Source organism: Papaver somniferum, chromosome 1, assembly GCF_003573695.1.
Source record: "Papaver somniferum cultivar HN1 chromosome 1, ASM357369v1, whole genome shotgun sequence".
In the NCBI taxonomy this organism is placed as follows: Eukaryota; Viridiplantae; Streptophyta; class Magnoliopsida; order Ranunculales; family Papaveraceae; genus Papaver; species Papaver somniferum.
Window position 1 is genome coordinate 43347445 of NC_039358.1, and position 144179 is coordinate 43491623.

Consider the following 144179-nt stretch of genomic DNA (forward strand, 5'->3'; position numbering starts at 1 on the left):
GGAGACAGGTTTATCTATTACCGTAGACTTTTCTATGTGATACAAATTTGTTTGTTAAAGTCTTCGACTTTGGTCGTAGCAACTCTTAGTTGTGGGTGAGATCAGCTAAGGGGATCAAGTGCGTAGTATCCTGCTGGGATCAGAGATGTAAGGAGCACAACTGTACCTTGGATTAGTGTGAGATTGATTGGGGTTCAACCACAGTCCATACCGAAGTTAGTTTGTAGTAGGCTAGTGTCTGTAGCGGCTTAATACAGTGTGTGTGCAATTTGGACTAGGTCCCGGGGTTTTTCTGCATTTGCGGTTTCCTCGTTAACAAAACTTCTGGTGTCTATGTTATTTCTTTTCCGCATTATATTTTGTTATATAATTGAAATATCATAGGTTGTGCGTTTGAATCGATCAATTGGGAAATCCAACCTTTGGTTGTTGATTGAAATTGATTGATCCTTGAACATTGTTCTTTGGTACCGTTCAAGTGTTTTCTCTTGTATTCAATCAGACTGGAAGATTTCTATTTGCTTGAGTAAGTATTGAATCGAGAAAGAGAGATATAACTCTTTGATATACTTTAATTAAGGTTGATTTTGACTGTCTAGTTGATTCTCTTAAAAGTATATTGGAGTTAGTCCATACAGATTGCTAAGCGAAATATTGGGCGTGGTTGTTGTACCCATGCTTTTTCACAAACCCTTCAAAATAAGCATCTAAATCCCGCTAAAACCACATTAATCTAGCCATGCAAAATCAATTTTTCATTCGAGGAAGAAAAAAAGAGTGAGGAGAAATATAATAATACAGGGTTTTGTTGCTTTCTGTTCGATTCGTTTGAAATATAATACATGGACGCCAAACGAGTAGGTGTCTGGCACGCCAAACCAGTTGGTGTTTTCAACGTGTTGACCCGGTTAAACGACTAATGGTTTGGCATATGCGTAAATTTCAAGGAAACACCAACTCTTTAGTCGTCTGACGCTTTTCAGTTTGGTGTTTTTCTTCTCAATCTTGAATTCCCACTGCGCTTGAGCGTTGAATTTTGGTGACATACATGCCGGGGTGTTAAAGTTGAATCATGAACACCCATTTGACTAAGCCTAAGGCCAAGCACTATAGTGACCGATGTCACTTCGCTACAGCTTAATTGTAGTGAAATCAGCTATTACGATCTTCCGTGTCGTTTAAATATAACGATATCCCTTAGTTACAGTTTAAAGTTGATCAGATCTGATCTACCTTGTAGCTAAGAAAAACCACATTGAAATTGAATTTTTGTTAAAAAAACTATTGTACGAACACTCAGTTTCGGCTGATTTCCAACGGATACTGAGTATCCGTTTATGGCTTTTACACTTTTACCCTAAAACTTCTCTTTTTCACTATTTTTATTTACTAAAACTCTTTTTCCACCTTTTATTTCTCTTTTATTTTTTCCTTTTAATTATCTTTTAACGTGTAAATAAATACTCTAACGAAAAGACATTTGGAAAAAGAAAAAAAACAGATGCTCGGTTTCCATTTGACACTATTTAGCTAAGGGATGGGGATGCGCCATAGAGAGGTTGGCCTGAGACCCACTTCCCTTGGCTTCAAATAAGTTACAGCTGGCTAAGACCGAAATTCTTCACCCATTTCCCTTTTGTGTGCTAAATTGCAAATCATTTGCATGTCCGTCGATATATCTTTCCATGGCTAATCTCTTTGACTCTTTTCACTTAAACCCTCTCTTTACCTAACCCATATCAGTCTACTCTCATTCATTACTGACTGTTGTGTTGTTACTTGGTCTTAGTCTAGTATCAAAATGTTGTTGTTCAAAATGGTCTACTTATTCCATCTTTATATCAACTGTAGTTCTTTTGATATCACCTGTAAAACTGTCCTTAAAAGAGATGTTAATAAGCTGTTCGATGAAATGTCCATACGGCGCTCAACTCCTTCGGATTCTTATATAACAAAATCGATGTTGATAGAAACACACCCACAATGACGATCAATAATTTTTTTACAGTCAGAATTTACAAGAAGCCATCACCGGGAAAGATAGCAGCTGAGAATTTCTTTGTTAACTGCTAGTCGTGTGTATGATGTGCTTGTCTTTGATAGAATGATGATTAGAGTAAGATTTGGTCGCTGAAAGAAATTGTGACTGTTAAATGAAAATAAGCACCATCAGCAACTGATAAAAAGATTGATTTTGCTCTAAGCGAATTGCTAACTTAACAGTGGGTGCTTCTCCAGGAGTTCTCCTCCATTGCTAGCAAGTTTTTATGGCTACAAAGATTCAAAAACAGTTTTTGAAGTTCTAAATACCAAACGCCTTTTCAAAATAAAAACAGGAAAAAATGGTACATTTTGAAAATAGATAAAATTCCAACCAAACGGATTCTAAGTGTATATTTTGTGTTTCTTTCAAATGCTCAGTTTTTATGGTCGAGCAGATGATAAAGTGAGCGTGCTTTGTTATTCTCCACAAAAAGTAAAGCCAGAAACCTTAGAAATGTTGCTTGAAAGCTCTACTTAAGTTACTGTTCCAAAGAAAACAAGATGATAGCAAAGTAATCTAACACCATGCACTTGAAACTTTGAGAACTCCAAACTAAAATCCAAGCAAATCCAAACCACATGAAAAATATCCTTCACATAAAAAAAGAAAAAAGAAAAGAACAACCATGAACAGCAGATAGACTATTTGATTGATTGATTGATTTCTCTTAACCTACAGTACTCATCAACATCATCATCATATCCTTGCTCTGCTCTTTTGTTATTATTTATGCAATTTCAGATGATAATTTCCTTATCATCAATATCCTCAACATTACTTAATTTCTTTAAGCTTCAGCAGTCTCAGCTGATTCAACAGCTGCAAGGATAAGCTCTGGTACAATACCTCCCATGTCAGTGTAGTTTCCATCAATCACATTAGGTTGTCCCAACGCCTTCAATGCTAAATGTGCTGCCTTTTGCCCTGAGATCATCATGGCTCCGAATGTTGGTCCCTGTATTTATATTCCAGCAAAATATCAGATATAGACTCAAATATACCTCATTAAATTATAATGAAATCAACCCAAAAAAAAAATGTTAAGCAAATAAAATGAGTACAAAGAAATGTTGTTACCATTCTTGGGGCACCATCAATCTCGGCAACTTCCATACCAGTAACAATCATACCAGGAACAATTTCTCTAGTGAGTCTAACAATGGCATCTTCAGCGGTGTTCATGTCAAGAGCTTTCATTCCGGGAACTGAGTCGATTAAACCAATACTCTTCAACCTTTTAACACCAGTAGCACCAAAAGGACCATCGTGACCACATGAACTAACAACAATCTTGGCTTCCATGACATTAGGGTCCATGCAAGATTGTGTATCATGGTTCATTGAGACTAACGCCCAGTTGGTCACAACTCCTGCAACTTTATCGTTTTTGACGATCAAATCCTCCGCTGCAACAGCATTGAACAGCTTGACGTTTGGTCTGGCCAACAACTTTGACATGATGGTGGAAGTGAACAAGGCAGCGTGCTTGATGACAACGTAGGTGTCTTGTTCATCGTATTCGATTTCGAGTTCATCGAGGAATTTGTGAGCTGGTTTACGAACAACCATAGCAGAGAAAAGTTGTCCACCTAACCAAGCACCACCACCTGGAGACACTGATTGTTCAATAAGTGCAACATTAACGTTAGGGTTCTTACTGATTTCATAAGCACATGACAAACCAGCTGAACCAGCACCAACAACAACAACATCGGTATCGGCATAAGTAATCATATCCATCATGTAACGACGGGTCATTTCACGAGAAACGATTGACTCTCTGATTGGTGCAAACTTGAAATCTGTAAGATCATAAGGTGGGTTTGCTGATGACATAGAGATTGATGATGAAGTGTTGTTTTGGGAAGTTGATCGGATGGGTTGGACTCTTGATGGGATTTGGATCCCATGGAATGAAGATTGAGTTTCTAGGAAAGATGTTTTAGAAAGGGGTGAAGAAAGGGTCATTGCCATGGTTGCCATTAGAAAGAAAAAAGTAGAAGATTTCTTAGGTTCTGTGTTTTAGATGGTGTTTAAGATGAGTTGTGTGTTTCAGTATGAGTGGTGGTGTTTAAGATGAGGAAAGCGAAGAGTTTATATGGAAGAAAATTGTTAGGAGAAAATATCTTATCTACACTTGACACGAGTAAACCTGGAATATGAACGGTATATGCGCCCCCTGATCATGAAGCGCACTCATGGATTCTGTATATGAATGAAACGTAAAGTCCATTGTTTTTTTCTTGTTATTTCAGTATCTTTTTCTGTCACTCACTTTTCAGCAAAATAAAAGGACGAAAGAAGAAGAAGAAGACACCATACTAGTAGCTCCAATGTGATGTGCTATGACACTGCCACTAGAGGTCCACCACAGTATAGGAAATCATGTATAGAAATATCAAGAAAGATCTGTATTCCAATCTTTGAAAAAATTCCGTGAATGTAGGACTAGTGTATCATAAATTTTGTTAGCCGAGAACTTTAAATGCAGCTTGTAAATTTGTAAACGGGCAATGTACTTTTTCTGTTTAGCTAACGAGAAAACTAAGTTGACAAATGCATATTCAAATAACAATGTCTACTACCAAATAATTAGTACTAATAAGATACCTAGACTAGCAGGCCCGTACCTAATGTTAGGCAGGATAGGCAGCCGCCTAGGGCCCCCAAAGCCTAGGGCCCCCCAAAAAAAAGTTCCCGTGTATATATGTTGCCGTGTACCGCCGATCAGGGTAAGAAAAAAAAAGGACTGCAGTTTTGGATATAAGCCCAATAAAGAAAAACAATTATCATTATCTTTGGACTTTGGCCTACATTTATTATCCAAGATTCATTAAGTAAAATAGTAAAAAATACGCAAAGATCCCATTTAGGAATCACTTTACCCAAACCGTTCGTCTCTTCCTCTCTCGTCATTCTCATTTCTCAGTCTCTGCCCTCTGGTAAGTTTTATTCGTCAATGATCAGTCATCATTTAGTACTATTATCTACTTATTTTTCTTCTAATTTTATGTTTAAGATCTGGAACGAACAATATTGTCGATGTGGGTATTGATTTCTTAAGATTATTAATAGATATTAGTAATTTTATTCAATTGCTAGTTAGGGTTTCATGATGATTAAAGGAGGAGAAGGGATTAAACAATATAATTGGTGTTGTTTTGTTAAATCTTTTGATTTTGGTTGTTTAATTTCGATTTTAATTATTCTTTGAATTACGGTGTTATGGTTTAATAGTGCGGTGCAAATTATGATGTGAATGATGATATTGGGTTTACAAATTACTGTCAAAGATCACCCTTTTTTAAACCAGGATTTTTGAATTTCGCTGATATGCTATCCAATTGAATTTTGATTTTTCCTTTTTTTCTTGTGTAGGCTGTGAAGTAACAGAATACAAGAGTGGATTAACTACCAAGTGCTATGACCCGTAGGAAAACAAAATTCCAGAGTGGTGCTTTCAAAGCTAAGAAAAGAAAAAGAATAGAGCAGCTTGAAAGTTCTTTAAGAGGATCGATGAACAAATATTTGGCTCGAACAAGTGATAGTGTTGGACTTCCGGAAAGAATAAGTGAAAGTGATGGTCCTGCAGCAGCAGAAACAATGAATGACATTAACAGTGATGAAGAATATGCAAATTTGGTCAATGAAATTGAGAAAGAAGATGGTTTGCTCAACGGTGGTAGTAGTAGTGGCGGTCTTGGTGGATATAATCAGAATGTGCAAGGTGAAGAATTGTTACAACCAACTATAAATGAGAGTGAACACGGGAACGACGAAGTGCAGAATGAAGAATACGGACCGGTAAACATTTATGATCCAGGAAATTGGAACTTCATTGACCAACATTTCAGAGATTTTTTGGTAGAAAAGGGTCCCATCAAAGTAAGTAAAAATGTCCAATATCCTTACAATGAACATCGTAGACGATTCTCTAATCGTCATTATAAACGAAAAATGAGTAATGGGGAAAGGGTTGATAGGAGATGGCTAGTATATTCAACTGTTAGGGATCGCGTGTTCTGTTTTAGTTGCAAATTGTTTAAGGGAGATGGGGTTGATTGTCAGTTGGATACCATTGGCTCTGATGATTGATGGACATGACTTGTATGCTGAACTGAAAGTTCTAAAAAGTTATTTGTCGGAAGAGACTGAAAGGGCAATTGAAGTGTTGAATTTTTTGAAAGATATGGAAGGTTGCTACCCGAATGCAGAAATCGCATACAGGATTCTATTGACAATTCCAGTTACAGTTGCCTCTGCAGAAAGAAGTTTTTCAAAGTTGAAGCTGATCAAGTCTTATCTGCGATCGACAATGTCACAAGAAAGATTGAATGACTTAGCAATGTTATCTATCGAGGTTGATATGGTGAAGAACATTGATTGCGATGCCATAATTGATGAGTTTGTATCGAGGAAGCGAAGAAGGTCATTTTTTAGTAGACTAGCTACTTTTATGTAGTTTTTTTATGTTTAAATTTGACAGTGTTATGATTTTGTTCGGCGAAAAAAAATATATTTAGGCCCTCGTTTTCGGTTTTTGCCCAAGGCCCCTGAATTGTTTGGTACGGCCCTGTAGACTAGGTTATTAGTGTGTGTACTTTGATTTGGATACTGCAAGTAGCTTTCAAAAGCAGAGGACATGGGTTTTCTTTTTTCTTTTCTAAAACACAATTAATGGTGGTGGTCGTATATATCAACGAAAAAGTTCAAACATAGAGAATATATTCCGTTGAGCTAGCTCTGGACAATAGCTTGTTTCTCAAATGTGGTACCACCATAGGTCCACAGTGCGCCAGTGGTACCATAGTGATCTGAGTAAATTTTTATAGATATTTTGGTGATTGATTATGAAAAGGCGGAGCTGAATAAATGACGAACCTAAGAGAGAAAAAGAGAGAGAAGTTTATAAAAGAGAGCAACCATGAACAGACGGAGCTGAATGAATGAAGAACCTGAGAGAGAGAGAGAGAGAGAGAGAGAGAGAGAGAGAGAGAGAGAGAGAGAGATTAATGTGAAGTACCTTCCCATCTCTTCTTCAAGTTAAAAAAAACAATTTTTTTTCAGTTGTACTTATTTAGCCAGAAGAAGAAATGGGGTGTGTGATCTCAATGACTGTTTGAGTTGGAGTAACGGCTAGGAAGAACGTTTGATTTCAGGGCAAAGTTAGCGTTTGGGGTTTGCATATGAAGGTCGGACAGTTCTGCTGCAAACAAGTTTAAGCACTAGAAGCCTACAAGCTCAAAGAGTTGGAATCATGCCCTGGCTAGTAAATCCAAGTTAAGTGGGCCAAGAAGTACGGGGCAATTGCCACCTGCTGTAATGAGCGTGACTACGAGAGTATGCATGAATAGAGTAACACGGCTACATCGCAGGCTCAAAGGGGAACTGACCACTCGAACCCTAGAAGTGAAGGTCAAAGTCAAAGAGTTGGAAACATGCTTTTATTTGCAACCAATTTGACGTGGCAGTCACAGATTGGTAAACACCAATTCAGTTGGACCCACTGATTCCACATTAGTTTGCCACTCATTTTAGATCAGTGGTTTTCACTTTGCAAATATACTCTTGTGTTCACGTAACTGATTAGAGAATCTACCATGCATGCATTTGATTAGAACAATCTTGCGTTCGGGTATTAATATATTGGTGCATTGGATGGATATTGCCAAATATATTGCATACGAGGAATTGGAGGGGGAGATGACAAAACTCTTCAGCAAGTTGAAGTTTTACATATCAGAATAAGCTTCTTCTTTTCTTTTTTCGAAAACATTTTCTCTCTCGGTTATCCACACAATCGGATTAACTTCACTTACACACGAACACATATCTCTATTTTAAAACATTCAAACAACTAACGATCATCCGTGGACAATCTGGCTTTTATGGAACTCTTAAGCGATCAAAGTACGTGTAGATGATTGATTATCCGTGATAATTAATTAACTTCTTATCATTTGTTTTTGTTGTTCTCTTTTTTGAATGCCTAAGGAATTTAGCTGAATACGGATTTTTTTTATGTCGTTGGCAATGGCTTCGGCATCCATTGAAACCCCTGCTAGTCCTCTTCTAGACAATCCCGCACAGTATAAACCATTTGCTCCTTTCCAATGATCTGGGAATGAGTTCTTTGGCATTCCACTCTTTCCGAGTAGGGAGTCATGATCATCCTACGTACACAAAACCATTACTATTAACTAGCATCATCCTTAAAATTGCTTACAATAAATTCTACCAAAATGTTAAAATCTTTTAGATTTTCCTAGTTTAATTACGTACCGTAAGCCAATTGTTGACTGTACTTCTATATCCGGTTGCAAATACTATGGCGTCGAAATGATGCCTCTTCGTGTATTATCAAACACAATGTTGTTCTTTCCGATCCTTGATATGCCGGGCATTACCTGTATCATATATTGATTTCCATCACGACTCATGAGTTATATATATATATATATATATATATATAAATATTAAAAATGGAGCAATATTGTCTCAAATATGACTTGTATATATTATGCATCACATACCGTAATCACTCCGGTTTTTAATCCTTTCGACAGTTCCAACATCGATCACCGGAGATCTTCCCGCCTTTGCTTTTATCTCAAAAGCTCCAGCGGCAGGCCTATGAATCCCGTACTTACTCAAATCTCCATAACTTAAATACGACAGCGTATTTATCAGTGGATCAACACATCTAACAGGAAGGTATTTTAGAAGAACCATTCCCAGATAGACCATTTCTTTGGTAAGCACATGAAACTGCAAAAATAATCAACCGCATAAGGAAACCACGAAATGGAAACCGATAAGATATAGAGTATCATGAAGTGAGAAAAGATACTTACACGGCTCCTAACAACAATAGAAGTAGATGCACCATAATTAGAGAGATCATATGCGATCTCCATACCAGAATTCCCACAGCCAACAACCAAAACTTTCTTCCCGTTATATTCCGTCCCAGACTTATATTGAATTACCTTCCCTTCGAAACTCTCTAATCCTTGAACTCGAGGAATATACCCTTTACTATTTTCACCGGTCGCGATCACGAGGAATTTCGCAAAGTATAACTCAACCACTCCGGTCATAGTGTTCGTAACTTCAATACTCCATTTTTGATGGAGCGTGTCATACTTGGCTGACACAACCGACCGATGATACTTAGGTTTGATCTTGAAAGTGGATACGTAATCATCGATATAACGGATAAATTCTTGCCTAGGTACGAATGTTGGTGCGTTAGGTGGATATGGCATACGAGGGAGGTGACAAAACTGTTTTGCAAGGTGGAGTTTTAATCTATCGTAAGATCTATCTTTCCAGAGAGAAGCATAAACATTTTCTCTCTCGAGGATTATGTTGGGTATATTTAGAAGGTTGAGACAAGCAGAAGTTGCCAACCCTGATGGACCAGCTCCTACAATCACCACTACTTCCTCCATTTCAATATAACAGTGTTTTTGTTACAATTCACTACCGATAAAAAACAGTGAATTTTTTGTAAGTGTAAAATTCAAGTGTGTGTCGCTTGTAGTGTTCTTGTGTGTATATATAGGTACCATATCCAGGTATAATCAATGTCCTTTGGCTCCGCAAAAAGATGTATCCTATCACGAAAATGACGGTCCGAAATGATATGGAGCCAAAGAATCTATCCTATATTTTTATTTAGATAAGAGTTGTTGTTTCATAATACACAGGGAAAGATTCTACGAACATGCACAATCATTCATTTACATAATGGTGAATTCTTGGTAAGATTTCATAAGGTAGTTGGTAAGATTTCATAGTTGGTAAGATTTATGGCTAAGAGATGATATTATTGCATTGAAGTGGATTAATGTGGATTATGCATATAATTTTGTGCTTGTTACCTAATCCATTTAGATTTATGGGGTTAGATCGACCTTATCTATCTCTAAATTCAGTAAAGATACTACCGTGAACCAAATAAATGTGCATGATTCTTTTGCGAAATGAATGACGCCTCACCTTAGTTTACGCAATTTTTCTCCAGGAAGCGTATTCCTGGTTACGCATGCAAGACTAATACACATGTCGCAGCATTTATATTGATGCCATAGCATCTGCACGTAAAACCATTACAGAACAAGGTGAATCCTAAATGTTGTTGCAGTGAAGAATGCTTTTGCAAAAAAAAAGTTGGGCATGGAGCCATTTATTATGATCCAATATTACAGGTATTCTGGAGCACAAGGAAAAAATAAAAGGGATATTTAGACTTTGGGTCTCAATTTTGTGACCAGCTTTGAGTTTGGGTCTTGAGAAAATTTTAATTAGAGTTTGGGTCCTGGACTATAGTTGACCGTCTTAACAGTTACATAAGCAGGTTAAATGTAGAAACGACCAACTGAAATTTGGATTTTAGTTTATTTATCAACTTTGCCATTTTCTTCATCTTTATCTTCTTCAACTTACCATGACCCCATTACTATCTCATTAATTTAGAAATTGACACACCGTAATGGAAATTCCTGATGATTTCTTCTTTATCTTATTCGAATCAAAATCCCCAAAAACACCAAGTTGTTGAAGTATCTCCTCATATATATCAGAAGTATGAACAAAATTCGGTTGGTTTGACGCCCATTCGTACAAACTAATTACAGAATCCGAGTCCTTTTGTCTCTGAAGTACACCGAGAAAATCTTCTGAAGTAAATTTTGGTAGAAGCTCATGGGTAAAAAAGAGAAGATAATGTAGAAAATGGGTTCAAACTGGACACTACGGCAGAAGAAGTTGTCGCCCTGAGCTCATCGTGATGGTGCAGAGATGAAATTGGAAGTGATAGAGGTTGTTTCTGAGACAAACAAGAAGTTGGGTTTTGTGGAAGAACCCATGGATAACATTTAAGAGTGGCGATTAAAGCATCCATTGAAACAATTAAACAAACAGGTTTTGTTCACCATATACTCAACCACAAACAGAAGAAAATATGGATTTGTTTTCAGAAAATTAAGGAAAACCCATAATCTATCAGAAAGAATCAACCATAACTGTACAGTCAATTCATGGATACATGAATAAATGGAAATAATTCTTGTTTGTCTGTAGAAAATTTTGCAGAGAAAATCAAGTGGATAAATCCCTTGATTGATCAGTAGGAAGGTTCAAAGTATTTGCTTCGAGCAAATACAACAAGAAGATCACGCTGCACGCATAAAGACCGGCGTGTATGAAGATAAAAATTTATCAAAATTAAATTTATTTTGTTTAAATAAAATTTATTAAAATTAAATTTATTTTTCTTAACGATCAAGACGGTCAACTATAGTCCAGGACCCAAACTCTAATTAAAATTTTCTCAAGACCCAAACACAAACCTGGTCACATGGGACCCAAAGTCTAAATATCCCAAAATAAAAATGAATATATACTACGGTTTCCTGGTCGAGTTAAGCAAAAAAATCTTGCGACTTCTTCTCGTAGTAATACCCATTCGCAGCCCCAACATCAGCTGAAAATATCATAACACCATTAACATCAAAACCATTAGTTTCTAATAGTTTCAATGCGTCAAAAAATGCATCCCCTTGAATACCTCTTCCATCAGTTTCATAACTAGGCAACAATTTTTCTTTTCCAAATTGCTGTGCTCTCAATGCAAACGTTCTTAAATATCCATCAGCTGTTCTAACTTTGTCAGTGTAAAACTGGTAGTTAACATAATCGATAACGTTGCCATAACGATGATAAAGGTCGAGATAAGGATTAACAGTTGTATAAAAGGGTGCAATAGTAGCCACGGTAATAACACTTTGGTTTTTCAAAAGTGTAATAAGTTCACCGACGCAATACGCGAAGGTCGAATTCTGTTTGGGGAAGTTTTCGTAATCAATGTCAATACCGTCGAGATGGTATTCCGTTATGATTGATTTGAGAGAAGAGAATGCATTTGAGATCCATTTGTTCGGCTTCCTGGGGTTGTACCACCTAAGAACTTTTTCACCGATGCTCCAGCCAGAGAGACTAGCCAAGGCTTTGACATTGGGGTGAGCTGTTATTATGGCTTTGACGGATTCTGGTGTTAGTGTTGGTTCCCAGTATGGCGAAAATATGCCATTTTGATGTTTGCCGGATGGGATTGCGTCAATGGCAAAACTGAGGATGAAATGAAAGTCGATATCGTTCTGGATTGGGACAGATTCGAACTTCACTGGAACACCTGTGGCTCCAATGTATTCCATCATTACTTTCCCATCTGAAAAGTAGACTTCTATCAGTTTAGATGTAATATTTATCATGGAAAAAAAAAAGAAAAAAGAAAAAAAATGGAATTCTCCACCCCCTGCATTCAAACATGGTAAAAAGAATTAAAGTTTTTGATAAGCGAAGTGATAAAAACTAATTACATACCACAAAAAATTGATGTAGAAATGAGGGTGAAACCCACAACATGAAGAAGAAAAAAAAGCTTGGAATTGATGTGCATTTTCATCATTCTTCTACTTCTTCTTCTCTACTTGTGAATTGGAAATTATGGAGAAGTCTAATATTTCTTTTATGGATTCACCAGTACTCTTCTCGCTCTATTTTGAATTATTTAAGCCGGCTAATGAATAAAGTTCTGTTTGTTAATTTGTCTCAATGGTGGATTAAACATATATAGACCGACTAAAACAATGTTTATTCGAGTTGATTATACACAACTTTTGTATGTTTTTGTTGCATGGAGGGACGGCTTTTGCCACCCTTTTGTCTCCATGTTACTTGGTCTTTCGGCCAATTCTAATGCCCATTTCATATTGTAACTTTGTAATAGGACTCGCTGCTTATCTCTGAACGCTTCCCTTAAATATAGTTCATGTATTTATTAACCATAAATCATTAAAAATAAATGCCTTAGCAAACCAAACGGACTTTATAATCATTCCACGTTGTCCACGAAATTACGCATAGTTATTATATATAGCTCAAAATAATATAATAATTATTAAATCTCTAAATCAACATCAAAAAATAAGATGTTAATTTTCTAATCTTTATGATTAATTTTTGAAGAATAATCAATATCCTCACTTAGGTTTAGTGTAATCATGATTAAAAACAACATATCCTAGAAGAAAAAAAATTCATACATTATGTTTGTGGATATTTAGGGAAACGGTCATAGAGAAAGAACCAAAACCTTAGTTAAATCCATTTCAATTGATGTTGTTGTGGAATTTTTTTATTGGAACAATTAGAATATGCACCCGACCTATAATCATGATTTAGAAGAGAGAGAATCATCTTAGAGAGATAAGGTTCGAGGCGATTAAGGATTAGAAATTATTTAGTTTTGGGGGGAAAAGTAAAACTATGGTTCATAATTGATCAATTATGAGAATACTAAAAGAACAATTACAATTTCTTTGAAGTATGATTAATAAAAAGTTAGGGTTTACTTTGATTTTGAGTAAGAAGGAGAATTGAAGTTTGATTGTTAGTAAAAAAATTACTTGTTTGGTTTTTCAGTTTTACTTAAACTTTTTGGGTTATGGTTAATAAATGAGTGGGCTATATTTAAAAAAAGTCATCGTTGAAATGATTAACAGGATTGTGACGCCTATGTCGCTAGCCAGGTGGTTAATATGAATGGCGAGCATGTACGACTAAGTGGTTAATAGGAATGTTGAGCTTGTATGGCCAGGTGGTTGATAGGTTTGTCGTCCCAAGGTGGCTAATAGATAATACTTAAAATAGGATTATCAAGCCTAGGCAGCATATAGCGTCATACAATCCAATCAGGGGCGGAGCCAGAAACTTGGCTAAGGGGAAGCAAAGTCCTACTAGGAGTCTAAGAAAGTAAAAACAGGACTGGATGCCCAAATTTTTAAAAATTTTAGGTTTGGTGGTTGAAAAAGCGGGGTCTAACAACCACACCCAATATTTCATTTGGCAATCTGAATAAACAAACTCCAATATACTTTCAAGAGAATCAACAAGACAATCAGACTCAATCTATAAAAAAGTATTCAAAGAGTTTTATATCTTTATCTCTCAATTTAATCTGCAATCAACAAATAGGAATTTGCGAGCCCGATTGAATATAAGAGAAGTAACTTGAACGGTACCAAAGACCAATGTTCAAGGATCAATCAATTTCAATCAACAACCAAAGGTTGGATTTACCAATTGATCGATTCAATGCACAACCTGTGATATTTCAATTATATAACAAAATATAATGCGGAAAAGAAATAACACAGACACCGGAATTTTGTTAACGAGGAAAACCGCAAATGCATAAAAACCCCAGGACCTAGTCCAGCTTTGAACACTATATTATATTAAGCCGCTACAGACACTAGCCCACTACCAATGAACTTCGGACTGGACTGTAGTTGAATCCTAATCAATCTCACACTGATTCAAGGTACAGTTGCGCTCCTTACGTCTCTGATCCCAGCAGGATAATACGCACTTGATTCCTTTAGCTGATCTCACCCACAACCAAGAGTTGCTACGACCCAAAGTCGAAGACTTGATAAATAAATTTGTCTCACGCAGAAAAGTCTATTGGAATAGATAAATATGTCTCCCACAGAAATACCTATGAGTTTTGTTCCGTCTTTTGACAAATCAAGGTGAACATGAACCAATTGATAAGCCGGACTTATATTCCCGAAGAACAGCTTAGTATTATCAATCACCTCACAATAATATTAATCATATGGTAGTGAAACAAGATATTGTAGAATTAGAAACGATGAGACGAAGATGTTTGTGACTACTTTTAATCCTACCTATCGGAGATATAATCTCGAGAAAATCTTAGAGAATATAGTACTCAATATGATAGAAGAAGTAAGATCAAAACATGCAACTACAGAGAAAATAGTTGGGTTTGGATTCACAATACCAATGAAGTCTTTAAGTCGTTAACCTACAGGGTTTCATAAAAAATCTAAGGTTAAAGGAGAATCGACTCTATCTTATACAACTAGTATCACACAGGAGGTGTGGGGATTAGGTTTCCCAGTTGCTAGAGTTCTCCTTTATATAGTTTTCAAATCAGTGTTTGCAATGTAAGTTACCTTGGTAACAAAGCATTCAATATTCACCGTTAGATGAAAACCTAATTAGATTCAAGCTAATGTCTTTCAACCCGTTAGGTCGAACTTATATTGTTATACACAAATGAAATGTACCTTCATTTAGGTTTAAGTAACCGTACCTAAACGTGTACATCATGTTGGCTCAACCATAGTTAACCGGGGTTAGCTATATAAAAACTCTCATATCAACCTTATTCATCTTAATCATAACTTGTTCAAATGACTCAAATGAAACTAGTTAAAGAGTTGTTCAATTGATATATTCTCATAGAAGTATACAAGAACACAATTGAAGCAAAATCGGTTTGATTCACTCGAATCAATTTATGAACATTATAGTCACGATTTTCAAAGAATGCATTCCTTAATATATAAATGTATTAGTTCATGAGCCAACCGATCTTAGAACTTTAACCACTCAAGTATGCAAACGGGTACACATACCTAAGTAGTCGGTCTGAGTTTGGGTTCACCAGTATGCGAACGGGTACGCGTAGTTGGTACACTTCCAAAACCCAGCAGAAATTCTCGGACCTATACCTTACGCAAGTATGCGTACCGGTATGTGTACTTGGTACACGGAATTTCACAACTACAAGTACGCATACGGATATGCATACTTTAGTTCCGGTCATGGATCACATACATGCAAGAATACACACTATGTTTATAATCCAATGATGGTTAAATATTCTAAACTCTTATTTCAATTATTGAAACTTTCTTAGAGGATGACAATAGACGTTTTCACACAATATTAACATCAAAGCAATTTTCAAGTTATTGAAATAATCATAACGAAACACTCCAAGTCTACACCAAATGATTGTATCACACAAACCATGTAAGATGTTACTCGGTGATTTTCACATGATCATCTTTTGACTTTTGTCAAGAATATAAGATGAACTTGGTTGAAGCGAAAGCTTACAAACACATATTTCGAGAAATATGTAAGCGAGTTAATCTCAGCTCGAAATCTCAAATGTGTATAATCGACAACTATATAGTAATACGACTTTTATCTCAATATAGGAGATAAAGTAGAAATAGACTTTTCAAGTGATAGATGAGTTATAGTCTCCACATACCTTTTGTTGATGTAGTTCCACAAGCTCTCCTTAGTAGTTCTTCGTCTTTAATTGATGAACGTCGTGAAGTCTAATGCTCAACTATGCAATCTAACCTAGTCCAATACATCACTATAAGTAGACTAGAAATCAAGACTTATAGTTTTGATCACTAACATTGACATACAAGCTTGAGATAGCAACGCTTGCGAGTTCGACCGAGCAGTGCTCTAACAGTGGTCAGCTTCGCTGGGAATGCAATTCCACACCTGTTAGAGCATTGCTAGGTCAAACTCACAAGTGTTGCTATATCAAGCTTGTTGTCAAATTTAGTTGATCAAAACTATATCTCGATTTCTAGTATACATTTAGTCAAGTCTTGGATTAGGATAAAAGTGTGTAGTTGAGTACCAGACATCAATGTGTTCTATCGTTTGAAGGCGAAGATCAACCGAAATTTTTGGAGAACTTCTTCAACAAAAGGTAAGTGAAGACTGAACCACAGATTACTCAAGTTTTCACCTTTATATCTATTATACAATATAACGTGACTAAATTATACATTACATGCATAATAGAAATTTTGAGTCAAGTCTGTCTTGTTAGTCGTTCTCGAAATATGCTGACTAAGCTTAAGTACAATTGATCATACTTGATGGATTTGGTTAAGAACAATTTATTGTTTATTACCTAAATTATGATTCAAAATTTAATCATTTGAAAATAGCTTGGAAAAGTGACATGTGTCATTGATTTTATTCGGGAATGTTTCTAATTGGTTTATTAGAGAAATATGAAACTATCGTAAATCTGGATACAAGAAAGTATGCATACTAGTTCACATACTGGGGAAACTGTTATAAGTCTAGAGCCGCAGTACATGTACCCAGTACACGTACCGTAGTACCTATAGTTCGACAACGTCTTTTGGTACGCATACCCAGTATCCATACCATAAAAAGTTTGTTGACTCGTGAACTAGGAAGGTACGCATACCTAGTATGCAAACCGGAAAAGATCTGTTGGTTTCTAAAGCTACCTTAGCTTAAATCCAAAGAAACCTTGACCTTGAAAGTCTATATAAGGAGGACCTCAAACAACTGGGATTTTTGAATCCTTGACACTATTCTTGTGTGTACTAGTTGCAAACTAGAGTCGCCCTCTCCTTTAAACCTATTTAGATTTAGCGACTAAAAAGACTTCATCTGGGGATTCGTGAAGCCATGTCCAGTTATCTTTATCTTGATAGTTTGTGTATCCTGATCTTGCTTTGACTGTTAAGCCTTTAGCTCCAACAGGAAAGATAGATATAAATCACAAAGTTTCTTCGTCTCAAACTTTGTGATTCCACAAGTATCTACTTGTGAGGTGAATAATAATCTAGGATACTCTTTGGGAGTCATAACACCGGATTTTGAGGTTTGGTAGACTTTGTCTATTGCAATCGATTTCCTTTCTCACCTTGATATTTGATCAGAACGGAAATCACATATAGGCTTATATGTGTGAGGCAGATTGGTTTAAAGTCTTAAATTGAGTTGAAGAAAATCTTAGGCTGAAAAGGACGTCAGTTAAGGGAATCAATTGCGCGGAGTCTTGAGAGATTCAAGAGGCGTAAGGATCACAAATGTAACTTAATCTCTATGACGGAAGATTCGGTCTTAACTACATTCCAGTCCGAAGTTTTGATAGTAGTCTAGTGTCTATAGAGGCTTAATACAGTGTGGTGTTTAAATATGGACAAGGTCCCGGGGTTTTTCTGCATTTGTGTTTCCTTCTTAACAACATTTCTAGTGTCTGTGTTATTTCTTTTTTCGCATTATATTGTTTATCTTTATAATGGAATTATCACATGTTATACGTAAGTCAATCCAATTAGATAAGTCCATCACAACTGTTGGATACGACTTGTTTGATCTTGGATATTGATATTTGGAATCGTCCAAGTACTCTCAAGGAATAGTCAGGCTCACAGACTTGTCTCTGTTTACATTCTGATTGTGAGAGAAATAGATATAATCTCTTCTTATAATTCCTGATTGAGATTCATTAAGTTGTAACTCTCAGAATTATAATTGAGTTTAGTTCATACAAGTTTCCAAAGTAAAAGTTGGTGGATGTATTTTGGTACCCCCACGTTTTCACTTGGAATCAGAGCAGGCAAATGATAAACGCATTTATCTGTCTATTTTCATCTCTTTTGTGTATTTTGTTAGTACTCGTTTTCGTCCTTATTATGGTGTTTTGTGTGTTTTTAGGTATTTTTTGGAAATAAACATTTTTGGAAAAATCAGCTCGAAAAGTTGCCCGAGGCACCCTTGAAGGACAATTGTTATTTGGACTCTCACTATCAGTTAAGGGGCACCTCAGTGGACACCTTCTATTCGCACCCCAGTTCAGGATAAGGGGACACCCTTTCTTCTTCGTTTGAAAACTATTTTTTGGCGGGAAATGAAATTCTCAACTGGAAGAAGTTTGATCACAAAAATGAAGGGGTTACGGGTCGATTCAATGGCTGAAATTTGATAGAGAGATGTGATATAGGTTAAGGAACAGATTTTGCGCAGTGGGTTCGATCGGAATTGGCTGGAAAACGCGTGATGATTCACACACCCAAAACAGAGCACGTGTACTGTAACACGAGCAAAATTGAAGTTCTTGTGTGCATGGAGGAGTTCTACTAGCGTTGAAAGAGTGCTGAGACGTGGAGAAGGCTAACTATAGCGTGCATGATCAAATCTAACGCGTGCATGGGCTTAAAAATGGAAATTATCGTTATTATGGGAAGCAAGGAATATTCGGATTAAATGGAGAATATACGCAATAAATGAGGGGATTTTTGGTCCTGAAACACTATAAATACAAGGCAAAACAGTTTGGGAAAGGTTAGCACGGGATTGGGAGAGAGTTAGAGCCGAGAGAATCGAAGGAAAGGGTCGACAACAAGAAGAGTTCTGCTGCTGCTCAGCTAAGAACACGAAGAACAAGGACCACCCAGGAAAGTCGTAGAGAAGTGTCGCTGAACTGCGAAAATTCCCTATTCCTTTCCCGTGATTTCACAACAGCGTCAACTGCACTTCTCATGTGCCGTTCTTTTCAGACGTTTCTTGTGTGTTGCAAAGGACGATCATAAATTGATTTTCTTGTTATTTCATCATTTGTAATCAACTTGTGAGCATCAATAAAGTCTTTTGAGTATTTTTCCAACATGATGAGAGGCTAAATTTTTGGTGATTGAGGCAATGGAGGATCTATTCACTCATGTTTGATTGGTAATATTTTTATTTATAATTTCGTTAATTATTTATTTTATTTATTTCACTTGGATAAAAATATAAAAAAAGGATAAAATGGTTTTCTTAATTATTTGTGAATCAGTTTGATGTTTTATGCTTAAAATATATTCTTTGATAAATCATGCTTAAGGATTACAACTTAATATTTGGACACCTTTTAAATTAAAAAGTGATTTAATAAGAAAAAGAGCTTAATAATAATTTCTGAAATATTATTTATAACCAATCAACTTGAAGTAATAGTGAATCCTGAGCCTTAATCTTTCTAAAATCTTGACATTACTATTAATTTCCTTCATTTATTTATTTGTTTAAATCTTAAAAAAAAGAGTTACCTTCACAAGTTCGAAAAGAACCCAGTTTTCACCACTATCTACAACAACTTTTAAAAAAACATCAAATTTTTGGCGCCGCCGACTCAGACCTGTGCTTAGGTAGATTTTTTTTTTTTAGGTTTATTATTTTTTTTTCCTTTTTACGTTTCTTTTTGTCTTTGATTCGCAGGTTTGAAGTGGAGTACTAAGGACCTTGGAAGGAAAAGCTTAAAGCGAAAGGAGCAAAAGAGGAATTTTTTTTATATATAGAAAAGAGAGAAAAAAAAAAAAGAGAGATTTTATATATTTTTTTAGGTTATTTTTTCTTTTTCTTTTGCACTTTACTTTATTTGGACTTTGGACTGGACTCTTGGACTTTATTATTATTTTTTTTAAAACCCTACGGAAGGGTAGTTAAATACAACTGTGTGCAGGGAAGGACGGTGATTACAATATCACCTCGGCCCCTCGGGTTCGCACACGGAATAGGAGTCGTGGCCCGAGTCGACGGCAACAGTTCATCCCCCGTCTGGTACGGGAGGTAAGTCCAATCGAAACACTCGCGAATCTCCTGTAAGCGAGTTAATGTATTCCTTAAGGTGATCATTGCTTGAGGACGAATTTGGACTGTCTTTATTTTCCTAGTAAAGGGCAAGGCCTGGCCTAAACAAGATAAGGGTTCGGATTTCATCACCGCTCCCTTCTTGCCCGCTTTAGGAGAACAAAACCTAACGCGAACCCAAACTTAAAAGTCTGATTAGAAAGAGACCTATATGGTATCGAGCTTGTTAGGAAAAAATTTCGAAGGATATTGGTTATTCTTTTAGCATACTTCGAAGTTCATGACGGTTTATGTGAGTTGAATGCGTGACTGCGCCGCCTTGTACTGCGGTGAGGCCTAGGGTATCAAAGCTCCACTAAGCTTCCCTCGCCTCGATTCAACTTACTTTGACTCGGATTGATTCCAGAGGGGTTTGCTTAAATTGTAACGAATTCCCTTTCGAAGGATTAGAAGCTGGTCTAGAAACAATCTAAGTGGAGCCAGCATGCTTGTTGTTTGCTAGAAATCTCTAGGTTTGATGTGGTAAAGTCGAGTCAGCCTGCTGTGTGATTGCTAGAACCTTCCTGTTAGGATTTTTATTTCTTTTTGATTTTTTTTAGTGTATGCCCGATTTTGTTAATAGGGCTTGGAAAAGAGATACTCTAGGTCGATTGATTAGCGAAAAACCTAGTAGTTATTCTGATTTAAGCAGGGAGCTCGAAGATTGTTCTTTTGAGAGCCCTGTTTTTGGAAACTTCAGTTTTGAGAATCTGTCTCTTCGTGAAAATCTCATAACCCCTAGTACTTCTGTTGTGCCAGCGATGACAACTCTGAAAGATTACATGTTCCCAACTAGGACCAACCGAGCTTCGTGCATTAAATTGCCAGCCACTACGGCTAATTTCGAGATAAAACCTAGTATTCTCCAAATGATCCCTATATTCTTAGGAAAAGATGATGAGAACCCTTATTTCCATATTAGGGACTTTGAGGAAATTTGTGGGACAATTAGAATAAGAGACCTTACTGATGAAGTCTTGAAACTTTAGATGTTTCCCTTTTCCTTGAGAGATATAGCCAAGGCCTGGCTGAACAACCTACCATCTGAATCCATAGAAACATGGCAGGAACTTATCGCTGCCTTCTATATGAAGTTCTACCCTAAGCATAAAACTGCAGCTGTTAGGCTGAACATTAGTACTAGTATGCAACAATAGGGAGAGTCTCTTTATAGATTTTTAGAGAGATTCAATGATCTTCTATCCCAGTGTCCTCACCATGGATTTGATAAGATGAAACTTGTAGAGATTATTTATAATGGTTTGGACTATTCGACCAAAGCTATGGTCGAATCTATGTGCGCTGGTGAGTTCACTGGTAAAAATGCTTATGATGCTTTTACCTTCTTAGGAGCTACCGCTGAAAAATCCCAACAGTGGGAGTCTTGTGTTGAACCCCCTAAAAGACTCTTGGTCAATAGAAGTAGCACCAATGTGGTAGATACAAGTTTTGGTTCAGATGCTAAGTTTGCTGCTTTATCTAGAAGGTTAGAAGATTTGGAATTGAATCAGCTTAAAAATAGGTCCCTTGTTGAACCTAATAGATCCGCCCAAGTCTCTACTTGTGGAATAGAGCCCGATAACTCATTCTGGGAAGGTCAGGTTAGTGAAGAGCAAGCTCATGCTGTCTATAACAATGCTAGGTTTGAAAACCGTCAGAAGTTTGACCCCTACTCAGAGACCTACAACCCTGGTTGGAGAAACCATCCTAATTTCTCTTGGTCTAAGGGCCAGAATCAAGGCCAGTCTAGTAATTCTCAGCCTCCCCCAGGTTTTGGTTATACTAAGAACTCTTCAGGTCAGACCCAGAACCCATCTGAGAATAGAATAACTAGCTTAGAGGAAACCCTTAGTATATTAAGGAAGAGCCAGGAGATGCTATCACAAAGCCAGGAAATGTTAGTAAAAAGCCAGGGTAATTTTCAAGAGGAAACCAAGCAGAATTTTAAGAATAGTGCCCAGTCTTTTGCTAAATTAGAACTTCAAGTCGGCCAAATAGCTAAGTATATTAATGAGAGAGAGGAAGGAAGGTTCCCTAGTCATACTGATCCTAACCCTAGAGGAGAGAAATCGAACAGTCATGTTAACTCTGTTACGACCTTTAGGAGTGGAAGGAAAGTTGATAATAAGGTCGACATACCTGAAAGTGAACATGCTGTAGTTCACCCTTATGAGCCAGAAAATGAGGAGACTGATAGAGTCTCCAAAGAGACCAATGAGGGTCCTGATGAGCCCGGCTTTGTTCCCAGAGCCCCGTTCCCCCAGCTGCTAGTTCCGACTAAGAGGGAGTCCAACTTTAATGATATATTGGAGGTTTTTAAGCAGGTTAATATCAACCTTCCATTATTAGACGCAATTAGGCAGATTCCCTCTTATGCCAAGTTCCTTAAGGACTTGTGTACGCGAAAGCGTAAGCTCAATGTCCAGAAGAAAGCCTTCATAGCTAGTCACGTGAGTTCTATTATTCAGAATACCACTACTCCTAAGTATAAATACCCAGGGTACCCTACCATTGCTTGTACAATAGGTAAGTACCGTGTTGAGAAAGCATTGCTTGACTTAGGAGCCAGTGTGAATTTACTTCCATATCATGTGTACCTTAAGCTAGGACTTGGTGAGATGAAACCTACCCAGATGACACTTCAGTTAGATGATAGGTCCGTTAAAATTCCTCGTGGTGTGATCGAGGATGTTCTCATAGAGGTTGACAAGTTTATTTATCCAGTGGATTTTGTTATCCTAGATACCCAACCTGTCCCTGACCCAGAGAACCAAATACCAGTGATTTTAGGTCGCCCGTTTTTACCTACATCCAATGCGATCATTAACTGTCGAAATGGTATTATGAATTTGTCTTTTAGTATTATGACTATTGAGCTGAACATTTTTAATATTAGTAAGCTACCCTCTGAACTAGATGACTCGAATATAGAAGAGGTGAACATGATAGGAACATTAGTCGAGGAGTCATTACCAAACACTTTGTTAGAAGATCCATTAGAGAAATGCCTAGCTCACTTTGGGATTAATTTTGATGATGATAAGGTGATTAATGAGGTGAATGCTTTGTTAGATTCAACCCCTTTGTTAGATACTAGTAATGGATGGAAACCTAAGTTCGAACCACTACCAGTTTCTAAGTCTACCCTAGTTCCTTCTTTAGAAGAGCCTCCTAAGTTGGACCTAAAACCATTGCCAGATACCCTGAAGTATGTGTTTTTAGGCCCGTCTGAGACTTTACCTGTGATTGTTTCTTCCGACTTGGATAGAGATCAGGAAAGTAGGCTAGTAACCGTCCTTCAAAACAAGGAAGCTTTAGGGTGGACCATAGCAGACATTAAGGGTATAAGTCCTACTGTTTGTATGCATCAGATCTATTTAGAGGAAGACACCAAACCTTCTAGGGAGATGCAACGTCGACTAAACCCCAATATGAAAGAAGTAGTTCGAACTGAGGTTCTTAAGCTATTAGATGCAGGCATTATCTACCCTATTTCAGACAGTAAGTGGGTCAGCCCCGTTCAGGTTGTTCCCAAGAAATCTGGTATTACTGTAGTCCAGAATGATAACAATGAGTTAATCCCGACCCGAGTGACCACGGGTTGGCGTGTTTGTATTGACTATAGGAAATTGAACAAGGTCACTAGGAAGGACCACTTTCCCCTTCCCTTCATCGACCAGATGCTAGAGAGATTAGCTGGACATAGTCACTACTGCTTTTTAGATGGCTACTCTGGATATAATCAGATCGTTATTTCCCCAGAAGACAGGAGAAAACCTTTTACCTGTCCATTTGGTACCTTTGCGTATAGACGCATGCCTTTCGGGCTATGTAATGCCCCTGCGACTTTTCAGCGTTGCATGATGAGCATATTTTCTGACATGGTAGAACGGTTCTTAGAGGTCTTTATGGATGATTTTTCATGTTTGGTTCGTCTTTCGATGAGTGCTTGCATCATTTGTCATTAGTTTTGACTAGGTGTAAGGAAAAATTTAGTGCTTAATTGGGAGAAATGTCACTTTATGGTTCGTTCAGGAATTGTTCTAGGGCATATTGTATCTTCAAAGGGTATAGAGGTAGATAGAGCCAAAGTTGACCTTATTAAAACTTTACCGGTCCCAAAAACCGTAAGAGATATTAGGCCATTCTTAGGGCATGCTGGTTTTTATCATCGTTTCATTAAGGATTTTAGCTTGATGTCTAGACCTCTTTGCAATTTGCTTGCAAAAGATGTCAAGTTTGTCTTTGATGATGCTTGTTTAGAGGCTTTTAAGAAGCTTAAGTCATTACTCACTACCGCCCCCATAGTCCAGGCACCCAACTGGAACCTACCCTTTGAGATCATGTGTGATGCTTCAGATTACGCTATTGGTGTTGTGCTAGGTCAGCGAGAAAATAAGTTATTTCATGTGATTTACTATGCTAGCAAAACTCTGAATGATGCCCAGTTGAACTATACCACTACCGAGAAGGAGCTATTAGCCATTGTGTTTGCCTTAGATAAGTTTAGACCCTATCTCGTAGGTTCTAAGATCATCATATATACTGATCATGCTGCTTTAAAATATCTTTTGTCTAAGAAGGATACTAAACCTAGATTGATTAGGTGGATTCTGTTGTTGCAAGAGTTTTCTCCAGACATTAGAGACAAAAAGGGTGCCGAAAGTGTTGTAGCAGATCACTTGTCTAGGCTAGTTGTTAGTTCCCCAGATGATTCCCTTCCTATAAGGGATAACTTTCCTGATGAACAATTGTTCTTTGTTACCCAATCGCCTTGGTACGCAAATATAGTGAACTATCTTGTTACTGGTCGAATGCCACAACATTGGGGTAAACAAGATCGTTCTAGGTTTTTATCCGAGGTTAAGCACTTCTTTTGGGATGATCCTTATTTGTTTAAGTATTGAACAGACCAGATTATTAGGAGATGTATACCTGAGAGTGACCAGTCCAGTATTATTTCCTTTTGTCATGATCATGCTTGTGGGGGTCACTTTAGTGCTAAGAAGACTGCTACTAAGATATTGCAGTGTGGATTCTATTGGCGTTCGTTGTTTAAAGACTCCCATAGTTACTGTGTTACTTGTGAACGTTGCCAGAAATTAGGAACCATTTCCCGTAGGAACATGATGCCCTTGAACCCGATTCTGATTGTTGAGGTCTTTGATGTGTGGGGTATTGACTTTATGGGTCCGTTTCCTAATTCTTTTGGTAACCTATACATCCTTGTCGCCGTAGACTATGTCTCCAAGTGGATTGAGGCGGTTGCGTGTAAAACCAATGACCATAGGGTTGTGATTGAGTTCTTGAAAAATAATATACTTACACGTTTTGGTACACCGCGAGCTATAATTAGTGATGGAGGGTCGCACTTTTGTAATGGGACTTTTAGGCTTCTGATGAAGAAATATGGTATTACACATAAGGTAGCTACCCTGTATCATCCACAAACTAGTGGCCAGGTAGAGGTTTCCAATAGGGAGATAAAACGTATATTAGAGAAAACAGTTAATCCTAATCGGAAAGACTGGTCGTCTAGGCTTACTGATGCCTTATGGGCTTACCGTACTGCGTTTAAGACCCCCATCGGAATGTCGCCTTATCGGCTTGTTTATGGCAAGGCATATCACTTACCTGTTAGTTAGAACATAGAGCTTATTGGGCTGTTAAGAAGCTAAATTTTTCACTTGACGAGGCAGGAGCCCATAGGAAACTCCAGCTCAATGAGTTGGACGAGATTCGTATAGATTCTTACGATAGTGCGAAGGAGTATAAGAACAAAATGAAACTTGTGCATGATAGAAACATTTTACGGAAGTCATTTTATTCAGGTAAAAAAGTTCTTCTGTATGATACCCGCTTGCATCTTTTCCCTGGGAAGTTACGTTCTCGGTGGACGGGTCCTTTTATTGTTCGCACTGTTTTTCCTCATGGAGCTGTTGAAATCGAGACACCGGATGGTAGTATTTCTTCGAAGGTTAACGGTCAGAGATTAAAACCCTTTTTAGAGCCCTTTCCTACAGGTGATGTTGAGGAGGTCCCTCTGGAGGACCCTGTTTACCCTTGATTGACCATCGAGGCGGATTGTATGTTGTATATTAGTTTTTGATTTTCTTCACCCAGGTACTATCTTTCCAGCTTCTCCTCGTGTTATGTTACTTTTGGTACTGCTCTTTCATTAGAAATATTGAGGACAATGTTAGATTTAAGTTTGGGGGTGGGGAAGAAACTTTTTGTTAGTTTTAAGTTGCAATAAATAAACTCCAGAGCCTAGAAATTTACGCCTATTAAGGATAGCACTAACCAATCTAAGTGGATGGAAAGATTTTTGTTTTAGGAGTTGAGGAACCAATCTGGCTAGATGGAAACATCTATAGAGTCTATTCATAAAAGCACAGAGCTCAGGTGTTAGAAATAACATGATAGTTTCGCCATATCTCGTCGAGTCCTTTTCACTTTCTATTTTCAGTTTTCTTTTATTTCAAGTGAGTTGGTGGGGCACACGATTCAAGTTGTTACCACTGTTAGGGTGAATTAGAGTGACTGAGTTACCAAAAAAAAAAAAAGACCGGACCAGTTAGACCAATCGGAATAAGCATTAACACATGGATAGCAATATGTGTGTTCTCCCTGTTTCCGTCGCCTAAGCAAGCGTGGAATGCAGGACCCGTGGGAACTATCGTGTAATCGGTTGACAAGAAGCATGCGCTTGGATCAAAAAGATCTATTCATGTCGTTAAGTTAAAAAAAATGGTTATTGTTATGTGTAGTCAACTGCTGGTTCCCTTGTATTTTCCAGTTTGTTGATCTAGATTTAAGTTATTGACCACTGATTCCCTTGTATATGCCAGTGTGTTAATATTATTCAGACAGGTATCTCCGTCATTTAGGTTAGGTTCACCTTGGCAGAGGCATTCAGACAGATATGGGAAACACCGTTCACTTTTCAACCATCTACATTTTTCTTTTTCCATCTTCTTAATCTTTTCATGTGATTAGTCTGACTCCGAGTATGATGTCCATCGTGAAACTATCTTAGTAGAGCTCTGTCACTTATATGAATTTTAGTATGCTTGAGTGAAAACTCGTGTACAGTAATTGGAATTTCGCATCAGGGTACTTCCTCCTATAATTAATAAGTATGCCAACCAAGGAGGTTCTTTAGTGCTTTCCAAAATTTTGTGCAGACAGCTAAGGTCTGGAGTAAAGGTTTTGTGGGTACACCTCTGGTAAACCCTCCGGAGACAACACTCCGCCACTAGGGCCACCTAGGGGTTCAAATGATTTTCCTTTCTAGAATAAATTTGCTCAAGGACTAGCAAATAATAAGTTTGGGGGTCTTTGATAGACGCATTTATGTGTCTATTTTCATCTCTTTTGTGTATTTTGTTAGTACTCGTTTTCGTCCTTATTATGGTGGTTTGTGTGTTTTTAGGTATTTTTTGGAAATAAACATTTTTGGAAAAATCAGCTCGAAAAGTTTCCTGGGGCACCCTTGAAGGACAATTGTTATTCGGACTCTCACTATCGGTTAAGGGGCACCTCAGTGGACACCTGTTATTCGCACCCCAGTTCAGGATAGGGGGACACCCTTTCTTCTTCGTTTGAAAACTATTTTTTGGCGGGAAATGAAATTCTCAAATGGCAGAAGTTTGATCACAAAAATGAAGGGGTTACGGGTCTATTCAATGGCTGAAATTTGATAGAGAGATGTGATATAGGTTAAGGAACACATTTTGGGCAGTGGGTTCGATCGGAATTGGATGGAAAACGCGTGATGACTCACACACCCAAAACAGAGCACGTGTACTGTAACACGAGCAAAATTGAAGTTCTTGTGTGCATGGAGGAGTTCTACTAGCATTGAAAGAGTGCTGAGACGTGGAGAAGGCTAACTAGAGCGTGCAGGATCAAATCTAACGCGTGCATGGGCTTAAAAATGGAAATTATCGTTATTATGGGCAGCAAGGAATATTCAGATTAAATGGAGAATATACGCAATAAATGAGGGGATTTTTGGTCCTGAAACACTATAAATACAAGGAAAAACAGTTTGGGAAAGGTTAGCACGGGATTGGGAGAGAGTTAGAGCCGAGAGAATCGAAGGAAAGGGTCGACAACAAGAAGAGTTCTGATGCTGCTCAGCTAAGAACAAGAAGAACAAGGACCACCCAGGAAAGTCATAGAGAAGTGTCGCTGAACTGCGATAATTCCCTATTCCTTTCCCGTGATTTCACAACAGCGTCAACTGCACTTCTCATGTGCCGTTCTTTTCAGACGTTTCTTGTGTGTTGCAAAAGACGGTCATAAATTGATTTTCTTGTTATTTCATCATTTGTAATCAACTTGTGAGCATCAATAAAGTCTTTTGAGTATTTTTCCAACATGATGAAAGGCTAAATTCTTGGTGATTGAGGCAATGGAGGATCTATTCACTCATGTTTGATTGGTAATATTTTTATTTATAATTTCGTTAATTATTTATTTTATTTATTTCACTTGGATAAAAATATAAAAAAAGGATAAAATGGTTTTCTTAATTATTTGTGAATCAGTTTGATGTTTTATGCTTAGAATATATTCTTTGATAAATCATGCTTAAGGATTACAACTTAATATTTGGACACCTTTTAAATTAAAAAGTGATTTAATAAGAAAAAGAGCTTAATAATAATTTCTGAAATATTATTTATAACCAATCAACTTGAAGTAATAGTGAATCCTGAGCCTTAATCTTTCTAAAATCTTGACATTACTATTAATTTCCTTCATTTATTTATTTGTTTAAATCTTAAAAAAAAAAGAGTTACCTTCACAAGTTCGAAAAGAACCCAGTTTTCACCACTATCTACAACAACTTTTAAAAAAACATCAGCAAACACGCGAAATACCTAACAAGTATGTGTTTGAAACACTCTAGGAATCTGTATTCACGTACCAACATGTCTCCAACTGATTTTGATTACGTCAAATGTTTGGGACTTACCTCAAAGGATAACACCTTGGTTGATTCTTCCGAATATATAGGAGATAAGCTTATGTTGTCAGGTTCTGATGATACATTCCCAAACACATAATTGGTTCTATGCCAAAATCTGAGTTGGAGCTTATCATAAGTTTAAAAAAGGCTTCCGAGATTATTGATTTTCAAGCTTCTCGAATCAGGAATCTTGAAAAAGAAAAGGCTCAGTATACTGATGAACTTAAACAGTCTCTATATAGAGAATGTGATCTCTTTGACATGATCAATTCTTTCATTGAAGATATCAAAAGACTCATTCAAGAAACTAACATGTACCGAGAAAATGTTAATAGTCTTGAGGATATTGTCAAGGAATGAGTGATACGAGAGAAACATCTAATCGAGACTCACTCATCAGAGATGAATGAACTTCGCGTCAAAAAAGAAAAAATTGAATATGATCTCCTCGTAACTCGAGAACAGTTTAAATTCTTTAAAAAAAATTACTCTGCTCTTATAAGTGAAGAATTCTCAAAACCCGATATCGTCCTTGGACTTTCAAAGGTATGTTCTAACATTGAGAATTCATGTCTTAGATAAGGAAGCTGGTAAGAAACGTTTGCGTAAAAGACCATTAACGAAGAGTACTTCGAGTAGAGATCATGAACCGATAATGTTTTCTAATAATCCACGTGTTTGTTCACACTGCGGTAAAGAAGGTCATATTGCATTGAAGTGCTTTAGTAGGAAGAAACAGATTACAAACCTTAAAAAATTGCTTACCTTTGCAATTGAAGAAGTGAAAAATCTATCAGCAACTTCAATAGATCTTAACTCCACAGAAAATTTGAAGACTTATGAAAAGAAATCGTCTCGGAATTTACATAAGTCCAGATACCCTCACTCTATAGTGTGTAACAACACTCCTAGTATCGGACTTCCTACTGATAAAGAGGGCATGTCCACCTCTAAGATTTGGGTTCCTAGTAACTCCCATTTCTTGAAACGGATTTCAAGAGGTCCTTGACTTTCTTCCTTAAGAAACTCTTCATCTGAGGAGCGCTCAAATGTCATTGATCAGTTCAGAAAACAGGAAAGCTCATCAAATTTCCTTTTAACAAACGAAATAAGATCAGAATCTTCTATGAGGAAACGAACCACAAGAAAGGAGAGAAAAATAGAAATCATCACATGAAAAACCTCAATGTATCACCTTGTGATACAACTAGTGATATTGTGTCTCACTCTATTACCTAACGGTATATCTCACGCCCTTGAAACTAACTTGAGAGTTACAAGGACTGCACTCATCGATAATTGGTATGAATGATGAGGTTTCTCAAGTCTTAAGTAGTTTACATCTATTTCTACAAAAGTAACATATAATATTTTAGTTAAGTTTGGATCCTTAATGATTTATTAATCTTTTGTCATTACCCTTTGGAAAAATAAGTGTTAATGGTTCCGGTGCTCTAAAGATCTGTCTCTCTTGGAAATCATTTTTATTGAGCTAAGAATTCATTATTGACACTTAAATAGTTTGAACGCTATTTAAGTTGAAAACTTTTTATAATATCCTTTAATACTTGAACTCGGCTCACGAACTATAGTTTGCGTACCAGTTCACGTATCTAACTAGGGTTAAGAGTATTCCATCTATAAATAAGGACAAAGGATTCTTATTCATTCGAAAAACCCTTGTGTTGATCGAATAGTTAGTTGAATCTCTCATCCTTCTCACTCTTGAAAGATGGAAAGCTCTAAAAGATCTCATGAAACTATTGATCTAGCTTGATGAAGATGAAAAAAGTTTGTTTCAACGGTCTCTTTTTAAAAATATGGCTGTAAGAAAAGAACAAAACTCCTGGATTGTAGAGTCCATCAAGGATCTAACTTATTCTCAGAATGACTCATTGCAAATCTATAATTGCAATTAAATCATCTCATTGATGGTCAAACCAAAATCCTTGAAAAGCAAAAGGTCATGATACAGAACCAGAAGAAGATGATATCTGAGTGCACTAAAGATAGACAACTTGCTCGTATTTTCAATCGTAAGGTTGGTGTCCTAACCCACGAGCATGAACTATCAACAATTCAGCGAATTAAGGACATCGGTGACACGTTTTACGATGAAGTTATGGAAATATACGAAGAAATATATGAAGTCTAAAGTTATAATGGAAATTTTCAACTAAATACTAGGAAACTTCTTGTGAGAATTCATTCTTGTGTTCAAGAAGGATACCTAGGGTTTGGTATAGCAAATATTGTGAGTACACAAGCTATTTCTAACGATTTTCATATTGCATGTTTTTAGATTTATTTATTTAAATTCTAAAGTTTTTGGAAGATGAACTTGCAGTATTTAATCATTATTGGTTTAATGTAAGTCTTATTAGATATATGTGTCCTTTACTTTTTGTGAATTGAACTGATATCTCATATATTCTCAAAAGTTAAATCTATTAAGTTTTATGAACTAAAAATAGAACAAGCTTTGTGAGAATTTTTCGCAGTATTGATATACTTGTGGTCACACTCTTGTGTAATTACTGCATTATCAACTCCGTAAGATTTTCTTATGTTGAGTCATATAGATTGAATTATCTCCTTGTTCATAAGTGGCGTTGATATTAATTTATGTCGATGTTTAAGATACAAATCCATGTGATTTGTTAATGTCCGACAAAATCACTCTTTTTCATTAAAGTAAGGTCACTCATGTTTTTCTCTTGATATCAAATAGGGGAGAGTTCTTAATTGAACTTGTACTTAATTGCTATATCTTTGTGGGGAGAGTGGACGTGGAATATAAAAGGGAAGCTTGTATCTTAAATATCCTAGATGAGACGCTAAGTATTTTATACTTTGTGTATCATCTAAATTAAAGATGATATGTATTCATTATAAGTCTTGAAGCAATTTTTGTTTGAATTCATTATGATCCCATAGTTTTCGTACCTTTGCCAATTTTTATTGACAAAAAGGGGGAGAATTAATTAGTAGTTTCGCACTACATGCATATGGTTTATGGATCATTATGTATCTATAGGTTTCACCTATTATGCAAAAGATGTAAGTATTGACTAAGGGGGGAACATATCACTGTATTACTTCGAAGTTGTGATATAATTGAACTTTGGAGAAGATAATAATACTATGTTTCTGTATAATGACGATTGATAATATCTGATTTCAAAGTTGTTATCGCTACAGATCTTCAACAACAACGATGCTGAGTTGAACACGTTCAGAATCATTGCAACTTGAAGTAATGAAGAATTCAAGGAGTTGGAGAACCAAGGAAATCAAGCATGATGGAATCTGAAGTTTGAAGATTTATTTTTTAATCCATATGTATTGATAGTTTTGTCACTAAAATTAACAAAGAGGGAGATTGTTAGAGCATTACTCGGTCAAACTCACAAGTGTTGATATCTCAAGCTCGTTGTCAAATTTAGTTAATCAAAATTATATCTTGATTTCTAGTCTACATTTAGTCAAGTCTCAGATTAGGATAGAAGTGTGTAGTTGAGTACAAGACATCACTGTGTTATACCGTTTGAAGGAGAAGATCAACCGAAGCTTTTGGAGAACTTCTTCAACAAAAGGTAAGTGAAGACTGAACCACCTATCACCCACGTTTTCACCTTTGTATCTATTAGACAATATCAAATGACTATTTACATGCATAATAGAAATTCCTAGTCAAGTTTATCTTGTTAATCATTCTCGGAATCTGCTGACTAAGCTTAAGAACATTTTTTCATACTTGATGAATTTGGTTAAGAAAAATTAATTTTATATGAACTAAATTATGAATCAAGAATTAATCATTTGAAAATATCCTGGAATAGTGATATGTGTCATTCATATTATCCGGGAATGCTTCGAAATGATTATTAGAGAGATATGGAACTACTATAAATCTGGATACAATATAGTATGCATACCAGTTCACATACTGGGAAAATTGTTATAAGTCCGGATCCGCGGTATATGTACTCAGTACACGTACCGGCGTAGCTATAGTTCGAAAATGACTTTTTGGTATGCAAACTCAGTATCCATCCCATAAAAAATTTGTTGACTCGTGAACTAGGAAGGTGTGCATACCTAGTATGCAAATCGGAAAAGATCTGTTGGTTTCTAAACCGGAAGGCAGTACCCAGTATGCCAACCGGAAAAGTTATGTGGATTCATGAACCTATTTTAATCTTAATGGTATACAAACCCGGTACACGTACCATGACAAAAGTAGTCACGAATAGGAATACAATACATGTACTTACCATGTCAAACATTTTCAGATGCATCAGAATTATTTCTATGAGATAATCAGCATTTGAAAAACTCTTTAAAAACATTATCTAGACATGTTTGATCACAAGTCAAGTTCCAAGTCAAGTTTTTCATCTATTATGTTAATTTCAAGTCAAGTTTTTCATCTAACGGTGATTATTGATGGCTTGATTCCAAAGCTACCTTAGCTTAAATCCAAAGCAACATTGACCTTGAAAGTATATATAAGGCGAACCTCAAGCAACCAGGATTTTTGAATCCCTGAAACTATTCTTGTGTGTCCTAGTTGCAAACTAGAGTCGTGCTCTCCTTTAAACCTTTTTAGGTTAAGCGACTAAAAAGACTTCCCCTAGGGATTTGTGAATCCAGGTCCAACTATCTTTATCTTGATAGTTCATGTATCCTGATCTTGCTTCGATTGTTGAGACTTTAGCTCCTACGGGAAAGATAGATAGAAATCACAAAGTTTCTTCGTCTCAGATATTGTGATGCCACAAGTATTTACTTGTGAGGTGAATAATAATCTAGGCTTCTCTTCGAGACTCATAAGACCAGGATTTTGAGGTTTGCTAGACTTTGTCTATTGCAATCGATTTCCTATCTCAACTTGATCTTTAATCAAAACGAAAATCACATATATGCTTATCTGTGGGATGCAGATTGGTTTAAAGTCTTCAATTGAATTGAAGAAACTCTTAGGCTGTAAAGGACGTCAACTAAGGGAATCGATTGTGCGGAGTCTTGCGAGATTCAAGAGGCGTAAGGAGTGTGATTGTAACTGAATCACTGTGACGGTAGATTCGGTCTCAACTACATTCCAGTCCGAAGTTTTGATAGTAGGCTAGTATCTGTAGCGGTTTAATACAGTTTAGTGTTCAAATCTGGACAAGGTCCCGGGGATTTTACAAAATTTTGGGTGTCTTTGTTATTTCTTTTTCCGCATTATATTGTTTATCTTTATAATTGAAATATCACAAGTTGTACGTAAATCAATCCAAGTAGATAAGTCTATCGCAATTGTTGGATACGACTTGGTTGATCTTGGATATTAATCTTTGGAATCGTCCAAGTACTCTCACAGAATTATCATGTTCACGGACTTGTCTCTGTTTACATTCTGATTGTAAGAGAAAGAGATATAAGCTCTTCTTATAATTCCTGATTGAGATTCATTAAATTATAACTCTCGGAACTGTAATTGAGTTTAGTTCATACAGGTTCCCAAAGAAAAAGTTGGTGGTGTATTTTGGTACTCCCACGTTTTCAACACCCATACTTTCAATTAGTTCAGCCCCTGATTCCTGCTCGAACTGGGTCACATGCATACATATTAAGGGGAAAAGAAAAATAAAGGTCAGTCCAAATTAAGAAGAAACAAAGCATGGGTACAAGAAAACAAAAATGAGCCTGGAAGCCCGAACTCTTAAAAAACTTGGGCTTAGTAAAGTTTAACACTTAGCTCCTGAATCTTGTTCTTACTCGGTCGCAGATATGTTTCTAGAAATAAAAAAATACGTTCAGTCCAAAATTAGGTCCAAAATGGACTGGTTAGTCCTAACCAATTCAATTGGATATGAAATACACATAAATTTTGTTTAAAATTAATAAAATTAAGATTGACAATGTTAAATTAATAAACTGTACAAATATTATATAATTAATAAAATAATAATTTATTAATTTACTTGGATATTTTACTTCTTAAGAATAATTAAAAAAATCACTGAATTATCAGAAACAAAATGATGTTGAGTATCATTTGAACTACCTTGAAGAGAATACAATTTTAGATTTGCTTTATTCACCGGTCGGTAATTTATTAATACTTTTTTATACGGGTAGATTTTGTAGATTTTTCTTCTTTTAATGAAAAATCTCTTCTAGTTGAAGCATTAAAAAGTATTAAATTATCACGGTAAATGAACATGTAAAAGTTGAGAGACTTGTAGTAATAAGATTCAGTTATTGAAATCCATAATGTGGATGTATTTCCTCGTAGATTCTTGTAAATATCGCTGTCAGAAGAGACTTTCCTCCTTGAATTCTCCGCAAAGACCGATTTCTGCTACAATACATTGATAACATTTTACTAAAATTAGATTTAATTAAATGTTTTGTCATCTACTTGAAGCAGAAAAAAGTATTAAATTAGCACGGTAAATGAACATGTAAAAGTTGAGAGACCTGTAGTAATAAGATTCGCAGTTATTGCGTTTTAATAATTTTAGGGTCATTAAAATTCGGAGCGTGGATGTATTTCGTCGTAGATTCTTGTAAACATCGCTGTCAGAAGAGATTTTCCTCCTTGAATTCTCCGCAAAGACCGATTTCTGCTATAATACATTGATAACATTTTACTAAAATTTGATATAATTAAATGTTTTGTCGTCTACTTTCCAGTATTTAACAACCCTAGTTGATTTCATTTTTCATTCGGAAACCTCAGTAGGAAAACCTAAATTTAGGATAAACTATTTGTCTCACAAAATTTAGCAGTTTTTCTTTTCTGATCTACAAGACATCGATAGATTTAAAGAGAAAGGCTGCCATGAGCATCAAAAAGAAAAGAGCTAAAGTGGAGGTAAGAATTTGTGCTAAACGGTTAGCAATTTTTAAAACTTTAGATAGCATCAATTTCAATTTTCTTTTTTTACATAGCATCATATTTTATCACAAAACTAATGGCTATGGTCGATTTGTTTATGCAGCCACCACTGCTATGAAGTGCTATCCCTATCGGCACCCACAGGGAAGCATATGGGCCCGATGAGAAGACATGTATCCAAATTTGGGCCCAATAATCACCAAAAAGATAAGAATTTTCTACTTTCCCTGAATCTTTTATTTTTGCATGTAGCCAGTTGTTTGCCGTGCTTTGATATCCGGTTGCAAAAACAAGGGCATCAAACTGCTTAGTGTCACCATTGTTGAACTGGATGCTGTCCTTCTCAATCTTCATGATTTCAGGAAAAAACTATATAGGCACAACACATATTTATACATTAGATGGAATTTATTACCTTGATTTTTCCTTGTTTGATCTTCCCGACTGTACCAACATCGATCACGGGAGATCGTCCTAGTTTTACCTTTAGTTCAAAAGGCCCTCCGGTAAGCCTATGTATCCCATACTTGTCTAAATTGCCATAAGCTAGTCTTGCGAGGCTAGAGTTGTGGCACCCACAAACCATAAGGGCAAGTAGTTGAGAAGAGTCATCCCTAACCAGAACATTTCTTTGTTTACGATGTGGAAAGTGCTTCAGCCTACATTTCTCTCATGTCTAACGTTTGGTCGTCTACTAGGACTTAGTGGTCCACTATACCCAATTCTAGTAATTAATGACTGGTCGACGTTTAGCCAAAACGTCCAAGCAAATCAAAGTGTTGTGTAAATCTCGGCTTTAGATATCGTCTGAGTCCTTTTAAGGATTGATGTTCCAACATGGATGCTTGCTCGAAAGTATCACTTATCATCTGTTAGGATATGATTAGGTTCATGTGCATGCTTCCCCTGGAATTAATGTATAGAGATCTTTTACACTTCTTTTCAGTGATCCTGAAAATTTTAGGTGTGCTATTATTGACAAATCTATGTATCTGTGACGATAAACATGCTATACACTATGCTACAAGGAAGCATATATATACATATTGCATATGAAATCTATTGCATTCTCTCATGGTTAGCTAATCAAGTTCGTTTGCTGCATATTCTCTCTAGATAAGTTCATGTTTTCTCCAGGTTCACATTGCATCACATGCGCAGTAAAGGAGTAAGTATCTTTTCATATAGCTAGAGGATCAATGCGCCGTTGTTTTTTATTTTGAGGGTCTTGAATCGATTTAAGTGTCACACAACTATCGACCAATGCGACCCCTAAGCTGCATTTCATCAGTGTAACATTCTGGTAAGAGTTTGTCTATACGCTTATATATCATCAGTCTCACCAAATATTTCGTGTCCCTTCTATTCTCTATTTCTGCATTGTCATTTACTTAGCAAATTAACTATTGTTAACACATACCGCACCTTGTTTCCGGGTATATTAGCAGTGAATGTACGTGTTTCCTTATAAGAGGCCGGTGAGAAGTCATTAAACACTTGGATTTCTGAAGTTAGGTAAGATAGATAAGAGTATCATCCAATGTATTGATGCAACGTTTTGCATGTAGCAAAAACGATAATGCACATTCATATTTCATCTTTTATGGTAAGCATCATCAAAATCCTTATCGCCATCATTAAGACAGATTAAGGCATTCCTAATCGAACGACTAATGTTCAATCTAAATACATATCTACCTAACTTACTTTCCACATCATTCTCATTTTCGGTGATACTGAAGTATTGAAGTTTATATCTTTCCTTATGTTCATTTGGTGTTATATGCATGAAGCGTAATAAATATAATTTGCTAAAAATAGCGCAACTTAATTATCATGATCAATTAAAAGAAGTGTAGGATTTCTCTCATTAATGTCATTTGGGTGTTTTTGCTCCCGTCTTCATCTATAAAAACACCCATGCTTCTAATAAGTTCTCTACTACACAAAGTATCGATCTTATCGTTGTATCGTGTCCTTCATTTGCTCTTAAGTTCTTATTCTGCATTTTGCTCTAAGTTCATATCATACTAGGCTTTTCAATGGAGGAAGTAGTAGTGATTGTAGGTGCTGGTCCATCAGGTTTAGCAACATTCGCTTGTCTAAAACAACTTAATATCCCAAGCATTATTTTAGAACGTGAGGATTGTCACGCTTCTCTATGGAAGAAAAGAGCTTACGATAGATTGAAGCTTCATTTAGCTAAAAAAAATTTGCAGCCTACCTCATATGCCTTACCCACCAAATACTCCTACTTTTGTCCCTAGAGCCAAGTTTGTCGAATTCATCGATAGTTACGTCGAAAAATTCGATATAAACCCCAAGTGTAACCGATCTGTAGAGTCTGCTGTTTACGACGATCACGAGGCCAAATGGAAAATAGAAGTTAAGAATCTTGTTACTGGTGAACCCGAACACTATGTTGCGAAATTCTTAGTGGTCGCAACGGGTGAAAATAGCAAAGGGTTTATTCCAGAAATCCCTGGAATAGAGAGTTTCGCAGGAGATGTCTTGCACTCCAGTGAGTTCAAATCTGGCAAGGAATATGATGGGAAGAAAGTTCTAGTTGTTGGTTGTGGAAATTCTGGTATGGAGATTGCTTATGACCTCTCCAACCATGGCGCTTCAACATCTATCGTCATTAGAAGCCCTGTAAGTATTTATTATCATTTTCTCTTGAATTACTTATTTATTTGTTTGCATGAGTAGCTTATTATTTTACTATAGTACATTTTTTGATTTCATATACTCTAACTAGAACAGTCTTATCTTCATTAAAATACAAAAAATTTCAGTAGAATTGTGCACTGTTTCTGGTTTGCTGTGGTATATAGTGTTTTAATTTATGAGAACAATATACTTTATCACCCAATTCTTAGGAGATTGTTTTTTTTTTAAAATCAATCAATCATCTTATGAAATGAATCTAAAAGACTATTTAGCATCATATTTGTTAGATCCAGGATCCAACACCATTAGGTTTACGGCTTAATAACATTAATTATATGTTGAATCTAGCATTCAACTCTTCTAAGAAAATGTTGGTGATTATTTTCCAAAAGATTATGAGTATTTAATTGTCTTATTCAGTTTGTTGAAATAACAAATTTAATTAATGCAAAGTCTAATATTCAAAAATCATGATTAACTTTTCCTTAATGACCAGCTAAAATTAGCTAATTTCATTTAATACTCTTGGTTTTTAATTAACTGCCTTGTATCTGCATGCCAAAAAGTTGGTAAAGTCTGACCACAGCCAAATATTTTTCACCTGCTACTACAGTGAATGTCACGTGTAAGAAGGACGAATTTGACTTAATTATGACTTTCACTTCCGGACCCACTTAGAGAATTCTTGTTGAGATGTTATCACTACCGTTGAATCCTTACAAAACAGATATTGATCCGAACCCTAAAAGGATTTTATAATTTTTCTCCTGCTGTAATTTTATCATTCTGCTGTAATTGTTTTGAAATAGAAATTAACATCGATCGAATGTTATAATATCCCTGTTTAGTTATCATATTTCTGATTGTTTTGATAAACACATGAATATCATCGGATCCATACTAACCTTGTTCATTTTTTGTGCAGTTCCACATAGTAACCAAAGAGATGATATGGCTAGGCATGAACCTTCTCATCTACTTGCCCTTTGGTTAGTAGATTCCATAACTCTAGCCCTTGCAAGGCTAGCTTATGGAAAGTTAGACAAATATGGGATTCATAGGCCTATAGGAGGACCATTTGAACTAAAAGCCAAACTAGGACGATCTCCTGTGATTGATGTAGGTACTGTCGGGAGGATCAAGCAAGGAAAAATCAAGGTATTAAATTGTATCAAATGCAAGTTGTTATATGTAAATATACATATCGATTCCATCTAACTCACAAATATGCGTCTGTATAGGTTTTTCCTGAAGTCATGAAGATTGAGAAGAACAGCATCGAGTTCAACAATGGTGACACTCAGCAGTTTGATGCCCTTGTCTTTGCTACCGGCTATCAAAGCACGGCGAACAACTGGCTAAAGGTATACATGCATATTGGTTGCACATATGAGAATCGTTAGTTATAGCTATACGTATTTGGCAAGTGCGCGTGTATATATTGTGTATTCAAAATGCGCTAATCCTTGAATGATTATGGTGCAGGACTTCGACTACATACTTGGCAAAGATGGGATGCCTAAAAACAAGTTCCCGAGTCACTGGAAAGGAACAAATGCTGTATACTGTACTGGTTTATCTCGAAGAGGTTTAGCTGGAGTTTCCGCTGATGCACAAAAAGTTGCGGATGATATCGCCATGATCTTTAAATCAGAGAAGAGGCAGAACTAGTTAAATCGATGAATTATCTTTACTTCTTTGTTATTATCTATGGAACAAACATATATTTCCTTATGGTTTTTCATTTTTTGTGTGTTTGAAATTTTTGAATAATTTTTGTTGTATTTGTATGTACGAGGATATCTGCATAAACTTTGGTCCTACGTACCTTTATCTTGTATTGCGGTTTTGTTATGTTAGCAACAACGATGTGTGTTCATTTGTTTAAGTATCACTTGATTGTTTTCACTAATTAATTAAAATCGTTTGATGGTAATTTGTTACATTTGAGAATTATCTGTAAATCTTTATGTGTACAAACTCACATATTTCTAGGGGGCTAACCATGGCAGGCTCACAGCGGTCTAAAAGCGAACACTAGACTAGAATTGTGAATCCGTGTTAGAGTATAATAACAAAAAGTATTAACAGAACCCTCCTTTCAGAATTTTAATTAAACTCCTATTCTATTCATGGTAAAACTGGAAGTCAGAATCCGTTTAGAATACAACAAATCATCCCAAAACAAAGCTCTATATATACCTCATCTCTTTTCTCTTCTCTCAAATTAATTAAGATTTCTTCGTCATGGGTTTTAAAACCAACTTCTTGCTCTCCTTGATGTTTATGGTTGCGGTTCCGTTAATGGTGGATGGTTTTGTGTGGAATGTTGGTGATGATGCTGGTTGGTCTCCACAGACTCATCTTAATTATACTCGGTGGGCTAGACCATCCTTTCTAGTTGGTGACAGTCTCCGTTTCGTCTATGATCCCAACGTTACTGATGTTCTAGAAGTGAGTTATTGTGATTTCAAATCATGTAATCCAACATCTCCACTCGCCACCTACAACACCGGGAACGATACAATTCCGCTAACAAAGGAAGCCCACCAGTATTTCATCTCTAGTAATCCTGTTGACTGCAACAACGGCATGAAGCTTGATATTCCGGTGTCAAATTCATCTTATGTTAGGTTTTGGCGGTCCGGCCCTACCTATGGCGCCAATGGTTATGTCAACGTACCCAAATTTGAAGATGCACCTACTGAAGCCGCAAACACGGCTGAAGACATGTCATGTGATTCCACTTCTTCAACTGAAAACGGTGTTGAGGTTGAAGCTAATTCAAATTCATCAACAGTGGCAGCAACTTCGATTCCAACTATGCCATCTAATCCCACTTTTTCAGCTGGAAACAATGTTGAGATTAAAGTTGATTTAAATTCATCGGCAGGAGGGGCAGCAACTTCGACTCCAGCGACGCCAACTACTTCTATGGAGGCAGGAGGGAAATCCAAGACTCAAACAGATGAAGATTATCTATTGTTTTTGCTTTTGCTTTTGCTTTTTGTTTTTGTTTTTGTTTTTCTTACGGTCTACCTAATAAGCTTATGATTTTTATTTATTTTTTCTTTTTTTTGAAGCCAGATTAACACAGGCTGGAGTTTTATTTTATTTTTATAAAAAGAGACAAGTTTAGTGTAGTTAATATCATATTATCTCATTCGATCAAAATATGAGTTAATCTCAGTTAGTTATCTTTGCGACCGTATTTAGGGAGGAAATCTACGGACACTCTTAGATGGACAAGGTTAGACATGATTTGCGTCATTTTCTCCGCAAAACTCAAACCACAATAAATTTAAGTCTAATATTTTGATGATATGTTCCTCTTACAAGACTCTATATACCTACAAAAAAATGAGCACAATTCGAGATATATAAAATCACCATCTACCTCTTTGAATATCAGCCGATCAAAGTTAACGGTTGAAATTAAGATCGGTAGATGGTGAGGTTTGCTATCCCAAATTGTGCTCATTTTTTGTACGAATATAGAGTCTTATAGGAAAAACATATCATCCAAATATTAGACTTAAATTCATTGTAATTTGGGTTTTGTGAAAAAAATGGCGCAAATCATGTCTGACCTTGTCCATCTAAGAGTGTCCATGGATCCTTCCTTATTTTTATATTCCAAGTTAATTTGTATTTCGATATAAGAGATGATTTTGGTGGATAAATCGGAAGATACCCACTATTGTTGTAGAATCACGCCAACTACAACAAAAAGCATCCCAAATTGGATTCATAAGTTTTAACAAATGATTCGATTGAAATTAATTACAAAGAATAACGTTTACCATATTGGTACAATTGTATTGCTATAAGTTGTGAAGCACCAACACGCTAATATCGATGTCGTGTCCGCCTCAGACACGCGTGGAACACAAGATGCACGTGAGAAATTGACACGACGCTTGTGTAGAAATCTATTCTTCGTTTTGCTAGTTGGGGTAGCTAGTATGTTAGGAAAATTAGTATAATAGTCTATCGGTTGATTATCCTAACTGCATAAAATTGAGTTTTTTTTCTACCTTTATTTATGTGATTAATGTATGATTTGATGTTCAATAACACTATGATCTTTGTATATAAACATAATTTAGTTCTTACCAAAAAAGTAAATAAATATATATTTAATTTATGGGCTGTGAGTTATAACCCCAAAGGTGTCACTATTCATCCACAAAACATCCATCAAAACAAGAGTAACACAAAAAACCCAAATAACAAAAGTAAAACAAAAACCCCAAAAGTGTCACTATCCACCACCAATCAGTAACACCATTACTAATCAACGGTAACATGAGAAACATTATCACGGTCACCATCCTACCATCTCCAACCACCAACACCATCATCGTCGCCGCCACTACCATCACCAACCACCACCACCATATCCACCACCAATATATACCATATACCAGCACCACCAGCTCCACCAACCACCACCACCCGTCATCATCAGCTTCATAACCATCATTACCACCACTAACTACCACCACTAGCAACCAACACCACATCCACCAACAAAAACTAGTACTATCATCACCACGAAAAGCACCACCACTAACCAGAAACAGTACCACCAAAAATTTAGTTTTATCATAAACTTATTGTTTCATCATTAAAATCTTTTGGTCTCATGATAAAAAGAAAAATGTTGAAACCAAATTTGTTTTCATCATAGAATTTGATGAAATCAATTTTGATTTCATCATAGAATTTGATGAAATCAATTTTGATTTCATCATAGAATTTAATGAAAACAATTTTGTTTGGGGTTTCTGTATCAATTTTTTTAAAAATTGGGGTTGTATCAATTTTATTTAATATGGAGTTTTAATGGATCATAACATTTGAATGGAGTTTTTGTAATCCAAAATTGGTCACCTTTTTTTTTTAAGTAAATAAGGGCCTTCAAAAAGGCTAATGGTCTTCCTCAACAAAAGGCCTAAAGCAGACAGGAGGGACGGACCAGTACATAGACGACTTGTCGTTTTTTGCCCATATAGCTAGTTCATGGGCAACATAATTACAAGTTCTTGGTTGACAAAATACAATCAATAAGAGAATAAGCTTAAAATTGAATGTCTTTAAAGATTGCATCAGTTCTGGGAGGGAGTCCCATCAAACCTTCTAGCAGCGAGTTGGGAGACCATGTCTTGAGCATCACTTTCCACAATGATATGGGTCAGTTTTAATTCCACAACTTTCTTCAAAACAGCCCAGATAGCTCTAGCTTCAGCCTCTTCGTCAGAATCCTCATCAAAAACAATAAAAGCATAGAAAGAAGCCTTGCTGGAGAAGTCTCTCATCACATAGCCTGCACAATTATCCTTAATTATGTCATCACAAGCTCCATCAGTGTTACATTTGATCCATCCACAAGTAGGGGGCATCCAGTGGTTACTAAAGGAAATGGTATGACAAGGTGGATATTGAACTCTAGTTTTCAAAGTGAGGAGCATAGCCTTAGCTCTATAGATGACTGCAACATGATTTTCTTGAAGGTTTCTAAACACTAAATTGTTTCTACTAGTCCATAAAGACCACAGGACAGCAACAAACATGCAGTGGCTATCAATAGGAATTCTAGTAATATGGTCAACCAACCATAAGTTTAACCAATAAATCATAGGACTCAAAGAAAAGGCAGAAGTATTAGCACAGAAGGAAGTTAGACTCCAAACATGACTAGAAAAAGGAAACATAACAAGAGCATGCATAATAGATTCACAAGGATCAGAACATCAAGTACAAGTTACACAGTGCATAGGCATTCTAGTTTTAAGAAGTTTATTACTACAGGAGGGTCCAGACCCTCTTAGTCCCAGGTAGGTAGATTTAGAAGAAAATATATCATTTTTCGAAAGCTCCTAAGCCCTCCTATCATGAGTGCATAACTGACTTAAGAGAGTGATGATGTTTTGTACATAAGCATCATCAAAGTGAGTATTTAGTTTGTTTAAATTCCAAGATCTAGTAGCATCATCAATAAAATATGAGACTTTAACACAAGGGTCATGAGGGACTAAAGGGTTAGGGGTGGCAGATCCTAAAGTAAGAATCCATTTATCACACCAGGGATCAATGAATTTACCATCCCTAACAATCCAGAAAATAAAGGGTTTAACCATCTCTTTTATGGTATGTAATCATCTCCAAGTCCAGGAGCAATCACTAGGGCAAACAACATTAAGAAAATCAGTCCTAGGAAAATAACGAGCTTTTAGCACAGTACCCAAGAGGCAGTCAGGGTTCTCAATGATTTTCTAAGCATTTATATCTAGCATAGCCAAATTGTTAAGTTATGATTTCCTAAATCCAAGGCCACCTTCAGACTTAGGGGAGCACAAGGCATCCCATCCTAGAAGATGTAGTTTTCTATCTTTAGGGTCAAGTATCTCTCCCCACCAAAATTGACAAAGGTGGAATCCATCTTTTTGCAAAGGTATTTAGGGATAAGAAAATCACCCATTTGGTATAGAGGAATAACCTGACCAACATGTTTAACCAAAGTAGTTCTAGCAGCTTGAGAAAGAAGTCTATGGAGCCAAGAAGTAATCCTAGCATCTACATCTTGGAGGATACCCATATGGGTCTGCATCTTAGAGGCTTGAAAATCTAAAGCTGCCAAGGTATGTTTCCCCTAAATCTTTGTTATGGATATCTAGGATATTAGATAAATGGTTCATAAGAGGGGTAGGTAACTTTTTACTGAACAAGATACCAGACTTATCAAAGTTGATTTTCCTGTCCAGAAGCTAAGCAATACTTTTGAAGATAGTCTTTTATAGTTCTAAAATCTTTTTCAGTAGCTTTAGAAAACAAGAGGGAATCATCAGCAAATAAGAGGTGTGTCATGCAAGGGGCATTCCTACAAACTCTTATTCCTTCAACTAATCCTTTGCTGGTTAGATTATCAATGTAGGAAGATAAGGCTTCAAAACAGATGATATAAAGGTAGGGAGAGATAGGATCTCCCTATCTCAGTTTTCTCTCAGGTTTGATAAGTCCAGTAGGACTATCATTCAATCAAACAGAATAAGAGACATTATACACACATTGATGAATAAAATTAACCCAGTGATCAGTCAAACCCATTTTTAGTAAGACTTTACTAAGAAAGGACCATTTTAATTTATCATAAGCTTTGGACATATCAAGTTTAATGGCAGCAATGCCCTCTTTCCTATAATGATGATTGACATCATAGACATCCTTATTGGCTAGCAGGAGATTGTCAGATATGCTTCTTTTTGGGACAATGACACTTTGATTCTGTGATATAATATTATCCATGAGAGGTTTGAGTCTATTGGCCAAGGTTTTGTATAGTATTTTATAGATGAAGTTACATAGGTCAATTGGTCTGTATTGGGAGACTAATTCAGCTAGAGGGACCGTAGGGATCAAAACAATGTTGGTGTTATTGAAAATTTTTGCGAGGTGACCAGTTCTAAAACAAGTTTGGGTCATATCTATGACAGCTTCTCCAACAATATCCAAGTTTTTCTGATAAAAGAATCCCGTGAAGCCATCAGGACTAGGAGCTTCCCCCCACCCCCATTTGGAAAACATAATTTTTTATTTCCTCAGAAGTGAGAGAGAGGTTTGACAAGGAGTTCTTCTTATGAGAGAATTTGACAGGAATATTCTTTAATATTTCATCTTGAAATTGCTGAGGTTGGGAAGAGTGAAAAATTTTAAAGTAATCCATAAAAGAAGTTCCGCTATTTCTATCAGTTAAAACAACACCAAGAGTTTTTTTATCCAGCTAATGGCATTCCCTTTTCTCCTAAAGAGAGTGACTCTCTGTAAATAGTGAGAGTTTTGATCTCCTTCCAAGAGCCAGATCTCCCTAGATTTATCTTTCCAGTAGAGTTCCTCAAGGTTGTAGAAGTATTCTAGTCTAGCCCTTAGCCTAGAGGTAGAAGGAGGGCCAGTAGGGTTGGAAGTTTGGAGATCTGCCAGTTCTTCTCTAGTAGCTTTGATTTTGGTTTGGATGTTATCAAAGAAGATCTTATTCTGGTCCCTAAGGTCTTTTTTAGTATTCAGAAGTTTAGCCTTAAGTTTATAGGCAGGAGAGCCAGCCACATTTACAGACCAAGCATTAGCTATTATATCTCTACAAGTAGGGTCTTCCATACATATTGCCATGAAATGAAAAGGTTTAGGCATAAAATTAACTTCAAAATTAAAGATGATATGCATAGGGCAATAGTCAGAAGAGTCCTTAGGAAGATTATTAACACAGAATTTAGGACATAACAACTCAGTATATTGATTAATGAAACACCTATCTAGTCTTTCAAGAATGAGATCAGGACCATGTTTCATATTATACCAAGTAAATCTAGGACCAGAGAAACCAGGATCATGCAAGTCAAAAACACTACAGAAATTCCTAAGATTAAAGAAATTAGTGTCATCAACCTCTAAGCCACCATTTTTATCCTCAGGGCCTAAGAAAGCATTGAGATCACCTACAAAGAAAGTTGGTTCATCTAATGGTATAGGTGACAGGAGGCATTGATTTTCCCAGAATGCTTGTCTTAAGGAACTATTGGGTTCACCATATATGAAAAAAATGTGACAAGTTTCAGAGTGTATGATATCCTTAGTAGTAATATAGATGCCCCTATTACTAATGGAAACAATAGTAAGGTCTATTTCCTTTTTCCAATCCAAAACAAGACGACCACTTCTTCCAACACAAGGCACATTAGCAGTACAAGGGAAGCCCATATTCCTCAATTTTCTCGCAGCAAAATCGTTTTGCATTTTGGTTTCGAACAAGAAAACAATGTCAGGGTTGAAATTCCTAAGAAGGATACTAAGTTCCTTATTGGATGATTTTTTTCCAAGACCACGCACATTCTAGCATATTATGTTCACATTATTAACAGGAAAAGAAGAAGGAGCAACAAGAGAGGAAGAGGATAAAATAGGGGTGGGAGAAGAGGAGGCATGGTTAGCAGAGTCCTGTCTACCATTAGATTGAGAATTGGTATTTCCACCAGCAGTGTTAGTTCCTTGAGTAGCATCCAGGTTCAGATCAGCAGCCTCATGAGAGGAATTATTGCGGACACCATTACCAGTTGGAGCATCATCAATAGGTATAGTAAAATTTCAAAATCCTCGGGAGAGGTATGGGCATTGAAGGTACATTGAGGCAAGTTGAATATAGAGATGTCACCCAATTTGGTGATATGAGGGCAAAGAGTAGAATAACCTGGTTCCAAGTTATCAACTTTGAGAGAGTTGGTAATAGAATCAACCAGAAGAGAAGAGGACGATCTAGTCCTCTTCCGGAGGTCAGCACGAGGATTGATCTTTCTTTTAAGAGTAAAGAGAGCATCATGCTCAGCTGCCAAAGATAGAGTTTGTTCTTTTGATATAACAGATTTCTGAGTAGGAGTTGCAGCCATCTTGAATCTCCTAGTCGAGTTATTGGTGTGGATCGGTCCTGAATTGCTGGACTCAGGAATAGGGCTCAGAGCAGAATAACCTTCAGCTTGATTAGTAACTTTTTTTTAAAACAATTGGTAGACCATTGACCAACAGAATGAGTTGTTTGATTTGGTTTGTTTCTCCTTCATGAATCTTGAGAGTAATTGATCTATTACCAAATGGGCCCATGTTGATCATGCTTTTGAGAGGGTCCTGGTTGGTAGCATTCAAATTATGGGCAATATCCGGAGCTTTTACTTTATCCACATAACCATTAGGTTCCAACCTTTAACTTTGAGTATCTGGAGCTACCTCAACTTGAGTCATTAAGGAATCGACAGTTGGGTTATTTTGGGAAGGTATAGGAAGATCATGTGCTTGAGTGTTTGGCATCATGAACCTAGAAACTGGTGGGTACACATATTTTGAAGTATAAGAGCTGCTTCCCTAATAAGCTTTTGTTTTGCTAGACAATTGGGACAGATAGCATCTTTATTATTTATAACACGACAAGAATGACAAAAGTTCCTTGGGAATTTGAAGTACCTGCATTAGATGACAAAAGGTTCTTCTCTACCTCTAGTAAGGAGGGGAATACCAGTTGGGAGAGATCCATTGATAGGGATTCTCACATAGATCTTAACATTCTTCTTGAGAGGATGATTACCATATGGATCTTTAACATCAAGCAGTTCTCCAAGATTAATTGTCAGACCTTCAAATCCAATACATTCTTTAGGAACATTGCATAGGATGAGCCGCATCAGTTCGTCTTCAAAAGAAACTTGAAAGTTTGCAGGCCAGCCGGTAGGTGGAATAACTCGTAACACTATAAGAAAGCCACAAGTAAACCAAGGGCGTTGTTGATTAACCCTTTTGAAATCACTTTCAACCAACCGGATAAAAAAATTGTTTCTCAATCCATTGAAGTTGGTGACAGTAGGATATTGAGCTAGAGGCCATTGAGAGCAGATGTAATAATATCTGATAGAAGAGGTGGGCACCAAAGTCTCACTACATACATAACCCACCATACACCATTTCCAATTAGTATCATTCTCAGCAAAGAACAATTGTTTTATCAATAAACACTTGTTCAGAGAGGGAAGCAGGAAGATTTTTGAGTTGAGTAAGTTTCTCGGCCATTTGAGAAGAGAGGTTTTGAATAGAGGTAGCAGAATGAGTAGCAGTTGAAGAGTTTTAATCCTCCATATAGACAATAAAACAGATGTTGATCTTAAGAGACAAGTGGGTATCTGCAGAGTTAGGATTGGATGTTGATACAATATATATTTGTGTTTGGAGATAATAATGCCAGGATATAATTGGGATCAGAGGAGAATTAAGACAGGTCATGGAGATATCCAGAGATAAAATAATATGAGCCTGTATAGAAGACTGAACCTTAAAAATGGAAAGTCTGAGAGGATGATTATAGTTTGTTGGTAAGGTGAGAATGAAATTGTGAAAGATTCAGGTTGGGTATGTGTTGATAAGGTTCAGCAGCAGTGGTGTTGGGAAATGTATCAGTGTTATCTGCATGGTCCGTGATAGTTATGCAGTGTTGATATTTTGTCGACATAATCAATCCTAACTGGTACGATAATAAGACATCTTTCATAATGGTAGAGACCCCAAAGTTATAACATTTATTTAACACATGTGGGGGAGATTTAGCTTTAGGATACACTCTTAAATTATTGTTTACTCTTGGTTTATGCAACAGAATTTGAATGCTTCCAAACGTAATAATTGTATATGGGGTGCAATGAAGAGTGGTATGAAATAACAAAGGGCGAGATATAGAAATGTTGGTAAACTCGGGTTTTGGTTTTGTGGGGTATGGGTAATTTTGGTGTATAGGGTTCTGAGCATTGATTAGGAAATAGTTGATGAGATTGTAATTCATGTAACTACTCGACATGCCCCAAGAGGTAATGGTGCCTCCTAACATGTGATGCAATATCTGAACCGGTGTAAAATCAAAATCCAAGATTAATACCCAAGAAAAAAAAATATTAGGTTTGGTGGCTTACCAATTTCACTTATGATGGTGGAACCAAAGAAGCTATAAGTGGTAAGAGGATTAGGTTTGGTGTGTTGGGGCGTTAAGGTCGAAGAGGTGTAATTAAGCCAGGACTGAAAGGTTAGATAAAATTGATTGTGGAAGATAATTTTCAAAGCGTCATGATGGTTCTGAGTACCGTATATAGGGTATTGAACCGGCGTGCATGGTCTAGAGACATGACTCTTAACCAAACGTCATAAATGGCTATGAATTGTATTAATTAAGGGTCTATAAAATGAGGTTATCAGAGGATCAGAAAGTTTATACCCAGAAAATGCAAAGATTAAGTGGAAGGAGAAAGTTTTAGAGAATGGCTGATACCGGTAATCAAAACCTGCCTGATAATTCACAAAATCCTCTTCCCGTCGTTCCACCATTATCGGAAGAATATGAGCAGGCCAAAGCTATTTCCTTTTCATTGCAAGATCATGAGTTGGAAAGGTTAAAGAATGATTTGCTAGAGGAGATAGAAAGGCGTGTACTGGGAAGGATTCGTCAGAGGCATGAAAGGGAAGAAATTGGTGCACAAGAATTCGTTCATCAGAGACATGAAAAAGAAGATATTGATGCTTTGTTTGAGGTCTGGAAAGTAAAACACTTTGACAGGGTTTACAGGAAAGAGGAAGAGAGATCAGCAAAAGCAGAGAAGCAAAAAGGTTATGGAAGTGCCACTGAAAGTGATTCAGAGGAGACTGAGAATGGGTTTGAGTACCCAGTTGAAGAGATGAACACCAGTGATGAGGATTCTGATGCTGCATATGAAAGGAAGAGGATGGAGGCTTATCATGAGAGGCAACTTCGCAGAAGATTTAAAGATGAGCGAGCCAATCCAAAGATCTTTGCCAGAACGATGCGTGAAGGAGAACCAAGTGATGATGATGAAGAACTGTTAGAGGATGAAAGTGATGAGAGTGGAGAAAGTGATAGTGAGGGGAGTTCGTCATCAGGCGACAGTTAGGTATTTCCTGCATCATTAGGCAGCGAATATAGTGACCAGTATGCAGAGGAGGATAATTGGAGCTATGATGAGGAGGACTTTTAGAAGTTCTTTCAGGGGTACTGAAAGCAGCCAAGGCTTTGAATTTTGGACAAAGTTTGAAGATGATTAACAAGTTTTTGATGAATTGGCTTTCTCGGTACTTGCTCTTCTCCTTTTCGTTTTGGTGCGGATGATGACAATGATGGACTTCTTCTGCTTCTTCTTTCTTGGAGGTCGGTTTTGTTTTTAGTTCTAATAGTATTTTGTTGTTGGTAAGCAATGATGTTAACTGTAGTGATATTAGGATGGTTATGTGTGATAGTTGTGGAAGTAGTTTGTGTAGATTGAGGGATGAGAACCTCAAGGATTTCAGTGGTTTGTAAAAAATGTTGGTGAATGCTTATGTTATTTTGAATTTCTTCAGTAGTGGTTGCAGAAATGATAGGACTTTGAGATGTATCAGTGAGTGGATGTTGAGGGTCAAGAGTAATGATTTTATTTTTGTTCATTTCAGTAGTGTTGTAGATGGTCTTATGATTGCAAATATTGATTACAGTCTTGATGAAGTAACTTAGATAACTAATGATGGAGAATAATAGGAGCTTGAATTGGGTAGAGAAATATTTGCTTAAGGAAACGGATAGTTGTATTAGGAATTTTCCTAAACCAATTACAGAGAGGAAGACGCTTACGTCATACTTACGGAGCAAAGCCATACGACTGATACCAAAGTAATGTCTTGGTAGTGCTGATCAAATTTGGTCACCTTGTTTTATTACTAGTTCTGTATAATTTAATTAAGGGGTGGGATCCATTGACATGGTTATATTGACATAATTCGTTGACATGGTTATAGTTTTTTTTACTGAATCCAAACGGTAAGGAATTTGAAGCTAATTTTTTGGTGACATGTTCTTCTTATAAGTCTCTACATTCCAACCAAAAATGAGAGCATTCTGAGATGTATAAAACCGCCATCTACGATTTTGAATATTAACTGTTGAAGATTAACGGTTGAAATTAAAATTTGTGGATGATGAAGTTTCATATTTCGGAATCCTCTCATTTTTGATAGGAATGTAGAGTTTTATATGAGAAACATGTCACCAAAAAATTAACTTCAAATTCATTGTCGATTGGACTCGGTAGAAAAAATGGCGCTAAAATGTGAAGATTATGTCAATATAATCATGTCAAAGAATCCCATCCCCTTTAATTAATATGTATACAAACGTGTCCATGTCCTCTTGATTTTGAATTTTGCCGGTCCTATCCGCAGTGCGTCCGTTAATGCTTGCCAGACCATAAGATATTCCAGCTGCTTTAAGAACCGGAATTGAACCATTATTATTTTTCTGGTTTTAAAGATTCTAGAAAGTGGGAGTGTGAACCCAGATCAGTAAATTTTGTTCTGATTTCTTTGTTTCTGTTCTTCTTCAAAATTGAAATAGAATGATCATCGTAGATTAGATCTGATTAAAAATTCTGAAGGAAAATCAAAATCTCATGAGATGGTAAAGGGAAGAATTGGTTCTTCTTCTAGAAACTCAGCAAGATATAAAAGTATCTTGAAACCATCAACATCTCTTAATTCATCAATCACTTGTGTAGTTCTTGGTTTCTTCGTCATTACCATATTCTTCTTCATCTGTACTTCAAGGTATAATGATGAACCCTCCAAATCTTTCTTACCAGATGAGGAGGAGTCCCTACAACAACAGGTACTTTTCCTCTTCGTTTCTTGTTTTTGTTGGAGAATGTGATTAATTGTGGAATTTGAGTGAAAATGTTTGGAATTTGAGAAGTGGGTTTTGTTTTTAAGCATGTTTTGATCAAAGGGTTTTGTTTTTTCTCATTTTGTTTGGATTTGTTTGTCTTCAATTTGGAGCTTAAGAGATTGATTCTTTAATGAATTTGGTTAACTAGTATTCCGTAGGGCAGTAGTATAGGGTATTATGGCCTGTGGGCAGATGTGTGTTTAGACTAGGGGCTGTGAATATGTGACAGGACATGAGGGTTGAATTTTGGGAAAATTTCATTGTAATAGCCATGGGAGTTGTCTCCTAATTGTGAGTCACAGACTTGAGAGTTCGAGTAGTGCGAGACTGCTTAACACTTATTCATGTTACATTTGTCAATGCTGTGTTCGAACTAGTGTGTCGATGTAAGCCTGTTAATCTACGCATTAAAGTCTGGCAATGCATTTATTCTTAGTAAGCACATAAGATCATCACCATGTTGTTTGCACTACTATATTGAATTGCCTATGTGATGTTCCTAAGCCTAACCAAGAAGTTCCAGTATTGTAGAACTGCCTCTAGAACTCAGATTGGCCTGACATGCCTGTGGACCTCCGTAACTTCTTTCGCAAACCACCTGTAACTTTAGTGATTGGGTATTGTGTGGTCAGAATTGACTAGAAATTGGAGCATACACCCAAATAACTAAGCTATTTGATTTTGCAGGTGCGAATTGATCAACTGTGGGAAGCTCCTCATAGTTATGGTTTTCACCCATGTATCAAACCTACTCCTCGATATAAAGGTTCGTCTATGATCTTATCTTCTTTATTGTGTTACCAGGTGAAACTCCTGGCTTCTTAAAATTCAACTTTAAAAAATTAGTTTGTTGGAAACTTGGAAGTTCTGCAATCGTATTATAAATTTCATGTATCTGTAGGATTGTTGTGTTTCCATCTTGCATAACCCTGAGATGTTCCTAAATTGTCAGCAACTGAAGAATGGGACCGCTACATAACTGTCAAAAGCAATGGAGGGCTCAATCAAATGCGCACTGGTGTAAGTTCATGACATCTACTTTTTCTCCTTCTGTCTAATTTTCCTCTGTAACTCTTGTCATTCTCGAACTATATGTTAGTAAGAATTCAGATAAGCAGAACAGATGGAAATGTTTACTATGTATCTTATCTATTTGGTATAATGTTTTATTTTGTATCGTTATAATTTTTTTATTCCACAAAAAGCTATGTAATACTTCTCCTACTTATAGATTGCTGATATGGTCGCTGTAGCACGAATAATGAATGCAACAATGGTGATTCCTCAATTGGACAGAAAGTCTTTTTGGCAAGATTCAAGGTTTCCTATAAAACACTATATCCTGCGTACACATATTCCCATTATCAGTCTTCCTATCTAAGACTTATACCTTCCATTATAATCTTTATCACGCAGTACATTCTCAGATATATTTGATGAGCGTCATTTCATTGCAATCCTGCAACAAGATGTAAAGATAGTCAGAGAGCTTCCCAAGGAATTGGAATTGGTTCCTAGAGCTCGGAAACACTTCACTTCATGGGGGAGTATGGGCTATTATGAAGAGATGACAGGATTATGGAAGGATTATCAGGTATGTTTTTCTACATTTGGGCATTCAGCGTGATTCCAGGCATATCATCACACCTTTAGAACCTTAGAAAGTTTTAGATTTTGGATGATTATTTCCATGATAGAGGAGATCGCCACTGTCTCATATGGCCCAAATTATTATAATTAGGTCATAATATGTTGATGTTTCTTTGAAAATAAGGTAGGATTGTGAAATGATATTTATGGCAGGTGCTTCATGTTGCAAAATCTGATTCCCGACTAGCAAACAATGACCTCCCTCTTGACATCCAGAGGTTGCGATGCCGTGCTTTGTACAATGCTCTCCGCTTCTCTCCTTCAATTGAGAATCTGGCAAAGGTCTGATCTTTGTTATATATGCAACTCCTATATTACTCGCTAAGCTGAATTAGGAAAACTTGGGAAAGTTAATGCATTTAAGAGGTCTCTCCTATGGGGTATCCTGCTTAATTAGGTTCTGAGCATACATGACGGTTAAACCACAGAAGCTGGTGGAGCGGCTGAGATCAAAAGGTGGGAAATATATTGCTCTTCATCTTCGATACGAGAAAGATATGCTGGCTTTCACTGGTTGTACATATGGACTGACTGACATCGAAGCCAAAGAACTGAGAATTTTAAGGTAAAATCTTCTACCACTTCCAATAAGGAATTATATATAAAGTTGCAATTTAGATTTCTAGATGCACAACTCATTTTTCCTCTTTATTGTTAACAGAGAAAATACAAGCCACTGGAAGGTAAAGAAGATTAACTCAACAGAGCAAAGAATCGGAGGGCTATGTCCCCTAACTCCAAAGGAGGTTGGCATTTTCCTTCAAGCTCTTGGTTACCCTCCATCTACGACAATTTACATTGCTGCTGGAGAAATTTATGGTGGTGATGCTTACCTTTCAGAATTCAAATCCCGCTTTCCGAATCTTGTTTTCAAGGTGTTGTTTCTTTAATTATTTTCGTTTCTCTCGTTTTTTGTCTTTCTTTTTCTTTATAATGCACTTCATGGGTGAATCAGTTACCTCTTAAACACTTTTTAGACTCAAGCACTTGACTGATTAACCATGCAGGAAACAGTGGCAACTTCGAAAGAATTGGAAGCATTTGCAGATCATGCATCTCAAACAGCAGCTCTGGATTATATTATGTGCATAGAGAGTGACGTTTTTGTTCCATCATATCCAGGCAACATGGCAAGAGTTGTTGAGGGACACCGTAGATTCTTGGGTCACCGAAAAACAGTTTCCCCGGATAGGTATGCTTTACCATTTATTGATCAGCAACGAGAAAAACGTTGATATCTGAAAGTCGTAGACTCCAGAAATAATTGACTGGTTGTAAATATTTTTCCTTAGGTGGTATTGGGGTAAATATCAACTTCAAATGTGGAACCTTTACTTTACCATATTTATTTAAGTAACTTTGTGTATAATGTTAAAAATTGCTGTGCGTTTTTTAGATTTTTCTCCCACAATTTTGCAAATTCAAACCCTAAAACTGGCCATAATGAATGGTGAAGGGGTGATAGATTAAAGAATCTGTTAGCGTACAGTGTTACATAATCTGGATGCAGTTATTTCACAGCAATTTCCTTTGTTCAAAAAAGTGAATGGACATATATCTCCAATTTCCTTTTCAGGAAAGGACTTGTTGAAGTTTTTGAAAAGATGGAAACGGGAGAGGTGGAAGAAGGAGTTTCATTATCATCTGTCATAACTGGGATGCACAAAAACAGGTTTTTTTGGTGTCTTCTAATCTTTATAGTCCAATAAATCAGAATAAGGATTGGTACCATTAAAAATAATTGAGTAATAAGACCTAACTTAAGTTGAAATTTACAGGCAAGGAGGTCCAAGGAAGAGAAGAGGTTTGATGCCAGGGATCAAAGGTCGAGCTAGGTTTAGAACTGAAGAATCTTTCTACGAGAATCCACTTCCAGAGTGCATTTGCGGAACCAAAAAGCATGTTCACCCTGCTTAAAGGTACATTGCTTCTCAGAGATTTTCAACGCACGAAGCGTCTAGGCTGATACACACTTATTGAATGTTGACTCTTGAATCTTACCAAGGAGGCAGAAAGAATGATTTAACTATACTTTTAGTGAGCTTTCCTTGTGTTACCAACAATCTTCCCCTTATCAAAAAGCAATGAAAATACACTGTTCATACTTAAGCTGACGAATCAGGAAAACATCCGAGCTTCGTCATTTTTTATATTTTTTCTGTAACAAAACCCTTGTATACTTCTGTCGTACTCGTACAGTTAGTTCCTTGTTCCACCTGTTTACCCTAATTAGCTGACTGGATGGCTTGTCAAAATACTTTTTAAGACTTTCTTGTTTATATCGTCACAGGGATTAATTGTCATATTAGAGATTCAACATCATCCACAGTGCATGATTATGAGGGTGGACTTCTTTTGCAGTTGTAAGTTGGAATTCCAAATTAAGCATCTGCTGAAATTCTGGCTTATATTGCCTTCTATTGAAAAGAAATTTGTATTCTTTTGTTCTTTTTGATGGAGTGCTTGTACTGATCTGACATTGTTCGTGTATTTTGATCACAAATATCAATATAAAATCTTTTTAGCCTTCATAATTTTTTTTTACTATTGCCTGAAGAATTTCTTGATTGTATCAACTGCTCATGCTAATGTGTTGTCTAGAAAATAACAAGTGAACTATCATTCTCTGATAAGAAAATATGCTTAGAGCCTGCAATAATTGTGTTCCCCTGAATAGTCTCGGAGAAGTCTAAAATATTCACTCGTTGTGTTGTTATAGGATCCTTCGTCTGAAACTGACCTAGGCCACCACCAACTTCCAATAATACAAACTCATTTTATTTGCTAATCAATTAAAACTCTCTCTGTGGTTGGTGATTGTATTTGTCCACTTCTTTCTTGCCTCAACACCCACGCATCCTTCTCTCTGTGTGTCTTTGGGATAATCGAAAACTCTCTGAATATTATTATTTTCTCGTCATTTTTTACTATGGAAAGAGAACCACTATTAGCGTCACTTGTTTTTCAAGATGAGGAAATCCAGTCCGCTGATGATGAATTCAGATTACTTGAGAGAAGAAATTCTGGTCTTACTAGATCAAGAACTGCTCCTGCTCTGCCTATCATGAGAGACTTATTGAAACATAATGATGATCAAACCTTTGAAGGAAAAACTAAACAGGATTCAAATTCTATGGTTAGACAAGCATTAGTTTTACTGATTATATATCTAATTTTTGGTGTTACAATATATTCATTCAACAGAGAGAATTTCTCTGTTATTGAAACTCATCCTGTTGTTGATGCTTTTTATTTCTGTGTTGTTACTATGAGTACTATTGGGTATGGGGATATTACACCACTCACACACGCCACAAAAATTTTCGCTTGTGTTTATGTGTTAATAGGTTTTGGGTTTATAGACATCTTGTTAAGTGGCTTAGTAAATTATGCATTAGATTTGCAAGAAGCTTTGTTTGTGGCAACTAGTCATGTGAATCTGGGTACAAGGCTGGCGACTAATACCAGTGATGGTCTTCGTTTTTCGGTCATCAGAAATTACATTTTTGACGTAGAAAAAGGAAGAATGAGGATAAGAATGAAGGTTGGATTAGCAATTGGTGTTGTCATATTGTGTATTGGGATGGGTGCTGCGGTTTTACATTTTGTTGAGAAGTTAGATGTGGTTGATTCAATTTATCTATCAGTTATGTCTGTTACCACAGTGGGATATGGTGATAAAGCTTTTAACACATTACAAGGGCGATGTTTTGCTTTGTTATGGCTTTTGTTGTCAACTTTGGCGGTTGCTAGAGCATTTTTGTATCTAGCAGAGTTAAGGATTGATAAAAGGCATAGAATTATGGCCAAGAAGATTTTGCATAAAGAAATCACAGTTAGAGACTTGCTTGCAGCTGATATCAATTGCAACGGCTTCCTCAGGTTTGGAATTTTGCTCTCATTTTTTGTTTTCTTATACTGTAGCTATTCCAGTTAGTAGATTTAACCTATAATTTGTCTGAGTAAAGCATGTTTTCGAGTTATTTGTTCAAAGGCACTGTTTTGAAGTACGAATTCACTTACTTTTATGTTTTTCAGTAAATCCGACTATGTGATTCACAAGCTCAAAGAGATGGGAAAGATTAACGACAGAGATATATTGCAGATCTGCAACCAGTTTGACAAGATTGACACCAATAATTCTGGAAAGATAACACTTCCCGAATTACTAAGAGCATATACAATGGTTAGTGATAATGTTATTTAAATGATCTTATTTTTTATCACGGTTATCCATTCATGAAGGAACTGAGAATAGAGAATTAGTATACCAGGATATGTTTCAAACGATAGAATATGATAATTCATGTGTGGGTAGAAAACAAATGCCCAATAGAAAAAGAATAGGCACATTACAGGTTCAGCATTCCACTCTGACGATAACGATAATTGTGGAATTAATAAATGAATAATTAAATGGGAATCACCAATTTAGAGAAAAGAAAAGCATATGACAGTCCCTTCCAATGTAGTACCTAGGCGGGATCTCAAGAATTAAAGCAACTACCATTGATAGTTTCCTAGTAAAAATATAGTATTAAATTGCTTGATTAAGCATCCCTGTCTATTTTGCACTCGAGAGGCATTGTGGGGAACCTGGCTTTATCTTGGCAGTAGTTGTAGATTGTAAATTTCCTACGTACCCACTTGAGCCTCCTGTACTGGGCTGCATCAAGGTCTTGGTATTCCTTCTGATCCCACCACCTCTTTCCTTGTGTTTCACAGAATCTGGCGTTCACTGATGTCTGACAAGCATCAATGTGGAATCCCTTGTACTTAGCTACAAAGGGTGCCTTGGACCAATCAGTCTTCTCAAGCCCTCCCCTAGTTGCCCAGTCATCTGCGTTCCACAAACTTGAGTACAACTTCATGGGTTTTTCGAATGGGAATTTCAGTCCAAGCTTTTGACTGTTCTTGAATATCCTGATTGGGATATCATCGACAAAAAATCTGCAGTTTGCCATTTCCTTAGTTTTCTGAAAAATAATTGATACTTGGTGGGGATTTTGAAATCTATTGACGAGTTGTAAGACAGACACTTACGTGATGTGGTAGGAGTTCCAGAGGATAGAATAGGTGTGGTAAGCCGCTGTTGGATCGAACCAGAGGTAGATTCGCTGCTCTCTTTTACCTTCACCGCCTGTGAAGACATTTGTCTGTAAAATGTATGGCTCCCCTGTCCTGTTTCCCAAGAACTCAAAGTCTACCTCATCATGCTCATTCCCGTTTGAAGATAACTGCATTCATTTGTAAAGTATGCTGAATCAGATTGCATATTCAAATAATCTGATAGAACTAGCAGTCTGTGCCCTGCCGAATCCCTAGGGCCAGAGGAGGTTTCTAGAGAGGCTACTAACACCCAGAGGGGTTGTGGATTACAGGATTAGCAAGATTAATGGTGTATTAGTAGTAATTATACTGATGGTATGACTTACATAGAAAGCAGTTACAGTTCCAGCCGAGTCTCCTGCAACCATCTTTATGTGCATGTGGAAGTGTCCATACAGATAAGATCCCTTTGAGTGAAATCCAGTACCTACAGTTGATAACCCAAAGTACACAAAAAAAAAACATCAAAACCAGGCAGATAAACATAGAACATGTGAATCTGTAAAATACAGAAGACGGAATAGAATGTGGGGATAAAACTTTGGTACATACCAGTGTAGTTGTCGAGGTGGAGCTCAATCTCATTACCGCCATTGAAATACTTGATGTGATCAAATGACCATGTAGGGTCATAGTTTCTCCCGAATGGCACACTCACTGCCGTCTTTGGTGCAATACCCATTGCCATCCCAATCACAGAGAAAAAACAGACCACGAACAAACACTTCATATTAGATGAAGGATCTGCCATTTTCATCATCTGTTAACCAATCTGATGATGGTATATGTGTGAATGTTTTCTTGGTGAAGTTTGTGAACTGTATAAAGAGAGGGGGAGAACTATGGTTGTGGTGGAAATTGAAAGGGGAAGGAGCCCTTTTATAGTTGATAGTGTGCAGCACTACATCTCTCATCATGTGAATGTCTTTAGGATTTCGTTGGAGCAAAATCCCATGAAAACCCAGCCTCTTCTTGCACATGGTCAAAAAAAGACAAATATTTGAGTATGATGCCGGGGGACAACATCCACTATCTATTTGCTTGATTGAAATCTAGCAGCTTCAAATGTGTTGGTTGATGACACCATCCACTATCTAAGTTTCAAATTTGTTAGTTGATGACAACATCCACGATCTATTTGCTTGATTCAAATCTAGCAGTTTCAAATTTGTTAGTTGATGAAAGTTAGTTAACATTCTTGGAAGTTAGGTTTTGTTGGGTTCGAGAAGTCTTTTAACTACTAGTTACTTGCTGGTCATGTGAAAGGATCATGCAGACGTATAATGCCTGAGAGCTAATAATTTTCTTAATTTTGTCTAGAAATGAAACCTTTATAATTGGTCATGAACGCAGAGCACATGCAAAGAAGGATCAAAATAAGGAAAAGAATAACAGGTTTCGTATTTCACATGTGATGTATGTAGTTCAAATAAAATTACACAATTTAATCTTAAAAAGCTAAAATTTCACGATCTCAGTGCACACATCTAGTATGAATAAGTAAAACACTTAATTGAGAGGAAAACAATTAGTAGTATAGAGACCCAAAGTAGTCAATTGTGATCGAAGAACGAAACCAGCAAAAACAAACTTTAGGCTGAGAAAAAATAAGTTGAAATCTCTCCAACTTCATCCAGCAAAAAGCAAACTCTGGGCTGAGCTAAAATTAATGCTGAAACTCTTCAATCTTCAAAAGAGTTCCGTGTCAAAAATCCTCCACACCTGACCTAAGTTGCTGTAAAAGAAAAAAAAGGAGAATTAGTAGCTGACCATTTAACTTGTTTTGGGCTTTACTATCACCAAAAGAATAAAGCGGAGTCATTAACCAACTCGGTATGTTTTTTAATCATTTTTATTGGCACCAACTCGGTATTAAGGAGTATCAAATGTTAAAACAATCCGCAGTTTAAGCAAATATATATGCATATCATGTTTGGCAGTCAAACTAATTATAATATTGACTAAAACATTGCTCGGTTGCACAAATTTTTTACCTTTGGGGGCAGGTTCGTCCTGAGGCTTCATAGCAGGAAACAAAAGAACCTCCTGCACCATAACACACAGATAAGTAGAATTAGCTGCCATCCAAGTCATAAATGCGAGGCTAAAAACCAAAATTATGAGATTAGCTGCAACATGCATTTGTATGTTACGTGATATACAGAAATTTCAAAACAACCAGTTAGAAGAGCACCTTGATATTCTGTGAATCAGTAAGCAGCATAGTGAGCCGGTCAATTCCCAAACCCCAACCAGCGGTGGGGGGCAATCCATATTCCAAAGCTGTGCAAAATGTTTCGTCTAATGCCATTGCCTCATCGTCACCAGATTGTCGGTCCTGAGATCACATTCCCATTTATCAGATAAAAACAGAGTGTAAAACTTACAAAAAAGACAATAAAGATGATAAGAATACACACCTTTAATTGTTCGGCAAATCGCTCACGTTGTACCGCAGGATCATTCAACTCCGTATATGCATTGCAAAGCTGACCATCTCAAATTTGTTAGAAAATGAATTGGTATGGATTAGCATAAAGACAATATCCATCATAACATGTAGAAACTATATCAACATACTTCATGTTTGTTGATGAACAATTCAAAACGTTCAGTCAAGCCTGGCTTCGATCTATGCCACTTCGCCAAGGGGCTCATTATTTGAGGATGGTTAATGATGAAGGTTGGATTAACACACGTCTCCTCCAAGAAGTGTCCAACAAGCTGTCATCAGAACAGAAAAGAACAAAAAGAATCAGTGAAGTTCTTTTGCAATAAAGCATTAACAAAAAAAGCTATCATAAACCAATGTGGATGCACAGCAATCCTGGTCCTGGATCAAACAGACCCTTTGAAAGTCAACTAGGATCTGAAGACATGATTTCAAAGAATACACGAAGATGGCTTACGATGGATATTACTCCTAATAGGACCACCATTCAGATTAGATTATACCTTATCCAACAGCCGTGTTGTTGTTTGAGGAGGAGGGCACTTGACATCAAACTTGGCGCAGGCATCCAGCAAATACTTGGTGGTTAAGTCGCTTGATAGATCCTTGGGTATCTCAAGGCCAGCCATCTTCTCCAACTCTCCGATCATTTCAATCCTTCTGCAATATTCCAAAAGGCCGAGCGGTTCCATTAATTTCCAACAGAACAAAGTAAAAATGTTGGGATGACTCAAGTAATTTAAATAATAAACAATGACAAATAAAATTGCATAAACAAACACCTGAAGGGAGGAGTGAAGTCAATCTCTATTGGTTCCTTGTCCAATCCATTTGCATGATACTTGATTTTATAACCACCGGTTAGTTCCTTAACCATACCTGTTTCAATTGAACAACACTGTTAACATCCACAATCGGACAATAAGGAAGGTGTAATAAAGAACCAAGTCACATGCACTCCTTACCACTCAACATCTTCTCCGTGAGATCCATCAAGTCATTGTAATCTGCAAAAGCCATATAAAACTCACATGTGGTGAACTCTGGATTGTGTGTCAAATCAATTCCTTCATTTCTGAATTGTTTTCCTATCTCGTACACACGGTTCAATCCACCAACAATCAGCTGCTTAAGGAAAAGCTCAGGGGCAATACGCATGAACAGCCTCATGTTCAGGTCATTATGATGAGTAACAAATGGCTTAGCTGCCGCTCCACCAGCGATCATGTTCATCATGGGGGTTTCTACCTAATGATGATGATGAGTGAAGTATGAACTAAGTCAGCATACATGATACAAAAGCTGATAGCATCATCATAAAATTAATAGAAAACCAAAAATAGCAAGAACCAGTACAAACCTCCAGGAAATCGAGATCATCGAGGAATTTCCTAATGTATGAAACAACCTTAGCTCGAGTTTTAAATATTTGCCGCACCTCCATATTCAACATCAAGTCCAAGTAACGCTGACGATATCTTGTTTCCTGTAAGAGAAAAATCAGTCAAGTATTAAGTTAAGAACAAGGAGTGAATTGCTGACAGATGCGTACAGGTATTTTACAGACCTGATCCTTCAATGTGTATGATTCGGGATTTCTTGTACTTCCGGGTACCCATAGATCAGTTTTCTGCAATAGAACAAAGCATCATCAATCATGTAGACAATTAAAAAACACATCGATTTGTTGAAAAGGTACATTCACAGAAAATGTATTTTTACCTTGGCATTTGCATTATCACCGCCAGGACCAGCTTTATTTCTTGGCATCATATGAAGACAGTGAGATACAACAACAAAAGATTTGGGGAAAAGACTTAGTTCTCCTCTTTTGCTTTTTCCTGCAAAGTAATATTACAAATATTGTCATACATGAGAACAAAGTTCATTTTGAAACCAGAGCAGATATGGCAAAATTAACAACAATAGCGAATGTTGACCATTAACTTTTAATAACTGTAGATACAATTTCAAATGTGGTAGCACTGGTTCATTTTGAAACCAGGGCAGATATGAGTAAGAAAATGCTTCATATACAATTTGTCAATTTCAAATATGATAACACTATTCATGTATTACCAATAAATCAGTTAATTTCAAGCGGGACAGCTGGAACTAATCAGTAGTTCAAACCAATGAAATATTGCACAAAATTTTCGCTGTGTAAGAGCTCTTTGAAAGCAGCAATAACATTGCAAGTCCAATACCTGGAAATCCAGTAACACCAACAATGTCACCGCGTTTGACACCAGAATGGAAGCGTGTAAATTCAGCTTCGTCCATGTCAGATTTCCTACACCGAAATAATTTTCAAAAATTTATATTTGGTAAAATTAAAAGCAGATGCAGATAATCCACTAGAAAAAATACATATAAGTTCATAAATGCAATAGAAAGGAAAATAAATTAGTAATAGTGATTCAACAAATAATATCTAACACTCTTTGCCACCACTCTCTAAATAGGTTAATTACAGATCTCCTTGCAGCTCTCCATATAAAGATCTAAAAAAAATGTAGCAATGCGTAGATGATCAAGAAGAAGAGCATTTTTCATTAACATGATAATGCACTAGGTCACCTAGTATATTTTGTTACAATTTCCATACCATCTTAAGTTCCAAAGAAAAACGAACTCTTAGAAATGCCGTCAGATACTCCCGAAGATCTGACAGCATTTCTTAGAGTTCTTTGTCCTTTAAAACTTCAGACAGGGAGTCGATAGGCTATACCATCTTCGAGAATATCGGACAGCATTTCTAAGAGTCTGTTGTTCTGTGGACAATTGAAAGAGCTAGAAGACAACTAATCATTGCATAAACCCAACTTTCGATAGCATTGGGTACAGAGAGTGTCATTCAGCAGGAACATAAAAGCCACCTCGCTTATTAGTCCAAATTTCGTAAATGCATATCCATGAATTCGATAACCCAAATAGAGGAATTACAGGGTCTAACAAATATATCAATCCAACATAAAAAGCTGCCAAGCTTTCATAAAACTAGTCTCATCAAGAACAATGTGAAACACATGACTGTAACAAAGAAAAGACCCACTTAAATCACAGTTCTATACCTTGCGTCAACCATGAGCTGAACCTTTAAGCCCTCATCGTGCAAATCATAAAAGAACAACTTCGAAGATGAAGTTCTCTTGTGCATAATCCTACCTGAACAAAGAAAAATATACATCATTTACATTTGTTCATAAACAACTCCTACAGTAAAATTCCTGGCCATAAAAGTTCACTTACCACCCAACGAAACTTCAACATCTTCGAGGTGTTCACCATCAGCCAATGTTTCGTACATTTTAATGTATTCGGTAAGAGTCATTGTAACAAAGAACTTATGAGGATAAGGATTACTCCCTGATGCCTTCTGGGATGCAAGCCATTTCTCCCTATTTTCAAAGTATTGCTGCCAAAAACAGGAAAAAAAATCAATTAAATACAGAAAAATCAATTAGAAAAACCTCCATACAAAACTAAACCAAAAACATTAACAAAATAATAAAACAAAAACAAATACATACAGTGGGATCCATATCTTCATCATCAGGGTTAGGATTACTAGCCGCCTTGGAGCTCGCCATGGCCTCAGCCTACAGAAAACCAAACCAAACCAAAAATCTCTCAGAATCCATTACACATAGCACATTCAAAATAGAAGTTATTATCACGAATTCGGGAACCCTAAGAACCAAATTCTCTCCAAAAATTTCTAGGGTTTTTTTTTTAATTTGTTTACCTTCTTTTTCTTTTCTTCCTCCTTTAACCTCTTCTCCTCCTCTTTCTGTTTCATCTTTTGCGCCTTCTTCAAAGCACTGCCAACATCATCAGAAAACCAAATTAGAAATTCAATCAAACGAAAAACCCTAGAATTGGAGATGATAACAAGATTACAGAGAATTATGGTTTACTTTTTGCTTGTAGCTTCAGAAGAAGCTTCAGGAGTGGTGGATGATGGATCCATAGTGAACTCGGAGACCGCTTTCGTTGTTTCTTCGACGCCTCCAACCATTTGCTTCTACTGAGAGAGAGAGTCTGAGAGAAGAACGAAAGGGTTTTTGAGAAAATAAGGTCAAAGGGAATTTTCTTGGAGGCTTTTATTGGTGGGTTTTTAAGTAGGGATTTCGGTGATGGACGGCTGGGATTTGCCTCCTTGGTAGTCATGTATATTTGACTAAGCAGTTGTTACTGCTGGTCCAACTGGTCGTTCACCCACTGTGGATGATCCACAATGGACAATCTTCTAGGTAGGAGTAGGATAATTTTCATGGGAATGGCAAAGGGAAAGATCCAATCACATGGTTAAAATAATACTATTATTATGAGATGGTGAGACCATCTCTACAAATGAGATTTTTTGGCGACATGTTCCTTTTATAAAGCTCCACCTTCCTATCGAAAATAAAGTATTCTGAAATATGAAACTTCATCATCCATAAATTTTAATTTTAATAGTTGATATTCAAAATGGTAGATGGTAATCTTATATGTCTCGAAATGCTCTCATTACTGATTAGATTGTAGATCTTTATAGGAGCAACATGCCACCAAAAAATTAGCTTCATACTCACCGTTGTTTGGTTTTGCAGGAAAAAATCATCATCATGTCATGATAATGTCATTCTAACCATGTCATCGGATTCTGCTTCGTAAATTAGACAATTTAAGGTAATGAGTTTTGCCATTATACTGAAATTGGAAGAAAACCTGTGGTCTCCCGAGTGGAAAAATTATTGTCGTCCAAGCATTTCGCGACACTATTATTAACGACAAAAACTCTCAGGTTGACTTTACCACAAGGTCCGCAACCGATTAATGGCCACAATGGAAACGACGATCTTTCCAATGGTTATTTTTTTATAAACATTATAAATTTTTAGGTGTTCTCTATTATAATTCACATCTCTCTTTAATTTTTGCCAATTTTCTATGTATGTCTAAAATCAATTTTTCCATTATTTTAGTTTCAGTTAATTTAATTTTTGGTCAAACAGATTATAATCTTAATTCTTCGGACAATGAGATATATTTGGAATATAGACTGATTTAATGAAAACCAACAAAATCATTTACAGATAATCGCACAATTGGATGAAAAGTCATATGAGGCTAGACGAAAGAGAAACGCCATATTCCAATTATATACATGGAAAATACCGTGAAGCCAAGAAAGTAATATGGAGAAGATGGATGTGGCGAGGGAGAGATTATTTCCACCAGAAGATCATGCGAGACTATTTCAATCATGGACGTGTGTAGTCTGATCAAGATTTCCATCACCGATTATGCATTTTCCTAAATTGATAATAAGGCTTAATGCAAATCTATGTCGGGTACAACCTTTATATATTTATCGGTGTGATGCACAGAATATTTATGGACAAAAAAGTTAAGGACATAAAACCTGATTAAAAAATCACTGTAAAACTTAGGATTCCCTGTTATGGAATGCCACATCCGTAAAGGTAAAACGATTATTATTTCAAAATATTTTGCAAAACAGTAGCCAATCATTTTGGTCTAGTGTTTTTACGAGAAGCAAACCAATAAGATGTTAATTGAATACTCGTGGAAAAGGTTGATTGCATGCATTGGGTGTGGCGGGAATACCTGGTTGAATGGAAGGTCAATATAAAGGTCATTACTCAAAAAGGAACGCAATGTAAGAAGTAACGACTTTTTATGATTGTTGGATATGGTATGCATTTTTTGGAATTCCCAGTCTGTCTAATGACAACAATGTTTTGCATAAATCACCTCTTTCTGAAGATCTAAAGAATTGAATTGCTCTTAACATATACTTTGCAATCAAGGATTTGTATATCAACGTTGGTTGTCAAGTTTAGTTGCAAAACACACCGCTTGAATTGCTTACTAAAGTCAACTTCGTTAAGAAATTCTGAAGCAACTCTTGAAAATGAACTTTTGTCAATGAATTCACGTGTGTTGGCTAGATTGGTTGTAGGTGCAACGATACTGAGGAAACTGGGTAACTATGTGTTATAATATTCGGCCTCTATACATGAGGTTGCATTGTAGGAAAGAGTGTAACTGTATTACTCTGGGAGTATTCAAAACTGGATTAGGTCGTGGGATTTTCTTCCAAGGAGTTTTTCTTTCTTTTATTCCGTTATCAAAATTTTGTACATTATTCCTTCACTTTATTTTTCATATTATAAATGTTTTAGTATTGCACTTGTATGTTATTGATACCTTGGTTGATTTCTTTAATCAATTCTTTGATTGTATTGTAGATTATATCTGCGGTCACCTTGTTTATTTAATCTTGACTAGATCGGAAACATTACACCAAAATCATGTTTGTGAACAAAAATTCGTTACGACGTTGATGCGAATTTGCAACTAAAGTAAAACGTTACAAGAACTTCACAACGCTCATCTAACATTACAAATTTATTACATGCTTTTTGTTGTCGCAACTCACAGCGGCTGATAGTTTACATGTGCCACCAGGTTTTGCGCACAGTCACATCTTGGCAACACCTAGATTCTAAGTGTGTGAAATACCTATGTTATACACATATTTGTTTTATTTCTCGGACCCTAACTCCCTCTTATCTTTTGTCCTTCATCATGGAAGGACCCAAGCTGAAACCCATTAACAATTAGTTTTTCTGGTACCATCACTATCATCAGAAACATCAAAAAAAAAAATCAAATCCCTTTAACAACGACTAAGTCGTCGATTAAAATTTTGTATATTTCTTCATTAAACAGGATTTTGCAACCTTTAAATTACAGATCTAGGTTTTTTAATGGTTTTTCAAAGTTTTCGTGTTAGGATTTGGTATCGAGTATAACTTGTTGGAACTAAGCTTGCTTGAAGTTGGGATATAAAACGCATTGAAGTTCAAGATAGGAAGGTACCATTTATGAACTTTTACTCTTTGGGTTTTATGGGTGTTTTAATTCAATGATATCTTGTAAATGCATGACTCAGACTCAAAGATACGTCATTGAATGAGATCAAGCTTTCATCTCAAGCTTGTGTTGCGCATTCAGGGCATGTTGTCCTAGAACAGAAATTGCATCATCATGGTGCATCACGCTAGTGGTATGCTAGGCGTAAGATATAATGCATCAGTATGGTGCAATTTGCAAGTTGAGTATTGGCCGAGAATTGAAACCGTACTACTATGGTGCAGTTCCAGAAACTCGTTATTTCGAAGAACACGTGGACTTGGTACATGAACATTAGAAATAAATAATATGAATTGGGAAGAGCTGTTGTTCGAAGGTGTATTAAGGGGAAATGAACCATTCTGATATTAAGCCTAGCCGGTAAAGCATATATGATAGGAAAACGTCAATATTATTGTGTATCTTTGCCTACAGAGCATATGATACGTAAGCATCATTGTTACTGTGCTAAGAACTAAATGTGCATCAAATTGATGCATTCTAACAGAAAGGTCTGTAATGTAGTATCTTGTGCATCATTTGTGAATGACACTTTGGCCTATACATACTAGGTTTTGTTTGGCTTTAGCCTTACAACATGTGTTGGATTTAGTTACTAGCCCAGACACAGATGAATTATGGTATGTGCTTTATCCGTCCAATACACATAGTAGGGTACATATGCGTCCGCAATGAGTTGCATAATTTGTGGTCCAGCACTGTCTCGCTCATATCATCTAATTAAGAGAGGATTGTGATATTCTGGTAACTCATATCATCTGACTCGGCAATGCGAGGCAAGAGATGATTTTTTCCATACTTATTTTCTGGATGCTCGTATTTCCCATCAAGCTACATGAGAAAATTGGGCATGGCTAGGTGAAAAGGCGGGGGTCTAACAACCACACCCAGTATTTCGCTTAGCAATCTGTATGGACAACTCCAATATAATTCCAAGAGAATCAACTAGACAGTCAGACTCATTCAATAAAAATATATCCAAGAGTTTGTATCTCGATTTCTCAATTCAATCCGTAATCAAACAAATAGGAATTTGCGCGCCCGATTGAATAAGAGAAATAACTTGGACGGTATCACAAACCAATATCCAAGTTTCAATCAATTCAATCAACAACCCAACGTCGGATTCAAGAACTGATCGAACTTAACGCACAACCTGTAATATTTATATTGTATAACAAAATATAATGCGGAAAAGAAATAACACAGACACCAAAAGTTTTGTTAACGAGGAAACCGCAAATGCAAAAAAAAAAAAAACGGGACCTAATCCAGATTTGAACACCATATTGTATTAAGCCGCTACAGACACTATCCTACTCCAAGTTAACTTCGGACTGGAATGTAGTTGAGCCCTAATCAATCTCACATTAATCAAGGTACACTCACGTTCCTTGCGCCTCTAGAACCACACCGGATTCTGCGCACTTGATTCCCTTAGCTGATCGCACCCACAACTAAGAGTTTCTACGACCTAAAGTCGAAGACTTGATTTACCAATATGTATCACAGAAAAAAGTCTATAGAATAGATAAATCTGTCTCCCACAGATAAACCTATGAGTTTTGTTCTGTCTTTTGATAAATCAAGGTGAACAGGAACCAATTAATATAACATACTTATATTCCCGAAGAACAGCTTAGAAATATCAATCACCTTACAATAATCTTAATTGTATGGTAGCGAAACAAGATATTGTGGAATCACAATTGATGAGATGAAGATGTTTGTGACTACTTTTTATCTTTCCTATAGGAGAATCAATCTCGAGCAAATCTTAGAGAATATAGTACTCAATATGATAGAACATGGAAAGATCAGAACACGCAACTCAGAGAAAATAATTGGGTTTGGATTCACAATCCCAATGAAGTCTTCAAGTCGTTAACCTACAGGGTTTTGGGAAAAACCTAAGGTTAAAGGAGAATCGACTCTAGTCGCAACTAGTATCACATAGGAGGTGTGGGGATCAGGTTTCCCAGTTGCTAGAGTTCTCCCTTATATAGTATTCAAATCAGGGTTTGCAATCAATGCTACTTTGGTAACAAAGCATTCAATATTCACGATTAGATGAAAACCTGATTAAACTCAAGCTAATATCTTTCAATCGTTAGATCGAACTAGATTTTTATACACAAATGAAAAGTGACTTCATTTAGATATGAGTAATTGTACCTAAACGTGTGTACCTTTGTTGGCTCAACAATAGTTAACCGAAGTTAGCCATATGAACACTTTCATATCAACCATATTCATCTTAACCATAACTAGTTCAAATGACTCAAATGAAACTAGTTTTAGAGTTGTTCAATTGTTCATATTCTCATAGAAGTATACACGACACAATTGAAGCAAAATCGATTTTGATTCACTCGAATCAATTCATGAACATTATAGCCACGGTTTGCAAAAGATTTCATTCCTTAATATATAAATGTATTAGTTCATGAACAAATCGATTTTAGAACATAACCTACTCATGTATGCAAACTGGTATGCATACCTAAGTAGCCGGTGTGACTACTCGTTTTCCCGCAGTCTACGTAATGTGTACAGCTCAGAGGATCTGATACTATGAAGTATTGATACCTTGTTGAACTGATAATGCTAAGTAATAAATGATATCTAAGATCACAATAACAACGAAGAACACAGATATAAGTAAAAGCTTCTAAGTTATCATGAGACACAAGATATAACGTGGTTCGACCTTTGTCTACGTCCACGGGGTAATGAGTGATTGTGTTGTATTAAGTTTGTGGTGGTTACAAATATCTTAAATGCTTTCCAAAGTAATAGAGAGAACTCAAGTAAGAGTAAATACTTAAGTTCTAAACATTAAAGAGGTATATGCTTAAGACTGATCTTCTCTCCTAGAAATTGAATGCCCTTAGTTTGTTGGTGAGACTCGGTATTTATTGCCCCTTCTTCTCCTGGTATATCTTTGCTGCCTCCGGGTCCATCATCCGATGATATACCTTTCTTACCAGTGGTACCTTCGTCCACCGCGCACTTCTCCAATCGTATCTTGCCACCTCAGCTGGCCCACGTTCCTTAGGGAACTACCCAACCTTAGTACAGGTTGTACCTTCTTTCACCACCAGCTTCGGCCAATAAGGTTCTGTCACGCCTTCTCTCTCCACGTGACTTGATTCATGCGTGCAAATAAGATATTAAAGCATTTAATGCTGATTGGATGCGTCATCTACATCTGTCCCCTCGCCAACTGACTCTATATAGACTAGGTTTTTTCCTTCTTTATCTTGGCCGCTCACGTCCACTTTCTTGGGATGAGATTAAGTATATCTGCGGAGGTATCCTTTGTTACCCAGGCTCCTCTGTTTAGCGAAGGCTATACAGTTAGATATGTATGCGGCCACTAAGATCGTGACACGTGCTCCACAGAATATTGGTATTCACAGTTTTCCTATTTTCTTTCGTATTCTACTGTTTAGTAGAAGTGGAAGAAAATTTCCGTTAAGCCGCCACATTTGCACGTACTGATTGGGTGGTCCCTACATGTCCTTTCACGTAATAACTTCCCCTTGAATTTCGGGATATCCAACTTTTTGGATTTTCCAGCCGCCTATAAGAAGAGAACAAATATAAGGGAATTTCATTAACTCCCTTTCTTCCTCTTCTTCGAATTGTCGCTCTCTATCTCTGTTATCGAGATTTTTTTTCGCCGCTAACTGTTCTTCTTTTTCTTTCGATTCTCCGCATACTTTGGCTCCACTGCATTGATCGCACAAGTAAGTGTTACTCGTTTTTGGTCTTGATTTTCTCCATGTTTGCCTCTGTTGCATCGTTGTTGGACTAGGAGATTCATTGATGTTTTCTTCTTGTGCTTGCATGTGAAAATCCTTGCTTTTTTTCCCTTGTTTATATTGTATGAGAACTTGGGTTTTGCTCCATTTTGATTTCTAATAATGGTTTCGGCCTGATAGCTTATCGCCTGTAACTTTGATCATGCGATCAAAGGATTTCGTTTTTGTACCTTGACATGCTCAGTCTGGTCCTTTTTGGTTGGTTTATAGAAAACCCATGCCCAAAGTTCCCAGTTTCTGCCCCTGATTTGCTTTTGAATGCACTGTAATTTTTCGGTCGCCATTGTTGATGAAGAAGTTCTACCTGATAGTGTCAGGTACAATGAGGCTTCTAAAGAAACCTACGCAGAAGGGGTCGAAGGTGTCTTCGTCGACTGATCCTCCTCCGCGAATGGATCATCCTGATGCTACGCTATCTCCTCCACCTGAGGATCCTGAGGTATCTGCGGGAGTTGACATGGCTACGACTGTTGAGGATGCTACGGAGCCTGAGGCTGAAGATTTTTCCCTTGAGGATCTTCCACCTCCTCCTTCTCATTATGAACTGCAAAGGATGACGCTTCGTGACAAGGATAGTTATTCCCATCTATCTTTGTCTAATATTTCTAAGTCCTTTCATCTTCACAAGTTTGAGATTTTCTTCGTCAATGGTCCCGATGTTCTCACCGAGTCTCTTATTCGAGATTTTCCTTATGATGAGAACCATCTTTTGATTAGCGTTGGTCAACTGGCCGCAGGTATGCTTCTTCCTCTATATAGTAGAAATGATCCTTTTTATTACGACGTCTTGTCCACTAGGGACGACCCGACGAATAATACCCAAATTCGAGGAGTTTACCAATATACTACTAATTATTGGCGTGGTCTCCGTGAAAGTTGGTACCGCAGCAAGGGAAAGACCACTTTGAAATCCTATGACCCCTTTGCTGAAGGAAGGTCTAAGAAGGAGGATTATACCCCTGCCAACTTCAATGCCACGTATGCTGATGCGATTCAGAAAAGTAATCTTCTTCCATGGAGTGTTGGTCGTCGTCGCATCCATGTTGCCTCTAGGCATCTTAGAGAAGGCAATAACCTTCGCTTGCTAGAGGAGATTGACAAGACTGGTTTGACTACCATACCTTACTCTGCTAGGCTGCCCTTGACAAAGGCTGATCGCATCCGTCTAGATCATGATGATCATTGGTCTCGTACTCCTATTCGTGTAGTTGGTCCTTGGTCTTATGGCTTCACAACTGCGGATCCTTCATCTCCTTGTTCAGCTCGTTCTTTGCCTGAGAAGTATGACGGATATCAACCTTGGATTTTTAATCCTGCTGCTTCTCACGAGGTGCCTTTGCTGTTTAATTCCTTCGTCTTGATTAGATATCTTCATCTACTGAGATGCCTTTTTTTAACTTCAATATCTTATTTTTGATGGTTTTCTTTTGCAGTCTGCCCCCGCTTCTTCTGCTGGGACTGCTCCAGGCTCTGCTGGTAAATCTGTGACCACAAGGACTAGAAAGAGGAAGGCTTTGTTTGAAACGCATGCGGAGGTAAGGATCATACCTTTGCGATCGTATAATCCTTAGCACCTTGCCCCTGATCCTTAGCTTACGTGTGCGTTTCTATGTAGTCTTCTCAGCGGAATGGTAAATTGAAGACCGTAACTGATCTCGATGCTTTGGATGACGATCTTAAGGCCGCTGTTGAGAGACCTGTTGATGAAGATATGAAGGACATCGAGGATACTGGTTTTAGTCCTCATTTGGATGATATTGAGGAGGATTTTTCCAAGGATAACCCTAGCCCGGTCCGAGCTGCTTCTGTTGAGGGTGAGAATCTTCTTATTAGTGTCGGTCCTCGGTTGGTCGAACCTGTTAGTGTTTAAGCTCCTCCACCTACGTTGTCCTTGAAGATGCCTTCGTTTTCTGCTCCTAACAAGGCTTTTCCTACTGTTTCTGCTGCTGCTGGAGCTGTTGTTGTAGCTTCTAAGAGTTTACCTTTGTCTCCTGCTACTTCTCTTCAGTCTAGCAGTTCGTTTGCTAAGGTTGTTGCCCCTTCGACTAGGGCTGGTAGCTTAGAATCTCAGCAGAAGAAGAAGGTTTTGATTTCACTATCCAGCTTCTCCTTCAATGCTGCTCCTGCCTCGCTAGGGAGTGCTCAGTCTGTCTCTACTGCCGCCATTAGTAAAGTTGTTGGACCTCGACCTTCGTCACCAGATTGGACCGGACTGGGTAATCTTCTTTCTGCTGGTGACATGAATATGGGCGCCTCTCAATCTCCTCCCTCTGTTCCCAGATCTTCCACCATGCCATCGCTTCATCGTGGTGAGGGATCAGCTGTCTTACCCCTTGCTCGTGTGAAAACAAACGAGGATGCAGTTGCTGGACCTAGCCAGGGTCAGTTGCCGGAGAGTTTGAGCTTGGGCAGTTCTGATGATGTTATTCTTGAGGTCATCTTGCGGCATTCCAAGGGTCCATTTTCCGTCGGAGTTGATCACCATCGTCTTGGAAGTTCTTTTGAGATAGATTCGCAGCTTGACGTGCTGTCTGCCCAATACCGTGCTGCCAAGGACTTTTTTTTTTGACCCTGATTGCCTCCGCTCTAGTTAGAGCTTTGGTGAGATCCGCAGGGGTAGCATTCAAGATATTGGAGACTTTCACGGATACCTACACAAACTTCTTCCCTCGTCTTTCAGCATTTTCAGTAAGCGATTCTTACCTTGTCTTCTTTCTTCTTGATTTAAGCTTTTCTCCTGCCCTCATATTGCTTTGTTTGCAGCTTTGTAAGCAGATCGATGTTAGTTATACCATATTCAAGGTTTATAGGGCTAAGTGCACTCATTTGAGTGCTTTGTTGGAGCGTTCTCGCCAAGAATATGCCCTTGCTGCCGTTCAGCAGCCTTCGTCTAGTTATGTCATTTCTGCTGCTAAGATATCTTCATTGGAAGATGATCTGAGGAAGACTCAGAGATCTCTGGAGGCTTATCTATTGGCTCTTGAGAGATCTAACAATGCTGCCAAGGTTGCTGAGGATGGTCGTAAAGCTTCCGATAATGCCTTAGCCACTGAGTCTTCTAAAGCCATATGTTCGTTTCTCCTTCTTCTTAGCTTTTTCTTTACTTTCTGGTTTCATAACCCTAAGTCAACCTTCATCTGCCAGCCGGCAACTCTAGTGAACTTAGGCGTCTACGGGATCAAGTGACCAAGTTAACCTCCGACTTTTGGTATTACCAAAAGAAGCCTAATAGGCTAATGAACGTAAATGTTCATAATGAGGCCCAATTTTCCCTTGAGTCTGCCCATAATGCAGATTTAGTAAAGCAGATGGCTTTGCTCCGTGAGGAATGTGACGAGGCTCTTTGTTGGAAGGAGAGTCTCATTTTAAAGAAAAAGGAGGATATTGACTTAGTTGAGAAACACCTTTCTGCTCAAGAAGTTATCCGCAAGAAATATCATGTCGATTTTGAAGATGTTTGTGCTTCCTTAGCTAAGGTTACTGCGGAGCGTAATGTTTTGACTTCTGAGGTCTGTTATCTTAAGAACAAACTTATCGAAGCCATCTCTGTGCCTTCTTCCATGTCTCATGCTTCCTTAGTAAAAAGGTTTGAAGAATTAGAGAATGTGTACCAAGCTTTGTCCTCTGAGAATTCTTCACTCCGGATAAATGTTGATGATCTTCGGACGGAAAGGATACCCTTGTGGAAGACCTTGATGCGGCCGAGGTGGACCTTGCCGAGGCTCAACATAGTTTAGAAAAGTCCCTTAGCCATGCCAGAGGTAGCTTAGGATGACTGTTTTCTTCGTAGCAACCTTCGTATCTTTAACTGTTTTGTCTCGTGGCTGATATCCTTTGTATCCTCAGGTCTCTAGAAGCAGCTGGTGGGTGAAAACGCCAAGATTAATAACCTTGAGGGTCAGATATCCCAGTTGGAAATATCTCGCCAGTTTGATGCTGCTGTTAAGTTTAAAGCTGAGGCGCTTCAGCAAGCGAATGATCAGTTTAGTGCCTAGGTTAGGGAGATTCATCAGAAATCGTCTTCGTACTTAGCAACGCAAGCTTCCCAAATGGAGGCGCGGTTCAAGCGTTTTGCCATTGACTATATTAACAATGCTTTTGCAGAGGCTTAGCTCCAGGATGAGGGTGTTGTCTTCCCTCGTCTTCCTTACCCATGATTGTGCTATGATGACCTTGTTTTCAACCAAACTCCTTTGATGTATTGTGCCCCCAGCTGAGGGTCATTTGTTGTCTCCTTTATTTGAAACAATGCTTCGTTATTATCCGAACCCTCGCCATATGCAACTTTGAGATGTGTCAGTTTTATTTTTGTAGTACTTATTTTAGTATCTTTATTATTATTATATATATAGACGTATTATGTCTAATTGTTTGCACATTCGAGTCATCACAAGGTGCCAAGGTGTTTTTAACCTTTGGTGGAACATTCATCATCCTACCCAAGTATCCTTTGGCCAGAAGGTACCATGGTGGCGAGGGTTCCTACGTGGGTAATAATTTTCCTGTAACCCTACGCGTTCAGCGCGATGGATGCTTTACTTCGACAAGGTATATCTCTTTGTGGGATATAATGCTTATTATTCGCCTTTTAGTGGGATTCCTTCGCCCTTAGGATCCGAGATTGACATATGCGCAATTATGTCGTGCCCTGCCTCATCGTCAATTCTGACGGAAGGTGTCTATTCTAACCGAATTCGTATTTGATCAACATGCACTTTTTCTTAACAAAAAGTTTATTTCATTGATTAGTTAGGTTTATAGTACCTTTGATCAGGGATAAAACATGGTGGGCCATTCCCCCTTCCCTTCTTCTCCTGAGTGATAACTATTCTCTTAAGGGTAGTACTTTTTTAGGTACATCGCATTCTATGGGTGTTGCAATATTTCTCCTTTGAGATTCCTTAGGTAATATGAACCCTTTCCGGCGATATCGTGTATAATGTAGGGTCTGTCCCATGTTGGAGCCAGCTTTCCGCACTCTTTATTCCTTTGATATGGCGATATTTGGCGTAGTACGTATTCCTCCACCACAAAGTTCCTGGGAATTACCTGTTTGTTGTATTCACGAGTCAGACTTCGTTGGTAGTTCACCATCCTTTGCAAAGCTACTTCCCGCCTTTCTTTGAGGTCATCGAGCTTCTCTAGCATGAGGTATGTTGTTAGATTATTTTCCCATGACTCTGTCTTGGTTGTCGGCAGTAATATCTCCGTCAGAATGACTGCTTCGGCTCCGTAGGTTAGCAAAAACGGAGTTTCTCCCGTGGATGGCCTTCTTGTGGTGCGGTAGGCCCATATGACATTGTGTAGATGTTCGCACCATCTTTTCTTGTATGCCCCCAGCTTCTTCTTTAATTTCATTGCTATCGTCTTATTGGTGGCCTCTTCTTGTCCATTGATCTTAGGATATATCGGAGTAGATTTGTTTTTCTGAATGTTGAAGGCGTTAAAGAGCATGTCTATGTTATTCCTTTCCAACTGTTTGCCATTGTCGGAGACTATGGACGCCGGTATTCCGAACCTGCAGATGATTTGCTCAAACAAGAATTTAAAGACATATGTGTCTCTGATTCTTTCCAAAGCCCTTGCTTCCACCCATTTGGTGAAGTAATCCGTAGCTACGATGAGATATCTTCTTTTCGATGTCCCCTCTATCAAGGGTCTAACAATGTCAACTCCCCATTTGGCGAATGGCCATGGACTGATGACCGAGTTAAGCTCTGTCGCTGGTGCTTTAATCTTCCTAGCGTAGCGTTGGAATCTTTCACAACGCCTAGCTACGTTCTTTGCGTCTTCGTCCATGCTTAGCCAATATTATCCTTACATTTTGGCTTTGGTTGCCAAGGATCTTCTTCCGCTATGATTGCCAGCTTCTCCGCTGTGTATATCATGCAGTATTCTTTTTCCTTCGGTTTGTGAGAGACATCGCATCAAAGGTCCAAGAAATGACCTTCTATACAATATTCCGTTTCGTAGGATGTACATTGCTGCCTTTGATTCGAGTTTTCGGGCTTCTTTGACGTCTGCTGGTAGGGTACCTTTATCAAGGTACTGGTGAATTGGAATTCTCCAATCATCTTCGGCTTCGTCCTCATCACTTACTTATGTCATGGGTTGATCTTTGTCAGATTCATCGGCTTTGTTGTCAGGTTCTTCAATTCCTCCAACTTCTTTTTATTTTTCTGCTTCCCTCATGGCCCTGGGGCGGATGCTAGTCCGTCTATCGAATGTTCGTAAATCCTCCCAATTTGGACTGAGGTTGTATTCCTGTCTTTCAACATTGATGATATGAATGCTAAGGCATCTGCGTGCCTGTTGTCCTTCCGACAGACATGTCTGAACGTGACTTTGTTGATCTTTGCCGCATGCTCCTGCGTTAGCTTTAGGCACGAAGACAGTATCGGATCCAAAGATTGATATTTGAGCTTTATTTGTCTAATGACCAATTGTGAGTCACTAGTCAAACGAACATCTGATAAACCTATCTCCTGTGCCAAGCGTAGGCCGTGTATGACTGCCTCATATTCCGTGATGTTGTTAGTGTATTGCTGGAATTCTAACCTGAATACGTAGATGGGGCGGTCTCCGGTAGGGGTTTTTATCACAATCCCTATTCCTGCTCCTTATCCGTTTGAGGAGCCATCTACGAATATTTCCCACCTTCCTGAGTTCTGTGGTTCTAAGAGGTCTTCGGGTTCCGGCTTTTCTTCTTCCATCCCTGGGATATCGTCTATCTCCGCTTCGTCATTCAGAGGTAGGTCCGCCAAAAAGTCCGCCAGAATTTGTGATTTCTCCGCCTTCCTAGTTTCAAAGATTATATGAAACTGTTTGATCATGGCACTCCATTTTTCCACTCTTCCAATCTTCTCCATGCTGTCGAGGGTTTGACTTATTTGGGCCTTCGTGAAAACTCGGATGGTATGTGCATCGAAGTATATCCTTAGCTTCTGTGTTTCCACTACTAAGGCATATATGAGTTGTTCCACCTTTGTGTAGTTTCGCTCCGCCGCACTGAGTGTCTTGCTGATGTAGTATACGGGCTTTTCTCCTTGCCCTTGGTCTCTTACCAATACTGCGCTCACAGCGTAGCTTGTTTTCACTAGGTACAGGGTGAGTATTTCACCTTTCTCCGGCTTTTGTAGGATAGGTACTGATGCTAAGTACTCCTTGATCTTGTGAAGAGCTCGTTCACACTCTTCGGTTCATGTAAACCTGCTTCCTTTCCTTAGCGTGTCAAAAAAATTCTTTGCATTTATCTGACGACCTTGATATGAATCTTCCCATGGAAGATAAAATTCCGTTTAGCTTTTGTATTCTCTTTAGTGTTTGCGGGGATGGCATCTCCATTATTGCTCTGACCCTTTCAGGGTCAACTTCGATTCCTCGTTTGGTTACCAAGTAACCCAAGAATTTTCCTGAGGTGACTCCGAACGTGCATTTGTCCGGGTTCACCTTCATGTGGTAGTTCTTCATGGCTTCAAATATCTCCCTTAGGTCCGAGAGATGGTTTCTTGCTTCTTTGCTCTTGACGAGCATGTCGTCTACGTAGACCTCCACTATTTTGCCTATCCTTGGCTTGAATATTTTGTCTACTAATCGTTGGTATGTTGCCCCCGCGTTCTTTAGTCCAAAAGGCATCCTTGTATATCAATACAAGCCTCGTGGGTTAAATAACGCAGTATGCTCCTGATCTTCTTCTGCAAGGGCTATTTGGTTGTATCCTGAGTATCCATCCATGAAAGATAGCCTTTGGTGACCTTCGAAGGCGTTGACCAGTTGGTCAATATTTGGCAGTGGGTAACTGTCTTTGGGGCACGCTTTGTTAAGATTGTTGAAATCTATACAGATACTACATCTACGTTCTTCTTTGGAACAATGACCATGTTGGATATCCAAGTGGGATATTTGACTTCTCGTATGAATCCAGCTTTAAGTAGCTTTTGTAATTCCTTTTCCACCCCTCCATGGTAGATGTCCGCCACCTTGCGTATGCGTTGTTTGAAAGGTGGTATCTCTGGTTTGAGCCGAAGGTGGTGTGAGATCAAATTCGGATCGATTCCTGACATGTCCTCCATTGACCATGCAAAGATATCTACGTAGTCTTTTAGTAGCCTTTGTAGTTGCACTTCCTCTTCTTCTTCAAGTAAAGTCCCGATGTTTAACATCTTTGGCTCTGCCTCCGTTCCGATGTTGACTTTCTTTGTTGTTTCTATCGGTGAGCAGAATGGAGGAGTGATTTTCTGTAATTGTCATTTGGCGGAGACGTCTGTGCCTGGAGTAGCGGAGGTACTTGCCTTCGGTGCTGAGACGACTTTGGGTGCAGAGGGGGCTACGTTCTGTACTTCCTTGGTATTTTCCTTGCATCTCTTTCTTTCGTGTTGTTGAGCAGCAGTTATTTCTTCGTTGAGCCTGATTTCCGCTAAGTTGCATAGCCTTGCGTCCTGCTGGTCGCCTTTGATTTCCATTTTACCCATGGGTGTAGGAAAACGTAGGTATTGGTGATGCGTCGAAGCTGTGCCTCGTAATCTATGGACCCATAGCCTTCCCATGATTACATTGTAGGGCCAAGGTGCCTCGACTACACAGAAGCGTGTATTGGTTACTAAGGGTCCTGCGTGTACCTGCAAGACGATTTCTCCCTTTGGTCTAGAGACTACTCCGTTAAAACCATATATAGTGCAAGTGGAAGAATCCATTTGCTCTGCTGTCAAACCCATGCGTAGGTAGGGTTCGTAAAATAACACATTTAACGAACTTCCCCCATCTACGATTACCTTAGTAACATTCCATCCATGTGTTGGAAGGGTGATCACTAGTGTATCGTTGTGCATTTCAACCTCCTGGTTGACGTCCTTCGTTGAGAAGGTTAATGGCGTGGCCATCCATTCCTCCCAAGTGCTACTGGGTGGTCCACTTAGCTTGAACACTTCATGGGATTCAATCTTCTTTCTGTTTCGAGCTAACTCGAGTATGTCTTCGAGTACTTCGTCTTTTCCTCCGCTAGAGAAAGTGATCATGTTGATGTATTTGCCGTCTTGAGGTAGTTCTACCCTTTTCTTCGGATTCTCCTCAGTTTCTGCTGACTGGAGTAGTACGTACTCCGTGAATTTACCTTCTTCAATGAATCTTTGGATTACATCACGTAGGTGGTAGCATGCATCGGTTGGGTGTCCGTAGTACTGGTGGTACGCACAATACTCCTTAGATTCCTTCGTCTTTTCTGGATGCTTTCCCTTAGTATTAGGGTAAGGAAAGCCTGGATTCGCTCCCTCCTTGCTTAGGATGTGAAAGAAAGTTGTATTCAACTTTGTGTAGACCTTATCCGTAAATTCTTCTCTGACTTTTCCTCTTTTTCCGTCTCCGTATTTGGATCATTTGTCTCGAGAGCTGGTCCTGCCCCCGGTTTCGCTTTGTCGCTTAGGTATCTCCGAATTGGTTCCAGAGAGTTCGTTCGCTGTGGAGTTGTTGCTATCTTTGCCTGTGCCCTGGGGTTGTCCTTCTGAATATCTTCGAGCCTGATGTAACGGTCTTGGACAACCCTGAGCCCACCTTCGGAATCGAGGGATCTGTTCTGAAGCTCCACGAAGATAGCTGAGGTTCTATTGAGCTCGTACTTATAACAGTTTATGTTAATCTCTGGATTGACTTTGCCAATTTCTTGGCATATCTTTTGCCACCTGTCTGTGTACTGCATCAGTGTCTCCCTAGGTCCGATAGCTAAAGAAAATAGCCTATTTAACCCCGCCTTTGTTGATTTGTTGTACATGTATGTCTCCAAGAACGCCGTAGACAATTGCTCGAAGGAGTCAATGGAGTTTTCCTGTAAGTTGTCATACCAGGTTAGTGTTGATCTTGTTAACCTTGCTGGTAAGTACCTGCAAAGTACCACCTCGGTTCTTTCCCAATGGGAAAGGACATGAGTGTAATACCGCAGATGGGCTGCGGGATATGAGGTATCGTTGTATGCTTGGAACATGTGTACCGTGCATTTCGGAGGGGTTGTTTCCCTCAAAATGCGAAAATATAGTGGTGACGTGGTTGCCTCTTGTAGTAATTCTTCTATTCTTGCGCCCGCGTGGCCAGTTTTTAGGCCCTGGATCTCCTTCCGTATTTTCTCCATTTGCTCCATGACCATTCTCACATTGTGAGCATCTTTGGACAATGCTTCGTCGTAGTAGATTTGGAAGGGCTTGTATGTTGAATCCGTCTCGTATGGATCATGTTGTGCTTTCCTTGCTCCCTTAGGTGGATTCGTCTTTGGTGGGTTGAGATCCCCCCTTCGTCTTCCTGAGAAAGCTCCGTTTTCACGCCTCTTTTCCGGAGGGTGAGTTTGGGAACCTTCGATTAGCATACCTTTGAGATTCTGGTTCTCTTGGGCCATCTCGTGCATCGCATCTACAGTTTCTTTGGTACGGAATAATAAAGTTGTTATTTGCGCCGCCATTTGGTCTTCGTTGTGGGGTCCACCTCCCTGAGGAGTGTTGTTGGCTGGATCTTCATAGTTTTCTACTCCTTCCTCTACGATTGGCGCGTCTGGATCTACCTGAATTGGAGTTAGGTTTCCCAAACCTTGTCCCATAAGGGCTAACTTTCTGGGTAACCCTGCGTTGGCCGCAGGTGGCTTTGTCGCTGCAGCGTGCTCTGATAATGGCATGTCATAGATTGGTTGAGCTCACGATGTTTGCCCCATCCCTTCGGCAGGAATAGGTGGCTTGGTAGCAACTGTTCTGCTTGCTATTTCTCTTTGTCCGTCCTCCGCTTTATTATTTTGGTTTGTTTGAGACGGCTTTTGGGATCTCCCTCTTGTGATAGCTGGGCGCGAGTTTGTTGGTATATCAGCTGGTTTATGCATGCCTTCGGCTTTGTTGATCCTGTGGTCATAGAAAAATCGAAAAGATCTGCTACTTGGGTACCTTCGTTAAAAGTATCTATTAATACTCTGACACAGAAAACTGTTAAGCAGATTTTTCAGAGAAAGGAATGAAATAATGTCTTTGACAGACGGGTATTAAATACTTATGACACCCTTGGAAAATACAACCTTAAAACGTCGAAAACCAATGAAAGGGGGTGTCATATCTTGCGAAAACAAGGTTACTAAATGCGTTAGAAGATCTTTTATCCTTAAAATTCGACTGAGATTCCTCTGTCAGTCAAAGGTTCTCAGATCTACAATATGCTCTGTTTAAGAAGGCTGTTTTAGTATAAAACAAATATTTTGGCGTTTTGTGAGTATGTTTTTTGAAAGGTTTGTTGTGGATCTGTACTGAGGCACGTTTTTAGAGGCTATGAACTCCAAAACATACACAAATAATGGATGGACGATCACTAGAGAGTGATATTCATCGATTAAACACGGATCCCTTCGTTTCAGAAGACGTATAAGTAAAATGTAAAACTGTGCCTGAACTCAGGTTCGTGAGATAATCACGGTGGGCGCCAAACTGTGACTACTCGTTTTCCCTTAGTCTACGTAATGTGTACAGCTCAGAGGATCTGATACTATGAAGTATTGATACTTCTGTTGAACTGATAATGCTAGTAATAAATGAATCTAAGAGCACAATAATAACGAAGAACACAGATATAATTAAAAGATTCTAAGTTATCATGAGACACAAGATATAACGTGGTTCGACATTTGTCTACGTCCATGGGGTAATGAGTGATTGTGTTGTATTAAGTTTGTGGTGGTTACAAAGATCTTAAATGATTTTCAAAGTAATAGAGAGAACTCAAGTAAGAGTAAATATTTAAGTTCTAAAAATTAAAGAGGTATATGCTTAAGACTAAATTTTCTCTCCTAGAAATTGAATGCCCTTAGTTTGTTGGTGAGACTCGGTATTTATAGCCCCTTCTGCTCCTGGTATATATTTGCTGCCTCCGGGTCCATCGTCTGCTGATATACCTTTCGTACCGTGGTACCTTCGTACACCACACATTTCAACAGTCGTATCTTTCCACCTCAGCTGGCCCACGTTCCTTCGGGAACTACCCAACCTTAGTACAGGTTGTACCTTCGTTCACCGCCAGCTTCGACCAATAAGGTTCTGCCACGCCTTCTCTCTCCGCATGCCTTGATTCATGCATGTAGGTAAGATATTAGAGCATTTAATGTTGATTGGATACGTCATCTACCTCTGTCCCCTCGCCAGCTGACTCTATATAGACTAGGCTTTTTCCTTCTTTATCTTGGCCGCTCACGTCCACTTTCTTGGGATGAGATAAAGTAGATCTGCGGAGGTATCCTTCGTTACTCAGGCTCCTCTGTTTAGCGAAGGCTATACAGTTAGATATGTATGCGGCCACTAAGATCGTGACACGTGCTCCACATAATATTGGTATTCACAGCCGGACTTGGATTGTGTTCGCTAGTATGCAAACGGGTACATATATTGTTGTTCACATCCGAACTCAGTTGAATATAGTGCGCGTACGTGTATGCATACTTAAGTTCCCGGACTTCAACTGAATCCATCAGTACGCATACGTGTATGCATAATTAATCACAATCTCCAGCATAAAACAAAAAATGAAAAGAAAAACACATGTTGTTGTAAATACTCTTCCTCATCTGGTAAGAAAGAGTCGAAGGGTTCATCATTATACCTCGAAGCACATAAGAATATTATAAAGATGAGGAAACCAAGGACTAAATATGATAGAATTAAGAGATGATTATGGTTTAAATATATTTTTATATCTTGCATAGTTTTCGGAAGAAAAAAACACAAGAACCAATTCTTCCATTTACCATTTGAAAAGATTGTGATCTTTCTTAAATTTTTTTGGGTAGATCTAATTTATGATGATCATTCCATCGATATTATTGCATAGGTTTGGAAACTCTTTCCAAAACTAGTAGGTGGTGGTTTTAATACTTGTTCTGTGATTAAGTTTATGTCTAGTAAATTCAATTTTCTTTTTTATTACTAGGCTTACTATAAATTCATGCTTATCTTGATTGTAGCCCAATATAAGCTGCAACTAATGAAATCTTCTCTGTCGAAATAGTAGGATGTTTGATAAAATAAAGGATCGGTTGCATTTGAATGAATCAAAACCTTAATCGAACCCGGTTTGATCATATGTGCTCCCAATTCTCCAAATTTAACATTTCAATAATTTTAAAGTCTAAAAACTCCCTTATCAATTGACATGAAACAATCTCCAGGAATATTTATGCTATCAGACATAATTAAGTTATTAACTTTTTACTTTGATCACATTGTTTGATTTCTGTTATTGTAACCATTGCTATTCCTCCAACAGTCTTGTATTCTTACGTGCAAGCCTATGCAGACATGCATCTCTATGTAGAAGAGGTAGGTGAGAAAATAATTACATGTGAGGCTTTTACGATTGCTTTGGAGGGAAATTATACCAAATCTCATCCATTGTGCACAAAACTCAGACAAATATGATAAAATGGCAGAAAGGTTACTCAAGGCCGATTACTTAAAAATTAAGAAAACACTCTAAACTCGGTAAGAAAACAGATTCCCTATTAGTGACCAAGTGATGTACCTAGAAATGATTTCAAAATTAGTCATGTGACGCCTAAAGGAACAAAAACATCTTCCCTTAATATAATTTCCATCATCATCTTATTTTTTTGAACTGTTTTTTTTATCCTCTTCCTCATCAATATTGCTATTAATATTCTCTTCATCCACCTCAGTTTTGGGAAGATTTAACTTATAACTTAGTCTATTATCCAATGCAATATATACTCTCTCCGTCCTTTTTTGTTTGTCTGGTTAACTAAGTCAATATATTAAGAAGGCCGAAGGAAATGTCATGACTACCCTTATTAAACTCTAGATTATTACTAAAAATTAAAATTAACATGTGTAATATATATATATATATATATAAACATGTATCGAGTAATTTTATCATTTCTGAATTTCTTTAAAAACAAATATCTTTCACTAATTTAAAGAACTTTATTAGGAATCTAATGTTTATAACCATAAATATTTTTATTAAAAAAAGGGATAAAGATTAATAATAACAATATTAAATAGATTTATTTCTTTACATACGTACGAAGATATTGTTTAGGGTTTTAGATTGGGTTTATATTAAAATTTATTTTATAGTTAAAATCCAGGGTACATTTGATAGTTTAATGAGAAAAATTTTCTATAAACAAAAGTGGACATATAAAAAAAGAAAGACCGAATAAAATAGAGGAGAAAAACACACACAGAAGGATTAGTTTCATGTTGTGGGGATACATAATGATAACCGTACCCATCTTTGTCTCACCAACAGACTTATCGGGAAATTTTTTTTTGCTCCCATTTGGGTCTGAGTCATTGAACTCATCCATGTCGTACGATGGATTCTACAGAGAGGTCAAAATTCCAGATATCAAAGTTATCCAAAGTCCTTTGAAAAAATTCTAAGGGACTAATTATACTTCACTTAATCAATGAACAATAAAATCCTAAAAAGTCACTTAAACTAAAAAAAACTTCAAGAACCCACATCAAGATAAAAAAAAATCAAAGAGTGAATGAAACAGATAAAATTAAGAAGAATAATAACTGATAATCAAAAAAAATATTGTGATGAACAGATGTTTTCTTGGGATTTTGTGATAATCTAAAGAAACAACTGATAATGAGAATACTCTGCTGAATTCTTGGTACATGAAAAACTGTAGTAACAAAGATTATTAATAGGCAAAGGAAATATTGTATTTTTTTTTGCCGTGTTTCCTTTTTTCTATGTTTTTTTTCTGTATTTCCAACAACACCGATTTCTATATTTGATACTCTCAGTATTTCATAACATACTTCCATTTTCAACCCACTATATAAAATAGAAGTGGAAATGCCTAATTAATAATTAGCAATGCCTAGCATATATTATGATGTTTCTAGAATTTGAGAAACATTTCTCTCTCAAAGTTTCTCTACTCTGGAGATCAACCAAATACTTTTCACTTTCTCAATCAACCTGAACCTAAATATTTATTCTTCATTATTGTGGTCTTCAAAATCTTTTTTTTCTTCTGTTCATCATCATTGAAATATCTTTGTAATTTTAAATTTTTCAAGAAAGGGTTTAAAGAGCCAAATGTTTTAGTTTCATAAACATAGAATAAGGATGCTTAATTTTGATACTTGCTTCCATGCCACTAGATTTATATTCTTGGTTGTTGACATTGTTTCTACAATGCATAATTTGGTATAAATCATATGTAGAAAAATATACTTGAATATGTGAGTTAAATAATGAACAAGCATGAAAAAAAATATTTTGTAGTTTCTATAAAATCAGAATGTATAAATTTGATAAGTCATTATTTATTTTAAAATAGGGACGGGTCTATCAAGGGGTTAAGCTAGCCTATTGCCCTTCCCTTGATTTGGAAGTAAAAAAAATTAGTACATGTATTTACCAAGTTCTTATTGTTAGAGCAGTTCCTATGAAATGAACAAACTATCAACTTTGTTCATTTTGCTCCCACTATGGACTCAACAAACATGAAAAATGGATATTCAAACCAACAAATTTTTTGGTTGGTTCATTGAGTTGGAGGATGTAGCGAGCCTTTGATGCTAGCCCGGGCGAGATTGCCTCAAACGCTGGAGTTTGAGACAAAAGCACCCGCGCTTTTCTTTCCTGCGCGAGCTCTTGATTAAAGCGCCAGAGCTTGTCCTTCCAGCGCCGCGTTTTTCGTAGAAGCGCCAACGGCTGAATCTGGACGGCTGAAAACTCTTCTTCTAACAACTATAATTTTTGGGTTCTATAAATACTCATCATTTCAACTCTGTTAGAACACTGATCGGTCGAACTCGCATGCGTTGCTATCTCAAGCATGTTTGTCAATGTTAGTGATCAAAACTATAAGTCTTGATTTATAGTCTACTTATAGCTAAGTCTCGGACTAGGATATGTAGTGTAATTGAGCTCAAAGACTCCATGGTGATCATCATACAAAGAAGAAGAACTACTCAAGGAACTTGTGGAACTTCATCGACTAAAAGGTATGTGGAGACTTAAACTTATATATCACTCAAAAGTCTATCTACTCTATCTCCTATCTTGAGAGAAAAGTCGTATTGCTATATAGTCTTTGATTATTCACATTTATTATTTCGAGCCGAGTTTATCTTGCATATCTATTTCTCGAAATACGTGTTGGTAAGCTTTCGCTTTGGCCAAGTTCATCTTTAATAATGATGAAAGTCATATTAAGTTTCAATTACTTGAAAATGTCTTTGACGAAAAATGGTTTGTGAAGAACAATCATATAATGTCCTCTAAGAATGTTTCAATGATCAAAATGAGAGTTTAGAATATATAAACTTGGAAGGATATAAACATTTGTGGTAACACATATGTGTGTAAGTCCTTATTCCTTGAACCAAAGTATGCGTACTTTGCTGCTCAAGAAAACAGGAACTAAAGTCCGCGTACCAGTACGGGCACCATCGGAAGTTCACGTCCCCTGAAAATCTGCTGGAGTTTGTGAACTGAAAACAAACTCATTCCGGGTATTTAAGTTTGCGTACCAGTATGCGTACTTAAGTTGGTTATTTTCTAAAAACGATTATTCGTGAACTTAAACTTATATAAACTAAGGAATGCATATTTGCAGACCGTGGTTATTTTGCTTCGATTGTGTCTTGTATACTTCTATAAGATCTAAGCAATTGAACAACTCTCTAACTAGTTCATTTGAGTCATTTGAACTAGTTGTGGTAAAGAATATGGTTGATATGAAAGTGCTCATATGGCTAACCATTTGGTTAACTACTGTTGAACCAACTAAATGTACAAGTTTGGGTACGGTTACATAAATGATCGCTATCGTATGCGTCAAAAATAAATTACTTTCTCACAACTCAAAATAAATAATATAGCAAGGGTAAGAAAGGATCCCACAGAGAGGACTAGGTTGTCAATATGTTTTGGTTTCCTAAAAGTAACACGGGGGGGTTTCTGATTTTTTTATAATCTAAAAGTAAAATAAAAGCAAACAAAACAATAAAGCACGCAAATCAAGGATGAAAAAATATTGGATAAAGGTTTCATCTTCATTAGCAAACAAGTTTTGAATGTATGATTGAAATTCGTATTTAATCTCGTTATCATCAAAAGCCAAAGAATACCTTATTGCAAGAATACTCCGTAAATTTCCTAAGTCATCAACACACACATTAGAGCTGCGTATGTGAATTCTACCTAAAGAATAACCTAACGCCTTGCGCTAATTAAGTTCAATTCCTAGGAGCATTAAATTTAAGAAATAGGCTAATCAATGCAATTGTCATACATTGCGCATGACAATTCAAACAAAGGTCAATTTCTACATATGATTACAAGAATGTATCACTAGAAACCGTATCATGCTACTCGTATTCAAAGTTATCGCTCGATGATGAACCCTAAATTTACTATATATATGGATGTGAGTTCAATCAATTCTAGACTCAACCAAACAAACATTCAATCATATTGCAATACATCAATCATGCAATTATACGCAGTAGAAATAAAACGATAATATTGAGAGAAAACTAATTCATAAAAATCATAACTTGTTTTCAAAACCCAACTACATCTTCAACCAATTATAAAATCAATTAGCTCATATTCATGGAGTTCATAACAAGAAGGAAGAGAAAACCTATCATGTTTTTAAACCCTAGAACAAAGTAGAAAGAGATATCTAGGTTTAGAGAAAGAGTTTTCTATTTATATGCTTCTTCCATTCCAAAAGGATACTCTTTCCAATATTAGGTCTTCTCAAAAAACCATCTCCCATTGGTCCACCAAGCCCATGTATGAGAAAACCCCAAGTGGAATTTAGGGTCAAAACTGGTCGTCGGAAGGTGCTGACGTCATCGATGGAAATTGGTCGTTCTTTGCTAGAAATCCGCTGCCGATCACCTAAGTTATGTCTCTACTGATGGAATATTCCGTCAAGATACTGTTAAGTTTAACAGTCAAATTAGTCAAATTGTCAGTCAAGATACTGTTAAGTTTAACAGTCAAATTAGTCAAACTGTCTCAGCTGAGTTGGATCTGGAGTCACCGAGTCGACTCACCACACTGGAGAATCAGACAGAGTTTCCTCTGTTTCTGGCTGATTTCAGGCCCATTTTTGGTCTTCTCCTGTTAAGAACCTAACATTCATCTAGTTCATTTCAAGCACACAACTAGTCTCTCCATTCATTCAACCCAATTGTTGTAGTAGTTCTGCAATTCCCTTCTATTGTGCATCACAGAACCAACTTCATGTCAGCTTCTGCCTTGCACAACTTGCAGCTTCATTTGTTACCTTGGATCAGTGTGAGATTGATTGGGGTTCAACCACAGTCCGTACCGAAGTTAGTTTGTAGTAGGCTAGTGTCTGTAGCGTCTTAATACAGTGTGGTGTTCAATCTGGACTAGGTCCTGGGTTTTTCTGCATTTGCGGTTTCCTCGTTAACAAAACCTCTAGTGTCTGTGTTATTTCTTTTCTACATTATATTTTGTTATATAATTGAAATATCACAGGTTGTGCGTTGAATCGATCAATTGGGAAATCCAACCTTTGATTGTTGATTGAAATTGATTGATCCTTGAACATTGGTCTTTGGTACCATTCAAGTGATTTCTCTTGTATTCAATTAGACTCGCAGATTTCTATTTGCTTGAGTAAGTATTGAATCGAGAAAGTGAGATATAACTCTTTGATATACTTTTATTAAGATTGAGTCTGACTGTCTAGTTGATTCACTCAAAAGTATATTGGAGTTTGTCCATACAGATTGCTAAGCGAAATATTGGGTGTGGTTGTTAGACCCCCGCTTTTTCAATTGGTATTAGAGCAGGAAAACACGTTTAAAAACCTTACAAGTCTGTGTTTGTCGCGATCTGACTCTATGGACAAGAGCACTATCTCTCATAAACGCATCACTAGAAATAAAAGTTCTGTCTCCACTGTATCTATTAAAGGGAAAGATTCGTCAATCTCAAATATAGATGAACCTAGTGTTCGAACGAGACAGACAGACACTGGCGTGTGTTATTCCGATTACCCTTCAAACAAGTCTATCTCTATTAATGAAAGGGAAACAACTAAACATAGTGAACCGATTCTAAATCTTGTTAGAATCCAAGCTGATAGATTTAATCGGTTGAAAAATCATGTCAATGCTCTTCTTGGTGTAATAAGAGACTGTAAATCCAAAGAAAATACTGAAGATCATTCTTCATGTATGTTACTCGAGGCGAGCCTCAAAAATGATGCTTTGGAAATTGAACATCGCTTGAGTAAACTCTCATTCAAGGATGCTCTAAGCAGTCTAATATACCATGTACTTCTACCGCAACTGAAGGAGTTCCAGTTATATAAGTAAAACCAGAATCTCTTCCTATTGGAAAATATGTGTTGGTCACCTTCTCTAAACAAGGTTGTTCCACATCACATGGAAGGAAGAAATCTCCAAATGAGGTTGTTAAGACGACACTATCTAATCACTCTTGTGATCAGAAAGTATGTTTCTTTTGCAAGGCAAAAGGTTCTATTAAACAAAAGAGAAATTCTGTGTTGAATAAAAATTCCTTTGTTAAACTTCAACACACCTTAGAATTAATTCTCAAAGGTGTAAATGACATTAGTATGTCTAAACTAATTGGTTTTCGTACTTACCTTGTGTATTCTACCATGAAAGTCAGTCCAATGAGTCCTCAAATACTAAACAGAACAGACGTCTTAACAAAAATCATCTAAGGAAAGATCAAGTCCTTTCTTCTACTAAAAGAGGAGATAACGTTACCTTTGATGTGAACAAAATTCCAGGAGAAATGAGCAAAAATGATGATATGAGAAATAACCTGAAGGAGATAGTTGAAGGCTATAAGAAAATTGTCAACAGGTTGTCAGCCTCATCAAGTCAAAATTCTTCTGGTATGAACTCAACCTATGTCTTGTATTTTGATAAAAGTAAGTTTTATGATAATTTATCACATCAAAAAGAATTCTTTCCTAGATTCGAAAGGAAAAAGAGACTCAACCGTAAACACAGTTCATTTTATGAGCTTAGAGCTCATACTTGTGTCAATTAATCACAAGGATTGAAAACTTACTCATGAAAATCTTGTTGAGTAAGACGTGTTAATAATCAGGTATACTGTTGGAAAAATTGTTGTCTGTTTAGTTAAGCTATTTTCTTATCGTCCATAGCTAAACTATTGTCTGCAGACAACTTTGCCTAAAGTTTTGGTTGTGTCTGATGTTGTTCTTTTTTTTTGTTTTTGCTGCAACTATATTGTGTGCTCTAAATTGTTTATCTATGAAGATATAAAATTTATTGAGCCAAAAATCTTGTGATATTTTTCACATAGAAAAAATTCTGTCTTGTCATAAAAAATACCACAAGTTGCGTACCTTTGTTGTTGCAATCAATATTGTGTTCGTACGAGTACCCGTGCTACTGTCACGAATCAATTTTTAGAAACCCTAAAAGTTACTTTCCCTAAGAAACCATTAAAATACCAAAACCCTTGAGTCTCTTATGCATATTCTGGATTTTTTTTTTGTGGTTTGTCAAGAATGTCTTCCTCTAACTCTAGCGGTTTTGCAAAAGGGTTTCTTGAAAAAGGTATTGGTTTTGATTCTAAGGGAAGGAATAAAAGAACCCTTGTATAAGATGATCATCCTAATGCCTCATGTTACTATGCCTATACACATCAGGATGTTAAGAATGAGGATATGGTCTCTACTGAAGTGGTTCATGATTTTCTTAAATATTTTGAGGAAGTAAAACTGCAGCTCGTTGATACTTTGAAGAGTCTTAATGTGTTAAGAACTGAGTTGAAAAATGTTACTTCTGACCTTGGTCTCGTAAAGACACATGTTAAAGATCTTCTCAATGAGGATATATTCTCTGAAGAAGCAGTAGATGCTATCCATCACAATCTCAAATACCTCAAGACTCGTGAGGATTCCGAAACGTCTATTTGATTTCAGTTCGTGTTCGGTTTTGATGGTTTAAGTGTCTGTCCTTGTTTTCAGCTTGTTGATTTTATTTTGTCTAGTAAATCTTCTTATGAGAATTTTATTTCTTGTGTTTTAGCAAGAATAACTACTATTTTTGGAATAGCCATTATTGTGATTACACATAGCTATGACCAATGTTTTCATCTTCATTGTTTTAGGTTTATTTGTTTAAATTATAAAATTGTTTGGAAGATGATTTTTGAAGTATTAATCTTATGTTTTTATATATTGCAATATGTTACGGGATATGTGTGTTTGCGCCCGTGAACTATGATTGTCCCATACTTTGTCAAAAGTTAAGTCTTTCATATGTCGATATGCATGTATTGATAAAAGAATGAATGAACTTTTGACATTACAAAAGTTAAAAGCCTTTTGTGTCATTTTTTTTGATGAAGAAAGGATAAAGCTTTTGTTTACGAGGATTTTGTCTATTTATGTCATTGTGCAAATAGTGATGGAAAATAGGACGAATCCTTGTCTATTCCGCAGTGTTGATCTTCCCTGATCCATATTTTTTATGTATATAATGTGCGGTTCCGTAAGTTCTCTTATATTGAGCATTTCCGATTAAATTAATCATGGGTTTTCTTGTGGTTAATTTAATTGAGTATTTTTGGATTCAAATTCGTATTTGTATGTGATTTGTTATGTCCAAAGAAATCCTTCTTTTCTTGTGAAAGTAAGGTCTCTCTTGTTATTCTTTCGGGAATGACATATTATGGGGGAGAGTTCTTAATTGAACTTGTGCTTAATTTCCAAATCTTTGTGGGGAGTGCGGCTGTGGACAGGGGTTATCTTGTATCTTTATAAACTCCTTGATGAAAGCATTTAGCTTCGGCTATATGATTGCATCTAAAAAGTTGATATGTTCTTTCTTTTGGTCATGAAATGTCTATATGGAAATTTCATTAGGATCCCACTAGTTTTCGTACCTTTGCCAATTTTATTGACAAAAGGGGGAGAATTAATGTGTAGTTCACACTACAAATACATATGGTTTTCGGATCATTATGTAAGGGGGAGTGGTTTTCATGTGAGATGGAGTATTGACTAAGGGGGAGCAATACATATCACCATAGTATTGTTGTCGAAGTTGTGATACAATTGAATGTTGATGCTCTGTAATAATACTATGACATTGTTAACAATGATCGAGACTTCTTGTGTTTTCATTATTATAGCTACGGATTTTCATCAACGATGATACTAAACTTACAACCTTTGGAATCATTGGAGTACTTTGAACTGACGAAGACTTTGAGTAATGTTGAAGAACCAAGGAGAACATACATGTGGAAGAGAAGCTACAAAGTTTATTTATTTATTTTGTATTCCATATATATTGATAGATTTGTCACTAAAATTGACAAAGGGGGAGATTGTTAAAGCACTGCACGGTCGAACTCGCATGCGTTGCTATCTCAAGAATGTTTGTCAACGTTAGTGATCAAAACTATATGTCTTGATTTCTAGTCTACTTATAGCTAAGTCTCGGACTAGGATAAAAAGTGTAGTTGAGCTCAACGACTCCATGGCGATCATCATACAAAGACGAAGAACTACTCAAGGAACTTGTGGAACTTCATCGACTAAAAGGTATGTGGAGACTTGAACTTATCTATCACTCAAAAGTATATCTAATCTATCTCCTATCTTGAGAGAAAAGTCGTATTGCTATATAGACTTTGATTATACACATTTTCTATTTAGAGCCGAGTTTATCTCGCATATCTATTTCTCGAAATATGTGTTGGTAAGCTTTCTCTTTGGCCAAGTTCATCATTACTAATGACGAAAGTCATATTAAGTTCCAATTACTTGAAAATGACTTTAACGAAAAATGGTTTGTGAATAACAATCATATAACGTCCTCTAAGAATGTTTCAACGATTGAAATTAGAGTTTATGATATATAACCTTGGAAGGATATAAACATTATGTGGTAACACATATGTGTGTAAGTCCTTATTCCTTGAAACAAAGTATCCGTACTTTGCTGCTTAGGGAAACAAGAACTAAAGTCCGCGTACCAGTATGGGCACCATCAGAAGTTCACGTCCCGTGAAAATCTGCTGGAATTTGTGAACTGAAAACAAACTCATTCCGGGTACTTAAGTCCGCGTACTAGTATGCATACTTAAGTTGGTTATTTTTTAAAAACGATTATTCGTGAACATAAACTTATATAAACTAAGGAATGCATATTTGCATACCGTGGATATAAAGTTCATGAACTGATTCGAGTGAATCAAATCGTTTTTTCTTCGATTGTGTCTTGTATATTTCTATAAGATCTAAGCAATGGAACAACTCTCTAACTAGTTCATTTGAGTCATTTGAATTAGTTGTAGTACAGAAGAATATGGTTGATATGGAAGTGCTCATATGGATAACCATTTGGTTAACTACAGTTGAACCAACTAAGTGTACATGTTTGGGTACGGTTACACAAACCTAATTAAACGTGCATTTCATTTGTGTATAACAAGATAAGTTCGATCTAACGGTTGAAATATATTAGCTTGAATCTAATCAGGTTTTCATCTAACGGTGAATAATGAATGCTTTGTTACTAAGCTAACATTGATTGCAAACCCTGATTTGAAAGACTATATAAGGGAGAACTCTAGCTATTGGGAAACCTAATCCCCACACCTTATATGTGATACTAGTTGTATTAGATAGAGTCGATTCTCCTTTAACCTTAGGTTTCTTCTCGAGAACCTGTAGGTTAACGACTTGAAGACTTCATTGGGATTGTGAAGCCAGATCAACTATTTTCTTTGTAGTTGCGTGATCTGATCTTGCTGTTTCTATCGTATTTGAGTATAATCGTAAGATTGGATTGAGATTGATTTCTCCGATAGGCAAGATATAAAAGAAGTCACAAACACCTTTGTCTCATCGTTTGTGATTATGCAATATCTTATTTCGCTAGTCGATTAAGATTATTGTGAGGTGATTGATAATTCTAGGCTGTTCTTTGGGAATATAAGTCCGGGTTATCAATTGGTTCATGTTCACCTTGATTTATCAAAAGAAGGAACAAAAACTCGTAGGTATTTCTATGTGAGATAGATTTATCTGTTATCGTAGACTTTCCTGTGTGATACAAATTTGTTTATTAAAGTCTTCGAGTTTGGGTTGTAGCAACTCTTAGTTGTGGGTGAGATTAGCTAAGGGAATAAAGTGCGTAGGATCTTGTTGGGATCAGAGACGTAAGGAGCGCAACTGTACCTTGTGAAAATGCGGGGGTCTAACAACCTCACCCAATATTTCGATTAACAATCTGTATGGACTAACTCCAATATACTCTCTAGATAATCAACTAGACAGTCAGATCCAATCTAGAGAAAAGTATATCGAGGGGTTAATATCTCTCTCACTTGATTTGATCTTTACTTAAGAAAATAGGATTTTGCGAGTATTTATCAAATACAAGGAGGATATACTTGGACGGTACCAAAGACCAATGTCCAAGGATCAATCAATTTCCAATCGACAACCAAAGGTAGGATTTCACTATTGATCGATACAACACACAACCTGTGATATTTTAATTAGATAAAAAAATATAATGCGGAATAGAAATAACACAAACACCAGAAGTTTTTTTTAACGAGGAAACCGCAAATGTAGAAAAACCCCGGGACCTAGTCCATATTGAATACCACATTGTATTAAGCCGCTACAAACACTAGCCTATTACAAACTAACTTCGGTCTGGACTGTAGTTGAACCCTAATCAATCTCACACTGATTTAAGGTACAGTTGCACTTCTTACGTCTTTGATCTCAGCAGGATACTACGCACTTGATTCCCTTAGCTGATCTCACCCACAACCAAGAGTTGCTACGACCCAAAGTCGAAGACTTTAACAAACAAATATGTATCATACAAAAAAATCTACAAAGATAGATAAATCTGTCTCCCACAGATAAACCTAAAAGTTTTGTTCTGTCTTTTGATAAAAATCAAGGTGAACATGAACCAATTGATAAACCGGACTTATATTCCCGAATAACAGCCTAGTATTATTAATCACCTCACAATAATCTAACTCGTATGGTAGCGAAACTAAATATTGCGGAATCACAAACGATGAGACGAAGATGTTTGTGATTTTTTTTATCTTTCCCTATCGGAGATATAATCTCAAGTCAATTATTCCAATTGAACTCGTACGATAGAAAATGGCAAGATCAGATCGCTCAACTGCAAGAGAAGTAGTTTCGTCTGGCTTCACAATCCCAATGAAGTCTTTCAGTCGTTAATCGACAGGGTCTCGAGAAGAAACCTATGATTAAAGGAGATTCGACTCTAGCAAACCAAATAGTATCACACAGGAGGTGTGGGGATTAGTTTTGCACAGTTGCTATACGTCTCCTTATATAGTTTTTAAATCAGGATTTGCAATCCAAGTTACCTTGGTAACAAAGCATTCAATATTCACCGTTAGATGAAAAACCTGATTTATCCAAGCTAATATCTTTCAACCGTTAGATCGAAACTTAGCTTGTCACACACAAATGAAATGTATTCATTTAGGTTTGAGTAACCGTACCTAAACATGTACATTGGTTGGTTCACAAACGGTTTACCAATGGTTATCCATATGAGTGCTTTCATATCAACCGTATTCATCTTTCTCATAACTAGTTCAAATGACTCATAAGAACTAATTCAAGAGTTGTTCAATTGCTTAGGTCTTTATACATAGACACAATTGAAACAAAATCAGTTTGATTCATTTGAATCAATTCATGAACAATATACCCACGGTTTGCAAAGATTGCATTCCTTGTAATTTATTGTTTTAAGTCCATGAACTACCGATTTGAGAAACAACCAGCTTGGGTATGCGTATGGGTATGCGTACCTTAGCTACCGGATTTTGAGTTGGTTTTAGTTTCCAAACTCAGCAGACTTTTTCGGGTGAAAAAGTTCCGCGATTACGCATACGGGTACACGTACCTAAGGTGACTGGTTTTTGAGTTCGTAAACTTCAAACCCAACATAATTTCACAGACGTGAACTTCCGCCAGTATGTCTACGGGTACACATACCCAACCTGTCTCCTTAACGAATACCGCATGCACACATATGCACGCACTTGGTTCCCGGCACATGGATTTATACACAAATGTGCGAACACACTAAATGATTACATCCATAGATGGTTACATATTTTCAACTGTAGATTTCAATCATTGAAACATTCTTCTATAATGTTATAACAGTCGTTAGACATAAAGAATCGACTGTCGTCATCAAAGCTATTTTCAAGATTGAAATGTCATCATGACTTTCGTCACGGGTAAAAATGAAGATGGTTAAAGCAAAAGCTTACTATTAGTGCACTTCTCGGTTGAACCCTCTAGCGTTGGTATGTCAAGTTAGTTGTCAATTTTAGTTGCCAAAATGCATTCTTGATTTAGCATACTAAAGATAGTTTCAGACTACATTGGGTCTAAGAAGTTGAATCGAAGCTATCCTTAAAGGATGAATATTGAAGACTACAAGAATACATCAACAAGTACTTCATCAACAAAGGTATGTGATTGATTTCATTTGGATTCTTTTTCAATTCTACCTTTCTAATCTATCAAGATAAATGCTCACTCTATAAAACAATTCTTATTACCGTAAATGTACGTTTATGTATATATACTTCAGGTCATTTGAACCACGACCTTTGTGACAATAACCTTTATTCCTTGAAAGATTCTCATGTTATAGTGAATGAGATTATGAATTCAACAAGCCAAGAATCACTCGATTCCGAGTTATAACGATGAAGTTATGGGTGATTTATTAAAGTAACAGTTATAAGTGTTGATGTAACTGTTACAGTTCGTTAGTAGGAAACAATCCATGGACTGCTTGTAATGATTCACGGACTTGGGCCCAATTACGTGACTAAAAATCATTTTTGGTCAAGTTGGTGATGTTTACTTATCTAGGCAAGATGGATATTAATCCAAACATATTTGATTACCATATTAAAGTGTTTGTGATAACTTTAAATTCCTTCCTAAGTTAAAATGTGATTTATTCACATAAATACAATATGTGCTAATTAATTATTTATTTAATTATTTTGCAAGAGTTGTGACTTAGTAAAGACTCCCAAAATTAGGAGAGTCTTGAAAAAGGAGTATAGTTTTGCTTAGTTTTCAAGCTATCTTTCACTATAAATAAGGGTTCGTGAGTGCTACACGTTTTCATCCCCTTTGGAAAATTGTTGTAAGCTCATAAGGTTGTTTTCCATGTCTTCTGTTCTTCGTGAACAAGAGTGAGATAAAAGTATTTATATTGGGGATCACAAAGCCGAGTTGGTTTAATCTTCGTGATTGATTATACAACTTGTAATCTAGGTTTTTCACCTTTTGTCTATTCTAAGGTTTTCTTTTCTGATATAAAACCATTCAAGAGTTGTTGATCATAAACCCTAGATTTTGATAGATTTCAGTTTCCGAGCGTATACCAACAATTGTTAGTCGAAATCGGAAGCTAGAAAGAAAAACTTCTATTGAGGCATCTCGTAAAAATCCTTGAGAAATTTTAAACAAGATATCTCTAGATTTATTCTAGTTGTTCTTATGGTAAAATAATTAGGTTTCTCTTCCTTTATTGAAGAGTATAATAATCCCTAATCTACAAGTTTGTTTTGATATTACTTTTACCTAGTAATTATTTTTATCAAAATAAACACAAGATTTCCAAAACCTTGATTCACATCTAAAGGGAAATCAAACTGGTGTTTTGTGCAAACAAAATATCGAATCGTATCAATCGTGTTGTTGTATCTTCTAAAGAGAGCCTTGGGTTCTGCTATAAGATTTACGAGAAGAATTCCTAAAGACAATCAGTGTTGTGGTAGGAGTTCTATTTGTGCCGAAGAAGGTATTACATATAGTCCGAATAGGTAGTAGGAATTTGGTGTAACAACTTATAATCAGTGTGTTTTTATTCTGGACTAGGTCCCGGGGTTTTTCTGCATTTGTGGGTTCCTCGTTAACAAAATTTATGGTGTCTGTGTTATTTTTTTTCGCATTATATTGTTTATCTTTATAATTGAAATATCACAGGTTGTGCGTAAGTTCAATCAATTGGGAATCCAACCCTTGGTTGTTGATTAAATTGATTGACACTTGGATATTGGTTTTTGGTACCGTATAAGTTATTTCTTATATTCAATTGGGCTCGCAAATTCCTATTTGTTTGATTGCGGATTGAATTGAGAAATTGAGATATAACTCTTTGATATACTTTTCTTAAGATTGAGTCTGACTGTCTAGTTGATTCTCTTGAAAGTATATTGAAGTTAGTCCATATAGATTTCCAAACTAATTATTGGTTGTGGTTATTAGACCCCCGCTTTTTCAATTGGTATCAGAGCAGGAAAACACGCCAAGACTTCATAAGTCTGTGTTTGTAGCAATCTGATTCTATGGAAAGAGGTGCTATCTCTATAAACGTACCACCAGCCTTCGATGGCACGAACTACTTATGGTGGAAAATTGCGATGCGAGCTTTTCTTCAAGCACGTGATTTTCAATCATGGGTATATGTAGTTAATGGCTATGATGCTCCCGTTGTGGCAGTTGGAGATGTAAACGTTCCCAAGAACATTGGTGAATACAGTCCTGCCGAGATACTTGCTGCAAAGAAAAATTCCGACGGTTTGAACGCCATCATACATGCCATTACCCTAGATCTTAAGCACCACGTGACTACGTGTAATAAGTCTAAAGATGATTTGGATATCTTAGAAACCGTATTTGAAGGGAATGCCGCAGAGAAAGAAGCGAGGCTTCAATACCTAGCATCTGACTGGGAAAACCTTCGCATGTATGATGATGAAACACTTGATGAGTTTAATCACAAGGTGTCTGAAATTTTTAATGCATCTTTTGCATTGGGTAAGACTATTCTTGAAAAGGACGTTGTGATGAAAATTCTCATATCGTTTCCATCTAGATACGACTCTAAGAAACATGCCATTGAAGAAGCAAACGATCTTTCTACACTCTCCAGAAATACTCTTGTTGGAAATTTAAAGATCTTTGATATAAACGCATCTAGAAAAGAGGTGATTTCTCTTAAAACTGCAAACAACTCTGAATCCTCTAAGGATAAATCTGGCTCGCCAGATACTAAGGATGTTACTCCTCGAAAATTTAGAAAATTCTTGAGAGACAGGAAAAAGAGTTTTTCTAAAGGTGCAACATCTCCTAATGATGATGTACAATGCTATAACTGTCGTGGTTTCGGGCACTTGTCTTCAGTATGTCCTAGCTGGAGCCGTAGACAATCGGCATATGAAGCAGCTTTGCCTACTCTTGATGATGGACCTGAATATTATAATCCCCAAGAGTACGCAGGTGAGATTGCATTAGCTTCTGGAAAATTCTTTCAGATACTGATTCTGATTCTGACGAAGAAGTGTTCCATGTGGATCCAGTCGCTAATAATCTTCTTAAGGAATGTCATAAAAAACTCTCAGAAGCTGAAAACACCATTTTCAGTGAGAAAGTTAAATATGACAGAATTCGTAGTCGAAATAAATACTTGCAAGACCAACTTGATTCTAGTGGTGCAAGAGATTATCTCAACTAAATACGAAAGCTTAAAGAAGAAATTGCCGAAGGTCATGATCGGGAAATTATTCTTCAATCAAAGCTAGATAACTTGGAGAACATTGAGATGAACTTGTTATATGATTCGGAACGAGAAGATCTCAAATTTTAATGTGAATCATCCAAGAATGATCTAGTTTTTGCACTTGAAAAGGTCAAAAGGTTGGAAGAAGAAAACTCGAGCTTAAAAGAGAGTTTGTCTAGAAATAGCATCTCAGAAAAATTAACCTCGATATTGGGAGCATGTAGAATTCATCGTGATACACGAGGATTAGGCTATGAAGGAATAGACGCTCCTGGTATTTGCAAAGAGGTAAAATTTGTCAAAGCTAAAGATTCTTCTAAACCAAAACCTTCCACGGTTGACAAAAGTGAAGTATCTCTACCAACTGCCGATGACGAAAAGAAGAAATTCTGTCAAGCTCCAAAGCAAGCACATACACATTTAGGTAACACTAAACATAACTTTTTCCATTCTACTAAACATTGTTTTTATTGTGGAAAACCAGGTCATTTGCATAGGAATTGCAGATATCTTAAACGAGATAAATCCAGATCTGATTCTATTAAGATGACAAGATCTGATGTTCCAAACTGGAGAAAAACTGAGTCTCATAATATCATTTCTTCTAATATTCCCTCCAAGAAATTTCATAATTATATTGGGGACAAAAAGAAATACGTTTTCTCCAAAAGTTACTCAGAAATGGGTACCAAAGAAGATCAATAAAACAACGAGTACTATTAAGAAGGATCTCCCAGACAAGATGTCGACAAGGGATAACATCTTAAAAAGGTATGGAACAGTTATTAAAGGTTTCAAGGAAGTTGTTAAATTCCTAGAGTCCGTGCATGATTTTGTTTCGAATACCTTTGGTGAGCAAGATTTTGTTCACCTCAACACAACCTAATTGTGTTGAAAGTGCATCCTCACCAAGAAGCCCTAGTAAATGTGGTGAGGATCGCAAAATAGGTAATCACATCATATTAAGATCCTATGAAAAATTATGTTAGTTTTATCATTAGTTTAGTACAATATTAAATAATGAAATTGATACAGGTTAAGTTAAAATTGATTTTGTTTTTTAACGAAGAATTCAGTCACTTAATAATACAAGTTTACGAAACTTTTGATTTGGCTTAATTCGTCGTTTTAACGCTTTTATGAAGAAAAAATTTCATTTTCTAACCATCTAAAAAATTTCGGCGACCTTCGACTGCCATGTCTCGAGTAAAAACTTAGCTCTACCTTATGATCAATCATGGGTCCGTCCCTGTTTTGAAACAAGCTTTGAAGCATGTGAATCAAAAACTTGTTTACTTGATTAGTTCAAATGGTTCCAAAATTGACCGAGGCGACACATAAGACTATTTGTTATATATTCATAAGTGATTTGTTGAATTTGTATTCTAACTCGTAGGATGTTCATGAAACTAAAAAAATGCTTAGTTGATTATTTGACATGAAATACTTGGATGAAGATGGTGTAAATTATTGAATTAAATTTATATTTCTTTTGGATCTATTCCACTATATTGAAAAAAGATTTGTAAAGAAATAGAAAATAACTCATTTGATTCTAGTGTTGTAGTGTTTATGATTGTGTGTGATTTCACTAGAAAAAATGAGTATAATAGCATAGTATGCGCTCTTTGGATCGACTATATTTATATTACTTCCTTAGTGGGGGTTTTATATGAAGATTTACTAAATATCCTAATACGAAAAATTAGTAAAGCATTGAGAAGGTTATGAGCTGTTTGAAAAGAACCTCAAACCTAGAGATACACTATCAAAATTTTACTCCATACCTTTAAAGACATTGCGATGCTGATTGGGATATCCTTTCAGACGAATCCTCTGAGGGATGGATCAATTCAGTCCTCTACTATATAAAGGAACACCATAAGTATTAGTCCAATGCGATAGTACCGCGGATGTTGCAAGAATTGAGAACTATTAATTACAACGGTAAAAGTTGACACATACGATGATATAAAAGCATTTTTGATGCTATAAGAATGACGTGGTCTGAAAAGAGTTTTTATTAATCCTTTGACGAAAGGATTAATAAGATTGTGCGAATACATCTAATGGGATGAAGTTGATGCCCATTGAGAATTGAGTTATTTGTGATACATACCACCTAGAAATAGGTTCAAAGGGAATACCAATTCACAAATGATATGAATATAGTTGTTCGTGATGGACAACCAACATATAACTCAAGATTCCATAAGTAAGTTTAAAATATAATCCCTATCTATGAATGGAGATCCCAAAATGTAGGTTCAAATGGGGCTAAGTGACGAATATGTAGACACAGAATCATGCTTTTGATAATTCTTCCCAAGGCATGATATCTTGAAGCGAGTTAAGGTTGAGTTTTTGTTTCCAAAACTATTAATGATGTTTATATATCTATTTAGAGTGGGGTACTTATCTACATGAGTACTCTTGATAAACTCACTTATATGGATGTGAAAGTGTGCTTTCTATGAGAATATGAGAAGTTCTCTAGATCATTTATTAAACCGGGATTCAAGCACAAGGCCATAATGTGCTGGCTTTAGACTTTACACTAGTATATTCGTGTGTGTTAAACAATGTTTTTATCCCCTTCAGTTCAAAGACTTATGTACACTTTATGGTTATACTTTGAGGGAGTCTAGCACTATGCAAAGATTGAAAATCGAAAGATACCTTTATTTATGCATATCACTACACAAATCTTGCTAAATTTCTTAAAAATATAAATGAGGGCTTGTTTTAAAACAAAATTTATTATTTTTGTTAAAATTGAATTCCTTCCTGCAATCCTCTACCATTTGTCCTTAAAACTTGACAAGCAATACATTCTCATCCTTTATATTCCTCTGAAGATGAGTTTGTCATGGTTGTAAATATGGGCCCTGAATAGAAAAGTCACATACATATCAAGTTGTTTTGATTAACAGTTCTTACACTTGCTAAGATCAAGTCTGATGGCAACAAAAATGTCCCGTGGCAGTAGCTAAAATAACATAAACTTAGTCCCTAAATAATTTATACACAATACATTATCTCTAAAAGAAGAATTATATCTTGAACGTGAATTATATCTTGAACGTGTAACTATCGTCTTAATCAACATGACAATGATACATAGAGGTTTTACCCGAATCCCAGTCGATATCCTGCTAAACCAAAAAAGATGAGAAAAGAAGATCAAGTCTCCATTTTTGTGGTAGTAAAATATTAACAAGGGTGCCTCTTTGTTCAATTTTACATCTGTCTCTTGATGTCCCTTTTCAGTTTTACAAGAAATCTTTCAATGTAATAACTGACAGAGAACATTCACCTTTGTTTTATCTCTTTCAATGGTTAGTAAGTGTGGGGCAGTCTTATCATGCTATTGAAAATGATAAATCCTCAAAGGTAATATGAACTTACTTCCCGCAATATCTTAACATCAAAAAACTGCTTCTTAAAATCAAGCTGATTTGAAGCTTGTATATGTCTATTTGTTCTTGGCATTTTGGGTTTTCTCTGCTTATTCAAACTAGTGCGCGACAATCTGAAAATAAAACCAAAAGAAAGTCCCATAAACCAGCCAATTTCAGTTCACCAGATAAAAATACAAGTGCAAAAACAAAAATCCAGTAATTTTTTTTTATTTTTTTGGCTTAGTAATTGTTAAAACATTGAAAGAAATGAATCATCTTGGATATTACTCTTAGTTCTGAGTACATTTGAAACTCTAAGAGCCTGGTTGGTACAGTTTTCAAAAATAGTTTTCCACTGTTTTAAAAACATACCCTTTTTCCTTGTTTTCATTTTCTAAAAATTGTTTGGTAAACTGTTATTGAAAACAAGGAAAATCAACTAAATCGGATCAAATGTAAAGATTCGTCTAAGAGATAGTGATATTAGCCATGACTCACTTGCAGTCATTCCCCACATCTCTTACTTTGTTCTGAAAAGAAAAAAAGTTGGGATTCATAACATATTCCAAAACCTTCTGCTCTGCATAACCGTTTTTTCTAAAAAAGTCCTGAATTTTTTTCCCCCGGTTTTCCTCCATTATCTTCATCCTTAATACATATTTACTCAGTTTTGGTCTGAGATTTTAGATCTACCGAGGAAATCTAGGAAATAGTAATTAGTTTTCTTTTCTTTTTAAATAAAAATATTGCATCTAAGCAACATTAGGTTTAGGTTTTTGTTTTTGTTTTTTTAATTTCAATGGCTATTATATGCCTTATGTTCTTTTATTACGCTTATATGGCGGTTTATCATAAGCCCAGGGGTTTTTATTCGGATTTGGTAATATAAACAACATATGGAATTGTTACAACAGATTTTTTCTTCAAAACTTGTCTCAAGAATCTCTAATATCCAAATCAGTGAAAGGAAGAATAGAGAAGATGTGTCATGTTGGAAGAAATCTTTTTTGGTTTCTCATGAAGAATATTAAGGATTTTTTGGTAAAACAAATGGGATACCAGAATGATTTTCATACAACTTCTTCTCTGGAGGATGAGACAAAGGTATGTGCTTTGGAATTTCAATTGAAGAAAAATCTTAATCTTATTGATGTGATAATTCAGGGGGATCCACAAGCCGGTATGGGGAATGATCAAGATAATCTTTGGAGCATCATTTTTCTCACTTGTAGGATCGAAACCTCTGTTAGTCTCTTCCATGTTATTTGGTTTTATGTAATCTCAAAAAACGCAAATTTCATTATACAATTGTTGTGTTGGTACCAAATGTATAATGACGAAACAAGAGGGTGTGTCTATCTACCACCTCTTCGATGTAATCCTTTAGACCTCAATTTGAATGAGGTAGTTTAATAAATTAATCTTAGGGGCTCTTTGAAGCCCCTCATTCCTTCAAAAAAAAAAGAAGAAAACAAGAAAAAAAGAACCAAGAAAAAAAAGAAGAGAAAACACAGAAAACAATAATTTGTTATTTAAAGAAATAGAAAACAAATAGAAAATATTTTCTGAAAATGTCTCTACCAAACACGTTTTCTCCTGTTTTATGTTTTCTCTGTTTTTAAAAACAAAAAACTGTTTTTGAAAACTATACCAAACAGGTTCTAAGAAGCTCAGAGGCCAATATGTGGACGCAAAATGAACCCTGAATCAACCAAAAACCAACTAGACTTTGCGGATCAAGGCATACGCCGAAAATACCCCCAAAATTATACAAACACAACGACAGTTTAGCTTCTTTACGCAGAGAAGCCGTGAAACAACAGTAAGTGTGGGGAAAAACTTTGGGGAAGAATGTGAGGCCCGTATCTAGCATTTTTGATAGCTTTGAGTGTTATTCCTCGTGCCACAAGAATAGTGCCTCTGGTTAAACTTATTCCGTCCCTAGACCTGTGGCCCGCCGTCCGGGAATAAATCTCTTTGTAAGTGTTGACGGACTGCATTGGAAGGTTATCTCATAGAGGAAAAATTAGGTTTCGAAAGAGCTGCAAAAAGGGATTGATCAAGAAGGAAGTATTTGTTGAGTTAATCACAAGCTGTTAGTCTGGAAGGTTTAAAAGAGTTTATGGATCGTTAGAATTTTCTTAGTGTTTGATTGACAGGCGCATCAACCCAATCTCAGAAGAAACCCCAATAAGATTCTGGTTACGAATTACAATCCCTCTCTCTTTGGAACCCTAAAATTTTATTGGGTTGACGTTGGGTTGTGCTTGAATCTCTCACACTCGCCTCTTAAAAGAGCACAATTTGGGGAAGGTAATCGAGAGAAAAGAGTGATAATGATGAGTGATTTCACAAAACTTGAAGAACTGAAGCCTGATCATAATCATCGTCCACTATGGGCTTGTGCTGATGGCCGGATCATCCCGGAGACTTACTCACCCTTGTACAAACAAGCTGTTGATTTCCTCATTGCAATTGCTGAACCTGTTTGCAGACCAGAATTGCTGCACGAATACAACTTGACTCCGCATTCGTTATACGCTGCGGTATCAATTGGCCTTGAAACCGAAACCATAGTACTGAATACATTGTCAAAAACCAAGTTGCCGAAGGAAATGATTGATTTCATCTATGCATCTACTTCTAATTATGGGAAAGTCAAGCTTGTGCTCAAGAAGAATCAGTATTTTGTCGAATCGCCATTTCCAGAGGTTATTAAGACGTTACTGCAGGATGAAGTGATTTCACGAGCAAGGCTTTCTTCTGATCAGGGTTCAATTGGGACTGATTCTGTCGCAGTTGCTCATGGTGAGTTGCTAAATGTGCTTAGCTTTGAAGTTAACCCGTCACAGGTGGAAAATGTGAAGCAAAGGTACTTGCCGAATGCTTGAAATTACCCTATGTTGGAGGAGTATGACTTCAGAAATGATACAGTTAACCCTGACTTAAACATGGAACTCAAGCCTCAAGCTCAACTAAGACCGTACCAGGAAAAGAGTCTGAGTAAAATGTTTGGAAACGGTAGAGCAAGATCAGGCATCATTGTTCTTCCCTGCGGAGCAGGAAAGTCCTTAGTTGGTGTTTCCGCGGCTTGCAGAATTCGTAAGAGCTGCCTTTGTTTGGCAACAAATAATGTGTCTGTGGATCAATGGGCACATCAATTTAGATTGTGGTCTACTATTAGAGATGATCAGATATGTTCATTCACATCTGAGAATAAGGGGGGAATGTTTCGCGGTAATGCTGGAATTATGGTGGCCACATATGCCATGATTGCTTATGGTCGTAAGCGGTGTCTGACGAAGCTGAAAAAATTATGGAACAGATATGAAATAGAGAATGGGGATTGCTTCTTATGGACGAGGTACATGTGGTTCCTGCGGACATGTTCCGCAAAGTCATTATTATAACTAAATCACACTGCAAGCTTGGACTCACTGCAACACTAGTGCGAGAAGATGAGCGTATTACGGATTTGAACTTCCTTATTGGTCCGAAATTGTATGAAGCCAACTGGCTGGATTTGGTAAGAGGAGGGTTTATTGCGAATGTGCAATGTGCTGAAGTGTGGTGTCCAATGACAAAGGAGTTCTCCGCTGAATATTTGAAAGAAGCCAATTCCAAGAAAAGACAGGCGCTTTACGTGATGAATCCAAATAAGTTTAAGAGCGTGCGAGTTTCTGATACGGTTCCATGAACAGCAGCGAGGTGATAAGATCATTGTTTTTGCTGATAATCTTTTTGCGCTTACTGAGTATGCGAAGAAGCTCGGGAAACCTATGATCTATGGTGCAACCAGCCACCACGAGAGAACAAAACTTCTCTTCGACACTTTTAAGAACACTCCAGATTTGAACACTCTTTTCCTTTCAAAAGTTGGTGACAACTCAATAGATATCCCAGAGGCCAATGTGATTATCCAGATTTCGTGTCATGCCGGTTCGCGACGTCAGGAAGCTCAACGACTGGGTCGTATTCTTCTACAAATGACAAAGTCATCTTCTTTGAAGACTCTTTCTTGAGAATTCAAGCCAAGGTCCACCTTTATAAGTTCCCTTCATTCCATCTTTCTTTCGTCAACAACCATCATCTTGATCTCTTGTATCCTCACCAAACCAATATCTCCTCTAGCTAGTGATTTTGAAGATACAATCAATATGGATAAAGAACCAGAAGAACTCCAATTCTTTTCTTAGGGTTCTTTGGATTTTTTAAAGAATTAGCCAACCGTATTATAGTTCCGGGGAAAATATTTTCACAAATCACTTTAGCTTTTGTTCTTCCTCTTTCTTTCATTTATTTAGCTCAAACCAAAATTTCTGATAGCCTATTGGACGTGTATATGTAAGTCACCACCAGCCATCAGTCTTGCCACAGTTGAACAGTCAGCAGTCACCACCAGGCGCAAGTCTTTAGTTTAGGTCCGAGTCTTATGTACTCATTCTTGTTGTAATTTGTTGTCACTAGCTGTAAGTATCCAATATTCACGCTATTATTGTTTATCTTAGGTTTCGAATCTTTCGTCAATTCTCATCACTTTGTATTCATATAAATACACAATGAAATATAATCAGTCTCAACAATTGTGAGATTAATCCATATTATTCTTGTAAATCTAAGATGGTATCATCCTTTTCTTTCAGGAACCTAAATATCCTTTTCTTTCAGGAACCTAAATATATTTCTTCTTCCAGCATTTTTTTCTCTGCCTCTCACAATGGCATCATTGTCTGCTGAAGAAACTCCTTTCTTTGCTGCAATACAACAAGTCTTTGGGTTTATTATACCAAGCTCAAGGCTTTATGGAATCAAGATGGTTCCCTAATTACAGCCCCATCGATTAAATCCGCTTCTCTCAACAACAATCGTCTCCATGTCGCTGCTAAAGCTAAAATTTTGGCACCTCAACCAAATCAAGTTTCACAACCAGTTCTGGATGTTCCGTCTCTCTCGGCGTCCCAGTGCGCTAGTCTTCTAACTCTTCTCAACCCTCCTACAGAGGATACTCCTACGGAACCTCGAGTGAACCTAACTGGTAAGATACTTAACACATCCTTTATTTCTCCTTGGTTTATTGACAGTGGTGCAACACACCACATCTGTAATTTCTTATCATACTTTACTTCTTATTCTCCTGTCAACACTTTGATTGAAATGCAATTGCCTGATGGCTCTCTTGCTGTTGTTAAGCATATCGGTGAAGTTGTTTTCTCACCCACTCTTAAACTCTCAAATGTGCATCATATCCCACATTTTAAGTTTAAGTTGCTTTATGTAAGTAAACTCACACGATCCCTCAATTGTGTTGCTCTCTTAACTCCAGATCATTGCATCTTTCAAGACCCACTCATAAATCAAGTGATTGGTCAGGGTAATCATGTTTCTGGACTTTACCAACTTCAAGTTTGGGCTGGACCAGCAACATCACACAAAGCTCTTTTTAATAATAAAATGCCGTTAGATGTTTGGCATTGTCGTCTTGGCCATCCAAGTTTTGATCGTTTTAAATTTTTATGTCGCTCTATTGATTGAATTAGTTCCAATTTTTCTAGTACTTGTGATGTATGCCCTTTGGCAAAACAAACGAAATTACCTTTCAATAGACATCGCGTTTCATCTAAACGTTGTTTTGAACTTATTCATTGCGATATATGGGGTCCCTTTGTGACACCATCACTCACCGTTGCAAAGTATTTTCTCACCATAGTTGACGACTTTTCTCGTTGTACACGTGTTTACCTTATGCACACAAAGAATGAGACTTTTAAATTCATTAAGTACTTCTCCAGTTTTGTTATTACTCAGTATTCTAAGAAAATCGGTCATATATCTACCGGTACCTCAATTCCTTTTATCCCTTCATTACAAAGAATCCAGTCTGACAATGGCTTAGAATTTCTCTCCCGTGAATTTCAAACGTGGTTTAAGGAAAATGGCATTCGTCATCAACGCAGTTGCGTTTACACTCCTCAACAAAATGGTGTTGTCGAACGCAAACACCGACACTTACTTAGTGTAGCTAGAGATCTGCGTTTTGCAGTCACAATTACCCATCACTTATTGGGGTGAATGTGTATTAACAACTTGTTATCTTATAAACAAAATTCCTACTCCTCTATTGGCACGTAAAACTCCACATGAAGTTCTTCTTGGTAGTGCGCCTAGCTATCACCATCTTCGTGTCTTTGGTTGTTTGTGTTATGCTCGGAACACAAATATTAAATCCAAATTCGATCCACGAGCGAACCCGGGTGTGGTTTTGGGTTACCCTTACAATCTCCAAGGGTATATAATTTTAGATATCGAAACAAAGACCACTTTTGTATCCCGTGATGTTATCTTCCACGAACACTTATTCCCTTTTAAGGATGTTAAATTTTCAAATTCAAATGATCTCCCTCCAACTGAATTGCAAAATACTGACGTTTTTATGAGGAGTTAACTTTGCCTCCGCCATACTCAAATCACACCCGAACGTCCAGTACCACTGCCTCCTTCCCAATCACTACATCTCTAGAATTTATTTCCTCTCCAGCAACAGATTCTGTTGTCACTCCTTCTCGTAATATTTTTCCTGTATCATCATCTCCAATACAGTCATCATCTATCAATCCATCTTTGGAGTTATTTCATCGAGTCCTACTCCAGGTACTTATAATACACCGTTAGCATCTGCCCCATCTCCTGTGGCTGACACATCATTATCCTCTCCTTATGGTCCATCATCTAGTCCGAGTTCTTTTACTCGCACAATATCTTCACCTCCTTCTACTACTGAGGTTGTTCTTTCAGATTCACATATAGTCGTACCACCTAATATAGAACCATCTGTACGACGATCAACTCGAGAATGTCATCGTCCTTCATACTTAAAAGATTTTATTTGCTCAGAACAACAATGCACTTCTACTTCTCCGTATCCCCTCACTAACTATTTATCATTTTCTCAATTTACTCCACAACATCGTGCCTTCCTATCATCTGTTATCACCAATGATAAACCACGCATATTCACAGAAGCCATTAAAAATCCAGACTAGCGTGATGCTATTGTCAAAGAACATACTGCTCTAAATGACAAAGATACTTTCACTATCACTACTCTTCCACCAGGAAAAACAGCCATTGGCTGTAAATGGGTGTTTAAAATCAAGTATAGACCGGATGGTACGATTGAGCGCCGTAAGGCACGTCTTGTTGCTAAAGGGTACACGCAACAGGAAGGAATTGATTATCATGACACTTTTGCTCCTGTTGCAAAACTAGTTTCTGTTCGTGTCTTACTCTCCATTGCTGCTGTTTATAATTGGCCTCTCCATCAACTAGATGTCAATAATGCCTTTTTACAAGGCGATCTTCATGAAGATATTCACATGAAACTCCCTCCAGGTTTTCAGAAAAAGGGAGATAATCGTGTTTACAAACTCAACAAATCCTTATATGGGCTCAAGCAAGCTTCTCGTCAATGGTTTGCTAAATTTTCTGCAGCCTTACTTGATGAAGGTTTTGTTCAATCTCTTGCTGACTATTCTCTTTTTATTTTTCATTCAGGTAAGATATCCATTTATGTTTTAGTTTATGTCAACGACATTATTATTACAGGTTATAGTGACACGGCTATTCAAGAACTAAAACACAAACTTGAATCTAAGTTTTCTCTCAAAAATCTTGGTCGTTTATAGTATTTCCTGGGAATTGAAGTTTCTCGCTCTCCCAGAGGTATTTTTCTCTGCCAACGAAAATATATCCTTGACATTGTTCAGGATTCTGGTCTTTTAGGTGCTAAGGTTTCGCCTTCTCCTATGGAACAACACCTTAAGTTACTTCCAACTTCCGGTGATCCTCTACCTGATCCTAGTGTTTATCGTCGCCTAATTGGTCGACTGCTTTATCTTCAGGTGACTCGTCCTGATATCACCTACTCAGTTAATTATCTGAGTCAGTTCATGTAGCAACCATACACAGGTCACTTGGATGCTGCACATCGTATAGTTCGATATCTTAAAGGAACTGTCAGTCATGGTATTTTTATTTCTGCGAATAGCTCATTGTCTCTTGCTAGTTATACCGATTCTGATTGGGCAGGATATCCAACAACCAACGATTTCATTATCTTCCGCTGAGGAAGAATACCTTGCCCTAGCAAGGTTAACTTCTGAACTTCAATGGTTGCATTATTTGTTTACTGATCTCCGTGTTCCTATTCCGAAGCATATTCCAGTCTATTGTGATAATCAGGCTGATATCCACATCTCTGAAAGTCCAGTTTTTCACGAACGAACTAAACATATCGAAATTGATTGTTATTTTGTTCGAGAAAAATTGCTCTCTGGTCTCATAAAACCAACTCATATTCCATTTGCGTCTCAATTAGATGATCTCTTCACCAAGCCACTTGGAGTGGACCAGTTTAGACGTCTTGTCAGCAAGTTGGGCGTTCGGCCTCATGATCCTCCCGCTCCAACTTGAGGGGGGGGTATTGGACGTGTATATGTAAGTCACCACCAGCCATCAGTCTTGCCACAGTTGAACAGTCAGCAGTCACCACCAGGCCCAAGTCTTTAGCTTAGGTTCGAGTCTTATGTACTCATTCTTGTTGTAATTTGTTGTAACTAGCTGTAAGTATCCATTATTCACGCTATTATTGTTTAACTTAGGTTTCGAATCTTTCGTCAATTCTCATCACTTTGTATTCATATAAATACACAATGAAATATAATCAGTCTCAACAATTGTGAGATTAATCCATATTATTCTTGTAAATCTAAGATAACCCAACGGATGGAAGGACTTATTTCTTCCTCTTTGGTTTAACATCCGAATTCGGATTGATGAAATTTATCCACTATGCATGGTTTAGCATCCGATTTTTTCCATTCAGGGACTTGTTACCCTTGTCCCATGTCTTCTTCCTTGTTCTTTTGCTTCTTTCTACTTCAGCCGTTGTTTATACCATTGCTTGTGCTTATACTAAAAAAGAAATCACTTTTAGCAAAGTTACAAGTGTAGTTCCCACGGTTTGGAAGAGACTTACGATCACTTTCTTATGGGCCTTTCTCATCATGTTTCTATACAACTTATTTACAATTCTAATAATGTTTGTGATAAAGGTCATAGTTAGACCATCTGAGGGTTTCGATAGTATTGGCGTCTGGATTATGCTTGCTATAACCGATAATATCATTTACATGATCGGGTTCATTTACATCAGCGTAAATGGCACATGGCTAGTGTAGTATCGGTAATGGAAGAGAGTTATGGCTGTAAAGCATTTTTAAAGAGCAAAGCAAAGCTTTGATTAAAGGTAAGATTTGGATTGCTTTGGTCATCTTTATTACGCTACAAATATGTTTCATGATTGCAATAGCCGCCTTCCATAATCTAGTAATTGCTAATGGGAGAATTATAGGTGTAATGGGCAAAGTTAGTTTGGGAATATTTTTTCAATCCTGTTAAAGGGGCGGGTGGTTCCATTGGAGGGGCGGCAAGGGTGATAGCAATATCTCTATTATTGGTTAGGGGGTGTCCTATAAGGGTTGTTAATTGACTAGATTACCCTTTTCACCTCAAATGGACTAATTTACCCTTACTTTTTTGGTTGAAAAGACTGAATTATCCTTCCCCATTATTAACCCAATTGAATCTGAAAATCAAAACAGTTTTTTTTTTCAACTTTACTTCTTCTCTTCTCCTCCTCTCCACCATTAAAACTGATTTTTCATCGTCCTCTTCGATTAATCGGCGATTTGAAAATTGATAATCGTTGATTGGAAACTATATTAGAGATGCCGAAGAAGAAGGTTGACGAAGATTGTAGCCGTTCTAATGAACCAAATACTCCATTAGGTCAAGAACATCAATTTGAAACTCCTCAACCGTCAAAATCAATTACAATGACTTATTTGAGGTATGTTTCGAAAAACCCAGTTAGGGTTTAGTCTATTGTTTGATTTAAGTTAGTTTTGTATAAAAAATTAGGGTTTTGGATCGAAATTGAAACTGAAATTTGTGTGTTGCATGTGAGTTACGGTTGATAATTACTCTAATTTCAACCGTAACTATGGTTTTTGTTGATGATACGGTTCGTAATAACTGAAATACCAACCGTAAGTTCTTGAAATTATGAGAAATTGTTCAGTTACGTTTTTTTTTTGCAACCGTAAGTAGCTTACGGTTGGCTCGTGTGTTGAGTTACTAACCGTACATTGTTCTGTAACTTTCATTTGGTTTCTACGGTTTGTAATTTCATCAATGTTATCAACCGTATTTGAGTTACGACTTGTAACTCAACATCCATTACCAGCCGTAGAACATCCTGTATGTTAGTATTTGGCTAAAGAAAACTTAGGTTAAAAACTAAGATAACATACCAACCGTAGTTTAGTTACGGTTGATCTCGATACATCAGTTACCAACCGTATCGTTGATACGGTTGGTCTCGATTCACTATCTACCAACCGTGTGAGTGGTACGGTTGGTCTCTGTTCATTAGTTACAAACCGTAACTATGCAAGCTCACCATTTTGTTTTGTTTTTTGTTGTCTATATTATTTGTTTTAATTACCCTTAGTAAATCAATCAATTGTAATGCTTGTGTAGGAAGAAAAAGAGAGGAAATGACTTAACCCCGATTGATCATACGCCCACCCCTCGCGGTGACAAGCATTTAGGGTTTAATAATAGAGGTATCCACAAGAATGAGAAGAAGATGAAGAATAAGTTTGAAATTAAGTTGAGGGAACAACCTGTGGCTGAATCTGGAGTTGAGCTAGAAGGAGTGGAACATAATGATCAAGAAGAGGTCGGAGTCGAAACTAACCGTGAAGGCAACGAAAATGAAATTGTGGAGGAAGAAACTAATAATGATGAAGATGAAGAAGAAGAATTTAAAGGAACCGATGATGATGGAGGGGAGGAAGAGGAAGCAAATGATGAAGAGGAGGAATATGAAAAAAATGATGAAGAGGAGGCCGATGAAGAAAATGATGAAGAAAAGGAAGATGAAGAAAATGATGAAGAGGTAGAAAATGATGAAGAGGTAGAGAATACCAAGGGAAAAGAGGTAGTTGTATCTGCACCTGCAAGGCAAAAGAAAGAAAAGAAGCCGAGAAAGGAGCGCGCACCGAAAGGGATGCATATTCCTAAAGGAAAAGATTTGTTGTTGCCACCGAAGAAGAATAAAAGACCTTGGGGCGAGGCCCCAGATAAGTCTTCAATCTTATTTGGTTATACCGGTTCATATTCCTTTCTCAACCATTCATAACCCGAAGGATCTTTTTTCTTTGATTCTTCCGCCAATTCCCTTGCTTTTTTATTTCCTACGTACCTCTTTTTTTTGGTAGGAGGCCTCCCCTTACTCTTCCCCTTTGGTGGTTCCTTGATATCATACCTAAATTGTGGATATACGAAATCTCTCAAGTTACTCAACCATATTTGCCTTTGTCCTTGGCTTAGTGTAGCATATTTATGGGCTAGAGCTTGACCAATCTCGGTATCGGCAAACGTTCCTCCAAATTGTTGATCAAAAATTGTTTCACGGAATGATAATTGTTTTCAAAAAGGATCAACATCTTGAATCGGGATCACTTTGTCTTGGTATGTGGTTATAACATGCCGACATGGGAGTCCCAAACTTGTCATGTTTGGACAAACACACTCTTCGTCATAATCCCCCAATTCATAATGTTGTACTTCATACATTAACTTATCAATAGCGCGGTGCAAAACTTGATGTGTAATTCCCCTTAGCCACTTATTGTCTAACCATTTGGTGTGTTTTTTACTTTGGATTTTTTCAAAAGACTCCGTAACTCTATCGTGATCACGGCGTAAATACGAATCCATGGCTTCGAATAGCGTAACTAACCCACCATTACAACTATGGAGTTTATTATTCAACCGGTTGTGAGATGACTCCGCTGTACTTATAGTTTGGTTGTCATAGTGCCTATATTGGTTAGTGAACGCCGATACGAACTTCTCTTTGTGCGGATCCAACCGATTATCCAACAAATACTTCACAACACTTGGATAACCTATTTTCCAATGAGCCGCTAACATACGAGCTCTATCCTCATATTCATCCACGATGATAGAATAGGTCAAGGCTCTCCACTCCGTTTTGAAAATTTCCCATTTTAGTTCCGCCAACTTGTCATCCTTCTTAAATTTCTCTTTGGCATCCTTTTGTTGATGTAACGGTAGTTTCTTTATTCTATCCATTTCGCTTTTTTTGGTTGGACGGACAAGGCGCATGCACTTAGTTTCAATACTTTTCCACAAGTGGAACGTGCAAAGAAGGTTATGAGCTTCCGGGAAAACCCTCCTTATTGCATTCAACAAAGCTTGTTCCTTGTCGGTAATAATCACCTTTGGAGTATATCCCTCTACGTAGAATAGCTTCACTTGGTTTAATGCCCACACATAGCTCTCTTCGAGTTCATCTTTCAAGAAGCAAAAAGCAATACTAAAAGGAGCATTGGTAGAAGTTTGCCCGACAAAGTTCAACAACGGCATCTCAAACTTGTTGGTTTTGTATGTGCAATCCATTAGAAGGATTTGATGAGAACACCGTTCCAACTTCACAAACTCAGGATTAGCCAACAAATGATGTCTTATTCGTCCTTTCTCATCATCATCGTGGAAAACCGAGTAATTATTCGCCTCCCCCAAATGCCTTAGTTGTTGCATTTCGTTCCTTTGTTCCCATTTCTTAGCCTTCAATTTTGTTCTTGCATTGTAGATGTTAGCCAAAGTAGAAGCATTTTGTGGGTTTCTTTCCTTTAAGTGAGCGAGGATATCAACGGGCTTCATACGAATTTGTGTCAGTGACTCTACGATCTTCTCTTCTTCTTCGGTAAGGCGTCCATCATATGAATGTGATAGCAAACTCTCCGGTATAGGGTGGTTATGACTACCGCATACAACTTTCTCCAAAAACCACCTTTTTTCCGCGTTCCTTTTAAATTGAAGCTTGAAGGGGCATCGGGTCTTCTTAGTGAATGTAGTTTGCTTCCTCTTTGCCTTTGCTACTTGCACGGTACCCTTTTTTGCATGACTTCTATGTTGTCCACTACACTCGCAAACCATTTGAAAGGCACTTTCACTAGTGGTACCATTACAAACTATGATACACATAATCAACTTGCCTCGTTCTCTAGCCCAATGCTTTGCATCATCTTTTTCCTCCCATGTCTCCTCGGTTAAATAGTGAGAGCTAGAATCTTCTGTGAGAAGTTGATTTGCTAAAGGTTGTTCATCCATTAGGGGAGGTACACTCAAGATCTGGACAACAATACACCCACATTAGTCTAAACAAGAAAAAAACGAATATATATATAAAGTTACGGTTGGACACGACAAGGAAATACAAACCGTAACAGAGATACGATTCGTAATTACAATCACTTACAAACCGTAACACAACTACGGTTGGTAGTGGTCCTCCCGTAAAAAATCGTAAATAGGGTGAAATGAAAATGAAAACATACAGATCATTATACGATCGGTAAAAAACACAGATCACAAACCGTAACACAATTACGGCTGGTAGCTATTTACATATTACCAACCGTAAGAAGTGCAGTAAATACTGCCATGCACATGATGAGTTACGGTTGGTAACTACTGAAGAACGTTACCAACCGTACTGAAATTACGGTTCGACTCAAAAAAATTATACTAACCGTAACTGGTATTACGATTGAGTTTTCCCCAAAATTGAACCAGTTACGGTTGGTATTAGAAACTTTACGAACCGTAACATTCAATTACGGTTGATAATTATCTAATTACCAATCGTAAGTTCTTCTGAAATTTTTTAAAATTTGATTTTTTTACGTACTTTAGAGAATTTTAAGCAACAAAAAGCTAATGAGAACTAGTTTAGAAGTATACCTGGTCATTTTCAGTTGCTGGTTCTTCACTTTGTTGGCTAATTTCTTCAATTGGTTGAGATTGACCTTCACTATGGGTTAAAACATCTCTACTATCTAAGAAATACTCCATATCAGGATCTCCATCAAGGGGTATGTAGTATTTGTTTTCTCTATCGTATAGAGATTCACCCATCTCAAATTTTCCACTAGAATCACTCATTTTGGTTAAGGGAATCAAAATCTAGGGTTTCACAAATATCACATAAGTTTTCTTTTTCTTCTCCTCTAATTTCTTTTTTATAACTCTAAAAATCTGATTTTAGAGTTATTATAAGTGAAAATTAATTAACAACACTAATCTTGATTATCATCACTAATTTTGATTATTAATAATAAGGGTTAATTGGTCATTTCCATATTATTTTTTTGATAAGGGACACTTGAATTACCACCTAATGACCCTTTTTTCTTATTAAGTCTGCCGCCCCTCCAATGAAACCACCCGCCCCTTTAACAAGTCACTATTTTTTCTCTTGTTGCTGTCTATTTTGATTCACTTTGGTCTTGTGGCCCAAACTGTTCTGTACTTCGTTTGCAAGTCGTATCATCACGAGAACATCGATAAATCTTGCTTACCCGAGCATATGGAAGCGTATAACAGCGATTATGTTCCTCTGATAGGAGACAAGGATATTCAATTAGAAAAATCTGAGGTTTGATTTAATCACCTCCCTAATGGTTTTATACTTGTTACATAGTAATTCTACACCATCCTCTCCTTAACAATTTTATACATAGTATTATGTAATGGCACTTACACTCTAGTTACGATGCTTCAGTGTCGCTATAATTATTTGTACCAATCCATCTGTTGGTTGCTGTCAATAGTGAATCTATGAAATGATGCCTTTAATTTCTTCTATTTGTACTGGCGTCTCTGTAAGAATTTCTAAGTTGTATTAAATTGTGTTATGGTTTGTTTCAGAGAAAGAATTATGACTCGCACGTTCTAATAGTTTATGGCTTGTGCGTATCCGTTGTAATTTTGGTACTCCTGAATGTGTCAAGCCTTGCAGTCGTGGTCAACCTTGCGTTGACACATGCAAGGTATTAATTTAGATATTTCAATTTTAATCCATCTTGTATTTTTTACATCAGGCTCTTAACCTTAAGGTCTGGTACCTTTCTTGTTAGTATAGCCTCGAACACATTGGATTTGTTCATGAGCTACTTACGAGTTACGACCACTACTCAGTGCTGCTCATAAGACACATCCACATCTATCCGGCACTTTTAATTATTTTTTTTAAAGAAATGCAGTCATGGTTTGTCTGTAAAGTTCTCGCAATTTGTTGAATTCCAAAAGCCAATATGGCTGTTTTGTTAGACTCGTGTGTCCATCAAGATAGCCAAATAGGGGACAACAAACTAATCCTCGCCAAGAATTTAAAGTTGACCCAGTGAACTCACAATTTTAAGGTTGACCTTCTTGACTCTTCGTTGCTATATCATAATTTTAAGGTGGCACGACTCTACTCACAACCCTTTTAAGGTGTCACGACTCTACTCACAACCCTAATCCATGAAACCATATCAGAGGTAGTCAAAACAAAAGACAAGGTACTAGTTTTGCAGCGTTTTAATTTTAGAGAAAAAGAAGTCTTTGCACCGGCAACTAACAGTAGATGTCGACGTCGAAGATCATCCTTGAGCTCCCACAAGAAACCATAGTTGAAATTCTTTCATGGTTACCGGTAAAATCTATTGCAAGGTTCAAGTGCGTATGCAAATCGTGGCTTTACTTATTCGCGACTGACTTGCAATTTGACAAGCTGCACCACGAACATGCTACCAAGAAAAACATTAATGTAACCCGCTTTATTACTAGCAAAGCAAACAGATTACTCTTTTGCTCGGTCGATGTTCATGATACACGTTTACGATGGGACTTTAAGTATCACCCGTTGTTTAGTAATAATAAAGATGAGTCTGTTGAGATTCTTGGTTCCTCTAATGGCTTAGTTTGCGCAAGTGCTCAACGGGATACTATAATTTGCTTTTGGAACCCAGCTATGAACGAGTATAAGACTATACCGATGCCCGAAAACGAATCCCCGACGCATCTTGATTCTTGGTTGAGGTATGGATTCGGTTACGATCTAAAGCGTAACGATTACAAGTTGGTAAGAGTTCAAAGCTACGGGAATACAGTTAATGTTTCAGTTAAAGTTTATTCATTAATTTTGAATGCATGGAAATCTATTTCTGCGTCTGACAATATGCCTTATAGACTTTCTGCTGCCGGACCAGCAACATCGTATCTGAATGGAGCTGTTCACTGGTTAACTTTAGACCTTCAAGTTATAGTCTCTTTTGATCTGGCAGAGGAGATATTTCATGAAATACCCGGACCACAAGAACTGGCCGACCGTTCTTCCAGCGTTGATGACAGGTACACGAAACACTTAGATGTTGTGGAAGGGCTTCTTTGCATTGTTAGTATCCTTGTTGGTGGGATATACGGCGACGTGTGGGTGATGAAAGATTATGGTGTCAAAGAGTCTTGGTCTAAACTATTCAGGATACCTCAATACGCAATAAAATTTTCATATTTTAAGGTTCTTAAATCCATGCACAATGGTGACAAGTTTCTATTAGATGTTCAGTTACGAGAAGGAGATGATACAACTGTTTGGGCTTTATATGACGTGGAGGATCGATGGGCAGGAACTATTAATAAAGATAATGCATTCCGTTGGTCCAAGGCAACAACTGTTTACGAGGAGCATTTAGTTTCTCTACTTAGTGCACCAAAGCAAATAGATGATGCACCTGCTCCAGAAGAAGAAAACGAAAGATGCAAGAAGAGAGCTAGATTAAGTTAGACTAATGTAGTTGTGACAAATGAGTGTAGTCAAACCCAACAACCTTCCCTGACTGATTGATTGCTTTCTCATTGAATGATTCAGTTTCTCCTTTAAATTTGTCTACGAATGGAAGAGTTAGCTTAAAGCATTATGTAATGGAGGCTGGTTCCAGTTAAAACTTAAAAGTCCTTCAGTTAATATATTCAACCTTCTTATAAAAAAAAAACAACCTTAAAAGTCCTTCAATCAAAAATTAAATAAAAATAAAATGGTTTTTCCTCCTTATGACATAATAAATTCTACAAGTACTAATTAATTCTATTCGATTGCCGGTTCTTATATATTCTTTGGACTTTTGTTTGCGTAACTCCCACACCACAACTATGACTATGATGACAATGAAACATGGCCAAATAATTTTGCTATATTGCAAGTCCTGAATTCAAAGTCCACCTTAATAAGTTTTCTCCATATATATCTTTCTTTTATAAACAACCATCATCTCAATCTCTTCTAACGTTAACAAACAAATATCTCCTCTAGTGAACCCTTTATAAAATTGCTATATTTTAAGGCCATTAAGACTTTTTCTTGAGAATTTAAGCCAAAGTCCACCTTATTAATTAAGCTTCCTCCAACAACCATCATCTTGATCTCTTCTAATATCCTTTACCAAAACCAATATCTCCTCTAGTGATTTTGAAGATACAATCATTATGGATAGAGAACTAGAACCAGAAGAACTAGCGTATAGTATTATAGCTTCGAAGAAAATATGTTCACCAATCACTTTAGCTTTTGTTCTTCCTCTTTCTTTCATTTATTTAGCTCAAACCAAAATTTCTGATAGCCCAGATGATGGAGGCTGGTTTTCTTTCTTCCTCTTTGGTTTAACATCGGAATTTGGACTGATGAAATTCGTCCACTATGCATGGCTTAGCATCGATCTCGGAATTGGATTTTTTTCATCATTCAGGGTCTGGTTACTCTTGTACCATATCTTTTTCCTTTTTCTTTCGCTTCTCTCTACTTCAGCCGTTGTTTATACCGTTGCTTGTGCTTACACTAAGAAAGAAATCACTTTTAACAAAGGTACGAGTATAGTTCCCACGGTTTGGAAGAGACTTGCGATCACTTTCTTATGGGCATTTCTCATCATATTTCTATACACCTTATTTACTCTTCTAATAGTATTTGTGATAACAGTAACAGTTAAGCCATCTAAGGGTCTTGATGGTCTTGGCGCCTCCATTCTTATTGGTATAATAGAGAATATCGTTTGCACGATCGGGTTCGTTTACATCAGCGTAATATGGCACCTGGCTTGTGTAGTATCGGTGATGGAAAAGAGTTACGGTTATAGAGCAATTTTAAAGAGCAAAGCGTTGATTAAAGGTAATATTTGGATGGCTTCGTTTATCTTTATTACGGTACAAATATTTTTAATGATCGTAATAGCCACCTTCCATAATCTAGTAATTGCTAATGGGAGAATAGGTGTAATGGGCAAAGTTAGTTTGGGAATATTTTTTCTCTTGTTACTGTCTATTTTGATTCACTTTGGTCTTGTGGTCCAAACTGTTGTGTACATTGTCTGCAAGTCGTATCATCAGGAGAACATTGATAAATCTTGGTTAGCCGAGCATTTGGAAGTGTATAACGTAGGTGATTATGATCCTTTGATGGGAGACAAGGATATTCAATTAGAACAATCTGGGGTTTGATCATTTAATCATCTCCCTAATGGTTTTATACTTGTTATACAGTAATTCTGCCTAACGGTTTTGCACTACTTCAGTGTCACTATCATTAGAGTTGTACTTGTACCAGTCCATCTGTTCCTTGCTGTCAATAGTGTGTCGTGTCACTGTAATGAATGTATGAAACTGTTGAGAAAAAGAACTTCAAAGTTTGTGTTATGGTTTGTTACAGAAAAAGAATTATGATCATAAGATATAACAGTTTATGACATGAGCGTATGAGCAATGTAATATAACTTCTTATGTTATTTCATATAGACTTCTTTTACCGTTGTAATTTTGGTACTCCTGAATGTGTATGTCAAGCCTTGCAGTCATGGTCAACTAGCTGCAAGGTATTAATCTAGATATTCAAACAACAATTTTAATCCATCTTTTAGTTTTCACATTAGGCTAGCTCATAACCTTGTGGTCTGGTATCTTTCTTAGTATTAGTTTAGCCTCAAACACATTGAGATGGATAACAGTTTCGTAAAATTCGTTGCATTTACAATGTACTCTGTCAATCTCCTGTGCACAAATGATTACTATTCCCCCCCCCCCCCCCCCCCCCCCCCCCCCCCCCCCCTCTTTCTTATGAATAAAAATGTAATCAAGGAAAGTCAGAACACTGTTTTTTTGTTTCTAAGTAGTACTAATAAATTATATGCAATTGCCGGTTCTTATGCTCTTTGGACTCCTGTTTGCATAACTCCCCACAACAACTATGACGTTTTAGGTCTGTACGTACGAAGACCTTTGAATATCTCCTCTAGTATAATTCTTAGGAATCTCCTCTGTAGGTCTGTACGTAAAGACCTTTTGATAAAAGTTCTACAATTTTTTTCTTTCCATTAAGTAGAGACCACAGCTGCAGGGATGAGATTCCAAATGAAGTTACCAGAGTCTGAGAAATGTTTATGATGCCAACTCTCTGCTAACATTCTCATATTCAATGGCAAGACCCAAGACCAACATGTACTCGGCAAGACGAAAGACCAAACCTTATGAGCTACTTTACAGTGTAAGAAAAGATGTTCTTGAGTTTTTTTTTTTATCATTTCCACATAGAATGCAAGAGTTGTAGACCATGACTCCTTTCTTGAGCATATTATAAAATGTGTTGATCTTGCCGAGTACTAAGCATTAGACCAAAAAATTAATTTTAGGCGGAATAGCTAATTTCCATATGAAAGCATGAGGAAAGTTCTGAACATCATGTTCCAACACCAGTTTAGAGTACAAAGTTTTAAGAGAAAAAGCACCAGTGTGATGCAGTGACCATCTTGCGTGTAATTGTAGTTTTACCCCCGCAGTGAATACATAAAAGGACTCCCTTCGGCCGTCCAAAAAAGTCTTTTCCAATCAGAAACAAAATTAAAAATAAAATGATTTTCCCTCCTTATGACATAATAAATTCTACTAGTACTACTTAATTCTATTCAATCGGCGATTCTTAATCATATACTCTTTGGACTTTTGTTTGCGTAACTCCCACACCACAACTATGATGACATTGACAACGAAACCAAGCCAAATAATTCTGCATTTCTGCTATATTTTAAGTTAAGGCCTTTTTCTTGAGAATTCAAAGTCCACCTTAATAAGTTTCCTCTATATTGTGTACATATCTTTCCTTCATAAACAATCATCATCTCAATCTCTTCTAACCTTAACAAACAAATATCTCCTCTAGTGAGTTTTGAAAGATTCAATCATTATGGATAGAGAACCAGAAGAACTTCAATTTTTAGGATTCATTGGAATCTACAAAGAAGCTTACAATATTACATCTTCATGCTGGAAAATCTTTTCACGAATCACTTTGGCTTTTATTCTTCCTCTTTCTTTCATTATTTTAGCCCAAATCGAAATTTCCAACTTATTCTTTCCGAAGATCACAGGTAACCAAGACGATAGACTGTTTTCATGGTTCGCCAATTATTTAACATCGGAATATACTGATTTTTGGATATTCAAGTTCATGTACCATATATTTCTTCTTGTTCTTTCGCTTCCCTCTACTTCAGCCGTTGTTTATACCATAGCTTGCGTTTATACTACTAAAGAAATCACATTTAACAAAGTTACAGGTGTACTTCCCACGGTTTGGAAGAAACTTATGATCACTTTCGTATGGACCTTGGTCATCATGTTTCTATACGACGTCTTTACATTTCTAGTACTATATATGCTAATTGTCGCATCTTGGATATCGAATGGTGCCGTCACGGCACGCGGCTGGGATATTCTTCTTGTTATAATGATTATCCTTTATGCAATCGGTTTCGTTTACATCAGTGTAATATGGCACTTGGCTAGTGTGGTATCGCTATTGGAAGAGAGTTATGGTTATAAAGCATCTCTGAAGAGCAAAGCATTGATTAAGGGTAAGATGTGGATCACTTCAGTTATCTTTATTATACTACAAAACTCTTTTATGATCATATTAGTTGGCTTTGAAAAACTTGTTGCTCATGGGAGAATTGGTGTAACGGGAAAAGTATGTTTTGGAATAATTTGTTTGTTGTTGCTGTCTATTTTGATTCACTTTGCTCTTGTGATCCAAACTGTGGTGTACTTCGTCTGCAAATCTTATCATCACGAGAACATCGATAAATCTTGCTTAGGCGAACATTTGGAAGCTTATAATCTAGGCGATTATGTTCCTCCAATTAGGAACAAAGATATCCAGTTAGAGCAACATGAGGGTTTGATAGAATCAACTCCTTAATGGTTTTCTACACCATCCTCTCTCCTGTAATTTTATACATTACATGTACTATGAGTCTCTTTTGGCTATTTTCTGAAAGAAATATCGATGAAAAATAAAAAATAAAATTTCAAGAATAATACTGTTATTTATTTTATTTTCATCATAAATAATTTAACACTTTCTAAAAGTTGAGAAGAAATATTTGGTGAAATCTTCCACACTTATCTTGGTGGAGAATTATCTTATTTATATGAGCTACATTACTCTAAATAGAGCAGATATTACATGAATGAGAATAACAGAAATGTTGCACAAATCATGCCTTTGATACAGGCCGTACAACTGTGATTGCGGAATGATTCTCTGGTAGCTGGCATGATAAAGGATCAACGCTAATCAAGCCGCTGATATAGGCTTTAGTTGCTGTATCCTTAACATCCCCCTTAAGTTGAGCATGAGTTTTCGAATGTTCAACTTGTCTCTGAGATATTGAAACCTTGGTGAAGCTAGGCCCTTAGTAAAGATTCTGCAATTTGATCTTTAGAAGAAATAAACTTGACTTCTAATTGTTTGCTAGCCACTCTTTCTCTGACAAAATGGTAGTCAATTTCTATGTGCTTGGTACGTGCATGAAACACCGGATTGACTGTAAGATATGTTTCTCCAAGGTTGTCGCACCATAAAGAAGGAGTAGACATAGGAATTCCTAGTTCTTTGAGCAATGACTGAATCCATACCAGTTCTGATGTAGCTATTGCAATGCCTCGATACTCAGCTTCAATGCTTGATTTAGACACAATGCGTTGTTTCCTTGCACTCCATGATATCAAATTGCCACCAAAGTAAATAAAATATCCACTTGTTGACCTTCTGTCATCTAAATTGCCTGCCTAGTCGCTATCAGAATAAGCATGTAGTGATAAATCAGTTGATTTTCGTATTGCCAGACCATATTCAACTGTGTGTTTCAGATAACGAAGAATTCGCTTCACTAATTCCCAATGTTCCTCATACGGATCATGCATATATTGGCAAACTTTTGCAACTGCAACAACAATATATGGTCGAGTAAGATGAAGGTACTGAAGAGCTCCTACAACACTTCTGTACATGGTTGGATTATCAAACTTGTTGTTGCCGACTCGCAGTATCTTTGTATTGGCTTCAAGAGGAGTACAAACAGGCTTTGCACCATCCATTGCTGTACGTTTAAGCAAATCAGCAATATACTTGCGCTGACTGAGTATGATTGCACCACCTTGTTGAATTACCTCAATACCCAAAAAATAATTGAGATTACCCAAATCACGAGCTGCAAACTCTGTACTCAGATCATTTATGAGTTTATTGATAAGTAGTGAACTAGAGCCTGTGACTATGATGTCATCGACATAAACAAGTACATAGGTAATACCTTGTTTTGATTGTTGCACAAATAAGGAGGAATCAGCAATCGAGCCCTTGAACCCCAAATCAATCAGATAAGAGCTGAGTTTGGAGCTTGTTTTAAGCCGTATATTGACTTATTAAGTTTACACACATATGTTGGGTTCTCATGATCAACATACCCCGGAGGTTGTTTCATGTAAACTTCTTCTTCAAGCACACCATGAAAAAACGCATTTTGAACATCAAGTTGTTTCATATCCCAATTATGTGCTGCTGCTATAGATAAAACTAATCTTATAGTGCAAGGCTTGATCACGAGGCTGAAAGTTTCACCATAGTCATCACCTTATTTTTGATGAAAACCATTTGCAACTAGCCGTGCTTTTCTTATGTCCATATCTCCATTTGGTTTCTGCTTAACTCGATACACCCACTTGGAACCGATGACATTCATTCCATCAACATATGGTACTTTGGTCCATGTACCATTACGTATATGAGCATTGATTTCTTCATCCATGGGTAGTCTCCAGTTCGGATCTTTGGATGCTTCTGTATATGACTTTGGCTCGAAAAACTTATCAGTTTGTAAAGGATGTTTGGTGGCTGCTAAACACAATCTATTGACAGGCTTTCTGATGCCATCTTTGACTCTAGTCACCATAGAATGTTGTTGATGTTGCTGTGTTGTTGAACCCAAAATTGTTGTAGAAGTTGTACCAGTATTTGTGTTGCGCTTTGCATTGTCAAGAGATGGTTGAACTGAGGATTGCGTAGACGGTGATGATGCTGTTGTTTCAGGAGCCACCGTTTGCTCAGCTAGTGGGATGGTATGCATAGGAGACATTGGTAATACATATAGAGGAGAAGAAGACAATATTCTAGTACATAACTGACTCTGTAGTGTATCGTTTGAAGTTACCTGCTGCTTGGAAGAGAATGGGAAGATGTGCTCTTCAAATTTGACGTGGCGAGAGATATATAGACGATTGGATGGAAGGTGTAAGCACATATAACCTTTGTGAGCACTATTATAGCCTACAAACACACAAGATTTTGACCTTGGTTCTAACTTGTTAGAGATGTATGGTCGTAAACAAGGATAGCACAGACATCCGAAGACTTTTAACATACTGTAATCTGGTAGCTTAAGGAAAAGTAGTTCCATAGGAGTTTTGATTTCAGTTTGAGAAGATGGGAGTCTATTAATTAGATAACAGGCAGAAGAGAAAGCTTCTGACCAGTAGGAAGTTGGCATTGAGGCTTGAAACAATAGGGCTAGACCAGACTCTGTGATATGTCTAATGCGACGTTCGGCTATGCTATTCTGTGCTGAAGTGTGAGGACAAGTAAACCTATGTATTACCCCTTACTCATTGAGAAAAGATGTGAATTTTTTATACTCTCCCCCATTGTCTGATTGAAAAATTTTCATTTTATGCTCAGTTTGGTTTTCTATCATTCTTTTGAACTGAACAAAGATAGGCAAAGCATCAGATTTACGATGAAGTGGATATATCCAGGTGTAATGAGAAAAGACATCAAGGAAAAGAATGTAATAACGAAAACCATGTTTAGATAAGTTTGGGGAACCCATAAATCAGAAACAATCAAGCTCAATGGCTTGTCAATAACAGTAGTACTACTAGAAAAAGGGAGTTTACGACTCTTTCTAACATGACAAGAATGACAGAATTGATACTCTTTATTGCAAACTGGAAGGGAAGACTGCTTAACAACTTTAAGAACTGTTTTGAGCATCGGATGTCCTAGACGCTGATGCCAAATAGGGATAGTTTCTGCAACATAGGTAGATGGATTGGATTGTTGTATCTTTCGCACTCAATCAAAGATGTAGAGTCCATTCTTACTCCTGCCTCGCAGCAATATTGTCCTCGTGTAGATATCCTTTACAACAAAGAAATTAGAGTGAAACTCAAAGCATACAGAATTGTCTTTGCAAAACTGTGAAACTGATAACAAATTGACTTTTATTTGAGGAACACGAAGTATGTTATTTAGATTGAAAGAGCGGCTATTGATTTTGAAAGAAGCTTTACCAATATTCTCGATTGGCAGTGCATTACCATTACCAACATGGACACGTTCAGTGCCATCATATTCATAACGAACATTCAGATTGTTGAGATTTGCAGTGAGATGGTGAGTAGCACCAGTATCAGTTATCCACTGATTGTCAACACCTTCTCCTGGTAATGCAAGATAAGCAGCTTGTCTAGGCTTTCTAGGAACAAAATCCTGTTTGAAGCGAAATCAGCAATGTAGAGCATCATGCTTCTTACGGCCACATATTTGACATGGTCCTTCACCCTGATTAGTTTGAGGTTGGTTCCTTCTTTTTTCTGGTCGATTTGGTGGTCGATTAGGTGGCTGGTTTCTTCTCTGATCCGACCTCTGAAAAGGTCTAGCATTTGAGGATGCAGCTACATGGGCTACCGGCTGTTGAAGCGAAGACATATGCTGCTCCAATCGCATATCATAAGTAAGCAGATGTGCATAGAATGCATCCATATCAAACTTTTCCATTGTTCTTAGAGATGTAACAATGGAATCATATGCTTGATCCAAGCCGCTCAAAATGGCCTGTTGCATATCCTCCTCTGATAGAGCATTGCCTGATGCTGCAAGAGCATCAAATAGTTGTTTAGATTTTGAAAAATACTCTTGCATAGAGTTATTACCTTTTTGAAGACTATGAAGCTGTCTTCTGAGATTCATATGATGAGCTCGAGTCTTGGGTGCATAACGCTTTTCAAGTGCATCCCATACTTCATTTGCAGATCCGAGTCCTGAAACACGACCAAGAACTCCTTCTGTGAGAGATGATAGCAACCAACCAAGCAGGATTTGATCTTGCTCTTCATATTTGGTGTAAGCAGCATTAACAGTTTCAGTATTTGGCAGGGTTCTTGCTGGTTTTGGATAGGTTCCATCAATATAACCCATCAATCGATAACCTTTCAGAAGTGGGTTAAACTGAGTTTTCCATAGCAAATAGTTTGTGTCATTGAGCTTGACACTGATAAGGTGATTGACATGGATCTGTTGGAGTGTTGTAGTTTCTGGTGCTGACATGATGATGAAGATGAACTATTTCTGGTTTTAAGCGTGGCTTATAGGATCGCTGGCGAGATACCAAGTTGAGAAGAAATATTTGGTGAAATCTTCCACACTTATCTTGGTGGAGAATTATCTTATTTACATGAGCTACATTACTCTAAATAGAGCAGATATTACATGAATGAGAATAACAGAAATATTGCACAAATCATGTCTTTGATACATGTCGTACAACTGTGATTGAGAAATGATTCTCTGGTAGCTGGCATGATAAAGGATCAACGCTAATCAAGCCACTGATATAGGCTTTAGTTGCTGTATCCTTAATACTAAATACCTAAATACGTACCCGTATAATCTCTTCCTAGTTTCAATAAATTTATCATGCTTCAAGAAAAAAAAAACAAAAGAAAAAAACTAGCGAGATAATATAGAAAAACATTAAGATGATTTCATCAACAGAATAAATTAAACTTCATTCAACTTGCCAGTCATTTCTTTTCTGCCACTCATATTTATCTTCACGATATAAATAAAATCCATCTCGACGAGCAGAATACTGGCAACTGTCAAGACAAAAATCAAAGTATTTTTCGTAGAACGGAAATCTATCATAAACAACAAAAGTGTCATTTTCCCAATGATAATCCCAGTTATCGTACCAACGACACTCACACCAAAAATGTGTACGAAAAATAGAGTTTAAATTCCCAGTGCCACTCGTCACCTTGATGCAGCAAATGATGACCTAGATCATCATCGTTGGACATGCAGTGCATGTCCAGGGCAACTTCATAACCTTCAATATCATTATGTACATGCAATGTGATCTTTTGAGATGAACGTTCGGAAATTAGAATTGAAAACAATATCACCAGTAACTAGGGCTGTTCATGGTCGGTTTTGGTTCGGTTTCTAGCCAAACCAAAACCGAAACCAATACTATTGGTTTCTAAAAATCCAAACCAAACCAATCCATTAACCATTGGTTTGATTTCCAAATGGTTCCAATTGGTTTCGGTTTGTACCAGTGGTTTTCGGTTAACCAATAATTATGTCAAACCAAAAAAAATAAAAATACACAAATTTACAGATAAAAAAATCATAGTTGCCGATAGTATTGGTTTACACAAAGTTACAGACCAAAAAAAAATAATCAAGAATAGTTAAAACTTACTCTAAATCTAGAGATTAAAAGAAGATATATAATATATCTTAATTTAGTTATTGAAAACTAAAAAAGAAGGAAGACGGGAAGAAAAAAGTCGAGTAGCAGCAGCTGTAATTGGGGGGAGAAGGGAGGCGACTGAGAGAAGGAGAAAGAGAAAGAGGGAGAGTATCATAATGAAATATTAGATTTAGGGTTTTCATTTATCCTCTAAATCAATGGGTAGAATCTAATACTTGTAAATCAACGGTAGAAACTAAGTATAAAAATTAATCGGTTTTCCAATGGTTTTTGGTTCGGTTTTAGAGATCAAACCAAGCCAAAACCAACACTATCGGTTTTTCACTTTCTACACCGTAACCAATCCATTAGTAAATGGTTCGGTTTGGTTTCTTCCTAATTGGTCTGGTTTGGTCCGGTTCCAGCGGAAAATCGAAACCATGTGCAGCCCTACCAGTAACAACAACGACAAAATTTTATTTCCGTAGCTGAGTACCCATTTTTGAATCTAATAATAGGTTTTGAGGCCGGAGGCCCTATATATATATATATATATGGAAGTGGAAGTTTTTCCTGTGTAGGAGATAATGATGTTATTACAGATTTACAGTATAATGATGTTATAACAGTATATACATAATGATGCAATACAACATTCATTTACGGTTGATCCTGAACATATTTCAATATCCTAAAATAGGCCAACTAATAAGGAACATCCTAAAATAGGCCAACTAATAAGGAACAAAATTAATCTCGTGCTTTCAAAGTCCTAATAAGGAAATTCACAATTAGTCTCGTGCTTTCATAATCCTATATCCTAAAATAGGCTAACTAATGAGGAAATACCAAATTAGTCTCGTGCTTTCATAGTCCTACTCCAAATAAGGAAATACACAATTAGTTCATCAGTCGTGGTCCACATGTGACATTTCGAGTTTAGTTCATTTTAGATGGTAAGAACGAACCTTGGATGGGTCTCTTATGAGGCTCAATCTAAGATTCATCTGATTCTTATCACACTTTGTTTCTTAGATTGAGTATGGAGGAGGCTCGTAGTGAACTTGAGGCCGGTTAAATTTTCCTTACGCTTTTTCCAATTGCCAATGTCAGGGTTGAACAAAGTAAAATAAGAAACTGAACATTTTCGTTGAATCATTTGCCATTTTTGAATAGCTTAGATGCTAAATTTTGGCTTTAGACGACACCACTCGTTCCCGCCTTGCACACCATTGTGGATGGTCTTGGTTTATCAAACTAAAAACTTAGCTAGGCAGGAATTTATCGAGACATGTCAAGTGGATGTAATTAAAGCTATAGTTTTCCATGAGCAATCCATTGCGCGAGAGTAGTACTACTCATAAGACACATCGCTTTTTTTCTTTTTTTTTTCTTTTTTTTTTCTGAAAAAGTGCAGCAATGGTTGTAAATTGTAATCCGCAAAGTTTACAATTTGTTAAAGTTGACCGCCAGTCAACACCGTTGACTATCCAGACTCTTAGTCTTTTTTTTTTAATTGACTTGTAAATAATTTGGTGTTGGCGACTGGTATCGCCACCTAGTAACTCTACCACTATACTACAGTGACATCAACTTCTTAGTATGATACTCTAGGCTGTTGCATAATTTTATGGTGGTACGAGTCAAACTCACAATTTGAGGAGGACTCAAACTCAGGCTCGCAATGGCAGAATGAGCCGCCGCATTTTATCCTATCAGCTATGGGTAATGACAAATCAAGTCTGTCAGTTTATCATTTTAGATAATTTATGTTATCATATCTTTTTACCTTTATTTTATCTTCTCTTCTCCCGGGTTTCGACCCAGTCCCCCTCATTTTTTTTTATGTTTTAAATAAATGCTCCTGGCGAGTTTTGCAGGGAAAACAAAACTGTCTCGGAAACAAATATAAAATTCCTAATTTACAACTCTAATCAATGAAAACAAAAATCAAGTACTAGTCTTGTAGTGTTTTAGTTTTTAGAGAAATATAAGTGTTTCCGCCGGTAACTAAACATTAGATCATGTCGACGTAGAACTTCATCCTTGAGATCCCACATGAAACCATATATAGTTTGTAAGAGACAGTTAGTTTGTAAGAAACAGTCAGTCACTCAGTCAGCCACTCATCCAGCTTCAGGAAGTACAGCTCAGCATCTTACTATGAACAATGTCTTTATGACATGTGGACTATGACAACTCATTGTAACATAACTTTAGTTCTATTTTTCTATTTACTTTATGCTTTACTCTTTTCCAGGATCTTGATACTATAAGTATCTCTCTCTCCTCTTGTCAGGTTTAACAGAATCAATACAACCATGGTTATTAAAATCGTACGAGTCACGAGTTGACTCGTACGATTCGAGTCAAAATTTCAGAAAACGCACTGAATCGTAGTTAAGAAACGAATCTTCCATAAACCGGAAAGATTCCTCCAAATATTCGACTCGTCAGCATTTATACCTTAAATTTAAGGTGGAAAAGAATAAGGGTGGGACAGGATTCGAACCCTGCGAGGATTGATTAACCATTGTACTGCGAGTTGCTTTTGTGAATAATACACGTTTATCTAATTTTATATAAGTTTTGTGGAAATTTATTCACTTTCACACTGTATTTTCTAGTTTACAGGTAAATTTAAGGGTGACCATGAATCTACGATTCACGATTCAATATACGATTCGATTCTTAAAAAATGAAAAAGAGAGTTACGTTTCGATTCACGATTTAATAACCTTGAATACAACCTTATTAATTACTGTTCCTACATGGTATCAGATACCAAGAGTGGAATTTCGACTTCCACAACAAAATCCGACCTAAAATCGATCCTTATAACCTTGTTCGCACAATGCCAAGAACCACCGTCAATTCGTCATCTTCCGCTGCTACGAACACCAATAATCCCATCAATAACCCTAATTTTACATCAAATCAATCAATATTTCCACCTCTTTCACATCAACATCTTCACACCCACCAGTTTTAACATCATTAAATTAACCACCACCAGTATTACCAACTCCAAATCAACCACCACCACCACCACCTTTATATCTTTGTACTCAGCTTCCTTTTCAAACTTTATCTAATTTTATTTCTACGAAACTTGGTGGCTCTAATTTTCTAGTACGAAGAGATTAGATGTCGCCCATATTGATTAGCACCAATCTGTTTGGTGTCATTGATGGATCTATTGAACATTAATCTCAGTCTCTTGTTCACAACAATGTTCAAACTCATAATCCAGCATACCTAGAATGCAGATCTTTGGATAACTTTTTTGGATCCTTTATTAATACTACGATATCTGCTTCTCTAGCTTCATAACTTCTTAGCAAGACTACAAATAGGGAAAAATGAAATCATCTATCTCGGCTTTTTACTCAACAATTCTTTGCAAGAAAATCTCTTAGGTGTCGGCTTCATTCTATCCGGAGAGGTAATTGTACTATCTTTGAGTTTCTTCAGCAGATTAAATCTATTGCTGATTCTTTCGCAGAAATTGGTAAACCTGTGTCTGATGAAGATCTTGTTATGTATACTCTTTCTGGTCTTGGAAGATAATATTTTCACTTTGTTATCACCATTCAAAACAGAGAAACTCCATTAGTTTTCTCTGAACTCCGATCTAGGTTGATAAATCATGAACAATGGCTAAAAGATCAAGAACAAGATAACTTTACTTCTTTAGTTCAAGATCCAACAAATTCAACCTTTTTTTTTTCGAAAATTTACAAATTCACAACATTCTGTTGGTATTTCTTCTTCTACTCTTTCTACCGGTTCAAGAAATTTCAGTAGTAATGCTTTCTCTCATACTAATCCTAGTGGTCCATCATTTCAGAAGGTAGAATTCAATCCACATCAAAAGGTGGATTATTCAACTATTTCTTGCCAGATCTGTAATCGTCTAGGACATTTTTCTAGTAGATGTAGATTTAGGCATTCAATTAACAAGAAGAATTCTACTAGTAATGGTGTTCAGAAAGCTTTTGATGGTATGAAAATTTTCCTCCTATTTTCAATCCTTGGATTGATGCTACACATGCTTCATCTGGTCCTGGTGAATGCTCTAATCCTACTGGTTATTGGAGTTCAAATGAGACTGGTCCTGTATGGATTCCTGATTCAGGATCTACAAGTCACATGGCAAATGATTCTACAATCCTCACTGCTTCAGAATAATTCACTGATGAAGAATAGGTTATGATTGGTGATGGTAAGCTTCTACCAATTTCTCTTACTGACACTACTACTTTAGCTCCTGCTACTAGTTCAAAATATTTTGTGTTGGATAATGTTTTATTTGTACCAAACATAAAACATAATCTTCTTTCTATTTCCAAGTTCACTACTGATAGTAAGTGCTCTTTTGAATTTGTTCCTTGGGGTTATGAAATCAAGTCAATTCTCAATAGACAAATACTGGCCATAGGGTTGATGCAGAACAGTTTATACCCAATGCAGTCTTCTCAACAACATCTACTTCAGTCAGCACATAAAGTAGCTCTAGCTTCTGTTTTGGTTTCTTCTGATATATAACATCAAAGGTTAGGACATCCAGCTGCAAAGAAAATCAAGAAGCTTGACTCTTCTACTACAATCAAGCTCTCTAAAAAAGTTTCTCACAATGTCTGCAGCTCATGTCATATTGGGAAAAGCACATGTTTATTTTTTTCTAGTTCTAGTTCTATCTCCACTAAGCCGTTAACTCTTTTCCATTGTGACATTTGGGTACCTGCGCCCGTTCAATATACTCTAGGCTATAAGTACTACATTTTGTTTATATATGACTACAGTAAGTTCAATTGGATTTATCCAATGAAATGTAAATATGATAGTCTTGCTTGTTTCAAATTGTTCAAAACATCAATGGAAAATTTGTTGGATTGCAAAATAAAAGAGTTTCAAACAGATGGTGCTTGTGAATTAGTTAAGGGACAGTTTAGAGCTTTTCTGGACTTCAATGGTATTTTTGTGAGAATTTCTTTCCCAAATGTTCATCAGCAGAATGGAGCTGCTGAAAGAAAACACAGACAAATTACAGAAGTAGGTAATAAAATTTCTTTTAGAGCGTCTTTACCTAAAAGATTCTGGTTTGATGCCTTTTTAACAACCACTTATCTCATAAATAGGACAGCAACAAAGTTATTAAATTATAAATGTCCTTATGAGGTATTATTTGGCAAATTACCTGACTATGCTTTCTTGAAGGTATTTGGTTTCCTGTGTTTCCTACTACTGTTCATACATGAAAAGATAAGTTAAGTCCTAGGTCTATTCCTTGCGTGTTTCTGGGGTACAGTCCACTTTATAAGGGGTATATATGCTATGACCCATCTTCACACAGAATGTATACAACTGTTCATATTGTATTCAATGAGTTGGTTTTTCCATATGGTACTTCTACAACATCTATTTGTCATGATACTTCAGTTGTAGGGTCATTGGTTTCTCCTACTTCAGATACTTCTACAACACATGTCTCTTCTACTTCTCCTACTACTTCTGCAGAGCCTCCAGCTTCTTCTGTTGCATTGCGAAGTCATGTACCTTCAGTGTCTGCTTCTTTAGTTCCAGATATTGTATCACCATCTCCTACAATTCATACTAGGTCTAAATATGGAATTATAAAACCCAAACAACTGGCCTCAGACTTTGTTGCTCATATTCATATAAAATATCCTATTCCCAAAGCCTTTAGTGCTATTCTAGACACACTAAAAGAACCAGCATCTTTTAGTCAATCCTTCAAACTTCCTCAATGGGTTCAGGCCATGCAAAATGAGCATATTTCCTTATTTGAAAATGACACTTTTGAATATGTTCCTTATGTTCCTGGTATGAATGTGCTTGGTTGTAAGTGGGTCTATAAAATAAAGTTAAAGTATGATGGTATTAAAGAGATTCAAGGCCATATTAGTATCCAAAGGATTTCATCAAGTGTATGGAGTTGATTATAAAGAGACTTTCAGCCCTGTTGTGAAGGAAACAACAATCAGGTGTGTATTCAGTCTAGCCTTACATCACAAATAGAGAATGAAGCAACTTGATGTGTCCAATGCATTATTCCATGGCACTCTGACCGAGGATGTATATATGGAGAAACCTCCTGGTTTTGTTTCATACGAATTTCCTTCTCATGTTTGTCATCTCAAAAAGTCACTTTATGGCCTTAAACAGGCTCCTAGGGCCTGGTTTAATAAATTTATAGGTTATCTGATTTCTTATGGTTTTAAGCAGTCAGCCTGTGATCACTAGATGTTTTTATTCATCAAGTGAGGCATCAAAATGATTCTCTTAGTATATGTGGATGATATCGTCCTAGTTGGGAATTATGATACTGAGTTATCAGCCTTTATAGATTCTCTCAAGCAGGAATTTGCAACGAAGGATTTAGGTCCACTAACTTATTTTCTAGGCATTGAAGCTAAGATAGATGATTATTCGCATTCTTTACTTATAATTCAAAACAAATATTCTCTTGAGTTATTGAAGAAATTTGACATGGTTGAGGGCAAGCCTTGTAAGTCACATGTGTCTCAAGGCAGAAGAGTCTCATTATATGATGATACTCTTCTAGAGGATCCTTCTTATTACATAAGTTTAGTGGGAGGATTGCAATATATAACCCTAACCAGATCTGATGTTAGCTTTATGGTAAACTATGTGGCTCAATTAATGCATCAACCAACTGATATTCACTTGCAACTGGTCAAAAGAATTTTGAGGTTCACCAAAGGTTCTTTAGGAACTGGTACGTATTACTCTTAGGAGTGGGGGTTGCTCTACCATTACAGACTTTACTGATAGTGATTGGGCAGAATGTACTGACTCAAGAAAATCTACTTCAGGCTATTGTGTGTTTCTTGGGAAAAATACGGTGGCTCGGTCTTAAAAAAACAGCCTACTCAGTCTCATTCTTCAACATAAACAGATTATAAAGCTTTGATTGTTGCTGCTTCAGAAGTTAGATGGATAGCTTACATACTAGATGAGGTAGGGGTTCCTCTCAGATATCCTTGCACGTTATTTTGTGACAATATTGGTGCAGGAAGCCTAGCTGCCAATCCAGTTTATTATGCCAGAACCAAACATGTTGAACTGGATTATCACTCTATTAGAAATCTTGTCATGATTGGTTTCCTGACTGTTAGGTATGTTCCTTCTCTGTAAAATATTGCTGATTTATTTACTAAAGGGTTACCAAAAAGCTTGTTTGTCGGACTTCAAGGAAACCTGTTACACTTTGACAGTGTTCAGTTTGAGGGGGCATGTAAGAGACAATTAGCTTGTAAGAAACAGTCAGTCACTCAGTCCGCCACTCAGTCAGCTTCAGGAAGTACAACTCAGCATCCTACTGTCACCCATTCATCCAATCATGACTATTAACCAATGTCTTTATGACATATGGACTATGACAGCTCATTGTAACAGAACTTTAGTTCTTGTTTTCTCTTTACTTTCTTCTTTACTCTTTTCATGTATCTTGATACTATAAGTATCTCTCTCTCTCTCCTCTTGTAAGGTTTAACAAAATCAATACAACCTTATTATTGTTCCTACATAGTTGAAATTATTTCATGGTTACTCATAAAATCTATTGCAAGTGCGTTTGCAAATCGTCGCGCTACTTATTCGCGAATGACTTGCAATTTGATAAGCTGCATCACAAACATGCTACCAAGAAAAACATTAAGATTTCCAGTTTTTTTTTTTAATCGAAGGAGAATATTTTATTAGAGATAGAATATTTTATGAGTGGATAATATCAGGTTTACTACTAGCAAAACAAGTAGATATTACTTTCTTCCTCGGCCCATGTTTATGATAAAACTTTACGATGGGACTATAATTATCACCCGTTGTTTAGTAGTAATGAAAATATACCGTTGAAATTCTTGGTTTGCGAAAGTACTTAATGTGGTATTATTTTTCGCTTTTAGAACCAAATTCATAATGTTGATTCCCGAAAACGAATCTCCGTAGCTTAGTGATTCTTGGTTGAGGTATGGATTATGTTAAGAAGAAATATAAAAAATATGCTAATTGATGCTTAATTCTTATGATTAATAAAAAGTCCTTCTTCAATCAAAAATAAAATGATTTTCTCTCTTTAACCTTTATGACACAATAAATTGTACTAATACTAATTAGTTATATGTAATTTTCGGGTCTTATATACTGTTTGGACTTTTGTCTGATTTATCGCTTCTGAGAGGCAGAAACCCAAAAAACTCTGCCTCTGAAAAAAAAAACTAATCCAAAAGCAACCATGATTTAATCCTTTCTCTTCGGATAATTTTCTATCCTCCTCCCGTGAGATGCTATGTTCTTGGTTTAGCTATTAGATCGCGGATGTGATTATGTTTCCTGTATTTCAATGATAATTCGGTTTCAATTGGTTTTTGGGTTTCTGGTGTGTTGATCTATTGGGATATTGATGGTGATGATCATTCCTAGCAAAATCGATTGATTTTCTTCATTGGCAACAACCATATTATGTTTTCTCCATCATCAGGTTGTCTGCTTATGCGTTGGGGTCTTGATGATATTATTTCAAAAATTGATGGAGATAGCTTGATCTGTGTTTCATTAATTTTGTTTCTCTTCTGCTTAATCCGGTATATCTAATCCCCTTTTAATCGGAACCAAATCAATAATTAGATTCCCATATTTTCAGTTGCATACCCCTTTCCTCCAATACGTGATTTAGAGATTTTTATTTTTTTGATGATGTTCCCTTTTATCAGATAGATGTTTCAAAACCCATAGCTTCACTCAATAACTTTTTTAGATCTTTCTTTTCCTTATGTTTTTTCATCTTGGTTTGATTTAATGTTTCCCTGTAAGCTTTCTGCTTGTGTTCTATTTAGTTTTTCATTTGTCGGTCCTGTTTTTACATATCTTTGTATAGGTTAGGAAAGATGAAATAGACTTGCTAACCTATTTAACTTTCCTCTTTTGAAGTTCCCTGTAAGGCAAGTGTTGTTTCTCTGTTAAAAGTATACTTTTTTTTTCCGGAGTACAGAGTTTTTGTTTGTTGTATGGAGTGGTTGTGTGACTGCTGGTTTCTTGGTTTTGTGCCCTGGTTTTTTGGTTCTCTTAATATGCCTTGTTTCCTAGTAAATGTTTTCCCTAGGATTTGTCTGTCGAAAATTTGGTGCAATTTTATTTCTTTAGGTTTGGATTTTCTTTTTCTGGTTTCGAGTTCCAAATTCAACTGTTTTTATGGACCAGTTTTTGTTGCAGCTATGAAACCCATTTTAAAACATCTCTGACTTTTCTCTTTTTCATGAGGAATGACAATCACCTTCTATATCATGATCTTTTACTATAGTTAGTATAGTGCGGCAAAATTGAGGCTATAACAGCTTCAAATACAATGCTTCTTATCCTTAAGAGATTAAGCATCCAAATACATCTCCCCCAAGATCATCTTTAGACCTTAACGAAATTAAACATCTACAAAAACATCTTCATCAATGAAACCTTCTACTAATATTGGAACATGATCAAGATTCAGAAACTTCATTGCAAATTTAAGTTTCAAAAACCAGACTAACGAGCTATCTTTATACCTCAAGATGCATCTCTATGGGACGATGGATTTTAATTCAGTATTTTGTTTCTATATTTTTAATAGCCTTTTATATTTTTGTATTTGCTTGTACTGTATTAGGTATAATTTAGGTCAAGAGCTCTTGACAACCCTGTGATTTTCTAGTCTTTATTTCCCTAGTTTTATCTAGTCAAGTCTGTAATTCGTTCTGGATCTTTATTTCAGTTTGTAGTAACTTCTGTAGTAGCAGTATTAACACTATTAGTTCTTGTCTTTTAAAGACGAAGATTGGACTTTACTTCAAGATTTCAAGACTCTATCACAAGTTAAGGAACAAGCCGAAAAACAAAGAAATATATGGATATCAATCGGGAAGTTATCCGCAACATCAAGATACAAAAGCCTGACTAGCATCTTGTGGAAAGCATTGACCGAAGGCCTTTCGACCTTCGACTAAAACATCTGCCTACGATGCAACTCTGATCTGAAGACTGCTAACATGTTCCATTATCACGTCGCTGCAGATTCATGGCTTAATATTCAAATTATAATTGATGAATCTTGGGTATCACTAAAGAAATCACATTTAAGAAAGTTACGGGGGTACTTACCACGGTCTGGAAGAGACTTATGATCACTTTCTTATGGACCTTGGTCATCATGTTCCTGTACACATCTTTATATTTATAGTACTATATATGCTAATTATCGCACGCGCCTGGGATATTCATCTTGTTATAATTATTATCCTTTATTCAATCGGTTTTGTTTACATTAGTGTAATGTGGCACTAGTGTGTTATCGCTATTGGAAGAGAGTTACGGTTATAAAGCATTTCTAAAGAGCAAAGCATTGAGTAAAGGTAAGATGTGGATCGGTTCAGTTATCTTTATTATGCTACAAAACTCTTTTATGATTATATTAGTTGGCTTTGAGAAAATTGTTGCTGATGGCAGAATTGGTGTAATGGGAAAAATATGTCTGGGAATAATTTGTTTGTTGTTGTTGTCTATTTTGATTCACTTTGCTCTTGTGGTCCAAACTGTTGTGTATTTCGTATGCAAATCATATCATCACGAGAACATCGATAAATATTGGTTAGTCGAACGTCTCCATAAATCGTATTTCGCCACGTGACACGAGATTAATGGTGGAGTACCTTAATAAGTTACTACCTGGTACACATCACCTCTTAGGCTGCTTAGTTATTAAGTTATCTCGCACACTATCAAATGATGGATTATCATATTATGCTACAATAGAATACACCAAAATACCACCAAGATTGCTTAATTATTAAGCAATAAGCTACAATACAGGCACATGGGCGTATATGCTTGTCAGAGGTACTTGAGCAGTATGTACAGCAAAGGCGCATAGACTTTGAGTACGTGGCATCTTCTGACTGGAGAAGGTGAGCGGCCAACGAAGGTACCAGTTTGACCGAGGACCACCACATCTCGATGGTACACAAGACAACAA

The 144179-nt window shown here is 36.9% G+C and overlaps 9 protein-coding genes, 1 long non-coding RNA gene and 3 pseudogenes across 10 annotated transcripts; 8 read left to right on the plus strand and 5 right to left on the minus strand.

Annotated features, from left to right (window-relative positions):
* Nucleotides 1-2494: 2494 nt before the first annotated feature.
* On the minus strand, nt 2495-4125 carry LOC113284440 (thiamine thiazole synthase 2, chloroplastic-like). The gene is made up of 2 exons (XM_026533901.1): nt 3122-4125; nt 2495-2999 (listed from the first exon to the last, which is right to left on the minus strand). Exons 1-2 carry the CDS (start codon nt 4025-4027, stop codon nt 2832-2834), a joined length of 1074 nt encoding a protein of 357 aa, XP_026389686.1. The 5' UTR covers nt 4028-4125; the 3' UTR covers nt 2495-2831.
* A 411-nt stretch (nt 4126-4536) lies between these two features.
* LOC113328241 lies at nt 4537-10453 on the plus strand. Its single transcript, XR_003349316.1, has 3 exons — nt 4537-4546; nt 9830-9832; nt 10288-10453. It is a non-coding gene; the product is annotated as an uncharacterized LOC113328241 (long non-coding RNA).
* Nucleotides 7397-9498, minus strand: LOC113328237 (annotated as a pseudogene).
* Nucleotides 10454-11472: 1019 nt separating the features above from the next.
* On the minus strand, nt 11473-12267 carry LOC113295537 (chitinase 1-like). Its single transcript, XM_026543893.1, has one exon. It carries the CDS (start codon nt 12265-12267, stop codon nt 11473-11475), a length of 795 nt encoding a protein of 264 aa, XP_026399678.1.
* Nucleotides 12268-38239: 25972 nt separating this feature from the next.
* LOC113328247 lies at nt 38240-40795 on the plus strand (annotated as a pseudogene).
* Nucleotides 40796-41244: 449 nt separating this feature from the next.
* Nucleotides 41245-42079, plus strand: LOC113295605 (blue copper protein-like). The gene is made up of 2 exons (XM_026543952.1): nt 41245-41924; nt 42028-42079. Exons 1-2 carry the CDS (start codon nt 41245-41247, stop codon nt 42077-42079), a joined length of 732 nt encoding a protein of 243 aa, XP_026399737.1.
* A 10722-nt stretch (nt 42080-52801) lies between these two features.
* Nucleotides 52802-57408, plus strand: LOC113284449 (O-fucosyltransferase 38-like). Its single transcript, XM_026533909.1, has 12 exons — nt 52802-53167; nt 53912-53990; nt 54177-54244; nt 54456-54544; nt 54641-54818; nt 55028-55156; nt 55303-55439; nt 55536-55749; nt 55882-56066; nt 56451-56546; nt 56653-56793; nt 57165-57408. Exons 1-11 carry the CDS (start codon nt 52958-52960, stop codon nt 56789-56791), a joined length of 1524 nt encoding a protein of 507 aa, XP_026389694.1. The 5' UTR covers nt 52802-52957; the 3' UTR covers nt 56792-56793; nt 57165-57408.
* A 303-nt stretch (nt 57409-57711) lies between these two features.
* LOC113284466 (two-pore potassium channel 5-like) lies at nt 57712-59738 on the plus strand. The gene is made up of 3 exons (XM_026533930.1): nt 57712-58756; nt 58913-59060; nt 59600-59738. Exons 1-3 carry the CDS (start codon nt 57804-57806, stop codon nt 59621-59623), a joined length of 1125 nt encoding a protein of 374 aa, XP_026389715.1. The 5' UTR covers nt 57712-57803; the 3' UTR covers nt 59624-59738.
* LOC113284475 (probable xyloglucan endotransglucosylase/hydrolase protein 5) lies at nt 59153-61080 on the minus strand. Its single transcript, XM_026533940.1, has 4 exons — nt 60536-61080; nt 60310-60410; nt 59918-60111; nt 59153-59824 (listed from the first exon to the last, which is right to left on the minus strand). The coding sequence occupies exons 1-4, from the start codon at nt 60741-60743 to the stop codon at nt 59425-59427; spliced, it is 903 nt and encodes a 300-aa protein (XP_026389725.1). The 5' UTR covers nt 60744-61080; the 3' UTR covers nt 59153-59424.
* A 280-nt stretch (nt 61081-61360) lies between these two features.
* On the minus strand, nt 61361-66509 carry LOC113284457 (lysine--tRNA ligase, cytoplasmic-like). The gene is made up of 17 exons (XM_026533920.1): nt 66356-66509; nt 66184-66259; nt 65969-66037; nt 65688-65853; nt 65510-65603; nt 64643-64728; nt 64158-64276; nt 64003-64065; nt 63796-63921; nt 63401-63683; nt 63218-63314; nt 62939-63095; nt 62564-62707; nt 62404-62472; nt 62178-62321; nt 61978-62029; nt 61361-61718 (listed from the first exon to the last, which is right to left on the minus strand). The coding sequence occupies exons 1-17, from the start codon at nt 66454-66456 to the stop codon at nt 61711-61713; spliced, it is 1854 nt and encodes a 617-aa protein (XP_026389705.1). The 5' UTR covers nt 66457-66509; the 3' UTR covers nt 61361-61710.
* Nucleotides 66510-108586: 42077 nt separating this feature from the next.
* LOC113295661 lies at nt 108587-110314 on the plus strand (annotated as a pseudogene).
* Nucleotides 110315-121854: 11540 nt separating this feature from the next.
* LOC113295728 (F-box/kelch-repeat protein At3g23880-like) lies at nt 121855-123054 on the plus strand. The gene has a single exon (XM_026544080.1). It carries the CDS (start codon nt 121855-121857, stop codon nt 123052-123054), a length of 1200 nt encoding a protein of 399 aa, XP_026399865.1.
* Nucleotides 123055-123557: 503 nt separating this feature from the next.
* On the plus strand, nt 123558-125073 carry LOC113328253. The gene is made up of 2 exons (XM_026575371.1): nt 123558-124128; nt 124243-125073. Exons 1-2 carry the CDS (start codon nt 123753-123755, stop codon nt 124758-124760), a joined length of 894 nt encoding a protein of 297 aa, XP_026431156.1. The 5' UTR covers nt 123558-123752; the 3' UTR covers nt 124761-125073.
* The last annotated feature ends 19106 nt before the right edge of the window (nt 125074-144179 follow it).

Excerpts from the sequence above, each read along its gene's own strand:
- LOC113284440 (XM_026533901.1), bottom strand. The coding sequence starts at position 4,027 with ATGGCAACCATGGCAATGACCCTTTCTTCACCCCTTTCTAAAACATCT. Across the intron at positions 3,000-3,121 it reads TTGATGGTGCCCCAAGAATG|GGACCAACATTCGGAGCCAT; the intron begins GTAACAACATTT and ends ATATAAATACAG.
- LOC113295537 (XM_026543893.1), bottom strand. The coding sequence starts at position 12,267 with ATGATGGAATACATTGGAGCCACAGGTGTTCCAGTGAAGTTCGAATCT.
- LOC113295605 (XM_026543952.1), top strand. The coding sequence starts at position 41,245 with ATGGTGGATGGTTTTGTGTGGAATGTTGGTGATGATGCTGGTTGGTCT. Across the intron at positions 41,925-42,027 it reads ACAGATGAAGATTATCTATT|ATTAACACAGGCTGGAGTTT; the intron begins GTTTTTGCTTTT and ends TTTTGAAGCCAG.
- LOC113284449 (XM_026533909.1), top strand. The coding sequence starts at position 52,958 with ATGGTAAAGGGAAGAATTGGTTCTTCTTCTAGAAACTCAGCAAGATAT. Across the intron at positions 54,819-55,027 it reads GATTATGGAAGGATTATCAG|GTGCTTCATGTTGCAAAATC; the intron begins GTATGTTTTTCT and ends TATTTATGGCAG. Across the intron at positions 56,547-56,652 it reads ACTGGGATGCACAAAAACAG|GCAAGGAGGTCCAAGGAAGA; the intron begins GTTTTTTTGGTG and ends TGAAATTTACAG.
- LOC113284466 (XM_026533930.1), top strand. The coding sequence starts at position 57,804 with ATGGAAAGAGAACCACTATTAGCGTCACTTGTTTTTCAAGATGAGGAA. Across the intron at positions 58,757-58,912 it reads AATTGCAACGGCTTCCTCAG|TAAATCCGACTATGTGATTC; the intron begins GTTTGGAATTTT and ends TATGTTTTTCAG. Across the intron at positions 59,061-59,599 it reads TACTAAGAGCATATACAATG|AATCTGGCGTTCACTGATGT; the intron begins GTTAGTGATAAT and ends TGTGTTTCACAG.
- LOC113284475 (XM_026533940.1), bottom strand. The coding sequence starts at position 60,743 with ATGATGAAAATGGCAGATCCTTCATCTAATATGAAGTGTTTGTTCGTG. Across the intron at positions 60,112-60,309 it reads GAACTGTAACTGCTTTCTAT|TTATCTTCAAACGGGAATGA; the intron begins GTAAGTCATACC and ends AAATGAATGCAG. Across the intron at positions 59,825-59,917 it reads TGGAACTCCTACCACATCAC|ATTTTTTGTCGATGATATCC; the intron begins GTAAGTGTCTGT and ends GGCAAACTGCAG.
- LOC113284457 (XM_026533920.1), bottom strand. The coding sequence starts at position 66,456 with ATGGTTGGAGGCGTCGAAGAAACAACGAAAGCGGTCTCCGAGTTCACT. Across the intron at positions 65,854-65,968 it reads ATGAAGATATGGATCCCACT|CAATACTTTGAAAATAGGGA; the intron begins GTATGTATTTGT and ends TGTTTTTGGCAG. Across the intron at positions 62,708-62,938 it reads CAACACGGCTGTTGGATAAG|CTTGTTGGACACTTCTTGGA; the intron begins GTATAATCTAAT and ends TTCTGATGACAG.
- LOC113295728 (XM_026544080.1), top strand. The coding sequence starts at position 121,855 with ATGTCGACGTCGAAGATCATCCTTGAGCTCCCACAAGAAACCATAGTT.
- LOC113328253 (XM_026575371.1), top strand. The coding sequence starts at position 123,753 with ATGGATAGAGAACTAGAACCAGAAGAACTAGCGTATAGTATTATAGCT. Across the intron at positions 124,129-124,242 it reads AGAAATCACTTTTAACAAAG|TAACAGTTAAGCCATCTAAG; the intron begins GTACGAGTATAG and ends TTGTGATAACAG.